We start from the raw sequence: 144,179 nt of genomic DNA, 5'->3' as shown, positions 1-144,179 counted from the left end.
TACAAAACTGATGTCTGTTCTGCAGGGGTCCTTGCACTAAACTTAAATTCTTTGGCTGAAGAAGAGTGCCTTATCCTGACAAGAAGATAGGTGGAAAAGCTGTATACCTTGAGCAAGAACCAAGTGGCTTCACTGAAGCTGCAGCTGACTATCACTTTAGATTAAAATGGTGGGATTTATTCGATCCCTTTCTGATCAAGGTCAGTCAATAACCTGGCAGATGGAACAATAACCAAAGGTATGGGGGAAGACTCAGATGCTGATGAGACCAAAGATATAAATCCTTTCCTAAGAAAGAGTCCTCATTATCTGACATTTAGATGACTTAATGCTGGCAATGCTCAATTTTTGCTTTAAAGAGTTGTTATATTTTGTGTAATAAAAGACATTCTCTTCTAGCACAGAATAGAAAGGAAAAAAAAAATTAAGAGTGTATGCTTAATTTTGTTACCTATAGGGAGACTTGGGTAGAACTGAAACACCTAATGATGAAAAAAAATCAGAAAGCCAACATTTCATCAGTCATCAACTTTGAGTCATGAAGATTTGTTTATTGCTGGCATTTTGAATCAATATCTTCAGCACCTACATTTCTATGTTGAACCATAATATAGTCTGAGGAGCTACATGTCATTAGACCTTATTTCATTATGATTTATTTAACAGAGTATATATTTTAGGAGGGGTGACTAAATTTCCACTGATAAACCCACTGTTTGTAAAACCTCAGGAGCTCTCTCTGGTTATGAATACTTCAGTTAACTTCTCTTGGTCTTGATTTGCCTGCCAGTTAAAAAGAGAGATATAAGACCTTAATGAGAGATACAGTATTTGTAATCAATCCTGTGACCCTGGAATGAGGGAATTATAGCTATCCAGAACACAGCTAAAGGAGTAAGAGAGTTTGTTGGTTATTTTGCAGGAAATGTTTTTTGCTTAACTTCGCAGACAAAACAGTTCTGCCCTAGTGGAGTTGATGGTAATTTTTATGACAAATAAATTTATTCTCAACATGATTATATTTTACTATTCAGAAAGTTCCCTGCAGACTGGCTGCAAGTTGTTCATCATTTAGTAGAGCTAATTTGACATCAGTTCTAAATTCCATAACAGTAAATATGTCATTTAAACCACTCTTGACCAGAGTGACTTAAAATATCTTCAACTTAAATGCATTCAGAGCTCTAGCACATATATTCTAAGATTGTTTTCTGGTGTAGATAAAATTAATAACTAACTAACTAAATAAATAAGACTGATCTACCTCAATTCCCCAAGAGAAGCTGTGGGGTAAAATAATAAAAAAAAAATCTGACAAAAAACCAAAAACCTGAAGACTATAAAGTTGTGCATCAAATTGCTTTCAGTGCTGTGTGTTTGAGTACATTGTTCTTTCTTTTCTTTTTGGGAGCATTGTACCAAAAATCTTTGCTACTCATATGTGCCAATTAATACATGCATTTGTATTTGGAATCATAAAGGTGATAATTTTAATTCAGGGTAATTTTCCACTAGTTTTAACTTAACAGTGAAAAAACTCTGGTGTGAAATGATGTTCAGCAGATGTAAAACTGTCATATATAATCTATAAAATATTGTGTCAGTGACAGGGCCCTTGCTGATAACATGAAGAGTGTCTGTTTGGGCTTTAGCTAACTGTCCTAGTTCTGCCAATTACAAGGTGACAAAGTTAATTCCCTTAAAGTAAGTGCTCTGAAATACATTACCGTAATGCCATTAAAAACCATTCAAGTCCATATTCCCTGGAAAGTGACAGAATTAAGAAGATTTTAATTCTGTGTCAAGGACTGGTTTTTGGTGTGAATTTAAAATGGCTTATGGGAATTTTAAATCTTGGAGATCGAATGTGACATGTCCCGTTATTAGGAAATCCCACCCTTTCTCTATGCCTTTAAAGGCAAGTGATAAAACACCATATGTTGACTCACAAGCTGAAGTGTTTTTCTGCTGTCAGTATGAAAGACTAAGACTCTCAAAGATATAGATCTTAAAGAAATCATTCAGAAAAAGAAAATCAATTGAAACAATTACATCTTCAATTTCTGTGTAAGTTCACATAAACCTGTTTCTGCAAATCAGTGAATAAAATTTCTCCCACCAGCCTTAGTTGTCCTAGATGTCTTAGTTACCACCACGCTGATACATGGTGCTTTGAACTCCAAAGAAAAGGGAGATTATTAAGGATTTAATGTAGCAGACTAAATCTTTTACTTAAGGTACACTTCTACATAGCACTTATTTTTCTAGGGTGCTATCGATCTTTTGGTCAGGCTTTGGACTAAAACAGAACTGAAGCAGAGAGGAAGAAGTGATTACTAGGGTCAGGGTGAATAAAGAACAGTAAGAAGTCTAATGCAGGCAGGAAATATAGAAGATCTTGGTAATGAAGACAGAATTGTGTTGAAGGAAAAAGAAAAGAAGAGGGTAGTTTGGCTATGATAACATAATGGCAAAAGTGATTTGTGTAGATGTTTTTTGCAAACAGATAAGAGAAGTGAACATTGAGAAGCAAGGATGGTGGGGAAGAAAAAATTGAAACATAAGAAATGGTCCCACTGAATAGAAGCAAAACTGGGGTTTTAGCACAAACTAAAGCTTTTTTCTATAGATGTAAAGAATGTGTGATAACATGAAATATTCATTTTGGCAGGATGAAGAAATAAAGGTAGTCACTGATGACTTCAGTGTAACACAGATTATAATGGTTTGAACAGGTGAAAACCAGTCCTTCTTACAATTATTTAGGTACGTATTTTTTCATGTGTACATATACATACATATGAAGGCAGGTAATCAACAGGCATACTGATGTAGAGAGCTAACAATTCTTTGCAGAAGTAGTACAAGTTTCTCAATATATATGTGCTTACACATGCATTCTTCAAAATGTCAAAAGTTTGTTTTATTCTGAGAAATTAGAAACTAAAATTAGCATTAAAATGTGGCCAACCATACAACAGACCTAAAGGCACTGACAAACTACAGAGCTGATGTGCCAAGGAGACAGATGCTGCCTTTGGAATAAAATTTTTCAGGCCTTGGCATCAGAAATCCATGTTGCCATCCAAATGATTCCTACACACTATAAAAGCTATTTTCTTCAAACAACATACTAACCATATTAACTATCCAGCTATAGAATAAAAACAGATGAGGGTTAAGATATATGCAATCCATTTGAACTAATCTTACATGAAAGAAAATGTGCATGCTTATAATACCTGAGACTGTTCTTTTAAAATTACACTTAAGTCAAGAGAATGAATATGTGGAAGTTAAAGATAGGCATTTTTCTGTGTGCTCCATAAACTTTGTTTTATCTTTCTAATACAGTACCATGAATTTCACCCTGTGTAAAGTTAATAATAAATAGATTTGAAGACAGCAATCACAAATAACTTATGAAGCCCAGTTAATTACACATAAACATTGTTTTATATTATTTCCATGATGAAAGACCTGCTTTTTTACTACAGGAATTTGAGGTCTACTGATTAGCTAGCCACTGTGGTAATGGGATTTTTGCTCTTACTTCAAGAAACTTGAGATTAGCCCATGAAGTTCTCACTGTAAGATTTCTCTGGACTTGATTTTCAGTATACCTTCATGATCTTTACTGAATATCTTCCACACAGCTAAAGGCATAGCAAAACCCCTTTGGAAGTTCTAGATAAAACAATGAGTTAGAATAAAACTAGTCTACTTACAGCCACATAAATGGAAGGAACTTGCTCTTCTTCCATCCCCAGCTGCTCATCTCCAGTTCCCAGGATTGCTCATCACTTCTGATTTGTTAGCTGTGCAGTTTCTCCCTAAACCATTTCAGTTCAGTTGGGAGATACCTGCTATTTAAGCTGCTTAAATTAACTTGGGAGGTGGATGAGTGAGGTTTCCTGACAAAGGTCACAAAGAGTTTAAACAAGGAGCTTAAGAGGCAGATCTGACAGAGGGTGGTGATGAACAACTGGGGCAGAATTAAGGCAGGGGGCAGCAGTTGCTTTTCCTCAAAGAAGTGCAGCTGGAAGAGCTATAGGCTGAGATTGTATCCTGAGGTGTACGAGATGGATAGCAAGAGTTGGATATTGAAAGAAAAGTAAAAAAAAACAGTTTCCAAAGAACTGTTTCCAAAGAAAAATCAATACAAAAGTCTTTTACCAGAACTGAATAATCCAGTGATCTCTCTTCTGTGTTCATTGCAGTTCAGTTAGGTTGTTCTTTGTTATTAGGAAATACACCAAAAGGCTCTCTCCCTCCACCCCACCTCTCTCTCTCACTCCCACTCCAGCTATAGCTATATCTAATCTATATATCTACATCTATATCATATTTGTAAAATCAAGTATGTATAGTAAGAAATGCTTGAGTTAATATTTCTCAAGCAAGAGTGTACTTGCTACCTGTAAGTATACACTACAACTGCATTTGTCATTAAAATATTAGCCATATTGAGTGTGACTCTGCCTTTCTCGCTATGAAAAGGGTGCTTGACCTAGATGAGAAGATTAACACTATCATCTACACAGTCCACAGTCCATTTGCATAGTTCTCCATGAAGGTTGTGGAAGAGGTTTGCTTGTGGAAATAATGAACAACAGGATAGTAATTCAAAGTTAAAACAGTTGAACTTTGCATGGAATGTATGTGAAAAAGAGACAACTATATCATGTTACCAGAAGTTTCAATTTTCAGTTTTAGTTTTCCCACTCTTTTGATGTGTTCTGACAAGATGTGGTCTGGTTCCATCTATTCTATACATTTTCCATGGATAGTTGAAAACAGCAATGAGATCTACTCTAAGATTTATTTTCTAGGACTGGTCACTCTCAGATTCTACTTGTACACCATGTACTCCAGCATCCTGACAGTCTCAGTGGCTTCTGCTGGGGTCATTCCAGTGTGCTGCTGTCTGCCTTGTACTGGAGACTCCAAATGTGGAACCACAGCTTCAGGTGTGGCCTCACAAGTGCTGCATATAGTGTGAGGGTCTCCCTGGACCTCCTTGGATCTGCTGGCTACTCTTGCTAATACAGTCCAGTATGTGGTTGGCTTTCTTCACTGAAGGTCACATATGGTCTAGCAATATATCTTCCTTAGTTTCTCACTGTCTGACTTGAGAGCTCAGGGAAGTGTGCAGAAATGATGAGCCTTGAGCTCAAAAACAGGTAGTTCAAAGACATTTCACACAAAAAGATAAAATAATCAGGAAATTTACTTTAATTTATCTATGACTCTTTTCATCACCTGTAAAATAATATCATTCCATCTCTCAGGGATGCTGCAAAAATAAATTAATTAATGTTTATGATACACTTACATTCCCTAGAGGAAAAACTCACAAGAAGATAAATAATTCTGTCTTTGGAGCAACATTTGATTAGTGTGCAGGAAAAAAAAAAAAAAAAAAAAAAAAAAAAAAAAAAAAAAGGCTTGAATAGGTATAAATATATTGCAAAAACTGCTTGGTAACCAAACTCCATATATCTTGAATACTGAATAAGGGACCCTGTGGGAGGATAGAAAAGTATGTGTTTGTATTACATAGGCTGTGTCATAATGGATATGAAGGACTCAAGCTATTAATTGTGAAGAAATATTTCCAATTGCTTAACTTTGGATTGTATTTTTTTTTTAAATATATACAAGAATGTCAGTGCTTTCAAAAGCAGAAAGAAAAATCTATGATATAACAGTTAATTTCAGTACATCTAGTTGTTAATATGGCACTGAATTCACTGAATTTTTCTCTTGCAATAAACTTAATACACATACCTTTATGTGCAGTCACAGCAGCAATAATTAACTTTTTGTGCTTCTACCAGTTTAGAGTTAAAAATTATTATCTGAAGCATCATCTTATGTTGCATGTAGCTATACTGATATGCTGACACACTAGTTCACTTGAATATAAACTAAGTTTTCATTAATTTAGGCCTTAAGATTTATCATAAGTAAGTACTCTGCTGCACAATAAGTGAAATCAAACTAAATAAAATAGAAAGATATCTGTCCTAAATGTCTTAAACTGAGACCTTTAACATACAGTCTCTATATTTAGTTATTCACAGTACAATACGAAAAATCAACACCTTTCAGACTTTCTGTTTGCATTTGTTTGTTTGTCTTGCTTTTATTACTGAGAACTTGGCTATGAACAAAGGGTAGGAAATGGCCTCAGTTTTAATCTGCCCCTCAAATCAATGCTAAGTAAAGCCCCTGATGGCTTCAGCACCTCTGTAGCTTGCCATTGTACTGCACAAACTTTATAAAGGCAGATATAGCTAGGATACTTATTATTGTCCACCTGAGCATGCCATGGAGGTAGGCAAGACACTAACAGTATGCATGGCTGAGCAAACTGTGCCAAAATATATGGCCAAAACGTTTCCTTCTGCTCCAGAGTTCATCTAAAATACAGTAACTGTGTATAGCTTGCAACACTGTCATGACAACAAAAGGTGAATCTCAGCTTGAACAAAGTCTAATTTTCACATTTAATGTACAGTGAAGTCATATCCAGGATTATTCTCCTTACATACTTTTGTTTAAAGATTCATAACCCAATGACTAGCAAGAGTTTAGATTTTAGCACTTGGTTCCTGTACATCTTAATAATATTTGTACTCAGTTTCTCACAACTAAAGTGTGGGAAATAGATTTCAAAACAGAGCTCCATTCTAAAGGGTACATCACAAGGCTTTTTTAGTCAGTGTAGTACATCACAACATTAATAGATAACATAACAATAAGCAAGGAGCCAAGAAATCAGGATTGTTGCCACTTTCTTTTAAACCCCAAATCTACTGACATGCTGCTGCTTGACCTTAGTCATATTAAATCTAGTTGCATTTAATATCTTTCAGATCGATATAGTGCCTGGTTGAAAGACTCCCTTTGGAGGCAATCCTAAAAGGCAAAGGAGTCCAGGAAGATCATGCCCAGTCTGCACATTCTTCAAGAAGGAAATCTTCAACACACAGGAGCAGGCCATTCCCATGTGTAGAAAGATGAACCAGTGGGGAAGAACACTAGCCTGGCTAAACTGAGAGCTTTTTCTGGTACTTATGACCTTTGGAAGAGGGAGCAAGCAAGTCACGAGGACTACAAGAATGTCATGAGGGTAATGCAAGTAAAAAATTAGTAGGGCCAAAGCCCATCTAGAAATTATGTTGGCTGCTGCCATAAAAAGCAGTAAAAAACTTTTCTATAAATGCATTAGCAACAGAAGGAGGGATAAGTAGAATCTTGATCCTTCATTGCATGCAGGGTAAAACAGTTGCAAAGGATGAGGAAAAGGCTGAGGTACTTAATGCCTCCTTTGCCTCAGTATTAAATGGTAAGACCAGTGGTGCTTTGGATAGCCAGGCCCCTGAGCTAGAAAACAGGGAAGGGGAGCAGAATGAAGCCCCCATAATCCAAGGGGAAATGATCAGTGACCTGCTACACCACTTAGGCATACACAAGTCTATGGAGCCAGATGGGATCCACCCAAGGCTTATGAGGGTGCTGGTGGAAGTGCTCAGCAATCAACTTGCCATCATTTATCAGCTGCCCTGACAAACTGGAGAGGTCCCAGAAGACTACAGGTTAGGTAATGTGATGCCCATCTACAAGAAGAGCAGGAAGGAGTATCTGGGGACCTACAGGCCTGTCAGCCTAGCCACAGTACCAGCAAAGGGTATGGAGCAGATCACCCTGAGTGCCATCATGTGGCATGAGCAGGACAATCAGGTGATGAGGCCCATCCAGCAGGCATTTATGAAAGGCAGGTCCTGCTTGACAAACCTGATCTCCTTCTACAACAAAGTGATCAACTTACTGGATGTTGTCTGCCTGGACTTTAGTAAAGCTATCTGCACCGTCTTCTGCAGCATTCTCCTGGAGAAAATGGCTGCTCATGCCTTGGATGGGTGTACTCTACACTGGGTAAGAAGATGGCTGGACAGCCAAGCACAAAGAGTGGTGTTTAATGGAGTTACATCCAGCTGGTGACCGGTCACAAGTGGTGTTCCCCAGGGCTCAGTATTGCGCCCAGTCGGGTTTAACACCTTTATAAGTGATCTGGATGAGGGGATTGAGTGCACCCTTAGTAAGTTTGCAGATGACAGCCAAGTTGGGCAGGGGAATGTTGATCTCCTTGAGAGCAGGAGGGCTCTGTGGAGGGCTCTGGAGAGCCTGGACCAATGGGCTGAGGCCAGTTGTATGAGATTCAACAAGGAGAAGTGCCAGGTCCTGCACTTGGGTCACAGCTACCCCACGTGAAGATACAGGCTTGGGGAAGAGGGGCTGGAAATCTGCCTGGTGGAAAGGGAGCTGGGGCTGCTGGTCGACAGCCAGCTGAACACAAGCCAACAGTGTGCCCAGGTGGCCAAGGCAACCAATAGCATCCTGGCTCCTATCCAAAACAGTGTGGCCAGCAGGACAAGGGGAGTGATTGTCCCTCTCTACTAGGCACTGGTGAGGCTGCACCTCGAATACTGTGTTCAGTTTTGGGCCCCTCCCTTTCAGAGAGTCATAAATGTGCTGGAGTGTGTCCAGAGGAGGGCAACGGAGCTGGTGAAGGGTCTGGAGAACATGTCTTATGCGGAGTGACTGTGGACAGCAGGTTTGCTCTAGCTTGGAAATGAGAAGGCTCAAGATGGATTTTATTGCTTTCTACAACTACCTGAAAAGAGGTTGTAGCAAGATGGGTGTTGGTCTTTTCTCTCAAGCAACAAGCCATAGGATGAGAGGAAATGTGCCAGGGGGAGGTTTTGATTGGATAGTCAGAATAATTTCTTCACTGAAAGGGTTGTGACGAACCAAAAGAGGCAGCCCAAGGAAGTGGTTGAGTACCCATCCCTGGAGGTATTTAAAAGACATGTAAATGTAGTGCTTAGGGATATGGTTTAGTAGTAGAAACGGCAGTTTTTGGGTTTTGGTTGGTCTTGATGATCTCAAAGGTCTTTTCCAGCCTAAATGAGTCTATTATTCTGTTTGTTATCTCTCTTAAATTGCAATAAAACTCATTATTAAAAGACAGCAGAAGAGCTAAGGATTGTTATTAAAATATGTACAGTTTCTAAAAATATTATTTTCTCCCTTTTGCTTTTAAAAGAAGGATATTTACATTCATACTGCTATTTTTTTTAGCTTTTTTAACTTGCTATGTGCTTTTAAAAGTATTCATCATCAATATATCGGTGTTATTTTATATTGGTATTCAAAAGCTCATACCATTGCTGTTGGGACCTTGCTACAGTACAGTAACGTGCAATCCTAAGAAAAGTGTTGCATTTGCTGTTATAAAGTCAACTGTTTTCCAAACGGCAGTAATATAAATAAAATGTTAAACAAAACAGTAATACAATAACAATACAATAACAAAGCTGGGGGAAACTTGATAGTATCTAATCGAAACATACAAATTTTAAATCCAAAAACCTAAATCTCATTCATCAGTGTTCGCTGGTTGCTCAAAGTATAATTTCTAGCTGTTGATAAAACCTATTTTTGTACATCCCAGGAGATATTCCTTCCATTTGTCCTTTTGGATGAAACTTTAACTGTTTTAAGGAAAATAAAGAAAAAAAATAAAACAATCTTCTGATCTGTAACAATGTTAAGAAAAACATTTTCTGAATGGATAGTTGGTATACTTACCAGTTCATACACATCTGTTTATGCTTGAAATTACTGGGAATAATATTTAAAGAAGACAGATTAATTAATAATGTAATAGATAATTTATCCCACTTCCAGAATATATTAGTAATAGGAATGTCAACAAAAAATTATCAAGGAAAATTCAGGAAATAGGATGATCATCATCCATCTGCAGTCATCGTTTTTTTTTACAATTCTGGCGCTAGTTTCTCACCTGTGGATCTCAGGCTAGTAGTCATTGTCAACATAGACCTAGTTTGATACAAAAGAAGAAATTGTTTACAGTGTCCTCTCTGGTACTACAAAATCTCAATCAATACCTGAGAAAGTTATTACAGATCCAAGGTTAGACTTTACATGGCACATTCACTTTACTTCACATATTCAGATTTCTTAGCTCTTGTAAAAGAATCATAACCAATGAATATACAATATTTTGAAATTATTTTCTTTTAGTCTTATGTACTAACAATGTTTGATTTTGCATAAAATATTTAAATAAATAAAAGCCTGTATCAGGAAGTACCAGACAGATTTTGAAGTTTAATAAGTAGGTGATCATTTGGGAGACCCTTGGTTGACACTGCTTCATACCATATTGAATGTATTTCCTTGCTCTTATTCTTTCCAAAAGGAAACATTTGAGTTGTCTTAAGCAATTAGGCCTGAAATATGACTGTCATTCTGAACAAGGAATTATTTTTCTCCAGTCCTTTGAAAGCCTTACTCTCTGGAAGGGGTCCAACATAGGCTCCAAAACTGCACAGTGTTTATAACTGGTAGCTGTGTAACAGCTACTTAGCTGCCCGACATTGATATCTATGAACCTTAATCTTAGATACATCATTTTTTCCTTGCATTAAACAGATAATATTAGCCTATATCTCAGATATCTCACCTAGGTGAGAGGACATCTAAGAGTTAGAGGCCTCAGTCTTGAACCAATCTCACCTTTGTGTCTGGCATTAGATATATTAGACATCTAACACTAGGTATTAGATTATTACAATTAGATATTTAAATCTTCTTTTTTGTTTTGTATTCTTCCCCTCCACGTATATCTTCTTTCTTCCTTCCTTCCTTCCTTCCCCCCCTCCCCCCAGTTTAAAGCTTCCCAATGGAGTTACTGAGTTTAATCCTTCTTTTTTATTATTATTTGTCCTTTGTGGAAGAAGCTGTACTCTGAGGCAAGCCAAAACCCTGCTTGCCCAATCTTGGAGAAAATTAGAGCTGTGCAAACACTGTTGTTTCATTCTGTTTCCAATAGCTTGAGGCTTTCAGTCACACACCCTTTTCTCAGCCACTCCATTAACCTGCTCCATATGCCCTAATATTCCCTGTTGGCAATGTTTAGTGTATTTGCAGGCATTTTATATCAACAAAATGCATAAAGCAAGCCAAGGGAATTGAACAATCAGGCCCTGAGGGGTTGCTGTATTTCTGCGCGTAAAGGAAGCAGAATTTCTTCTAGGCAAAGACCATCACCCTGTCTTTACTATTCATCTTCAAGAATGCATTTGAAAATTAAGTCCACAGAACTGAATATTAGTGTTTTGGCTAAAATTCAGTTGAATAGTCATTAGAAGCCCATGGCAAAGCCAGAGAGTCTTAGTAACTGCACAGGCAGAGACTGAAAGGATATTCACAGGACACGAGTTTAAATACATGCAAATGCCCTTTGGGGCTTAAGATCTGCTCAAGGAGTGCTTGTATTAAAAACAAAAACATAAGTTTGTACTTTTGACAATAAAGAGTGATAAAGAATTACTTGTCCTGCCTTCTGATGAGCCAATCACCCATTTAGAAAAAAGTTCTCGGTTGGACAAACTTAGATGTATGTTCTATAAGATAATGAACCCCCTGCTCTGAAATTTGCAACACACTAAAGTGAATGATGACTACACAGTCTGTGGTCTCCAGAATTTTTCAGTTTCTGACGTCTTTAGTATTTCCAGTGGCTTGAGGAGATGCTATATCTAAAAAGAATGTGACTTTACAGCAGACTGCAAAATATTCCTTTGGCAGCATCAATTGGCCTTGCATACACTGAACTTGTGAGCATTTGTTCAGGGGCCTTTCTCTCAAATAAGGAACAAATCCCTCCAGCTGCAGGTCACTCAAAGCTAAAAAAAGATCCCAGGGACAAGGCAATCCAGCAAGTTTATCAGCAGTTCAATTCCCCAAGAGGGCACCAGGGGCCATTACATGGCCATTAGCATAGCCAGCACTGGAGTCACAGGCAGAGCAGAGGCAGCCAAGCAGCCAGCCAAGAAATCAGCCAAGGGCTTTGAGACAGACACAGATGTTGCTGCTAAAAAATTTATTCTAGACTTTGGCATCTGAGTTCTTTATCTGTCAATTGTGTGTTCTGTATGAGGCCCCAGCTGTTCAGTTTGCTAATGGAAGGAGAAGAAAGGAAAAAGCTGAGCTACATTTAGATGACCAGCGATATGATTGCTTCTAAAGAACTGTCAATTATCTTAAAGGGTTGATGTTGCTTTTAATAGAACTCTTCCAACCTTTTCTGGCAAAATTTTCCAAAATTTCCAAAATATTCTAGCACTTCTTATTGGGGTCTCTGTGTCCTGTAGTAGTCAATGGCAAACTATGTTGTCTCACACAGAGAAAGTCCTATAGGCAGGACAACCCACTGTAGAATGGGCATCGTGGATTAGCTGCCTCTAAATTTGGTTGCCTGACCAATGGTATGAGGACACTTTGGTCTACAAGGAAGAAAGTAGCTGAACAGCTTTCACTGCTTATTTCTTGCCCTTCAAAGACTCCACATTTGGATAAACGGTCTGATTTCCTCAAAAAGCTTGCAGCTGTTTGACCTTTCTCTGCTTTTCTACCCATTTCCAAAGAACTCACTGTTTTAGCTACAGTCCCAAGATCTGTTTACAATTTGAAAGCTCTGATATGTACTCTTGCTTTAGTTTTCCTTCCCTACAATGCTTGAGTGAACACCATTCCTCTCCTACCATATGCAATAATCAATATTTCTTTTGAAAAAACACATTAGATTATTTTGCTATTTTTTACCATATAATGAAGAAAGTAACAACACCACACATTTGTTCTTTAAAATTATCATTTAACATTATCATATAATAATTCAGACAGCAGTAGATACAATTGTGTGTTTATATATTACTGATACAATGCTGTAGTTGCTTCAGAAACCTTTGTTACAGTGTATAAAAACAACCTCTTGCTTTTATTGCAGGTCAATTGTATCCTTGGGGCCAGCTACAGTTTAGGCTTTGTAGTTCTTGTCTGTAGCTACTAACCATCTAAGGAACTGTTTTTCTTAGTCAAGGAATGTGTTAAGTTATAAGAGAGGGTTTGCAGCAGAAAAAGCAGGCCAAGCTGGTTCTGCGGTTTGTGAAGGAGGGCTAAGCAGGGGATATGTGCAAGAACATAGGGGGTCATGGGGCAAACAACAGGATGAAGAGGAGTGAAAAGGAGTAGAAGGACATTATGATATTAATGAAGGTCACAGGGAGACTCATACATATGCAAATGTCCCAGAATGTAATGAGTATGTATAGCTATGTAACGTAAAATGAGACCTGCAAAATAGTTTGGCATGCGTGTCAGGTGGAGTGATCCCCCGTGTATCCAGCACCACAAGCAGTTAATGCCTGCTTCTTCATACTACATTGGTGTTAAGGGGGTTTATTCCCATATTTTGGTGACCTTATCATGGGACAAATCAGGTAATACAAATTGGTTTTAGTGAAAACATATTGATTTGTATCCAGACACACATAAATACATGTTTTGCTCTAGAATTTTACTTACTGGTGAGTAGATGACAATAATATTTTTTTTCCTTTCTTCCAATCTACTTTTCATAACAAGAGTTTCCAGTTTAAACTCTTTTTACCAAACCATCATTTTCAGTTAAACCCCATATTTTTTACTTTCCTAGCTGTGCTGTTAATTCAGATAGACCAAATTTCTTCCCTTTCTGTACAAATAACTTGCTGCACTCTGACCCTTTTAAGGCTATACCCAGCTGCTTTTTCTTATATTTTAGAGATAATCCCTGAGGGCTTGAGGACAACCGCTCCATTCTGCTCAGGTTAATGCAGATCCTGCACTGTTTTGTCATCTAGCCTGCTCTTAATCAAACTACTCCAGAGTTATACTGGGCACTAAGAATGTTACAGAGTGTAACAACAAACCTTTAGGCAGTTATAATGATTTAAAAGAGTAAATTCAAGAAAACAGTTCAGTTTCTCTTCAGTCCATCAGAGAAAACTTCTGATTTGGTTGATAAATTAAGATTAAATGACCACAGTACTCTTCCTTTTAAAACAAGAAAGATGCTGGTTATTATTACTCACCAAAATCCATGGGAATTTTTTTCAGGTAAATGCTCTTGTCATCAGCCTAAAATACCAGAATCTTTCTTTTCTTCCTTACTTACCACAATTTCTCCCATGGTCCAATGATATGAACTACTTTTTTGCACTATAACACAGTGCAAAAGAGAAGGTGGAGAACAGAGGTGGGAATCCCAATTAAAAAAATAGTTATTGAAACAGTCTTCTAGAAAAGGCAAAATTGATCATCTCAACTCAAAATAAAGCAAGAATTGAATCAATGCAATCAACTTCCCAAACAGTCATTCTAACTGGTAGGCTATTGTATAAAAAATGAGAAACAGTATAATTAATGATTCTTTTCTGGCTGTGCTTTATGAAAAAAAATAATTTGTCAGTTCTATTCAAAACCAATTGTATATAGCTACTCTGAGAAGGCTATAGTAATCCGAAGTCAGAAGTCAGTCACTGGATTACTATTCTGAAATCTTGAGTAAATTACCAAACCCAGAGGAGGACTGTTTTCTTTGAGATTTTCTTTTTTTCTGCATTTTTCTTGTTTCTGTCTAAGTAGCTGTCCATGATGAATGTACCTTCAAGGATTCTGCTTTTCATAGAGAAACTGTATGCTCTTCATCCAGACGAAAAATCCTACACCTGCTTATTCACTTTTTATATACGTGAGACTTTAAAACAAGTTTTCTGGATTTCACTCACAAAAAAACAATGACAAAAAAGAATTACATCTCCTCCCCCCCCCCCCCCCCCCCCCCCCGATATTTGAAGGCGACTGATCCCTTTATATCTTTGTGTTAGGTTTTATAATTATCATGTTATCATGTTAGGTGCAAGTTCTGATATTTAGGCCCTGAGTATATGTCCTTACACTGCAGGATGTTTGCTCTGCTGTGTGCTCAGTGTGTGCTCTGCTGTGTGCTCAGTCATCCTGCTGTCTGAGTGTACAGTTTAGCTGTGTCCCAAGTACAGGGCGTTTGTATTCCACAATTTTGCCTGCAGTACTGGTCTTCAGACATTCAGAGTGGAATTTACCAGAGTGATGGCTTCTTATATGCCAGGATTTCTTTTTTCCTTCACAAAGATTCAGGGCATCTGAGGAGGAACAGGAAGAAGCTGGATCTAGACACAGCTCAGATTTGAGTCCACTGACACCCAGGGATGAGTATATAAACATGGAAAGCATCTATCAATGCTGTGAACACAGCCAAAGGACAAACTCAGAAACTTCATTTGCCTCCTTCTTGTGCAGAAGAAAATCTAACCAATATGAAAATTGAAGGTCTGGACACATAGGCTAGTAACTAGGAATAAACTAATGCATACGAACCTGAATTGTCACTGCACCAGACTTGAATTTAGTTAGACTTTGCATCTCCTGAGTAATTTGTCCCTGTGAAAAAGAGGAAATAAGGCAATGTGGATTAACTGTCTCTTGTTTTCCTTTAGTAAACTGTTCTCTTTTGGTTTACTAATACTTAATGGTGGAGAGTGAAGCTGGGAGAGTCAAAAATGATTCCTTAGTGCTGTAATACATTCATTGGGACTATCCTACGAATTTTGAATCGTTTTATGGAAGAGGGAACAGATTTGATCAGGAGTTTCTGAGATCAGTTTTACAATATGACCAGCTACAAGGCAATGTGGATAGGAAACATTCTTTAAAATTTTAACTCTCAGAGAAGTTACTCTGTTTAAGTAGAGGAGTGTAGGCAAGAAAGAAAACCCTTTGCCAGTGTGAACATGCCACCCATGCAGAAAAGACTGGGATAAATCAATTTAAACTATTCATATTTAAAGATTTCAAAGCTATTAATTTTCTCACCTGAACTAGGCTGAATATGCTGCAATGAAACCTCAAGCTATAAGATCCAGGATGCAGAGCAGGGACAAGCCTAATTAACATTTGAATACAGCATTTAAAAAGAAAAGAGAAAAAAAAACCCTCTGAATATTCCAGTAAGTACTGCTACTGAGTCAGCAATTTGTACTGTCCCCTTTCCATACTTGATTCAATGCACCTGAGTATGTTCTTAGTTTTAAGAATGCATATAATCCTACTCCTACTTAGAAAATATCTTAATGCTTGTCAACATTCCTTATTTAAGTCAGTTACATGCTTGAGTGCGCCACACAGTTGAACTTTGAATATGGGTATGGGTATGAATCAAGGCATCTGTATATTGCTACTAGGCTACTGGAAATAACAACTTTTAAATAAAAAAACCCCAAAAACCAAAAAACACCAACAGTGCAGCCACAAAAGCCATACTGGGCTTTACACAAGTGTAGGCTTATAGCCCCTTATAATCTGGAACCTAATAACTGCAAAATTAATTTTGGTTTGAAAGTCACATTAATTCTATGATAAATAGACATTTACATATACAGCTCATTCTAAATTTTTCCCTTACTACATTTCTGCCATGACTTGTATTCAAACAAATTTTTGAGTGGAAGTTATGTAGTAATATCCCTTTCAGTGTTGAAATGTGACACCTGAAGAAAATAATTCTGAAACAAAATTTCCTCAGTATTTCCATTTCACAGATGATTTTGACAAAAATATCTCTGTCAAGTTCAGGTTTTTTTGGTTGGTTTTTTTTTTGTTGTTTTAAACAGCTTTCTTTAAGGAAGAGATTTTGGGGTTTTCGCACCTCTACTCTTATGTAAACACACCCTAATCGAGAAGCAAATCATCCATGTCTCAACCTATTAATTGAGTTGTAAATGTATTAAAATTAGTAAAATTCTTCACATTTCCAGAAGTGGTGGAGTCAAGTTGATGGGAAGGAGTGTACATTTCTATATATTTGATTTACTCTGTGTTGGTTTACTTACACCTGTTCTGGAAAAAAACAAACAAACAAACAAACAAAAACAAACAAAAAAACAACCAAAAGACGTTTAATACTCCTTTCACGCTTTTCAGATTAAAACACATAAGAAATTACTTAATTAACATATCTAATATAATTGAAACCATTCATAAATCAAAGTTGTTTGCTGGATCAAGCTCCAACACATAAGTAAATGTACTGTAAGAATATAACTGTATTTTTGGTTTACCCTTTGTGCCTTTGTTCTCTATCACTGAAATATAGTAAGCATAAATACACTTCTCTACCATGCAAAGCAGCTAATTACATGGATGATTGTGAGGTGTTCATTTATTATGATGGGACAATACTTAAGGAGGAAATACGTAACTATGTAAATAGATCCATGTTTAAGCTAAATTTGTATTACCACTTCCCAGTTACTAGAAATCAATTCTCAATGATTTTCAATTGTAAGCACAGTCCCCAGAATAGTTTTTCAGCCAGTGTGGTGGGTTAACCCTGGCTGGATGCCAGGTGCCCACCAAAGCTGCTCTATCACTCTCCTCATCAGCTGGACAGGGGAGAGAAAATATAACAAAAGGCTCCTGCATCAAGATAGGGACAGAGAGAGATCACTCACCAGTTGCTGTCACAGACAAAACAGTCTTGACTTTGGGAAATTAATTTATTACCAATCAAATCAGAGAAGTGCAACGAGAAATAAACTGAATCTTAAAACACCTTCCCCCCACTCCTCCCTTCTTCCCAGGCTTAACTTAATTTCCAGTTTTCTCTACCTCCTCCCTCCAGTGGTGCAAGGGGTCAGGGAATGGGGGTTGTGGCTGGTTCATGACAAATTGTCTCCACCACTCCTTCCCCCTTCAGATGAAGGACTCTTTACACTTTTCCCCTACTCCAACATGAGTGCCTTCCACACGGTCACAAGTCCTGCCAGAAGATGTGCTCCAACATGGGCTCCTCTCTCCATGGAGCCACAAGTCCTGCCAGGAGCCTGCTCTACTGTGGGCTCCCCATGGGGTCACAGCCTCCTTTGGGTATCCACCTGCTCTGGTGTGAGATCCTGCATGGGCTACAGGTGGATATCTGCTCTACTGTTAACCTTCATGGTTTGCAGGGGGACAACATGTCTCATCATGGTCTTTACAATGGGCTGCAGGGGAATCTGCTCCAGTGCCTAGAGCACCTCCTGCCCTCCTTCTTCACTGACCTTGGTGTCTGCAGAGTTCTTTCTCTCACATATTCTCATTTCCTTCCTCACCTACAGTTGCCATTGTGCAGGATTTTTCCCCTTCTTAAATATGTTATAACAGAGGCACTACCACCATGCCTGATTGGCTCTGTTGAACATAGGGGAAACTTCTACAGCTTCTCACAGAAGCCACCCCTGTAGCTTCCCTGCTGTCAAAACCTTGTCATGCAAACCCAACACACCAAGTAACATTTTCCCCAGTTATTCCCAAGTATATTCTAAGAGATACCATAGGAGGAGAATTCTTAATTAGGAAGTAGCCATACTGTTTGGAGAGTAAGAGAATTTAATCATATGAATGCAAGCTGTTCTATGCCAGCTGGCATCAACACCAAACAACAGTCCTAAACATGTTTAATTTACTAGCCTAAATGTGCTCTTCCACAGTGCTCATGCAGTAGTATATGCCTAAACAAAGGGTACGTTCCCTAATGAAAGAGAAAAAGCAACAATTTTAATAGGAAAAAAATGCCTAATATTTAAGAAAAATTGTACATATGGTAGACAAAAGAAATAAAAATATACCTTTCCTCAACTAAGCTGATCCAATGACCATGAAAATACATATCAAGTCCAGGATGACCTATACAGAGATTGGGTGTTTCTTGAGATTTAGACAGAGTAATGTCATATTTATTGAAACACACTTAAAAGTTTTCTATGGGCAAAGGGAAGCATAACTGATATGTGTTCCATAATTTATTATTACTCTAATTAAAATCTTAACAGTCCAATTAAAACACAGCAAACAGTTATTATTGCATTGCTCCGATCACAATGATAGTAACATTCTCAAGTCATTGAAACAGTGAAGACATGGGCTTCCTAGTATCAATCCCTTTCCCTGGGATTAGGCTTACTCTTGGTGCAGCTCTGAGCTGTAACACCTGCAGGTTCACTCCTCCCAGTGAATGCGTGTGATGGAATGAACTTCATGAGGTCTTTACCAGGAAGGATAGGATGCTTGTGGCAGAAGTTTACCTCAGCCTTGGGTCTGCTTGGGGCTGTTTCCATAGATTTTAACACAGTCTGCTTACCTACTATTTTTTTCCCTTGGTTTCCCTCAAACATTTGTCTGTTTGCACCACTTAGCTACTAGTTATATCAGCATAATAGTTTTCCAAAACACTATAAAAGGCAAATAGTTTGGGTTTGTTTTTTTTATTTAGTGGCTACATCATACTGTCAGACCTTTACCACAGAGGATAACCACAGAGCTAAAGCCAAGCCAAGTTAGGCAATAGTCACCTTTCCCAGATAATCGCTGTAACAGTTAAAACTATCAGCTCAGACTCAGACAGGCCAGACAAGTCCTGAGGGCCTTCTTTGTCAGGCCAATAAAATGACTGCACTACATATTTTCTAGCCCCTAAAATAAACAGGTGTTTTTGTGTTTTTTTTACTTTGGGGCCATGAGTTCAAACCACAGAGCAGAAAAGAAAAGAAAGTATCCTATGGACTCCAGGGGATTAAAACCCACATAAAAATATTATATCTTCGATTATTTCAGTTTGCTCTTTCATCAGTGTCTATAACGTATAAAGGATAAGAAACTTTTATGTAAAAATACAGCTCAAAGAATCTGATCTTAAACCCAGGGAAGTAAATAGCTAATTTTTAATTTTTGAATAAATATGTACACTAACAAAAAATAAGATGCTGCAACATTGTTTAATTGTGTGATTGACTGTAAGTCCAAAATTAAAATTGTATTTTGAAACCTCAGAATGATGAGCCTTATGTAACTTAATAAACCATGTGTGAGTATATACTTCCTTCTTGTTCATAATTTATTTTAAACATTCTTGCTTCTAAATTCTTTTTCCCTTTCCAGGACATCTGGTGCCTAAAACCCACAGCAGAACAGCTCCAGACTTTCTCATTTTGTAATTAAAGAAGGCCTGGATTTTTAGGTCTTGCTGTGAAGATCACAGTATATGTAATTATGAGTCTGGCATATCCCTCTTACTGAGTAGCCTGGTTGCAATTTTTTCATCTTTTCATAAGCTCAGAGCTGATAATTCACAGTGTGTTTGTGATGCTGTGAAGGGACCTAGTTCCTTAAAAAGCTGACCTTGGAATCAGTTTCGAGGGACAGGATCTAAGATAGAGGGAAAACAGGTTCTGGATCTCAGTGAGCTATGGCACGTGGATTCATCTAAACAATCCATATTGGATTTAAAGTATAGACATGTGACATCTGAGCTAGCCACCATAGCTTTCTTTTACAGCCAATAAAGAGATTTACACTTTATATGAACTTAAGACACTACAGATGCCAGCTGATATGTTTTGTACTAACTTAAATATCTAAAACAGGTTGCAATAATAATGAATGGAAAATTTATTTCTCTACCTTGAATATTAAGGTCACCTAAAGCAATTAACTGAGACGTAGGTGTTTCTTCTAAGGACATCTTGATTCCTGCTAAAATCTAGTCCAGCCAAGGATCCCTGCATACCTATTTTGTACAAGCATGACATTGCTAGATGACTTGAGAGCAGAAACAGTATTAGATAATTTCCCAGGTATCTCAATGAAGGTTATGTTGCTTTCTGGCCCATTTAACCCTATTTCCACTTCCTTGTGTTGTTTTCTCTGTTGTAAAAGATAAATTGACCTTTCATCTGCAAAACCCTAAGAAAAAATCAAGCTAATTTAAATATTTCAATTCCTTGTCAATTACTCAACAATTTACATTGCAATTTTTTTTCACACTCTTTTCTAAATTTTCCTCTCAATTTATTTAAAATAAAATAAAAATCATATTTTATGTTAATTCCCCCTACTAGAATACAAGGCTAAGAACATGTGTTAACACAAAAAGGAATTTTACCTTTTCTGTCTGTATATTATCAATATCTAAAGAGCTGCTTTAAAAAGCAAATTTAATTATTTTCCCTACAGGATCATTTTAACAATTGGAAGTCCTCACCATTAACATTTAAAGAAATGTTTGATCTGGGTTGTCAAAACAATGACAGAAATGACAGAACCGTCGATTTAGCTTTCACAAGACTTTTTTTTTTTTTTTTTTTTTTAAATAGCCTCTGGAGCTTTATGAATGCATTTAGAAACACAAAGGAAGATGAGAATTACCAAGAACCATTAATGTTAATTTTCTAAGTGAAACCTCTTAGCTACTACCAGTTACACTACCTGTAGATAAGTTTTCCAGCTTTATAGATGGTGATCCTGCTCATACTGTGGATATGGGTAGTAAGGTAATATCTGTATGCGATCTGCTGTGCTCAAGTAAAGATCTCCAAGAAGTTAACTCTCAGGTAACCTTTCCAGCAAAGCTCTATTCATTGTTGTAAATTACCACATTTAAATGTAGCAACAATGTCTAATACTTCACCCCAAATAAAGTTTCTTCAGGAGAACTAAATTTAAGACACTATACAACAGCAGGGAAAAGCATCCTGTTCCCTCCTAAGACTGTCAAGAAAATAAATTTGTTGTAGGAAACTAATTTCTTAGCAATGAGTTAATATTTTTTAACAGAGGTGGGGATTTGACTTTTTAAACACTCAAAATTTTTTGTTAGATCAAGCCCAAATAATTCCAAATCAGGTTCTATTTTTATCAAGTTAAAATCCCCACCAGTTCCTTAATTTCCTTATGGAGTTTGTTCCCCCCACTTTTTTCTTGGGGCATTTTCTGTTTTTTTTAAGGTCTCTTTTATTAGGGCAGCTCATGAATAACCGTATGTTACACCTGCTTTTGTGCATGGTGCTACTGAGAAAAAATAAGTTTGTTCCCAATAATTTATCAGTAGATTGGAGATATTTTCAATCTGGTTCTCAGTCAAAGAAAGTATTCTATTTTTAACAACATTTTGTAGAAGAATAAAATGGAGGGAGCATTTAAATTGAAATTTATGAAGAAAGAGTCCAGAGTCCTAGTCAATCTCAAGATTTTTATTTGATGGTAAAATATGTGTATATATATATATACACATATAATTTTTACAGTAAATTTTAAATCGGAGAGAACTTACATAAAAAATCCTTGATAAAATTTGCATAAATCCATAGTAAATGAAAGAAAATGTTGTTTTCTAAAAGTAGAAAAAGTTCTACTGTTACTCAAGGGAACTAAAGACGTTTGTTTTAATCATATCTGGCTACTGCCACCTGTGTTTTATTAAATGATACATAACTGCAGGAAGTACCATATGAAATTCCTTCTAGTTCTGTGAAAATTAAAGACACCATCATTGCAGGGGTAATCATTATTGCAATAAATTGTATAAACTTAGGACTTCTTCAAAGTGCAAGGAAAAAAGAAGTTGTAGACTTTACTACAAAATTTATGTTTGTTTGTTTTACACATTGAGTGAAAGCTGCTTCTTCTCTGTTTTGGAGAACTAAGGACTACATAAAATAAACCATGCCCAGGCATTAAAAATCTTGAAAATCTTAAAATAAACATCTGAGAGTTTTGTGCCATGTAGGGTCTCCTTCTATTGCCTTGCTAAGTAGTAAAAGAAATATAATGTAATTCTAGCTACTTTTGCTATATTCAACATTTCTTCTTTCTCTGAGCATGACTTGTCTGTCTTCTGTCAGCATCACTTTTCTTTCTATCTAAATATTTTTTCCTACTGTATATTAATTAAGGTATAGGAAATAAACATTGCTAAGGTATTTGCAGACAGGAAGTCTTCTATGATCGTTAGAATTTACCAAGAATACAGCTTATCTCAAGCCCCAGTGTGTTTTTGTAGGGTTATTAAAGTAATGCAGTTACCGAAAGGGCTACTTTTTAATTACATTCAAAATGCAAATGTGGGACAAGGAATCCAGCAGCATCATTAGCACCAAAGTAATGTAAATTATTTCCTCTGAGTCCTGTGAAAGAAATCCTGTTCAGGATTAGGTATTAAACCTGAGGGACTTCATGGAATTGTAAGACATTTCATAACACAATTACAGCAATATAAGAAGTCTTTTTGGTAACCAAAGTAAATTTATTATCATATATTGTCATAATAGTTATTGCCAAAATTCTTTCCACATATTTTACACTTCTCTTAGGATTTAATCTCTTCCCTGAAAGAAGGAAATTGTCCTCTAAGCATAGAAAAAGACTAGAAAACTGAATTAAACCAAACATCTAACTTCAGGCATTTGAAGCTAGGTGAAATGCATAATATTCAAAGTGACTTAAGAGTATAGTGTACGTTTTTAGGTAAAAGTAGAGATACCAAGAATAATCAGTCATTAATCCTGTCACATTATCACTCAGATTACTGATCAGGATGATATCCCAGGGAAGATGAAGAAAGGTATACATTGGTTTATATGTAGGTAAGGAGATGGCAAAATGAGTATGTTCTTAAAGGTAAACAATGAAATATGTGGTTGATGTTTTCATCAATTTTGAAGTATTTTAGAGGCTTGTTAGCTTGTAGATGTGGCACTTCGGGACATGGTTTAGTGGTGGACTTGGTAGTTGTCAGGTTTACAGTTGGTCTCTGATCTCAAGGTTCTTTTCCAATGATTCTGTGATTCTAAAACCAAACAAGATTAATTCTATCATTCATGATCCATCATGCCCATTCATCAGGATAAGCTTTCCGCAGCTTGGGAAAGTTATAGCAACTTCGAGGAAGTAAATACATACAGATATTCCCAAATGATAAGATGCTACCTTTCTGACTGATCTTTTCTAGCTGTGCATTTTTTGTTATCTTTTCCTTGTGGAAGGCAAATGGACTATACCATAAACATGTAGTGGGAAACAGAAGAATATACTAGAAATAATCTACACTTAGCTATTAGGAAACAGCAGTATTGAGGTCAGGTCACTGACGAAAACTGAACCAATGAGCTGAATTACTATAACCATGTATGTAAGTTAAATCATCCTCAATAGCAAAGTTTAATGCAATAGCGTAAAACTTGGTTAAGGTTGCTGAGCCAGTATACATACCCTTGCCCCTCACTGGTGAGTGCATACAGGGAGAGTGAAATTGCCTTCAACCTATTACAGTTTATCTTGTGTTTAATATATGCAAAGCAATTGTATCAGGCAAATGGTGAGAGCCTTGGGAAAATAAACTCTAAAAGGAGAGACAAAATAAAAGAAGTACAAAATAAACAGAAGCATCTTCACAAATGAGGATGCCAAGATGATTGCTAGTATCACCTTATCTTTTTCTTGTCTATTCTACTTCTGTGTTCCAGTGTGAAGCTCCTAGAGATAGTAGATATATATGGGTTATTTTAGTGCTATTATTTCCATGTGACATTCATCAATGCTTCTGGGCATTGGAAAAACAGTAATAATAAAAATGCATGAGTTTGAGGGAAGACAAAGCTCCATGGGACATGTTTCTGAAACTATTCTAGAGAAAATATACTTTTCACATTTATTGCTCCTTGACTGACCTGACTGTGAAAGTTAGAAACAAAATTTAACAGTAACCTCACATTTGAAGTAGTGTGAGTATGTCTGTTATCAACCAAGAAAACAATCAAAAAGAACCAAAGAAGTCTAGGAAATAAGTGTGCCAATAGTTCAGACATTACCATTTTATTTAATAAAGTGCAGGAAAAAATCTTACAGCATATAGCAGACAGAAATGATACATGGTGCACCTAAAGCCCTGCTAAGTCAACATGGACTACGTGATTGTCATTTTTTCTATATATATAACAAAGACACAAGCAAAACTGTCATCTGTCTACTTATCAGTACACATTGGTGCAATTTCCAGTTTTTCCTTGCTTTTCTTTTTCTTCCCTGTATGTGACTCTTTTTGTGTGTGTGCTTTGGTTTTTTGTGTTTGGTTTTTTTTTTGGGTTTTGTTTTTTTTTTTTTTGTTTTAAAACATATGCATCTGGGATCCTGAAAGATCAAAAAATACAACAGAAGCTTTTTATTCCTGATTTCTGGGTTATTTTTACCTGGAAATTTGTGCTAACATAAAAAAAGCAAATGCAATGTTGCATCTTTATTCCCTCAGTTTTTTCCTCCTAAGCCTTCCTTTAAAATTACATGTAAAGACTTCTATATGCAGAACCACTTCCAGCATATATAAATTCAGTAAATTTTATTGAATCTTCAAATCTTAAAGAACCATGTCATATATCTCTAAGACTAAGTAACAATTTTCAAATACACTCTCACCTTTCATTTTCACTTTAATCTTAAAACAGCTGACTATCTCTCATTATACTGAATGTATTCTCTTGCTACCAGAGAGGGCTGTGATTACAAGATATATATCACCATATAAGAATCTTGACAGTTTGCCTTAGTCTGCAAAAAAACAGACTTCAAGACAATACCTAATTTGAAATATTTCAGTAATAGCAAATCTCTCTGCCTGCAGCTTTTATATTCCTTGGTTTCCATTCTTTGCATAAGGAATCCTGGGTTTAGAGTTTGGTTTTGGTTGCTGGGTTTTTTGGGTTTTGTTTTGTTTTTTGTTTGGGTTTTTTTTTTTTTTTTGAGGGTGGGGGATATGTTTTTTTTTCTTAAGCAGAATTTTTTACCTTTTATATCTTTTTTTTTCTGTACTCCTGTTCTGACATCTGTTTTTAAAAATCATAGAATCATAGAATTGTTTAGGTTGGAAAAGACCTTTGAGATCATCAAGCCCAACTGTTAACCCAGGGCTGCCAAGTCCACCACTAAACCATGTCCCTCAGCACCACATCAATGCACTCTTTAAACACTTCCAGGGATGCTGATTCCATCACCTCCCTGGGCAGCCTGTTCCAATGCTTGACAGCCCTTTCAGTGAAGAAATTTTTCCTAACAGCCAATCTAAACCTCACTTGCTGTAACTTGAGGCCTTTTCCTCTTGTCCTGTTGCTTCTAATCTGAGAGAAGAGACCTACCCCCACCTGCCTACAACCTCCTTTCAGGTAGTTGTAGAAAGCAATAAAATCCACCCTGAGCCTTCTCTCCAAGTTAGACCATCCTGCTTCCCATCAAAGCTCCTCATAAGACACGTTCTCCAGACCCTTCACCAGCTCCGTTGCCCTCCTCTGGACACACCAGCACATTTATGACTCTCTGAAAGTGAGGGGCCCAAAACTGAACACAGTATTTGAGGTGCAGCCTCACCAGTGCCTAGTAGAGAGGGACAATCACTCCCCTTGTCCTGCTGGCCACACTGTTTTGGATAGGAGCCAGGATGCTATTGGTTGCCTTGGCCACCTGGGCACACTGTTGGCTTGTGTTCAGCTGGCTGTCAACCAGCAGCCCCAGCTCCCTTTCCACCAGGCAGATTTCCAGCCCCTCTTCCCCAAGCCTGTATCTTCACGTGGGGTAGTTGTGACCCAAGTGCAGGACCTGGCACTTCTCCTTGTTGAACCTCAGACAATGGGCCTTGGCCCATTGGTCCAGCCTGTCCTGGTCTCTCTGTAGATTTTTCCGATGAAAATGATAAACGCTTTGTTTCAGAAGCTTGTTCTCACCAGAGTTTATGTCAAAGAAATAGCCCTACAATTTAGTAAGACTATTTTTTCTCAGCTGAACACAAATAGTTAACAAAATTTAATATAAGAAAACACAAAATCTCTTTTGTATCTTTTGTGTGCTTAGAAAAGCTTTACATATGTTTCAGTGGTAAAATCATTTTTTTTTTTTTTGTTCTATACACTTGCACCTTGAGACTACTCTTGAGCTTCAGTGGTTGCATTACCAGAATTAGGATATGTTAAACAATCTAAGATGTGAAATGGTACTCATTTTGACTGACTTTCAACACTTTTGGCACTTCTTTAATACGCTGCCATACTCAAATGCCTGTTGATGAGGTGACGGTTACCTTTTGGGAATTATTTTTGGATTGGTTGGGGGGTTTTTTGGTGGTCTGGTTTTGTTTATTTTTGTGTGTGTGGTTTTGGTATGGAAGGAGGGTGTTTGGGTTTGTTGTGGGGTTTTTTTTGTTGTTTGGTTTAGTTGTTTGATTTTACTGTGTATTCAATAGAAATACCCCTCTAGCTGATCTCTGTAAGGGAAAGGGGAAGGAAAGATTATCTGGTCAAGGACCTTTTTAAATGCTGAAAAAGGACAATAAGAAAAGGGATAATAAACAAGAACACACAAGAATACAAACCTGAGGGACAAAAAATAATGGTAATAGTGAGAGACACAGATCTGACAAAACAAACATGGAAAAAGACACAGACTTCACCACTCACACTCATTGATGGTCTATCAAGAATGTGCAGGCACCAATTCCAGGAAGATCAGCCTGGATTTTCAACCGGTAAGACTGTAAACCAAGGGAGATCTGGACTGGGAGGAGAATGGGTATCAAAAGACCTGTACAGACCCTTGGGGAATATGCAGGGGAAGGGGGAGTAGATAGGAACAAAGGAGTGTAAACAGAAAATGGTATAAAAGAGTTTTGATGCATGGAAAATGAGGCTGGTCAGTATGCTTGTCTGGCTGAACCCTATGATGGATCACTGCAGTTTGTCCTATTGTCTTGTAACGGTCACTCAGTGCAATCTCACTCCTTATCCCATGTGTGTACAAGGGCTCAGTGCCAGCTACCAGGAGGACCACCGTGAGGGGACAGGATACCATCTTCTGGTGTCAGACCAGGGTGGTGGCCCACCCCTGTCCTGTGGCATCAGCTACTGGAGCCATGGGATCTTTAATCTCCAGCTACCTGGGCAGAAACAGTGTGTGTCTCAAAAACCAGCTTCTGGGGGGATGGGTTTGAGTGAAGTGGGTGAGGGGCTCAGCACCGGCAGCTAGAGCAGGACTGTGGGTCACAGCTCATGTGCCTGGTACTGGCTGCTGGGGTGGAGCATCTGTACCTTACCCAAACTGTGTGTGTGTGTGATGTGCATGTGGATTCATTGGCAAACTCCACACTGGACAAGGTGTCGAGTGTGAGGCAACACATCTGGGCAGGGGTATCAGGGAGTTAAAGAGTCTGTTCTGGTATTTGAGGGGATCCAAGAGCATGAGGTGCCTGTGGGGTGGTGTGTGCAGAGAGCACCCAGCTGGGTCAGCTGGTGATTTGGGGACCTGTGGGGTGGGTAAGGGGGCACAGGGGTGCTGGGCAGGCAGAGGGGCTGTGCTGGTTCTCAGGGGATCCATGAATGTGTATGTGCTTGTAAGCCTGGAGAGTGTGGTGTGTGCGCTGCACTGGTGACCTTCTGCCTCTGCCAGCCTCAGAGGAGGAGGGGACGTGGCTGCCTGTGCCTGTGTCTGGTGTGAGACCTGAACGTGGGGGCTGCTGGGGGCAGCGCCTTGTCTGTGGCCATCTGTGTGACCGGCTGTGTGGTGTGTGGGGTGTGTGTGTGTGTGCACACGTGCGTGTTTGTGTGTTTGTGTGTGTGTACACATACCAACCTGAGCTCCAGCAGCCAGGAAGGAGGGTCCTGAGATGGAGCAGCTGAAGGCAGCTGCTCTTAACATCCTTTAATTATCTCCTCATCTTAATTTCTGAATTTTCTAAGTGAAAGCTCTAGCAAAAGAGGGAAGGTCTTTATTGTACTTTAAAATCAAATAGAACAGGCATATTTAAAAAAAAAAAAAAAAAGAAGAAAAAGAGTCCTTACAGAGTAAGATCTGATATCTTTTACTTCAGAACCTAGCTTAAGCTTGAACCTAGGCTTTATTAAGCTGGTTCAAGAAAGTGCTGAGATTGAACACACCTATTTTCAGCTGTTAAAAAATACAGTGCTAAAGTCTCATCATTGACATTCCCTCTACAATTCTGCAAGAATCATTAGATTTTTAAAGTAGAAATAATTTAAATCCCCCTCATTTCAGTAGTCTGCACACAACTAATCAACCACAATTCTTTTTGCAGTCAATACACCACCAGTGAACAATTTACCCTATTTTAAAGGTTGGTATCTAATTTAGGTAGAATGAGGTGCCCCCTGAGGTGCCTGTTTCTCTCCAGACAATACAGAGAGTTAGGAAAGGACAGCAAAAGTTAGGTATCCGTTCAGCCATCTAAGCTGTGGTACAAGTGAGTTACATAAGGAAAGCAGATTGGCTCCTACATTCAAGTTTTATTTCTTTTAGACCAGTATAAGTAGAGGACACCCAAATAATATTAATATATCCGAAAAGCTTCATCCAGTCACAATATCTTTTGTTAGTTTCTAACTCAGAATTTAACTTACTGCTCATTCTAACAGAGCTCTGAGGCTGAGAATATTAAAGCCTAAAAGGGAAAATGCCATACGTTTTGAATACATTGACTTCTCCTTAAACTACTGCCTACTTTGGTCTCCTTTTTGCTACAATTGCTCTTTAGTTTTCTAACAGTGATCAATTTCAGTTTAATTACACAAACAAACAAACAAGCAAACTAATAAATCATCTTGGCATGGAAAAGGTGTTGGTTTTTTTTTTTTAAAAAAAAAAGCCCATACATGAATCAGGGATATAGGGTAAAAAAATAAATATTAAAATATGTTTTAAATTTTCATTTAAAGAATAAACCAACATATTATGAACAAAGTTCCAAAAGGGAATGAGGAAATTTTGTCAACAGAATGAAATATTTTCATAGATCCATGGTTTTCTGTTCATGAAGTGCTGTGTAACATATTCAATTCCAAAGCAGGAAACATGGATTGTATGGTAGGGTTCTATTAAACTGCTTTTTTTTCTCCATTACACAAAATGACTTATAGTTGTACTCATTTGTTCTAAGCCCTACTATTCATGTCAAGATCACTCATCACTGGAGCTGAATATGAGATTTCCAGTTGGTTTATAAAAATATATTGGTCGTATGCCAGACTATGGTGAAAACTGAAGTTTTATTATGGCTGGCTTAATTAATATACTTGCTTTTGCTATAGTTCTTCCATTATCAGGACTATTTGTTCTCATAGCAAATCTAGGGAAGAGTTGAAAGCAGTTACTACCAACTCTTAAAATCTGTATATTTTCATTCATGTTTTGGTACTCACACATTAATGAATTCAATAGTGCCATAGGTAAGGAGGTAAGACATTACAATGTAAACTTCTGAAGCTTTATGGTTTTCAGACTTTCTTTTTCCTTTTTTTTTTTTTTTTTTAAATGAGAAAAATATAGGCTTTTTTGACAGTTGAAAATACCTTTCCTGTTAGAAGAATGTTCCTGGTGAAAATTTTTGACAAGCTCTCCTTAATAATGTTTCAGAAAATGGCCTTAAACACAGAGGAAAATGAGATCTTAAAGTAAAAAAGCTATTTGTACAATAAAGAAACATAGAAGTATAGAGCAGCTATATACAAAGCAGGTTGGATTATGCCTCATGTCACTGTCATAGCAAAGTTTTGTGTGACAATAAATATGTAACATCCATGAGAGATGCCCTGATCTGAGAAAGACCTAATACATGATTTGTTCCTTGACAGGTCAGTGATAGAAGAGATGGGAATAAAGTCCTGTGTTTTTCTACCAGGAAGCCCTTCTCCTTTTCTAAGAAGGTTAGTATTAATCATAGAATCATTTAGGTTGGAAAAGACCTTTCAGATTGTTGAGTTAAACTGTTAACCTAGCACTGCCAAGTTCACCACTAAACCATGTTCCTAAGTGCTACATCTACACATCCTTTAAATACCTCCAGGGATGGGGACTCAGCTACTTCCCTGGGTAGTCTGTTCCAAAGCTTGAAAACCCTTTCAGTGAAGAAATACTTCCTAAGCCTCTTTTCTACCGACTAACCCAGTTCCCTCAGTCACTCTTCATGTAGACCCTTCACCAGCATTGACATGCTGCAGAACCTCAGTCTCTTTCTTGTAGCAAGGGGCCCAAAACTGAACACAGCATTCGAGGTGCAGCCTCACCAGTGCCGAGTCCAGGGAGACAATCACTTCCTTACTCCTGCTGGACACACGATTTTGGATATAAGCCAGGATACTTTTGGCCTTCTGGGATGCCTGGGCACACTCCTGGCTCTTATTCAGCCAGATGCTGACCAACACCCCAGGTCCTTTTCCACGGGGCAGCTTTCCAGTCACTCTTCCCCAAGCCTGTGCTGTCACATGGGGTTGTTGTGACTGAGGTGCACTTAACTGTGTTGATTCTCAGACAATTAGCCTCAGCCCATTGATCCAGCGTGCAGCCCTATGCAGAGCCTTCCTACCCTCGAGCAGATCAACACTCCCTCCCAACCTCATGTTGTCTGCAACTGAGTTAATCTCATATAATCTTGGACCTAAATACAGATGATTTTAATTTTGTATTCAGTCTGCAAAGAGGGGAGCAATTAAGGGGAAGTATTCTACTTTACATTTTTCATCCTGACATGTGCTGGTCTCCAACCCAGTCAGAAACATAGTAATATCTAAGTATTTTCCAGCTTTGTGATAACACTAATTGCATAACCAGCAAGAAGTATTATGTAACACAGTTAAGTATAACATCAATAAGATATTATAATTACACATAAATATCAATGTGTATATACACATATGCATATTTAAATTTAATATGTATATCAGTTAGGGAATCAGAGAGATTGATGATAGGAACATTTAGAAGACTGGTGAATCAGATTAGCTTCAGACTTCAAAACTGAATTGACTGGGTTGACACTCATTAATGTGTATTTCACATGGTAAGTCTTTTAGCATTATCAGTCCCTATTATTATGCATAAAAACCCAACTAATCCTTAACAAACTTAAATAATCTGCGATTGTACAATACCACTGAGCAGAGGCTGTACAGTTACCTTTAACACTATGGTACTGGATCATTGTTACCCACAGAGGCAGAGATGGAGGGTTAAGAGCTCTTTGAGGAATGATGCTGGAACTGAAATGGTCATCTGTCTTCACTATCTTTTCTCTCTCATCTTTGGTATTTATACCCTATGCACTCCCCAAAGAAAAGGAGTGGATGTCATCTGCTCCTGACAGTTCCAAAAAGGATCAAAGGGGAACTTGTAGTACAGATGAACAAACAGTATACTGGAAACTAAGTGTAAGTAGTAAAATCTGCAAGATATCACAAAACTGTAATAAACAGGAAAGATGTTTGATAGAAAGAACCCCAACAATCCTGTTGAATAACCAGGAAAGATGCTTATTGAAACCCAGGTAAAATCCAGTCATAGAAATAAGAGAAAATCTGTCAGGAGCAAATGACAGGAGCCTCTGTGGGTAACAATGATCCAGTACCATAGTGTTAAAGGTAACTGTACAGCCTCTGCTCAGTGGTATTGTACAATCGCAGATTATTTAAGTTTGTTAAGGATTAGTTGGTTTTTTATACATAATAATAGTATATACACATTGATATGTGTTTGTATCTTCAAAAAGGACAAGAAGCAGCATATAGGGAACTACACGTTGGTCAGCCTCACCTGAGTCCCTGAGAGGATGAGCAACTAATTCTGGGAACCATTTCCATGCACATTAAGGACAAGGCAGTCATCAAGTGTAGTCAGCATGGATTTATCAAAAAGAAGTCATATTTAACTAACCTGATAACCTGCTATGATGAAATGGTTGGCCTGGTAGGTGAAGGGAGAGCACTGGATATTGTCTACCTTAACTTCAGTAAGGCTTTTGACATCATCTCCCATAAGATCCTCAAAGAGAAGCTGATGAAATATGGGCTGGATGAGCAGACAGTGAGACAGACTGAAAACTGGCTGATTGGACAGACCCAGAGACTGGTGATCAATAACACAAAGTCTAGTTGGAGGCCTAATTGTGTACCCCAGGGGTTACTACTACATCCCACCCTGATAAACATCTCCATTAATGACCTGGATGATGAAGCATAGCTCATCCTCAAGTTTACTGATGACAAAAAACTAGGAGTGGCTGGTAGGCCAGAGTACTATGCTGCCATCCAGAGATTCCTTGACAGGCTGGAGAAATGGGCTGACAGGAACATTATGAAGATCAACAAGGAGAAGTGCAAAGTTCTGCACCTGGGGAGGAACAATCCTAGGCACCAATATATTCCAGGAGCTGCCCAGTTGGAAAGCAGCTTGGCAGAAAAGGACCTTGTGGTCCTGATGGACAAGCTGAACATGTGCCAGCCATGTACCCTTGCTGCAAAGAAAAATAATGGGCTGCATTAGGAAAAGCATTGCCAGCTGGTCAGGGTAGGTGATTCTACCCCTCTACTCAACCCTGCTGAGGCCAGTTTAGAGCTCCTCAGCGTGAGAGAGGCAGAGACATACTAGAAAGAATCCAACAAAAGGTCACAAAGATGATGAAGGGACTGTTGCATCTCACCATGACAGGATGGAGAAGGGAAGGCTCAAGGGGATCTTAATATATATAAATACCTGAAGAAAGAGTTCATAGAGGATGGAGTCAAACTCTCTTCAGTGGTGCTCAGTGGCAGGAAAAAAGGCAAGGCACACAACCTGAAACACAGGATGTTCTGTGAACATCAGGAAACACTTTTTCACTATGAAGGTGACCGAGCACTGGCACAGGATGCCCACAGATGTTGCGGAGTCTCCCTCCTTAGAGATATTCAAAAGCCATCTGGACACAGTCCGTCTATCAACACACAAATACTCAGTAGGAACACAGATTCACAGTGAAGAGTTCTTATGTTAGATGATATCTGAAGTTAGATGATAGGAATCCACCTGTTATAAATATGCTGCTTTTCCATAAAATTGTATTCTGTGTCATACTGTGATTGAGATTCAGGTGAATATCTTGACAAGATCAAATTATATGTCATTGTTACCAGCAGCTCAATGAAAATGATGTTTAAGGATTATATACTGTTCACAGAAAAATGTGTCCAACATATACTTGTATTAGAATGAAGGAAAGCTTAACAAGAAATATAGATTTCAGTATGCTATTACTTTAATATAAAATAACTCCATACAATTCCTTATGGACTCTAGGGATGATTACTGCAATTCCATATTGGTCAGGATGAAGTGATTCATATTTGTCCTGGTTTCAGATGGGTACTGTTAATTTTCTTCTTAGTAGCTGGTGCAGTGCTGTGGTTTGGATTTGAAGCGAGAATGATGTCTCTAGAGGCAGAGAAGGCATAACAGAATGAAAAAGGTGAAATTTCCCAAAATATCCATGCTGAATTCACAACTCAGTTTTGAAGATTTACTCATTTCCCTTTTCCTTCTTATTCCTAGTTGCATGGTCAAGCATATAGCAACCTCTCTTTTGTGTACTCCATCACTCCTAAGACTTTGGTGAAGCATTACATCTCCCTACACAGTCAAAAATCTGCCTGTGATTTTGGCTATTTTCCCCCCCAGCTTGCTTTATTTTGTGTGTGTATGAATGAACTGAACCAGTTCATTGACAATTAGATGAGCAGTTTACTGGCTCAAGAGAACCATCATGAATAAGGAACAGAGAGGGAGAAAAGCTGAAGGGAGAGATGGGATAACTTCTTGCTTTAGATACTTTCTAGACTTAGAGCTGAACTGGCTCATCTGTTTTGTGAAGCTTCATCCTGAAACAGAAGCGTTTTTAAAAACATAGCAATAGTTTTTAAATAGTGTCAAGATGACAGATATAACCATATTTAGTATAGGGGAAAATCTCTCAGAAAAGTGCAAGATTTCTTGTCAAAATACAGTTAGGAGCAGGGATTATGAATAGCTTTAAAGTGAAACTTCCAAAGCCTTTGCTGTTCTTGCTTTGCTCAGTGAGACTTCAGTGAGGGTTTGGTCACAAAGCCCCAGGGATATAGATCTTTATAAAGTTCATGGCTAGCTGATCTCCATGGTGACCTCATAAAAAGTGAGTAAAAAAATTACACCTAAGTCTCCCTTTAAATATTTAATTCAACAGAATTAATATCTATGCAGAGAAATACGTTGTAGCTGCAGACCTATTACTTGCATAAGTAGATATTGCATAAGTAGATAGTTAATTCAGTTATAAGATAAAAGTTTTCCTACACATGAAGATGTCTACAGCTGTTACAATGTTTTCATATACAGGGTTTTTTAATTTTTCTATTTTTTTTAAAGGAAAAAACATTAAAGACCTGGATGGCTGCTGACAGGTCAGTTCTTCTTTCACTTGTGTTTCTGTATCACTATTTTTCATTTGTTTATATGATGCTTAGGGAAAAGGAAAACAAATGTATACAAATAACTTCAAAGAACAATGCAGAAAAACAAAAAAAAATCCACAAGTTGCTCTAAAAGAGGTCAATATTGATCTCCCTCTCAGATGTACTTTGCCTTATTTGTTTTATTTGCTGTGTTTAGATAATATTGGTCATTTATTTTCCTTTTAATCCCCTGACATCAATGAGAATACACAAACACATAGAGCTTTTGAAAATGAAGCTGCTCAAGCTTCTCAGTCTTCATCAAAAAACTATTGTTAACTAATGGTAAGGTTTCCAGTAATTTCAAAAGATTTCCAGCCATTTCAACATGCTTTAGATCAAATGCTCTTTCGGGTTTTAAAACACTAAATTTAAGCATCCTTCAGCCACAGATAATATGTATTATTAAGACTGGAAAAAGATTAGTAAGTTTTGTATCTGTTGACCTTCAGACAGTAATAAAAACAAAACAAAACAAAAAACTTCTGAATTGACACTGAAAAACCAAGTACCAGGATCCAATTTTTCCCCTTAAAGAAGTTGAAAGATTGGGAATGTCTTACAAGATCCTTATTTGGACCACACACCCAGTATAACTGTAATTGTGATTAAAATAGGAAGTTTTTGAGGGGAGTGGGTGTAACTCAGATATGCATTGTAGCTTTAACATTAAATCAAAGTCTAAATAATAAAAAGAAAAATATAATTATATCCCCTGCATGCGGATGGACAGAGAAATATCTGCCTATATATTTGTACACAAATAGTTAACAGTTTTTCAGAATATCCATCTTTGTGCATGTTTGGATGGTTTAATAAATTATGAGGATAACACAACAGGAGCTTATTTCAATAAATTATTGGTTTCCAATATATATAAATATCAGAAGATATAGTTATTTTTTTAAAGTGTCTGTATTAAAAGAAGTTGTTCAGTCCTGCAGAATCTAACTGTAGACTTTGATAAATTGTTCCAGCTGTAAATCATAGTCTTCATAAAACCTTGCAAAAAAAGAAAACCAAGCAAAACCGGTGTTTTCTTCCTTGCATAGTGTGCTTTACTTCCAGTTTAAGTTTCATGCGTTCAGATCTACCTGGTTTATCCTAGCTATCTGAGCCTAGAACAATCACTGTATTCAGTAACCCAGTTGTATTTTTTTTAGAGAAAAATAAAAATATCCAGAGTAAATTATTTTATTCTTCAATAATTCTTTCACATTCAGATAAATCTCCCTCTGAACATAGGTGGTTTTTGCCACTTGCTATATGGGTGTATGAGAGTGACTAATTCAGTTTTAGATGTTTTACTTATAGAATCATAGAATCATGTAGGTTGGAAAAGACCTTTGAGATCCTCAAGTCCAATTGTTAATATATTTCTAAAGTCAAAATAAATAAACTAAACCTTGATGTTTCCTATTCTGTTATACACAGAAGAGTAATCTATTATAATTTTTTTTTTCCCACACTTGGAATTCATGCTGCGCACCAGCTAAGGGAAACCAATCGGGCTAATAGACTGAATGCATAGTTTCACGTTGCTAACCAGTTGGTTGGCTTACCAACTAAAGGCTGTGAACAAAGGAATCTTTGTACTATTCCAGACTCATCAGAACACCTCAAACTACAAATAGAGCAACACCCCATGACAATTGTCATGTAGTGCTTGACCTTACTATCAGCAACCAGAGGAAATGTTAAATAAGTCAGTACTACTGAGACGACTGTTCAGCCCTAGAAACAGAAGGTTAAGGTGAGATCTTACAACAGTCTGTAACTACCATTTGGGAGAAAAGTAGAATAGTGAAGACTTCACTACATTTTTTTCTCAAAGGTGCGCCATGAAAACAGCAGTGACAGGACAAAAGGCTGTGAACACAGATATTTCTGAGTGGATAATTTTATTTTCTTTTTTTTTCTTTTTATATAATTTATTTTCATGTTTTCACAGTGAAGGTGGTGATATAGTTGAACAGGTTGCTGAATTCTATGATTCTGTATACAAATAAACAAAGATGTGTGCACATATACACACATACACACCCCTCATATGTATTTAGATATATATCATACATACGTATACATATACATATGACAGATATGACAAGAGCTGATGTGTTGCTGTAGGGATGTCTGAGTCCCTTGTATTGTTTCTTGGACTCTCATCAATCTCCCAGGCCTCTGAGGAGCCATGCATAACATATTACTTTAATTTAGCCAGAGGTTTTATAGTATCTACTGCGAGCAGTTGACCATCATTTTGCATTTCATTCTATTTGTTACAGATAATCTTTCAGATTGTCACTGGGTTATGTTGTCAATGAGTTAGAATACAGGAAAATAACACATTCTTTTTTTGTAATGCCAGTTTTACCTTTGTTTTGTGATTGGCACCTACCTAGCCAGGCTTTGAGGCTGGCTGTGGTTGGCTGTATCTAGCTGAACTGTCCTACCCTTCCAAATAAAAATACATCCAGTTGCTAATGCTCACTGAAACTTGTGAAATGGATAAAAAAAATATTTAGGAATCGTTGTGTACATTTAAGGTTCAGTTCAGCTGTCAAAACATAGGGCATATAGTGCCATTTAAGGTATCTCAGGGTACTCAAGATACAAAACAGGCTTATCAGCTATGACACAGGATTTGTGGAAGATCTGCAATATTCTGGAACATCAGTTGGAGTTCAAGTAGGAGATACTATGACATTTATGAAGGTATTTGACAGCTATGTCTGTATAATTGAACTGAGCCTTTTAATGAGAAATTAACCTCATGTAAGCTTAAAGTGTTTAGATTTATAACTAGTCACTTTAAGCTCCTTTAATAAACAGCAGAGAGATATCAGGCATTTTTATAGTGTGATTCATCTGTCTAAAAGTGTATAACTACTTAGGATGAGATTAATCATGTCTTGGAAGATCATAAGATAAACAAGGTTTCTTGACTCGGTACAATGTAGACATACATATCTCTGTGATCAGACAGGTGTCTTTGGAGACTATTGTGAGTCACTTTTTAGCCTCTGAATTTATGTTAATTCTTCAATCAGGTAAACATAAAGCAATTTGCTACAGCCTTTGCTTAGTTCTGTAACTGTTCTCTGATTTTTACCAGTTTTCTGCTCTTTGCTCATCAGTGATGTGGACAAGATTTGCCTGAGCAGACTGAAAGTGTCTGTACCACACAGAGGGGATAAGAGGGAGGGTCCTAGTAACCTAGGTGATGTTCTCCTTCCATTTAGGGAAAAGCATAAGTAAGACTAAATGTCGTGGTTTAACCCCAGCCGGCAACCAAGCACCATGCGGCTCACTCGCGCCCCCTCACCCAGAGGTATGGGGAGGAGAATCAGAAAGGAATGTAAAACTCTAGAGTTGAGATGAGAACCACTTAATAGGTAAAGCAAAAGCCATGGATGCAAGCAAAGCAAAGCAAGGAATTAATTCACCACTTCCCACTGGCAGGCAGGTGTTCAGCCATCCCCAGGAAAGCCGGGCTCCATCACGTGTAACGGTCACTCAGGAAGAAAAATGCCATAATGCCAAATGTCCCCCCGTTTCTTCTTCCCCCAGTTTATATATTCAGCATGACATCATATGGTATGGAATATCCCTTTGGCTAGTTGGGGTCAGGTGACCTGGCTGTGTCCCCTCCCAGTTTCCCGTCCCCCTCCAGCCCTCTCGCTGGCAGGGGCAAAGGAACTGGAAAGTCCTTGACTGAATATAAACATTACCCAGTAACAACTATAAACATCAGTGTGCTGTCAGCATTGTTGTCACATCAGAGCCAAAGCACAGCACTGTACTAACTACTAGGAAGAAAACTAACTATCCCAGCTGAAACCAGGACACTAAACATAACTTCTCCCAATCCCAGATAATTTGTCAAGCCCATTAAAAAAAAAAAAAAAATTAAAAAACTAGAGAGAGAGAAAAAAAAGATTTAGGAAATCCTTTGAAGTTGAGATGATAAGGCCAGACTATCACTGTCATGCTATTACTTAATTAGTGAGAATTTTAGTATTAGTAGTTCAGGTTGCTGAACAGATCCCTCTCCTGGAATCTGGGGTCACAGCTACACTCAGAAGAGAATTTTTTCAATGTACTGTAATTCACTGAAGTTATGTTGCTGTCCCATTGATTTCAACAATGCCAGACTATTGTTTGTAACATTTATTTAAATTTTTCTTTCAGACTTTCCAGCTAAATTGCATGTGGTTGGAGTAGTTAAATACTTCATATTTACATAATTGCCTGTTAAATTACCTTGTCAGGAAGATGACATCTACAATGCAAAATCTAAAATCTGCTATCAGGTAAGATTTAAAAAAAAAATGGAAAAGTATTGTTTTATTTATATTTAACCTTTCTTTCTTAAAGATTGGATTCCAAACATATGTTATAGATTATCCAATGTTATATATGATTTTCAGTGAGCAAAGTAATATACTTTAAACCAGACCTTTTATCTTTAACAACATATAAAAAAATAATTAAACCAGCTTCGGAGAAGGGCATATTCTATATGTTTCTGTTTTGAAAAACTGGCAGGTACCTTTGATTCCTTTTATTTAGTATTATGCAGTGTGTTAGTGAATGTAGGGGTGAATTCTAAGAAATAAAGCTGCTTGGCTATGTAGCCAAACAACAGAAATAGAAGATACTAAACGTGTGTTTCACTTTGACAGTATAGTCCCAGAGAAAAAAAACCAAACATCTTTCTTTCCACCTCCACCGCAGCCCCAAAAGATTTTTGGTGGACATTTTTTTCCTGTTTGCTGTTATATTAACAGGGAAAGCTTTCTTCTGTATTTATTGAACATAGTACTAACACAATTAAATCAAATTAATAGATACTCAACTTGAGTTATTGAAATCTAATTAGAAGTGACAGCTGTCCTGGTTTTGTCTTTGGATAAAAATATGCATGGAGTTTTGAGTAGGAATTAGAAAGGATGGAGTGAGATAAAACTGAATTATTATTCTTCAAAACAAGGATTTGGTCACAGTTGTGCCGTTTTAACTCAACAACCTCCTCCAGACTCCCCTTCCCCAGTCCTATATTCATATCTTTGGAGTAAACATTAAACTTTATTAATAAGGTTATCAGATACATACTAGTTTCCCCCAAGTCATAGAGTATCAGGCTACCACATCAAATCTTCATAATATACATAATTAGTATACTTAAAAATTCCTTTATTACCTTAGAAAAATGCAATAGGTACCATGAGGGACTTTTGCTACTTTTTTTGGATTTTTGTTACATTATAAAAAATTAAATTTGATCTCTTATGTCTTAAACAATTAACACAGGTCATATTCATGTCAGCTTGATATTGGATCAAAATTCTTTTTCTGGGAATATAGAATGTGAATACTTTTAATAATGTTTCAGTCACAGAAAAATAAATTTAATATGACAAAAGGCACATGCTAGCCTGTGGTGAAAAAAATAATGTCATGCATTTTATGAATGGATGGTGTGCAAGAAATCTAAGTGCAATCTTCTCTTAATTGTATTTGGAAAGTTATTGCTGTCAAGATTAAAGATAACAAGCAGTCAACTTCTCTAGGATTCCTTTGAGTGGCAGAGCATGTAGTTAAAATGCAGTATCCTAGTAGTGAATCTACTTTTCCTAAGAAAATATGTGTGGATTTAATGAAAGTGATCAGTTCTTGTGCCTAATCTTCTCAGTAGCTGAAGTCTAACTGCTAGGTTCTAGCTTATTTATTGGTTATTTATACACTGCTCTTTTGAAGTTTTAATGGGATGGCCTTTATCATGTATCCTGGTTGCCTATCATGTGGACTTTTGCCTCTTGAAGTCAGGCACAGCAGCCATTCAGCGGGCCTGAGACTCTGAAGGTGCTGTGACCATCATTACTGAGAAAGCACCCCTTGGGACTTTGTGGCACTCAGGGTCAGTGAATCTGTCTCACCTGCTGAGACTCTTCCACACACTTTCTCTGAACTACATTTTTCTTTGCCTTTGGCTTACACAGCAGATTCTCCTTATTCAGTTGGATGACCTATCCAATCACTTAATATATTTTTGTGATATTTTTGTGACGTGTACTTGCACATGGTGCTGCTTGCTTGCTTCTTCCTCCCATTCAGAGAGGGAGACTATGACCCTTTTCCTCTGAAAAGGTGGCCCTAATGTCTTGTGACTCCTGTCGGAAGGCCACAGAAGGGACTATGTGGGAAGGGTAACCCCCTTTCAATCTTCCAACACAGTATCTCTAAATCTCTTTGAAGCACCTACCTCTACATCTTTGCCTTAGTCTCTAGGTGCAATGGGAACAGAACAATGGTATCACAAAATGATTTTGGGTCAGAAGGGACCTTCAGAGATAATCTAGTCCAAACCCCCTGCCATGGCATCTCTCACTAGATCAAGTTACTCAAAGCCCTGTCAAAACTTACTTTGAACACTTCCAATAATGGGGCATCCACAACTTCTTTGGGGGTAACCTCTTCCAGTGTTTCACCACCCTCTCAGATGGATCTGGCACAGAAATTATCAGTGTGTAAGAATCCAATGGGAAAGGCAAGAGCTACAATAAAAAATGTAATTCTGTCAGACTGACAGTTAAACGTATCATTCCTCTTGCCCATGTGGCATCTTGCTTGAGGCACTATGTAGTTCTAAAGACATGGCTGGACGACTGAGTGGAAAGGGCTTTTTACAAGTTCACTATGCCTTCACCACTGAATGTTAGAAGAAATCTTGTGCAGGTGCTGAGACATACTATGGTGTCATAAGACTGAGGGCCAACTTTTAATACTAAGTTGCAGAGTACTTAAGATCATACTTATACAATCCCTGTACTACATATAGATTACATATAGAAAGTGCTGTGGGTCACTAATTTTCAAGCCTGCTTATAGCTGATAGAAGGTTGATGCTGGTCTACACCAGTGATCAGCAATCTACCAGTAGGAACTTGGGAGTTAATGGCATTGATGTAGAGCAGTATAGTCATAGCCACTACACTTCCCTGTAAGTATTGGGTAGGATACTCTGTAACTCTTCTGGAAGTTTCTGCGGTTCTTTCTCAGTAAGTTGAAGTTTCAATGAGTAAGTAACAGCTGGTTCTGAAATACAGCCTTGTCTTGGAAATGCTCAGAAGAAATGCAAGGTAAAGTCATGCTGGGCATGGTAGAATAAACAGTGATGTATTTAAGAAGTAAGATTTCAAACCACTAAGGTGAGGGAAACAGAAGAGTCAGACAAGTGTTTCACACAGAACGGACTGTCTTGGGGGTTATTTTTGGTTTGGTTTTTTTTTTTTTTTTTTTTAGCTTTTAAAATAAGGAGTCAGTTTTGGTTAATTTAATAGGTGCTGTTGATTTAGCTATATAAAGCTAACTAAGCTTGTTATCTATGTTCTTTATATAACATCTTAAGACACCTTTTTAGAAGATGGCTGTCTTAACTAAAAAAGAAGCCTATTTGACAAATTCAGTGAGTGTCTAACTTTTAAGCAGATTAAACCTTGCAACATAAATCCAATGTTTTATGTCAAAAGATAGAAGTTAAGTCTCCAGATTGGCTGAAATACCTTTCTCTTATTAAGAGAGCTTTGCATAGTACTTGGAACCTTCTAAGGTATTCAGCATTTTTAAAACTTTATACACAAATTAAACTATTTTATTTCCTTTTTCTAAGTTCCCTTGAAAGAGTTTTGTCCATATTAAAACTCCCTTCAGAAAGAGAAACAATGAGTTAGCAAAAGGAAGTATCTGTAATATGAAATATCTGAGCATCACTTTTTCTCAAGATTCACCTGGTCTGAAATTATGAACAGTGCACTTCACATGGCAAGTGGCAATAGAAAAATAACTCAAGGAATACAAAATACATATAAAGGAAGAAGTTTTGGTGGACTTTGGTACAGTCAGCTATTGGCTTTATTTTGGCCTGGTTAATTTCAATATTTGTTTTTAAATTTTGAGACTACTGTGCTTATTTAAAAGTATGCATGAGCATGGTTTTTACTTTTGTTACAAACAAGAAGACTGAGATTCACATTTCCAACCAGTGATAACAAAGCCTGCATTTCAGCTAGTCTTGTTTTCTGGCTTTCTGTTCCTGACTTTGTCAAATTTTTCTACATATCATGCTTGTTGTGACATAGATTCTAGATTATTTTATTGGGGAGATGGAATCTCTCATTTGCTTATTTTTTAAATGTGATGGTGAACCTCTGATTTGAACCAATATGTGGTTAAACTGAATGGAAGTTCAGAAATCATTACTTACTTCAGTAATTGTTGGAGAATCTGGGCCAGACTACGTGTTTTGTAAGGTATGTTAAACCTGACCCTAACTCACTCAAGTCAGAGGGTTTCTCTCCATTGACTTTAATAAGGTTTGGATCAGAATTTTAGGAAATGCTTTCTTCTGACCTGGTAATAGCATCATGTGTTAGACAAGACACCTAAGTAGATGGTGTATTCTTAAATAGCTTAGCACAAGTAGAAAAGATAAATTTTACGTGGATTCTAGATGTTAACACAGTTAGATGTGAATATTCTAAATCATGCTACACGGTATCTTTCTGCTCATGGAATTGCTCTTAGAATCAGAGTAGGATACATGCACTCACTTTAGTATCTAAGACAAGCCTGAAGAAGAAACTTAAATGTTGACATTCAAGGGAATTTTCCAACAATATGCTCATTGAAATCATTATTTAATGCAAGACTCAACTAGCACTTACTAGGCAACCTGGTTAACTGAAAAGCCTGCTAGGCTGGGTACTCTAGTAGTCCACTGAACACTGCTTGAAGATAAACATCTATAGTCATTTTCTCCAAAGGAAAAAAAAAAAAAAAAGGACAGACACACCACAAACCATACACACACATATGCAAACACAAAATCTAGACAAAGGATGAGTGGCAGTACTGCTTACGTTCTGAACATTGTTTTTGTAGTTTTAGTGCTGAAAAAGACTAACTGGGTTTACTCTGCTCTTCAGACAGAAAAGGACTCAGAATTTTTATTCTACATTTCAGTCTGCTCTACCACACTCTCATTCTGTAGCTTAAATTTTAGACTTAACTGCTGGAAATAGAAGTTATGGACTTGTAAAGTTAATTTGATTTATTGTCCCTCACCTTTTCAATAGCAGATAGCTTTGATAATTATTAAATGATGGCTAACATATGCTGGGTTTTGGAGGACTTTGGTTAGGTTTAGTGGGAAGTTTGAGGGGTTTGGGGGTGGGTTTTATTTTGTTGTTGTGTGTGCCCATCCCATGTGTCGTGTCATGTGTTGTCCGTCTGTCCGTCCGTCCGTCTGTGTGTGTGTGTGTATCCCGCCAGTTTCAGTATTCTATCATTTAACTTTATCACCTTTTCAGTTCCTTTTCACGTAGTTCACTCTTTAGTGTTGTCAGTTGTGGTGGAATAGATACTTTCCTAACTAGATTAACTATTCCTTACAAAATAATGACCCAACTACTTACAATTTACAGTGACTGAAACTTCTTGTTCTGTCTTCACTATATTTGGGGCAGTGACATCTAGGGGCAATATAGTTCACTATCATTTCATAAATTATGTCAGTGTTGAAAAAGGCCTACAATAGATGCTGCTTCTGGGTTCCTTTTTGTGTTTTGGTAGCACAATATTCTTTTAACCAAGAAGAGAGCATTTTACAACTGAAGGCTTTGTTATCAATTTTAAGAAAATACTGAACCAGAATTTTTATTTTTCTGTAGAAAACAACAAATCATTTTTGAAAAACATTCTTATACTTCACCAAATTACAATCAGTCATTGCTAAAGTATTTTTTAAACTGTACAAAAAAGATAAATGTCATAATGTGTTGAATGTTACAAAATAATTGATGTACCAATTAAAACATTAGGATAATATCAACAGTGCAGACTGCATCTATCTATACTGCACCATATCTTATTGAGTCTCTATTTTGACTATTAATTTATGTGAACTCAATATAACACAGTCTCTTTAATCAAAAGTGATATTTTTTCTGAAGTTTCCTTGGTTTTTTCTGCTTCTCTTGAGTCAGATACACATGCAGAACAAACACACTTTATTTCCAGTTGACATTTAAAGCACACTTTTGCCTTTTGTATTTTTCTGCTTGAATAAAACAGTTACTCAATATAATAACAGAAATTTTTCAATCTCAGTCTTGCTGTGTTTCTCTGGAACTATAACTGAAACTGTCAAAAAAATGAAAGTAAGAAAAATAGCACACTACGGATTGTAGAATAATTGGTGAGGGAAAAAAAGTATAGGATGAATTATTTTAAAATACCTAGCTTTTAAAAAATATGTAGCTGAAGTATTAGCCTGTGTCTTTTTATAAAATGATGTGATAGAAAAAATAATAATAAAAAAAAAATATCAAAACTTCTGAGAACTTTTTGAGCTATACCATAACTCTATTTTTAAAGACCCAGGGCCTCCCCACGCTGTGAAGTTAATTGCAAAATCCTTTTGACATTCATGAAAGCAGATCTAGTCCTTGGTATGCAGTGAATGACAGCGTCCTGAAAACAGGAACCACTGATTTTTACTATGACTTTTCTATATTTATCAAGAAGAGAAATAAAATTTTGAGATGTACTCAGAATAAGCTAGGTCCCATTTATCTTCTCCTTCATTAACTTCAATATCTTTCCAAAATTTCATGCTCCAGTTGGTTAACTGGTTTTATACCACTATATGAAGGTATTTACACCAACATAGGACGTTATCTGCATACACTAAAGTAAATCAGGTTATCATAGGGCCTAGACAGAACTGATCCATCTACTTCTGCAGTTGTCCCTTTCCAAGAATACAGAATATTTCCAAAAAAGGAAGTTTTTAGCATTCTTCATTCCCTTCTTCCATCATTAGTCCTTCCTCTCCTCTCCGCGCCTCTCCTCTCCTCTCCTCTCCTCTCCTCTCCTCTCCTCTCCTCTCCTCTCCTCTCCTCTCCTCTCCTCTCCTCTCCTCTCCTCTCCTCTCCTCTCCTCTCCTCTCCTCTCCTCTCCTCTCCTCTCCTCTCCCCTCCTCTCCTCTCCTCTCCTCTCCTCTCCTCTCCTCTCCTCGCCTCTCCTCGCCTCTCCTCGCCTCGCCTCGCCTCTCCTCTCCTCGCCTCGCCTCGCCTCTCCTCGCCTCGCCTCGCCTCGCCTCGCCTCGCCTCGCCTCGCCTCGCCTCACCTCGCCTCGCCTTTCTGGCCTCGCCTCTCGCCTCACTTTCTCCCTCTCCCTCTCCCTCTCCCTCTCCCTCTCCTTCTCCCCTCCCTTTTTGATACTATTTTCCTTCTCACAGTTTCCAAAATCTTTCCAATAGCACATAAAGCCAAATGAGTCCCATCTGTCTGTATAGTTATTTCTTCCACTCTTCAGTCTTTTTAATACCCATTGTGCTGTGAAAGTTAACAGATTATATTGGCAATATGAATGTTTGAATCTATGATACTCTTTTTTTGCACAAGTCTGTTTTTCCACTGCTTCAAATTTAATCGTAATCTTAGCTTTAAGAAACCACACATTGATTCCCCATTTTCATAATCTTTTCTTGTCTCTTGATGCATCGCTAGCAGTCACTGGCAAATTCATAGTCTAGCCTTTAAAAACACGATTTAAGTTTCTATAGACTCTTCAGAATTAGAAATATGCAAATATTTTTCTGTCCCCCCCCCCCGAATGTTATCTATAGTATAAATTTATGACTTATAATGTACCTATTAAAAACTGAAAATAGTTACTGTTCTTTCAGTAATACCTATGTCCTCTCTATTCATGCTTTTAATCATTTAAATATAACAATAGGGCATTCATTTTTGATGCCTGTTGCACTGAGCAGATGAAGGACCTATAACATGATTTCTAAAGAAGATATTAGTGTATGTCAGAGACCAAGCACCTGTAAACCAACACACAGCACTGAAGTATCAATTATGAACAAAAGGTTATTCCTCAGACATTGAGATGACTATATGGAGTTTTAATTTTCAATTAATTTCTGAAATAAAAGTATTAAATTATGGGATTGCCTATGTAACTATAGCTCCTAGGACAGGGAAAAGCTTTCTGTCACTTGGACAAAAAATGTCATTTTATTGAAATTGAGCATAATAGCAATGACACATGCATTGCTTATTTTTCACACAGCCCAGCCTCTGTTTACTCCCCAATAATATATGAAATAATAAAACCAAGCTACTGCATTTAAATACTGGAAAGTTTCAGGGGTTTTGTTTGGATGCTTTTTTTTTTAGAAAATATCTAAAATATTATGACAGGATAAAATGCAAAATGTGATAACTCTTATTGCCTGTTTAATTTCCTCTAATAGTATTTTTTTTAAAAAATACGATTGGCCCTAACCTTCCCAAAAAGTCCATTAAATGAATTACTTAATGCTTTAGAATGTCTTAACTTAATCAGTAAAATAGAAGAAATCAAAAATTAAAAAACTTACATAAACTTCAGGATTTTTAAATAATCTGTATTTTCATCTAAGTTACTGGAATAAGTAAGCAGTCATATAAGAAGTAAATGTTTTATTTAGTAAGAAAACAGGGAAGAAACAGGCAATAGAATGACTAGATTTTATCAATGGGAAAAGTAAAAAAAACTTATTCCATCTTAAGGATCCATGTTTAAGATATTTTTCTGTAGTCTTCAAAAAGGAAGCAAAGATCAAATGTGGAATTTGTATATTCAGTTTATTTAAAGTCAGGGGGAAGGGAACAGAAGTATGAGTAGATATACCAAGACAAACGAGAAGGTAACTTACTGTAAAAGGAATTTTTGTGGTGACAGACACTAAGTCATTTGTGGCAGCAATTTCAATTTTTATGTACAGGATAATCCAGAAAAGGAGAGAGCATTTACACTGGTGTGGAGGAAAAAATGAATTTTAAAGATTTAAAAACATGAAGATATTTGTAATAAGCATGTTGGGAATGTGACTGCTGATAATAGGGAATAGGCAATACACAAACAATATAAGCTATATGATATATAAGATAGGATGCTATGTTGATTTATCAAAGAATAATTTATTGGACTAAAAGGAACACGATTAAGAGGGAAGATCATGAAACTGCACATAATGTTATTCTATTGCAGAGAGAAAAAAGTCAGGAACTCCTGTATAGACTTTCTATATCTATAGACAGAACACTTTAAAAGAAATGAAATGATGTCATACTTCAAAGCTAGTAACAATCATTTTTGTAGAGTTAACGTCTTCTGGAATGACTAAAGGGCAGCATGAAAGTATTTAGGAGCCAAGAACATTGAAGCCTGCCCAAAGTCCAAATTTGCTCAATCAAGAGATGAGATTGTCCTGTTACAATTTTTTAATAAAAACCGTGGAAAGGATCAACTGGGAAAAAAACCCCCAAACATAACTCTCCTTCATGTTTTAAGATATCAAGCATCTAGTTAACAATTTTAAATTGTTCCTGCCTGTCTTCAGTGGATTTTTTTGGATCATAACATGAATAATTTGATACTGGACACTAATAGATTCAGTGTGATAACAAGTGTACAACTAGTGGAATTGCCTATGTTCCAATAACTTATGTGTGCTTAGGGATAATTACCTGAAAAAAGGGTAAAGCATACAACGTGATTATAAACATTCTTTTCTTCCTCAGTTTTTTGGTAAAGCAGACGTGCTTGTAGTTGAATAGTAAACATGCTATTAATCAACAAATGAAAATATGGTAGGTTTTCTGTCAGACATTACAGCTTTCTGGTTTATTTTGTTTTCAATAAATGCTTGACCCGTTGCCAGCCTTTAGAATTAATTACTTAAAATGCATGTATTGTCTTTTTAGCGTATAGTTAACATCAGACTCTTGCTATCAACACTTGTCTGGCAAACAATTCTGAAAAATGCACTTCTGTGATTCTTCATGTGAATTACTATTGAGAATTTAATGTGAGATGCATTTGAATGATCTTTACTATACATGTTGTAGTATGACAGAAGTAATAAGAAGAATATTAAAGGGCACAATGTGTATCAAGCTTCATGTCAATTGTTTGTCTGTGATTTGTATCACCCTGGTTGCCAATACCTTTTCCATTTTTTAACAGTGGATACATCTCAGTAAATAAGAAGTGTTATAATGAACTGAATTTTGTCTGTCATATATCTTTAGTAAGCATACTTATGAAACTGTATTTCTAATGTTTCTGATAAAGCTACAATTTAATAGCAAATGAGTTATTGTTATGGTCTTGATTAGATTTTTCTTAGAATACTGTGTTGTGTTCTGACCTTTAGTCTTTTGTGCACAATCTTAATTTACTTTTACACCTCAATTACACCCTTAAAATTAGACATTAATTGAAGTAATTAAGACATTAGTCCTTGTACATACCAGACATTACATAACACCATTTTTATTGGTTTATTCAGCTACAAAGTTCAGGTATCATCAAGTAAACTTGACAGACTACTGAAGCTCTGTGATGAAAATTCAGAATGTGTTTTTGAAATAAACTTTTAAATATTGAATGTGACATCTATCTATTTTAATCAAATCTTTTCCCTCCCTTAATGTGTTTTCTTTCACTTCAGTTCATGTCAGATCATATGCAATGGCAGAGCTATCAGTTTATCTGCGGAAAGTCAGGACAGTGAAGCTGACCAAAGAAACAAATGCATATTCACCTACTAATTCAGATGGCTAAGGAAAGCATTGTTTCATACACATTAAAGTGCAACATTAAATAATGTACCAATCAGAATATTAAAGAACAAGAGAGCTCTTCACATATACACTTGACGATTTAAAGAATTGCACAGTACAGTGTTGGACATAAAAAATGTTTTTAAAATGAGAAATACTCTGGAAGCTAACAATACAGAAAGACTGAAATATGTGATAATATATCATGACAGTAAGGCTTCAGCCCTTCAATATGTAACTATTCTTCACCTAAGCAGTCAGACTGTCTTCCTTTCTGCTCGTGATAGTACAGATTTCTTGACTCAGTAAAATTACATGTGCTTTTATCCCATATTATTACTCGGTAAACAGAAATCACGAGTGTTATTTAAAGCCTGATATCTTACAGTTTTTCTAAATTTTATTTTTACTTTAAACATGTGAGCTTTGAGCTTAACACACTGTATTTCCTTTTGGCGATAAGTCCTATAAATAATACTTGTTAGATACTCAGATGTCATAGATTGTTGAAAAAATGCTCACTGAAATCTGAAGACTACATTTAAAAAAACCTATAGAATGCATTCAGTCTTTAGTCCATAGAAATTGATTATTACCGTATAGATTTGTTTGTAGTTCAGTTTTAATTAAAACTTTTTTTAAGCTACAACATTCTCACTTTCAAAGAATTTGAATCATACATATACTTATGAACTTCAGAATTTTGTAGGACAAAAAGAAGAATGCCCAAAGTTAAAAAAAAAAAATAAAATTCTTAAGACTTGATTTATGAAGTGGGATTTCTTTCATTTAATAGTTCCAAGTTTTTTCTTCACCTGTTAATGGGTAAGGACATACTACCACAATGATTCCTCTGACCCATAAAGAGATAAGATAGCTGCCTGTATTAATTATTTCTCTCTATTGACTAAAGGAGCTTAGATGACTATCTTAACCTGGATTAAAAAAAAAAAAAAAAAGACAACAAAATAATAAAAGAAACAAACAAACAAAAAACACCCCAAACCCCAACACAAACCAAACCCAAATAATACAACAACAACAACAAACCTTTGAGGTAGCTAGAGCTAAAAAGGATAAATCCATCTCCTAACTTTCAAAAAGTTAAATTTAGAAAAAGCCCTTCCACACTCCTAAGTGACGGCAAAAACAAAATCTTGGTTGTGCTGGAATAAGTTGCAATATCATGACAGAATTTTAAAAGAGGATTTTTCTGTACACTTATGTGAGAAAGTACAAAAAGTCAAGTTAATTTGATAAAAGGACTAGTCATGTTCCTATTTTGGGGGGAAATGAGGAATTGCCTCTGCATTACATAATCACAGTTTTTTCTGCAGATAGCAAACTGATAATGATATTGAAGTATGCTACCTCATCAAAAAAGTCTAGTTGAGTCACTACCTCACACACAATTACAGAGATGGTACTATACAATGACAGCACACCCATGTGGTATATCAGCCCCTCTTTCCAATTTTGTATCATCTGCAAACTTAAGGTTAGGAATGATTTGTTCTTCATAAATCCATACTGAGTACTCCAGATCATGTTCCTGTCTTCCATTTGTCTGGATACAATTTCCAGGATTAGTTGCTCCACCACATTTCCAGGGATTGAGCTGAGGCTGACCGTCCTCAACAGCAGCTCCCCAGATCTTCCTTCTTGCCCTTCTTAAAGACAGCAGTGACATTTGCTCTATTCCAGTCCTCATGTACCTCACGATTGCCACAACCTTTCAAACAGGATAGAGAGTAACCTCACAATGACATCAACCAGCTGTCTCAGAATTTGTAGATGCAGCCCATGAATTTATGTGTATCCGTGTTTTTTTTTAAGTTCTCCCTAACCTTGTCTTTCTTTAGCAAAGGTAAATTTTCTTGGCTCCAGACTCCCCTTCTCATTTCAGGGGCCTGGGATCCCTGAAGTCTTACGAGCAAAGACTGAGGTGAAGGTGGCATTGAGAACCTTGGCCTTTTCCTTGGCGTTTCAATAGCACCCAGGATAATCATAACTTGTCTTGATAGTGAGGTTAGATTGAGGTCTGCAGTTTCCTGGGTCTTCCTTCATTTCTCTGCTTGTAAACTGGAATAACACTGACTAGCTCCCTGTAAATGAAGAATTTCCCAGACTCCTAAGACCTTTGGAGCCTAAGTGAAAGATGCCTAAAGAAAAGTCACCAAAAGTTTCTAGTTTAACAGCAGACTGAACAGGAGAGGATGTATTCAACCTTCCCCCTCTTCACTGCATGTTGAGTAATTACTCTGGTTAGGTACAGTATTTTATTGCAATAGCTTTGGTAAGGGTGTGGACAATTAAGGATCTCAAATGAAACAGGAAGAGCAATTGTAAAACATGGATGAAACTTCCACACAAGCTAGAACTTCAGATTCTCTATCTTGTCAAAATGAAAGGCATATGCATGTGCAGAAGAACACAGCTTGAGGCATTTGGTGACAGGAAAGTATCTTTGATATGAAACTTGTTAAAACCCCCTTGTTTTCTGTCACTGAACCAATGTCAAGTTATAAAACATATTCCAAAACTGATCAAAAGAATCAACATTTATTTCAGTTGGTGCTTTGGGGACAGGATTTATGTCTTGCATAGGATTATCAATACACTGTCATTAGGAAGGAAAGAACTGAAACTAGCCTGTCTAAACCAGAATTTTAGTATGGGAAATATAGCATGAGAACATGGAACCATGGAAGTGTGGAAGACTACAAAAATAACCATCCCCTTTCTGTCCTGAAAGATTCTTTCCAATTTTTCATGTTATGTGATAGTTATTCACATGATTTTAAGTCCTAGAAGAATTTTTAGAACTGTGAATTTTTCTTTTTCTATTTTATTTCTGGTTTAGTGTAGGGATTATTAGAATCTCTCCTAAACCTCCTTCATTGTGTTCAGGACCTCCCACAAATCACATTTGTCCATTCCTAGTGTTGAGAGAGTGAAAAGCATACATACAACACACTTGATTTTGCTGAAAATTCAGAAGCTGTTTCTGAATAAAAGGGTACACTTAAACATAGAAAAGACAAAAAAAGGTCTATGAGAAATATTTTTTTAAACATAAATAAATATGAGATGCCACTATTAAGATCATAATATTAACAGAGTTCATTTTGCGTGTTCTACGCTACTAAACTATTATGACTGTCTTTCAAGATTGCTATTATCTATTGAATAGCTCATGGGGTTTGGTGACCACATCAGTTTACTTTCTTATATTTTCTTCAGATATTATAATAATTCCCCATTGTTCAAGTTCATGAGATTCCTTTCTGCCCAGTTCTCCAGCCTGTCAATGTCCAGGTCACCTTAAAATCTTAGATTGAACAGTTATGATAGATATGCACTACTTTGCTGATAGATACATTATACTTCCAGCAGCTGAATGGGCTGCATATGGATGGGCCTAATTCATAGTTCAGCCTGTGCTCACTGCTAATCATGATTTGAATGAAAATGTAAGAACATGCAGAGGACAGAATGGGAAGAAATTTATGATTATGACTGGTCAAAAAGGTAAGACATACTTGTAATTGATCATACTGTAGTTCACTCAGATAGACCAGCAGTCATAAATTGGTCTATTTTTCTGAAGTTTCTGCCCGCACAAACCCTTTGCTTGACAACCTTTGAATTTTTTCTTGTTTTCCCTATATCGATTTCCAATGGAATTGTCACTCTAACTGATTAATCTGTGTAGGTATATGGAGCACAGATGTTCTCTCTCTTTTTTTTTTTTTTTTTTTAGGTTAAATCTCATACACACACTCTTGTTCTTTGCCTGCAGCAATAGGGAAGCAAGCTGAAAATGTCTCTGAAAGGAGGGCACAGAATATTAGAGAAAAATGAGTAAACAATGGATTAAGAGGTATGAATGTGGAAAGATGCAAGCCGACAGGTTTCACGTTGCTGCAACATAGGTATTTCAGTATTAGGTTTCACTATTTTCTATTGTTAATACTTTGTATAACAATGAATTTTTGTGGGTTCTAAAAAATCTATTTTTTCTAAGTGGGTGTATCTATTTGAAAGCATCATATTTCAATCTGTTATTACTGGTTGGTTTTTATGCCTGTTAAAGACAATTACGAATTTCAGATCAATGTCAACATTAGAATGAGGTCCAGAGAATGTATAAAACTGCAGCCAGATCTTTACCATGGACCAGTATTTTTTTTGTTTTGTTTTCTAAATTATGATTTTTCTTATAGAATCATAAAATATCTTGAGTTGGAAGGGACCCATAAGGATCATTGGGTCCATCATTGCTCCTTGCAGAAATACCTAAAATTTATTGTGACTTCAGTCTGGGTTACAGTGCTACTGTGCCTGTTCAGACACAGATGCTTTGTCTCCTTAGCTGCTTTGTCCCATCAGGTGCAAAGTAGAGCACATCTATAAGGGAAGAATGTCTGGCAGATCCTCTATGAAGATAGCTGTAAGAGGAACAGACTGGAGGCTGCGATCCTCCAGTATAGACAAAAGACAGTGAATACTTAATTAATCCCATCAACACTTAGAATTCCATTGCTTTATGTGATCCACAGAGGTGTCTTCAAGCTGGCTTTTGGGCCACAGAACTGAAAACATTGGTTAAATCCTCATGTTGTTCAAAAATAAACTTACTTACAGAGAGGCATTATATGGTAATAGGAGGTTTGTGCTCAGGCTACACAAACAGTTATTGTTTGGGATCCAGCCACAACAAAAGCTTTGAAAGAGGAAGATACATTTTAATTCTAAATAACTGTCATGCCACTATGTATCATCATCTATCTAAGAATAAAAATCCTTGAGTCTGGCAAGACTCATATTTCTGCTAAGAGGCTCACTAACACTTGGAAAATCCTCTTATATAATAATCTGTCCATGGAATTTTCTTCCTAACCCACTCCCTCTTTATGCCAATAAACACATGCGTAAATATTAAAAAACCATAATACACAGTCTTCATCATTCTCTGAACATACATTCAGAAATACATACACACACAGAGTCAAGTAAATATATAAACAGATATATACATATATGTATATAGCAAATTTTCTTTGTGAAGCCATGTTGTTTCGTTTTAGATGATTTATAATTTTTCTATTTCTGTTTGGTTTATCTTTTATTGTTTTTCTAGTACTGAATAAAGTGTCACAAGTCTATAAATTCATGAATCATACCTCTTTTATAGTGAGTTATAACACATTAAGCCCTGCACACTTCTTCTGTGATAACATTTTAATATGAATTTAATTGTTCGTATTTGAAACATATTTTTATTTGCTCCAGCATTTTTCATCTTTTCATCTCTATGTCTCAGTATCTCACCTTTCTTTTTCTTTTTTCTTTTTTTTTTTTTTTAACCTAAATTAAGTCTCTATTTAATATCAGTGCAATGTTTTTAGGATATTACCAGTTTCTATTTCTGAATTAATATTTACTTGAATGCCATGTAAACTGGGAGACCTACAGGTTGGTTTACAGATTTTTCAATTCAACTGTATTTTAATAAAAAACAATACTTTATGCTACATGATGTACTGACTATGTTTAATTTGTTTTGGTTAGTTTTTGTCTTTGAAAACAATATTTATGCCCGACTTCTACATATCAAACAGACATAAAAACCATACACAAAGTCAGGTACATTAGGAAAACAAGGTAGATTATATTTACTAATTCAGTTTTATTATTTTATTATTTTACTACTTAGCAAGTTGGCAAATATGTCTACTGCCTCATTAAATACTTCATTTTGTTCATCTGTGCTTCAAACAATCACTTCTAAATCACAAACCACTAATACTCCTCTTCAGTGACTTCTCCAGAAGCCTGGCTTTGAGTTTCTACCTTTAGTAAGACAGACTGGACCTGAAACTCAGTTCTCAATATCATGATCAAAGTTTAGCTGCTCTTTTTCTGCTCAGCTACCAAATTGTTTCATCTACCTTGCTTGCCTGCTTGAGAGGATCAGCAGGAAACATTGCCACTTGCTGTCTCAGTGGAATAGCACTGTTTCAGAACTATTCAGAAGTAAACTCTTCTGTGTTTATTCTCGTATCTTAGACTAATTAAGCCTACATTAACTGTAAGTATGTATTGTCATTATATGTTACAAACTTTGTTTGAAAATATGTTCTGCTGTGTTAAGACATAATAATATTCCTAAAAAAGGTAAAAAATGTGACACCTTTTTTTCACATTATCACCTTCTCACATGAATAATCTAATTTTTGTTAATGGGACTGCTCATGTGGCTAACACCTGCAGTGTGGGTACAGAAGGCCCAGTTATGCTCCAGAATCACCAGGCGTAAACAGCAGTAGAAGCAGCAGAGTAGGTTACACTTTTTACAAGGAAAAACAATTCACCAACCAAGACATTATTGTTAAGAGGTTCTAGCCAACTGAGGCTGCCTTTCATGGTTTCCTTTGTAACAGACACCTCTCCTGCAGGTGGTTCTGAGTATAAGTCCTCAGGCAGCTGCTGCTAGGAAATTAAGCTTAAACTCAACATGAAAACAAAATAATCTGCAACTTCCCAGGGGAGGGAGGAGAAGGCAGGGAAAGGTGCGAGGAGAGAAGTAGATAGATTCCACAAACCAGACATTTCTGTGACAAATTGCACAAACATTTTTCTTAAATAAAGTAGTAAGTCTGACATGACATATATGACAATGGTTTGGAAGATAGCTGGACTAGTAATGAGAAAACCCACTAAAATATATGGAAACCTATCTCCTTAAAGAGTATGTTGTCATCGTAAGTGATTCCTTTGTTGAGGAAGTAGAGAAAAAAGGACAGGAGCAGCAGGAGCAGGAGCAGTAGTGATGTCTACCCAAGTTCCTGTATCTGTTGTGGCTAAGGCCACAACACTTTTTTGTGTCTTTTTAAAGAGTCAAGCTGTTTCCATTGATAATGTAGTACTGGCTGAGGATACTGTAATGTAGCAACTTATCTTTATGCTAGTATATCTTTTGATACTTTACATATATCATTCTGCAGATGTTATCAATTGATAGCTGTGGGTTGTTTTGTTGTTGGGTTTTTTTTTCCAGATGTAAGAATTTTGTCCATATGTGACCTTTCTAATATATTGATGTTATATGTGAGAAAAAATATCTCTGGTGTTTTAAGAAAAGGGAGGGGAACCAGCCATTCTTCTTCCAGTCAAAATCTACATTGTTACATGCAAAATCAAACACCAGGTTTGTGGGATTCATTTTTTAACATACTGAAGTCTAAATGATGGGAAAACCTGTCTTGTTACCAATTCAATTATATTGACAATTAACTTAGACAAATATTAATTACCAAATGTTACAACCATTGGTATTTTCTTTGCCAATTTAAAAGAATTTAAAGTCTGAAGTATGTTATAAACCCTGCATACTCAAAATTTTATGATGTTCACCTTATTGAAAACTAGTTAAAATAATGACAGGTGTATTTCATTTAAAGCAAGAGGTAAAAGCCTTTAAAATCTCCACATTTATGACCATATGTATCATGTCATGTTGTATTGTATCAGTCTGAACACATTTATTTTTAAATATATGATGTGAGTTACTGTAACATGATTTACATTGCTTAGGATTTAAGGGGCTCTGCTGTAAATGTGAAAGACCCAAAGTAAGAAAAATTTGCCCAAGCTTTGTTAATGCAATTTAGAAATATTTATAAATAACACAGTAATTGCGTAAATATTTTTTGAGAAAAAGTAGTCTTAGTAAAGAATATGATTATTGGACGAGAAGTTCATTAACTTTGTAGCTAATGAATTTTCTAGGTTTTTTGGTGGCTGTTGATATACCAGTTACTCTGTTTTGGCACTAAAATAATACACTGATATTGTTTAGTTTTCAAAAATCTCAGCTACAAGTTAGGATATATGAAGGCAAATTTTGCCATTTATGAACATCAATTACTTTAGCAAAACTGCCTGGTAAACAATATATAACCTGTTGTCCGCAGACTGGATATGTACTAATGTATTTTCAGGTAGTTGAATTTTCTGTGAAATAATTTTGAAATAAGTTTACTTGTTATGGATGTTTTAGATGCAATACATTTATTAAAATAAATGTAATGTGCCTAGGTATTATATTAGCTGCTCATTTAACAAAAATGCTGCTCAACATCTATTATTAAACTGAAGTAATATAAAAATTATTAGATGTGCCAGATATTTTGAAACATGAATACACATTTTGAAACAAGAATCATGATTCATCAAATCCCTTCAGAACACTATGCAACTTGAGAAACTTACATTTTCAAATAACTGCTAACATTTTGGATTTAATGTTTGCCACCTACCTTATTTTGTGATCTGCTGAAAAGTGCTTTTATCATATGTGTCAGCAGAAAAAAAAAAAAGTGGTAAGTTTAAAAGCTATAATGTATCATTATTAATAGACCTATGTTTACATTAGATTTTCACTGATGTAACACACTATTTCATTGAAGTGACTCTTTATTTATTAATCTAGTAATAGTGAGACAAGGATAAGGCACAGAGTAAATTGGGACCCATCAAGCTGAAATGTGACATCTAAATGCACTTATATGCATCATAGTATTTATTAGCAGAACTCAAAATCCTTTACTTCACAACTAATTTGATGAATATATAGCAGTTTAGTTCCCTTGAATGGGGAAGTTGGGATAATGCTAAAAAACTCAGATGTACCTAAATTTTATCACATGAGAAGGAATGAAGAAAAACTTAGATGGAGCTGTAAAGGAAAATATTTTACCACAAAAATAATCTTTATTCTTCTGCTGTGAAATAATGCCATGGAAGACTGGCAAATCCTACTCAACAATCAATTTCAGTTGCTAAAGTCAATGCAATGATGAAATCTCGTGCATCAGCCCTGAAATGCCATCATACCTAAAAGCATATGAGCTGTAAGATCTCTTATTCCAGTTTATCCATCACTACAGAACACCTTCATAAATTCCTATTAGTTACATCTGAACAAGGCAATGGAAGACAGTGTGGCTGCTGCTTATCACTAGGCTTATAGAGGATGAAAGGTAGCACAGGTGTATCTGTGATCTAATTTGGGATGCAATATGCTTATTGTTGGGGGGGGGCAGGAAAGAGGGAGGGGGAATAATTTCTTTAAAAAAAAAAAAAACCAACCCAAAACTATCTAATTTTCCCAAGCTACTAGTTTGAAAATAAAGCTTTTCATTTGTAAATCCAACACAGAAATTTGCCATGGACATGAGAAGCAGAAAAAATAAAACGTGTTTTCTGAACATTTTTCAGGGGAGGAAAGCACTTTCAAATTACACAGTCCTTTCTAGTCATCATCTTAGGACACTGAGTCTTCCTGGAAAATACCAGACAACTCCATTATATCACTGCCTTCTGGCAGTGCTCCTAAGGTTATAAACCAGGGCTCACAAATTCAAGCACTAAATGACACTGTTATGTGTAACATTTGAAAATATGTTTCAGAATATAACACACACTGAAGCAAAATACTTTTCAAGAATTTGAAGACAGATGACTCTGAAGGTATTGTGAGGGAAAGCAAGCCTCCTCAGCTTGCAAAAAATATAGCAGGTACAGTGAGTTACCATGAAAATTGCAGAAAATTCTTGCTTTCTCACTGCTGCCTTTTACTGTATACTTCACTGTAGATGAATGATAAAGATACGTAGTTTAAATAAAATTCTGGCTCTTTTCAATGTCTGAGTGGAGCATGTCTCATCTTGTTACAATCAATGAAGAAAAGCCATTAGCACTTCACAGGACAGGTCCTAAGATATCACTAACATTTCAACCTGAGTTTTTCTATAAACCTCACTGACTGTGTGAGGGTGTGTATTGCGGGAAAAGTTTCCTTTTTAGTTTCTTACAGAACACAACTGATGATATGTCAAAAGTTATTGCATGTGTTTAGAAATCATGGCACCAACTTAATACTTCAGGTTTCCACTAAAAACTGTTGAGAACCTTATAGACAACCTTTTTTTGGTCACGATCTATTTCATATATGAATTTAGGCAGCAGAAGATAATTATTCTATATTCTATATACAAAAACAGAGTTGAAAAGTCAACAAAAAGAAAGCACTTAGAATTCCTTTATGATGATTTATGTTCAAATGAGAACTTGGTTTACAAACACCATCTAATCAGGGACTATACAGGGTATTTGGTACTCTATTTCCTTGCACCAAATGAAATCCCGCAGCTCAGCTGTGTTCATTTCTTTTCCTCACAAAAACACATGAGGACCTATGTTTGAGAAACTCCATGATTTTTGGTATTTCTTTTCCCTTAGAATAATTAAGAGACTTAAAATGCCTTAATTTAACTTAGCCGTTGTTTACCACATCCCTGGAAAACTTTAAGTATCATGAACTGTAGCTCAGTTGCTCATATATATTTAATAAATTTTTGTTGCATACAACACTGACCATCCTAGGGAAAAAAAAATATCTAAAAGCTGATTTGCTGCAATTAGTCACTGTAAGAACTACAGTGGCCAACAGAGACCGAGCATTTATGGACATTCATTTGCTCACTGTCTCCCACATGGATATGCTTCGACCTATATTAGGAAATGTGGCAAATTAATGTTTTTTATCTAGTCATGCTGTAGCAATCACTTAAAACCTACACCTGAATTTTAGCTTAAATACAGGACCAGTTCAAGACCTGAAGCACAGTCTAGAAACATTATAGTTCCTGAAAATTACAAGCTGTGGGATTTAGGCGAGGACAGAAACATGTGAGTCTTTCTCTAAGTGAAGGCATAGATGTCTACTCATTGTGCACATGATTAATGTCCCAGAATGTACAATAAAGAGGTAAGACTTCATTCAAATTCCCAGTCATAGACGCCTAATGACACTTGGGGTTCTGCAATGTAACTGCAGTGGCTTAAAATTGTTGAGAAAGATGTAGTGTTCCATATATCCTGTGTCATAACTTCTAGGTACAGATGCATACCTTAGAAATCCAAGTGCCTCTGAAGTTTAAGAATTTAGTTTTAGGGTTATGCTGTAAATGAATATTTTAACTATAAGTTTGAATTTGTTTTCTGAGGTTCACTTAAATCGTGTGCTAGGAGTCTAAGGCCTTCTTCAGATCTGTTCCCAAGATCCAAATCTAGGTGTGTTATGCCAGATCTCTGGATGGATTTGAGCTGTTTACTCCAGACCGTACTTCTGAAAGACCCATGGCATATAGTTTCCTGTTCTTAAGAATTTAAAGTTTACTGTTCTTAAGAATTTAAATTTTCTGCTAGGGAATGCTGCAGAGCTGCTTTAAGTTACAGGCCAGGTTAGACACCACAAAGGAGACAACGAAAAGGAATAAGGCCTAAAAACCTAAAGATCCACCTGAGAAGTGTCTCAGATCTGTAAAAGCCCCATTCTGCCTTGCAAAACTGCTCAACTTGATTCTTGAGGAACCATAGCATATAGTGCTGAAACACCCTGTTCTTGCTCACTGTACCCAAGCCTAAGGCATTGTTGGAAATTGCTGTACCAGGTACTAGAAATCATAAATTAGGTAAGGTTAGACACATCAATAGAAGAAAATGATAGCAAGCCAAAATTTATGTAAAAAATCCTGGCAGGGTCCCTTATGAAAGAAAGTTGAAAGGTTCAACTCTGAGGAAGACCACCTGAGCGGGGCCAAAGGCCGGAATGACCCTCTCAAAATTGATGTCAAGAGAAAATTCCATCTGAACTCTGCCCAGCCTCCACCTAGACTCTACCTATCATTAATATGCAATGAGATGTTGTAATTACATGAATAATATATGAAAAGATGTTGCAATCATATATCATAATAAATGTATAAATTAGCTTGTTTTGCACCTGTGCCTTGGAGAGAGTTTCTGTGGTGCAAACCACCTCCCCCCCTGTGCAGAAAATAAATACCTTGCTGCTAAAAGTACAAAGAGTCTCTTAGCAGTTTTCTCCACTCTAAGAATTTTTGGTATCAACAAAAGCATGAAAAATTTAAATCAGCTTGTCCCATCCCAGTACAAAGAAAAACACTGTTGTCCAACAAATCATAGGGAACAGTAATGATAGATGTTGCTATGTGAGGTGTTAACAATAGCAAGACACTTGTCAAGAGCACAGACTACTCTCCACTACTACTCTTTCATGTGGGCACAAATGACACTGCAAGCCAGAACCTGGGCAGAATCAAGGAAGACTATAAAGCCCTGGGACTGCAAGTGAAAAATTCTGGTGCCCAAGTTATTTTTTGTTTTATTTTACCAGTAAGAGGAAAGGGTGCACCCAGAAATAGACATATAATGCAAATCAACCTCTGGCTTTGTGGCTGGTGCCATCATGAGGATTTTAGCTTCTCTGACAATGGGGCATTCTATGACTATAGCATGTTAGGGAGGGATGAGATCCACCTGTCCAAAAGAGGCAAGGGAATCTTTGGCAGCAGGCTGGCCAGCTTGATGAGGTAGGCTTTAAACTGAAGGACCTGGGGGGAGGGGTCTGAAGTGGCAATGCTCACGCCATCACATCCAACTGGGGAGCAAGCCAGCCCAGCCAGAGCAGAGATGTATTTTCCTTATCTGCCTTGCAAGATGAGAACCAGAAGGCCAGCCACCTCAAGGGTGTGTGTGGCTATGGTAGATCCTCTTGCACTCCTTTTAGTAAACCTTCATGCTCAATTACCTCTCTGAAGTGCCTGCACACCAACACAGGCAGTATAGGGAATAAACAGGAAGAATTAGACATCTGTGTGCAGTCACAGGTCCACGATCTCACTGAAATCATAGAGACATGGTGGGATAGCTCACATGACTGGAATGCTGTCATGGATTACTATGTGCTTTTTGGGAAAGAGACCAGCAGGCAGAGGTGGTAGAGTTGCTTTTTATGTGAGAGAGCAACTGGAATGTATTGAGCTGTGCCTAGGGGAGGGGTGTATGCAGAACATATTGAGTGCTTATGGATAAAGATTAAGTGGCAAGCCAACATGAGGGACACTGTTGTGGGTGTTTACTATGAGCCACCTGATAAGAAAGAGGAAGTTGATGAGGCCTTAACAGGTAGCCTCACAATCATAAGCCCTGATTCTCACAGGGGACTTCAACCACCCTCATATCTGCTGGAAAGACAACATAGCTAGGCACACACAGTAGGTTCCTGCAGTGCATTGATGATAAATTTCTGATGCAGGTAGTGGAGGAGCCAATGAAGCGAGGTGTGCTGCTGGACCTTGTACTAACAAAAAAAGAAGGACTGACTGGGGATGAAGGCTGGGGGCAGCCTTGGCTGCAGTGACCATGAGGTGGTGGAATTCAGGATCCTGCATGGAGGAAGCAGAGCAACAAGTAGGATTGGCATGGACTTCTGGAGAGCTAACTTTGGCCTCTTTAAGGACCTACTTGGAGGAATCCCATGGCTTAACACTCGAGAAGGTAAGGAGGTCCAAGACAGATGGCTAATATTCAAACATCACTTCCTCCAAGCTCAAGATAGGTGCATCCCCATGAGTAATAAATCAAGCAAAGGGGACAGGAGACCTGCATCAAGGAGCAAAGAGCTTCTGGCAAAACTCAAAGAGAAGAAGGAAGTTTATGGAATGTGGAAAAAAGGGACAGGCCACTTGGGAGGAATATAAGAACGTTGTCAGAACATGCAGGGATGTAACAAGGTAGGCTAAAGGTTTGTTTGGAATTAAATCTGGTGAGGGACGTCAAGGACAACAAGAAGGGCTTCTTCAAGTACATCAGCAGGAAATGGATAACTAGGGAAAATGTGGGCCCAGTGCTGAATGAGGTGGGGTGGCCTGGTGGCAAAGGACACAGAGAAGGCAGGCTTACTGAATACTGCCTTTGCTTCAGTCTTTACTGCTAAGGCCATCCCTCAGGAATCCCAGACCCCGGAGGCAAGAGAAGAAAGTCTGTAGTAAGGAAGACCTTTCTTTTGTTGAGGAAGACCACGTTAGTAATCACTTAAGCAAACCTGACACCCACAAATCCATGGGCCCTGATGAGATGCACCTCTAACTGATGAGGGAACTGGCAGATGTTATTGCTAAGCCACTCTCCATCTTCTTTGAAAGGTCATGGAGGACAGGAGAGCTGCTTGAGGACTGGCAGAAAGCCAGTGTCACTCCAGTCTTCAAAAAGGGCAGGAAGGTGGACCCAGGAAACTGTATTCCCCAGCCCTGGAAAGGTGATGGAACGGCTCATCCTGGAGGTCAGCTTAAAGTATGTGAAAGGAAGGAAAGTCATCAGGAATAGCCAACACGTATTCATCAAGGGGAAATCATGCCTGACCAACCTGACAGCCTTCCATGTGGAATGACTGGCTGGGTAGATGAGGAGAGAGCAGTGCATATTGTCTACCTTGACCTCAGCAAGGCTTTTGTCACTGTCTGTCATAACATCCTCATCGGTAAGCTTGTGAAGTGTGGGTTAGATGAGTGGACAGTGAGGTGGATTGAGAACTGCTGAATGGCAGAGCTCAGGTTGTGATCAGTGATGCAGAGTCTGGCTGGAGGCCTGTAGCCAGAAGTGCTCCCCAGGGGTGAGTGCTGGGTCCAGTCTTGTTCAACTTATTCATCAGTAACCTGGATGAAGGGACAGAGTATACACTCAGGAAGTTTGCTGATGATACAAAACTGGGAGAAGTGGTTGATACACCTGTAAAGGCTAGAGAGTTGGGCATAGAGGAACCTAATGTAGTTCAACAACAGCAAGTGTAAGGTACTGCACCAAGGGAGGAATAACCCCACGCACCAGTACAGGCTGGGGGTTGATCTCCCTCTCTACTATACCATGGTGAAGCTGCATCTGGAGTGCTGTGTCCAGTTCTGGGCTCCCCAGATCAAGATACTACTGGAAAGGGTGCAGTAGAGGGCTACAAAGATGATGAGGGGCCTGGAGCATCTCCCTTATGAGGAGAGGCTGAGAGCTGGGCCTGTTTAGCCTCAAGAAGAGATGACTGAGAGGGGATCTTAACAGTGGCTACAAATATCTCAAGGACAAGTGTCAAGAGGATGGCACCAAGCTCTTTTGATTACTTCCCAGCAACAGTATGAGGGGCAATGGGCACAAACTGAAACATAGCAGGTTCCATCGGAATATGAGGAAGAATTTCTTTCAGGGTGACAGAACAGTGGAACAGGCTGCCCAGAAAGGTTCTGGAGTCTCCTCTGGAGACATTCAGTGTCCCCCTGGTCACAATCCTGTGCAACCTGCTCAAGGAGAACTTGCTTTAGCAGGTAGGTTGGACTATAAGATCTTCAGATGTCCTTTCCAACTTGACCATTCTGTGATTCTGGGATATGTGTCTACTGCTGGTGCTTCAGCTGTTATTGCACCATTTAACCTAAGGACATTCACAAAATATTGAAAACAGCATCAGATATTTGAACATCTTGAAGCTTTATAGGTGGGCCTAGTAGAGTAACTTATCTATTTGCCTTTCTATTATTCATCATACTATCATGAATATTAGCATCATTTATTCAGACTGACCTGGACCTTCACTTCCTCTGTCAATTGAATACAGGGTGTCCTATGGCCAGTATTGTTGAATGTTTAAAGAATGATCTGGAAGATAAAGAAATTTTGTCTATTTGTTACCAGAAATTAACCTATCAACACCATCATACTGGTTTCCATTCATTATCTTTAACTGAATCCAGATTGTGCTTAGTTTTCCATCATGTCTAGCTCTTTTTACAGGACTAATTATGGTTCATGCTATATAGCACATTTTTTTACAAGAGTAAAAGACTATAAAATCGTTGATCTTTGTTGATATTTTTAATTATAGAAAGATTGTAAACTGCTTGAAGCTTACACATGAGGTAAAACAATAAAAATGCATCAATTTTTCTCTACAATAATCAAAACTAAGGCATTCATAATTGGATGATTTGATAAAAAGACAACAAAGCATTATTTTTTTATCTTTAATATCTTTTATAGTGCATTTCTTACACTTTTTAAATAGATAATAAAAAATCTCTCTTTGAGGTTTTGAAAATTATAAAGACATTCTCTTATATTTTTTAAGATTATCTTTTTTCTTCAATCTGAAAATCAAACTATCACTCAGAAATATGAAGTACCTTCCTTGTATACATTTTGATCTCATGCTCAGGTGCAAAACATATAAAAAAACCTGCTTGCAAAATTATTTTCAATTGTATTACAGCTGATTTTCCAAACATATATGACATACTCGTGTAAGTGTAGGATCATTATCTCAAGCGTTAATATCTTTATTAACTTCAAAGTGAAATCCCCTTTAATTTCCTAATTCGAAAGACTGATCATTATCACATTCGAATGTTCATAAAGTACAGAAAAATCACCACAATTTAAAACTTTAATTAGGAAAAAGTAGTAACATATCTAACTTACTGTGCCATTTAAATTGCAGCAAAATAATTATCAGTTTTTCACACTAGATACTATTTTTCTGAGAGATGGCATGAAAGAAAGAAAGGGAGGAAGGTGGAGGTACAGGGACAAAAACAAAATCAATGTTTAGTCATGCAGGGGACTGAGGTGAAGCAGTCACCTCAGGTTTCACTGAAGGTGACAGTTATAAAGGCTGGAGCACAGGAGATGTACTTCTTATGCCACCAAATGGATATTCTGATGTTAATGGTAATTTGTTTTCAAGAAGCATTTTGCCAGCCAAAGCCAATGTCTCTCGCCTTAGGTAGATTCCTTTCTCCTGCTCCAGACAGCAACCTATCTCAGACTCCTCAGTCCCTAACCCACTGAAACTTCTGTCATTCTCTCTGCTGTTTCAACTAATTCTTTCATGTGAACCTGTTTCCTTGTTTAAATCAGATCTGCTATTCTTTATTCACTGTCACGCTTTGAGCTACAATTAAACCTTTCAACTCCAGTCTAGTTTTCACTTTGCTTCCCTTTCTTCTATAATCACATAGCCTGGTCTTCCTCACACTGATGAATCTTTGGTGGTCATTCAGACCATCTGATATCCTTTTTTCTCTGCCTTATACACTTCAGATAATACTTTCTACTTTTCCCTTTGTGAGATCAAATTATTTAATTAGAAATAGCCAGCAAGTGAACTCAAGAAGCATTCTTCAGAAACTGAGTTGTGCACTATCAGTTTATTAACTTACTTCCTGATTCTGTTTTGGACCACCCATTTAGCTCTTGGTAGGACAATTTCTGGGTATTGTTCTAGTATAATTTACCCCTGAGGCTACTCCCAAAAAAGAAGTATAGATGAAACTGCACCAGATTCAGTTTCCTCCTTTTCACAGTCTTCCAGCACTATCCCCGAGGACTTCTAACCTTCAAAACACTTCTACATTTTCTCATACCATGCCCCAGGATATTCAACTCACACCTTTAGTTTCATGCAATAAAAACAGTACCTTACTCCAAAACTCCTACTAAGACTAAAAAAAAAATACAATCTCTCAAAGATGTCTCACATAACTCATAAGAAAACTAATGCATAGCATTTCATGTTTATTTATTCCTTTTTAATATTAAAAAAATAATCTACTGATGATTGAAAAGAAAAGTTAATAGCCCTGCTGTTGAATGGACAAAAAGCTTTGCAAACATTCCCACGCTAACCTGGCAGTCAGAATTATGAGTTATTATGCAGCCCAAATCTGAGCGGACAATCTTAATTGTCTTACTATGGGGATTGTTGTAAGTATCTACTGGGAAACACTTTTATCTGTGACCTTAGCAGGTTTGAAAGAGTAATAGTGGAATGGAAGGCTAAGTACACTAATGCACTGTACCACTTCCAAGTTCCCCCTTTCCCACCTTAATTGCTACCAATTAAGTAAATTTCTTACTCTCAAATAATTGAGGGGTTTTTTAGCTACTTGTTTGCTTCTCATCAAACCCCCAGCATGTATGTATTTTCAGACTTTCCTGCATTAATTTGGCAGCCATTTATATAAAAGAAGATACTGAGTAAGACTCAAGCTATTATATTCCACCTTTGTTGATCTAGCTGTTGATTTTTATATCAGTATCATAGAATCTTTTGGTATTTTAGAAATCCTTATGCAGTCCCGTGTTATGCACTGAAGTTCAGAACTTTAAAAGTTTGAAAAGTTTCACTGCCAGTTGTGAACACCGCTATCTTCTGAATGTCTGGATGAAGTATTACAAGAAGATATGAGTGAAAATATTGTTCTGTTCTACAACAGATTTTTATCATTGATTGATATCACATAGAAAATAGACATTTTGAATTAATTCAACACATGCACTTAATATATCACATATGCTTTTGTGTTTTAGAATTACATGGGCTAAAGGTATTAGAAAAAATATAATTTCTCAGGGTAGGATAACTGGCTGCAGCCACACCCATAGTGATGTGGTGTGCAAAAATGAGCAGAAAAAAGCATAGTTGAAGGGTGCTATACTCTGGTTAACACTGTTTTGTGTCTGACCCTTTAGGAAAGACAGGGAGCTCATCTGAGGTAACACGCACAGGGGATTTGTTCTGCCCTAAGAATCAGGGACTCAAAACTGATTTCCTGAAAGCCTCTGCACTGCTTTATTAAAGAGAAACTTGGGACAATAGAAAAGATGAGCTTTTTTCTCTAAGTCAGTCCATGACAGTTTAACCTCCAGCTTTTTCCTACAAGCTGCTATTTTTTTCATGTTGTTATGCATGTGTAGCTGTTACATATTTGTTTATCTTTATATAGGGCCTTAAATAAACACCACAACTACTTGAGGCTGTGAAGGAGAATATATTTCTGATCTGTCCTCTTTGTGTCCTATCTCCTGAAAGCGGGAACAACGGCTAATCTGGCTTCTATTATTAAATTCTAGTGATTGCTTCTCTAGCTCCCACATGTATTCCAGCATGATAAATAAAAGGTGGAAATTAATCGTTTCCTGACCTGTAACGTGCTCTGCATGGTTAATTTGGATTTCTAGGCATGGCTGACAAAGGTGTTGAGTGTTGTAGAGGTAACATCTGGAGCAATTTAGCAGTTTTGTGCTGTTGTGTGAGGCTGTGTGCTGCAAACACAGCTCACCCCAAAGAACTGGGATGGGTTGACAGAGCAAAAAGTTGCTCACAGCTTTTAGCTTGAGCAGGTGCAGGCTGGGCATTACAGAAGAGCCATGTCGACCTCCCCCAGGGACAGGTGATGGGTTGTGGTGGCCCCTGGCCTCCATGAAGCACTGCTGAGGATGTTCTGCTTAGCCTCTGAGCAGCAGGGCAGAAGAAATAGTTTTACATTATTCAAGCAGCAATTCCTCATACTGATCAAAAAATAGCTTTAGTAGGCTCTGAAGGGGTTCACCCTTTAATTCTTGCCCACCAGAAGCATATCAGCTGCGTCCCAGGTCTTAGCTTTATAATGCAGTGTAGCAGATCTGAATGCTGGCCCATTAAGACTAGTATGTTACCTCTGTGGGAGGCTTCAGAAATAAATGACTTTCCAGTCAAGTAACTAAGAATATTTACCAAGAGAACAAAATTCTTCTCTAAACTCAGTGGCATTATTACATCTTTAGTGATGTCGTTACACTGGAGAAACAAGAGAATGCAAGTTAAAGGCCTAACCTGGAAGTACCAATCCCACAGAGCTAAGGAACATCAGAAATTAGCCCTTATACCTCAGAGACTGATACGTATGATATACTACAGAGCAAAAGACCCTTACCCTCCAGCAATTCAAGCAATCTTTTTTTTTTTCTTCTTCTTTTGATAACTAGGCTGTTAATCAAGAAGTATTTATCATATTCACGCTCCTTGCATGAATTCAAGAAATAACCACATAGGAATTTTAGCAGTAGATCATACTGTTGACAATGTATGTTACCCAGCATTTTAGCAATTTATAAAATACTGTCAAATAGTTTATTCAAAAGACAATTGTACTTAGCAATTTGAAAGACAACCTGTTTGGTTTTTTTTCCATGTCAATATATACTTCTGGGTTTCTTTTCAGTCCATGTATTTCAGTTAGTGTTGGTACTGACACACTTTCTTTTTCTATTCCAAATTATTTTCTACCAAGCAATGAAAGTTCAATCTGTCTATCAGAATTTCTATATAACAAACATAAATTAAGATTTACATCTACTTACAAGTAACTTTCTTTTTGAAAATAATTTTAGGTCTGCTGGATACATTAAACATTGATACTGTGTTTTAGGTACTCCTTATCTGACATAGCCATCTTTAGATCAGAGAGTGGTTCTTCATCCTGTATTTGAATGCCTGTTAATAATGGATCTGAGGTGTAATTTCATCTGGACACATCTGTTTTACAAAAAAGAAACAAAGTTAATAGGATATATACATTAACGAGTGGCAAATATTCCTCTAGATATATTGGTCATAAAAACAGAAATGCTGTAAAAATGAATGTTTCCTTACTGATCCAACTGATTTAATGAAAACAATTAAAATCCTATTGGGATAGAGCAGTTATTGTGTTTCATTATATGCATGGCTGATAAAGCAACTTGTGATGCTGAATATTTTCCTGGGAATAGAACCAACATAAAAACAAGGTAGTTATATACTGTGAAAAATACTATCGATGTCAATAAGATAAGATGCATTCTGGTGTGAAAGAAAATCAGTAAATCTGAAAAGGCAGAGAAATAATTCTCTACATCAATCAAAGGCACGAACAAAACATTCTGAAAATTATAATACTTACTTTTAAATATAAGTCTGAAAGTTACATATTCATGTCAGTATTTTACCGATAACTCAGATGTCAGAACTGACTCTTGAATATTTTGTCATATCAGAAAAACACGTTTCTAAATAAGTCTGCTTGTATACAGCTAACACTAAATTCTGCTTTTCTTCTATCTTTGTGTTTAGGAAACTTATTCTCAGCATCACTATTTCATTCAACCAGAAGCCCATCAAAACCAACAGTTTATAGAAACTGGTTTCTTAATTTGATGTGGGAAAAAAGGTACATGTATATTTGTCATATAAGAGGCCAGTAAGACATGCCTTAATGTTTATGATGCAAATACACTTGGGAAATGGATTTGGTTCTTTTTTTTAGTGTGAAGGAGCTCCTGTCTGGTCCCATTGACAGAATGAGTATTTGAGGCTGAAGAGTACTAATTGAGCTCCTAGGCAGTCATCTAGTTTAATTTCATCTGAAGTAAATACCAAATTGAATGTACCCAGAGACCATTTCACAACACAAATCAAAGCATGATGCAGGCAAATTCAAAAATTGGAAGTTTGCTTCAAAATTTCACTTCTGATCTAAGGTAAATAATAATTCAGACAAATCCTACAGCTTCAATAGCTCTGTAGTATGCTGTTAAAGGTGTTTAGGAGCAGTTTTACTCACTTTCTTAGGTATCACACTGGTTTTAACTAATAAGATTTTCTTCCAGCAAACTTTCTTCTGCTAAGGGCAGAAGACAAGGTTCATTGTAAATATAGTATACTTCAGTAAGAAATACTTTTGCATCAGTAGCATATTTTGTTTAGATCATTCTACCTTTTTTTTTTTTTTTCTGAGCCCCATAGTAGCTGCAACTAGGGTAACATTGGCCTTATTGTTCTTTGTTTTGATTACATAACACATTTAAATGGAAGTTCATATCAATATGTTTAAAAACTGCTAACTGACTGTAACTCGATTGAATTCTGTTAATGTCCATTTGTATTGTGCAAGATGATCAGGTCTATGGAAACACTGTTGTTTTTTCGGCACCAAATGTATAAAATCATAGAAATGAACTGCCATGCTCAGTTACCTCAAAGTTTGAGGCACTTTTTACACTTAGATATAAGTATTTATGTATGACTGTGTTTTAGCTAGTAGAGATCTGAAGCTTATTTCAGTTCATTACAGAAGTATGTAGTATTATTTCAGAAAGCTTATTGTCTTGCCTGGGTCCAGTTTCTGTGCAAGAAGGCAGTTTCCTGTGTAGTAACAGTCAGCTCTCTATAGGTGTTACAAATATTTCATCAATGCAATCAAGGGAATACACAGAAAGCAAGTCAGGTGTAGATGTCTAGGACAATCTGAATAACATTCTGCACTCTAGTTTGACTAGATCACCATTCACAACAATGGGAGCCCAGACACCCAGTCACACATAGACACCTATGCAGAATTTTAATTGACACATCTTAGGTGCCTTAACTTACATGTGAATCCCATCCCTGTAGGATATATAGATTGACTATAAGTCCTTTTAAAGGAAGTCCTAGGGGTGAAAATACAGTGTCCCACCATCTCTTACTATCTAATCCATAGTATACACATATTCATGGCATATTTTCTGTGCGAGATTCATGAAGTAAAATGTTTATGGAGTCATCTAATTAAACACTTTTTTTCCTGCTTGATGGCTAATTAGGTTTAATACTCACTTAAGCGGATGACTTTGGGGACTTCACATCTATTATTGAGAAAAAAAACCCACCTTTGTCACAAAAAAGGTGGCATCTCTACCATAGAAAAGACAAAATTATGGAAATATGAGAAAATGCAAATCAATCTAAACTGAATAGACATAGTACAGAGCAGCAAGGACTGTTTTTATCATTCTCTAAGGACATTCAAATGAAATCAACATCCAGCTGGTTAAAAGCCCATAACTAACTGTCCCCCTGCTCACTTGACAGACGTTTCACTCAGAGAGAGAAACCAGCTGCAGAATATTAATATGCCCAGGTAGCTGACCACAGACTGTGACTTTTGTATGAGGGAGGGGAAAGCATCACTTATTGCTTCTTTTTTTGTGGTTGTTATGTTCTTTTCTGGTTATGGACCTAAATTGTGGATGGCATAGTAGATGGTTTCTAGTTTTGTCCTCTGTGTGGAGGCAAAATTAGAAATGTAATACAGAATAAGCTCATAACCACCACTAACAGCATACAGCAATGTCAAGAAGTCAGCCTAGAAATAGGCATTTATTGGTCTAAACTTCCACCATATTTATTCATAAAGAAATTTCTATAAAAATAACATTCCAGTCTGATTGCATATGAATTATTCTCCTAGGGATAAAGAAAACAATTGCCAACCCATCTAAACCCTGATAATGCCAATTAAGAGCGTGAAAGGCCAAAATATTTGTAAGTAAAATCGAAGTAATCTCTTTTAATTAAATATATAATAACAAAATCTTAACTTGAGTATAACCAGGATAGTCTAAAAACTAGCTGAGAAAAGTCTCTGGTTGTTTGTTTTTCCAAAGCAAACCATAGTAACGCTTTGACATTCCCTTGAGACTCATAATATAATTCAGGACAGCTAACTGTAGTAGGCAGATTTCAACTATGCCCAGATGACCAAACAGCACTAGGTCTACGATGTGACTGTACTTCAAAATGCAAATAAAAAATATTTTGCTGGCTATGTCTGAATGAATTTGTGGTCCTGCTTGCCAGAATTGCCCCTCAACATTGGATCTAAAGATGGTATATCTGATATTACTTTAAGTTTATGTAACTATAAGACATCTAACTAGGAAATGAATCTAAACAATGAAGACAAATGACGAATATTTTAAATAATAATTTCTTTCTGAGCATGCAGCTGTTAAGAAATATACGGTATTGCCTTGCTAAGACTGTATATGTAGAAATTACCAATTTATGTATGTACATTTAATGTATGAAAATAAGGTAAAATACCATAGGATGAGAAAGACTGCATTAGAACATGCACACAGTGTAAACTAAACCGTATGTTGATTTTTACTATATACATTGTTGAAATAACTAAACATAAACCCATTAATTATTCTATCTGCATATTAAGTTAACATTGACAGAATGCTGAAATACATGGAAAAGAATGAAAATAAAGACGATAGAAGAGGAAAGTATTATTTAAACAGAACGGAATAGATTGCAAACTTTTTAGATGAAAGATTGGGAAGTTTTGCAAGCTATTACATCACAGTATAATTGTTTTTTGAGGTGGTGGTAATAATCATATTGTAACAGCTGAGCACTGCAAGTTAAGAGCCATTTCCTAACTAAATTTGCAATTAATCTACTGAGTGACATAGGTCTAATTTTTTAAATTCCTAGGCGTTACTTTTCTTACCAGCACATCAAAGATCATACTTTCATTTTTTTAGCACAAGTTGTTCATAAGCTTAAACATTTCCTACTCATTGGAAAAAAATAATCATCCAACTGAAGACCCTATAAAATTAAAATGTATTACATTTACTTTATCAAGTTGCAAAGTGATCATCAAGCATGTAGAGAAAATCCTTGACAAAAATTGTTGCACAGATTTTTTTTTTTTTATTTTTTTCACTTGGAAACATAGTGGGAAAGAAAATTCAGTGTAACTATTAGATATTGGCAAATACTTTTCTATCTTTTATCTGTAGCTAAAGAAGGTCCTGTGACAATTATAAACTATAAGTGCAATAGTGAGGATACATTAGCCTCACTTAAACCCAAATACTGAAATAGTGTAACTTGGAATAGTATACTAATATTTTGTAATAATGTGATGGCATAGCCAGACATAAAGGATCTTACATAAAAGTTTGAGCAGTGTGACAATTGAAGAGGTAAAGAAAGACTAGAGTTGTTGCAACAGAAAGCATCCAAGTGATAGGAGAGCAAAACCCAAGAGAAATAGGACATCAAACAGACAGAGCATCCTCCTGAATATATAAAAGGCATAACTGGCAACAACAAAAATAAGTTTCAGCAGCAGCAATGAGATACACCCGTTTTGGGAGGGGAACATTAAAAACCTAGGAATAAGTGAAGATAAGCAGAGAAAGAAGATGGTATCATTTCAGTTGAACTTTTTTTCTCCTGAAGCATTCTTAGGTCTGATCACTCTGATCTTGGTGACACAGAGCCACTAAGGACCACACAGCCATCAGTAATAACTATATATCAGCTCCCTAGTATTATATACTCACAATGAATTTAAGCTATAGTTATTAAAGCTGAACAACCTTATATATGTGGTGATAAGGAGCAATAACATGTAAGAACTAACCATTGGCACTATGTTGTTAATAAAGAGATTTAGTAAAGAGTTTATTTGATTTAGGTCTTAGTTTAAAACTGTCCTGATTGCCAATCTTCCTCCTGTTTTTATTTTCTTAAACTGATGTTTCAGAACATGATTTTAGATGTGAATAGTAGCATTGGCAATCTTTTATGAATCCAGATTCTAATTTTCAGGTGCCAGAGAGATATAACTCTCTTTCCAGAAGGAAAACAAATAAACAAAAGAACAGTTCTGTACCTAAAATTTAGTTATGTTCTGACTTCGAGAATTTACTTAGTAAATTATAACATTGGGTTAGTTCCTGAGAATTAATGCTTATGTTAGTCATGAAAGAATGAGAGCATCCAAAAGTAGAGATCTGGTTGACAATGTTGCAAAACCACCCTCCACCATCTTTGGATGGCTGAGATGGTCAGGGAAGGTTCCTGGTGGCTCAAAAAATACAGATGTCACACTCATATTCCAGATGGGCAAGAAAGAAGGATTCATTGAGCTGCAGACTGGTGTTCCTAACCTATTCCCATTGAAGATTAGCGTAATACTTTTTGGAAGCCATATCTAGGCACATGTAGGAGAAGAGAAAGACTGAGAATAGCCATTTACCAAGGCCAGATCATGCCTGACCAAACTGATTTCCTTCTATAATGAGAAGACCAGCTTGGTGGGCAAGGAGAGGCAAGTGGCTGTCCTAATTTTACCAACATTTTTTATGTGGTGTCCCATAGTATGTCTTCTTGTAGCTGTTTTGGAAAGACATAGTCTGGATACATGGAATGACAAGCTGGGTGAAAAATTGACTAAATTGCTATGCTGAAGAGGAGTTGTCAGCAGTTCAAAACCCAGCTGTTAGCCAGATATTATATGTCAGCCTGAGTTATTCCACAGGTTTGATACTGAGGTCAATACTGTTCAGGATCCTCATTAATGGTCTGCGTGATGAGGGAGAATGCACTTTCAGCATGTCTCTGGACAGAAGAATGGCTCATATGCTGAAGGACTGACTGCGATTGAAAAGGCTTTCAACAGATTAGAGGTATGGGTGAACAAAAATATCTTCACTATCAGTTGCCCTCTACATTGAATGAAATAACCCCATGCAACAGTACAGCCTCGGAGCTGACTTACTAGAAGGTAGGTTTACAGAAAAGAGACAAATCTTGTGTTTGAGAACAAGGTGAACACAAGCCCACAATGTGCTCCTGCAACAATGGAAGCCAGGTGCCTGCTGGGTTTCATTAGCAAGACACTGGGAAAGTATTAGGGAGAATTGTCATATATGCTTGCTCTGTTCTTACCATCCCCTAGGTATCTGTTTATGGCCATTTTAGGAGAAAAAATTCTGATCTGGTGCAGTGTGGCCAGCCTGATGTTCTAAAAATGAGGTACCGTAATGATGAATGGGTGCATTGCCTACATGAAATAGGCAAAATACAACTACCTGTAGAATAGTTTTTCAACAGCTAATTTCAAAGAATGTGATATGATGATTGCCTGGGACAGTCTTTGAATGGATCTTGAATAATAAGAGGAACAATAAATCTCTGCTTTTCCTCTTGGAGGAGGTGAGGGCTACTCATCTCAGGCAGAAGAGGTTTTTGGTAGATAAACTGAATTTGTTTATCAGCCAGGAGTGAAGTTAAATCACTAAGAGAATTACTTGGAAAAAAGGCACATTTTCAAGTGCTTGGACTTTTTAGTTAATAAGAAGTTCATGTCTTGGAGCAGAAGGAGTTCAGGAGGCAACCCCTGGCCTGCCAAGGTCAGCACACAGCTGAACCTGAAGCCAGCAATATAAGAGAATATGATAGTATTGGCATTATATTCAGATTATTTTTTCCCTAAGCTTTTTCTTACCCATAGATAGATATAGTGGATGCAGTTTTGACCCAAATCTAGAGCAAGGGTTATGTTCAAAACTGTAGATCTGTAGGAAGATGACCTAAGTGTATGCATCCACAACCCTCACAAGTACTGTTTTTATGCTTTACAACTTACTTTATTCTGATGTAACAGACATTTAATTTGCCACTATTTGAGATGTTGCAGAACAGATTTATTGCATTAATCAAGCATAAATTAACTGATTGATTTTAATTATACTGAAATAAGGTGTCACAGCTTCAAGGTTTAACCCTGGGGTGAATTTTTACTATAAACTTCTGAAAAAAAGGTTTCAATAGAACTGTAAACAGCCTAGCTGATATCTCAACTACAATGCATCATCTTTTTTTATGACTTTGCATTTAGGGTTCTATTGTACAGAAGAAAAAATAAAAAAGGAAAAAAGAAAAAAGAAAAAAAAAGGAAATTACTTACCCTTGATGAATTGCACAGTGATAAAAAGTAAGCTGTACTAAGTAATCCTGAGCAGACATACCCAATCTTTCCAACAATGCCCTTTGACTAGCTTTATGTTTGTTTACATTCCACAAAGCCTTTTCTCATTTGCTAGTTTTGCATCTCAAATGTAGAACTTCTTACTGAACATAAACCCTATAAATAACAGTGATTATACCCTCAGGTACCCTTGTCATGCCATGCTTGCTGCACAATCTGAAGTACAATTGCAGCAAAGACCATGGAAAACACTAATGGCTTTATGACTGCAGAAGCATACATATGCTTGCAAAACCTTATCTCCCTGTCCCTCCCTTTGAAAAAGAGTAAGATTTGGCTGAACATTATCTGCTTTATTTTCAGAAGATGTTTCCAACTTCTGAACATATTTTGTTCTTAGAAGTTTTATATTTAAGCAAACTAACTACTGTTAAGAAAATCTACAACAAAACAGAACAACAGAAAAAACCAAACCAAACCAAACCAAAACCAAACCAAACCAAACCAAACCAAACCTGGTAGTCAATACAGTTTGTATACCTGACACATGTACAGGTTTTTTATTTCAGACTAAAATTTTATTTAGGCTTTTTGCACATTGAAGACATCATAGTTTTATCTCTATAAACAGGAAATAATGTTAGTATACAACAACAAACACCATTTCTGATTTGGGAATATATCATATCTTTTATATATGTAGTAGTGATTTGGATCCTCTTGATTTTTATTTTATCAACTCTTTAAAATGGTCTTTTGTACCAAATATGACTTACATTGAAATAATAGGATCCTGAGTTTCCACAAGCCTTTATGCTTGGAGAATGGGATGTAGTACTTCTGTTGTATGTTTAATGCTGTATTATATAAGCATTAATGTGAGTAATGTGAGTGTCCCTCCTAACCTTGGTGAATTAAACTGTACAGGTCAAATTAAGTAACAAATGCAGTCAGTGCTGATTGTACCCCACTGAATAGGTTAGCAACTAAAATGGCTATGGGAAAGAAAACACAATTTTCATACTCATTTTGTGAGTAGTAAAAAAATTGTTATTATGATTATGAGTGAACCTTATTAATTCTCATTATGGGATCAAGGCTGCTTTAGCTCTCCAATAGCTTTGCAGCACAAATCAGAGTGATTTTTAGCAAATGTTTCATAACAATAATTAATTTAATTTTTTTGTGTAAGAAAATACATTATTTCAGAGAGAAAGAGAGAAGATGCAGGCATACAGTGCCTGTTTGCTTGTGCGTAGCTGAATACAATCCATGTTTTGACTTTTAAATGTTTTCCACTTTGTGCATGTAGTAAAATATGTGAGCTGGGTGAGAAAAAATACCACAATATAAATTTTTATTTGATCCTTTCCTTACAGTAACTTGATAAACTTATTCTCAGTCCAGAGGACATTTTTGTATACAGAACTGCCTAAATGTGTCGGAGTTGGCTAGCACAATTTAGATGCATAGAACAAACATTGATGACACTCTCTGTGGATTCCTACAATAGGACTATAGCAACCCAGAACAGCTTAAATATAAATATATATTTTTTTATATATATGTGTGTGTGTATATATATATGTATACAAAACCCAAAACAAAAACAAACAAACCCCTAGAATTTTAGCATATAAAAGTGTTTCACTGAGCTAGCTGCCTGGTCTGTGCTTGAAAACTTCAGTCTGCATTCTGCTGCTCGAAGTTATCAATATTTAACTGACACTGACAAGACAAAGGCAGATTGTATGAACCAAGAATTATTACTGAGAATACATAAGTCTTTACCTGCAGTGTCTTTTATATCAATAATTCATTTTCAGTATGCAATTATAAAAGGTTTGGGTTTCATTAACAAATTAGGACATAAATATCAGATATTCTTTGATAGGATAACTAGTCTAGCAGATAATATTGAAACAATGGAAATAATTATGCATTGCTTTTAAAAAAGTTTTGATAGTGTCTAAGATGGTATTCTTAAAATCAAAGCAGAGAAATACAACTAGGTTAAATCCTCAGAGACAGATACACAACTGATTGAAAATCACACTGAATGAATAGACGTCAATTTTTTGATTGGTTAGTGTGTAAGATTTCTGGTCTAGACTCAGTTTTGCTCAATATGCTTATTGAGTTAGCTGGTAGAATACAGAGCGTATTCCAAAAATTGTTGACAACATCAACAAATCTGATTAAATCAATTAGAGGCATTGCAAACACATTAGATGATTGGATTTTAAAGCTGACAAAATAAAGGTGATTTGAAAGCAGCATGAAAAACAGCGCTTAAAAGTAGTACAGTATTACAGTTAGTTATGTACAATTAACAAAATGCACAGAATAAACAGTTAAACAACATTACTGCTCAAAAGATGGAGGCCCACAGTGGTCCATAAATTAACCATTGATGCTGTGGAAGAACTGATTCTCTTCAAGAAAAAGGAAAGTGTCATTTAGGAAGCCATGTGCTTTATATACAGGTTATAATTTTTCTTTCCTATGTTTCAGTAACATCTGGACCTACTTTGAAAGAAAGTTACAGTCAAAATAGGAGACAGCAAGCAAGAATGGCATAAAAATTTGAAAACATAGCTAAGAAAGAAAGGTCAAAGACAATGATTTTGTTTTATTTAGCAAATTAAAGAGACTACTATGAAAAGGATAATAACCAGGTGTCCTTATTCTGTTGGTAAAAGAAAAAGTTTATATTAAGTATTGAGAAAAAAATACAATAAAGGCAGCGAATTGCGTAAACACTTAAACAGAGATTATAGAATATTTTTAAAGAACTGAATAGATATTTATCTCCGGTTATATCTATTGTCAAGTTATGTTTCACCGTTCTTTAGTAAAGATGCACTGAGTGACCTTTTACAATAACATCCAGTCTCCTATTTATATGATTTTATGAAGAACAATAATAAATAGGGACAAGAGTGTTTCACATGTCCTGAGCTATAGAATACACTGAATTTGTTAGGGAAAATGTCTTACTTATGATAATATATAAATGCATAAATCATTTAGGAACATTATGTTCATGGTGAGCTAGATATCAAAAAGAAAAAGGAAGCAAATGTACAGTAGCTATTTCACTTCTGTTGCAAATCTTGATGGACTAATACTCCAATATCATCAATGTGATAATATTCTAACTGATGTTCCCCAAAACCATGTTTTTTAGTGCTTACGGTGGGGAGGGCAGATATTTCTTTATTTCATGAGAAGATTTAACTTGTGTTTACTCATACACATGCTCATTGCTATTTTCTCAGCAGATTTGTTCATACTTCTACATCAAAGCACAGATTTCCATGTGATAGATTTTGCATTTCTTAACCAGGTTAATTGGAACAATACATTTCAGATATGAGAGAATAAAGGGAAATCTCACTATACACTTGCCTTGATTTTATGTTCTTCTGAAAACTACTGCTGACCAATTATAAAAACGGTGCATTCAGCTTGATGAGCCATTGGTCTTATCCGTCATGACCAGATGTTAGATTTGCAAAGGAAAAGTGGTCTTTGTTGGCCTTCATTCCTCTAATCCACACCCCAAAAACAGGCTGCAAAGAAAGTCAGGATATTCACATAGTACCTGACAGAAATGTCTGTTCCATGATTTTTCTGAGCAAGCATAGTAAAAGGCATTTTAGGCAGGACTGGTTTAGTCATTTCAGGCAGCTTTTTTGCCAGATTAACTCTTTAAATGGAACAGAATAATCTTGGGGAAAAAAACCCCATGCAGTTTATCAGTTATTGTGATTGAAGTGATATCCTGGTCTCTTATGACCTCAGTGCTACTGTTGTTTTTTTTTTTTTTAATATTGTTTTGTTTTGTTTATTTAATTAGACTCAAATTTTAAGTAAAAATAAAATTGAATAAATATAGCAAGCCACACAATTTCCTTATACAGACCTAGGACATTATTGTTTTAAAAAGGTACAAAACCATAAACACTGAAAAATCATCTCAGAGGACAGCTATTTCCTCAAAATTTTTTTGCTTTGTTTTTTATTTTTAGTGAAAATAATTCAGTCAAATTATATTTTGTTTATTCTTTAAAAATGAAAAAAATTGATCATATGAAACTGTTTTTTAACTTTGATTAAAAAAAAAAGTATTTTTATAATTCATGGAGATTGAAAAGGAAAATCATGGTTAATGCTGATTTGTAAAAAATCCTGAGGACTGAGCAAAGAATTTGTATGTATGCTGGCACAACAGAGCTGCATTGAGCATAATGCAGTTTAATTGATACTCAGCTAAAGAATAAAATCACGTTTCTTTTAAAAGCTTAAAAGTATATATAAATACACAGCTATTCTATAACTACAAATGACACTTATTCCTTCTAAATCATGTATTCTGTATAACAATGCTGACAAAAAATAAACTATTTTTTCCAAGCATTTATACACAATTGCACAGTTATTTTGTTTACAAAGAAAAAAAAATGATAGTAGAGACAACTTAGTTCTTTAATGTAAAATTAATTTTTACTAAACTTGTGTACCCAATTCAATTCATAGCTTATTTTGTGAATATTTTATGGATGTCTTATTGATCTTAGTGATTAAAAATGTATGATTCATTTACATCAACCATTAAATGTTAGGAGGTAAAGCAACAGGAAATATATTATAGAGATGATAGAATTTGGACAGGCATCCAACTGGCTTCCATGGATAGCCTGTATTTTCTGAATGTTTGCCAAAACACATAGGTGCATTCCTATCCTAGATAGAAAATCCATCTTGTTGTTTGTCAAACATGTTAAATACATCTCAGTAAACAAGTAATATAAAAACATATAGCTGCATTTTCATTTTCGTCTGGGTACAGAACAATAGTATTTTGGGTCTGCAAACAACTTTCTCCCCTGACTGATGTCACTACTATTTAGCCCTCTGAGGTTAGCATTTATTGATTCTTCTTTTACTTTGATTGGATCTTACCTACTTCAGTGCTTCAGTAAATTGAAACCTTCTGCAGTTTATGGAAGAAATCTCAGAGCAAGGCTGTGAGAAAATGTACACTGACCTCAATTTGTTTCAGACTATATTGGTAAAAATATTGTCATCAGGTTGTAGAAGTGGCCTCAGCTAGCAGGAGATAAAAATCAAGCCTTATAGTCTCAATAAGCCTTTAACAGAAGCAGATTTAATTATTCCCAAAGTACAAAATACAGAACTATTTCCCTATATTCATAAATATGAGGATCACTCACTGTTTCTCTCTGTCTATAAAGATGTACATCTCCTTGTGATATATATATATGTATGTATATTTGGGAGGAAATACATCAATCTTTGTGCTTGAGCAGCCTGGAAGTGGCATAACCTACCTTTTAATTATCATTCTGGGATTGAATTATGTAACTAAACCAATAATAAAATCTTGATAGCCTTTGGAAAATAACATTTGGGAGGAAAAATAATATGATGCTTAAATTTAGCAACAGATTTTGAAATAAAATGTTTTACTATTTTAATTGTGAATATTCATTGTTAATAATTTCATTACCATTGTGCTATTACAAGCTGTGGGTTAATGGTAATATAGTATTAAGTAGGATGGACTGGGTCATACAATTATCCCTAGTAACTTTGTTGGGATGATGACAATATGACTGTTGCAAGATTTGGTTTGTATCTATTAATCTTCAGTGGAGAAATTCAGTTGTATTATCCTACCAAGTTTAAAGTCCAGTATTTGAGTGTAGTCACCAATGCTTAAACAGGTTTTATGTGATTTGAGATGTGGTTCATGTTTAGAATATTTAATATTTGTTAGATATTTTAATGTTTTGTCCTGGCCTTGTCTGGGATAGAGTTAATTTCCTTTTTAGTAGCTAGTGCAGTGCTGTGTTTTGGCTTTGGTGTGAGAACAATGTTGATAGCACACTGATGTTTTTAGTTGTTGCTAGGTAATCTTTATACTAAGTCAAGGATCTTAGTTTTTCAGCCCTTGCTAGCGAGAAGGCTGGAGAGGCACAAGAGATTAGGAGGGGAAACAGCCAGGACAGCTGACCTGAACTAGCCAAAGAGGTATTCCGTACCACGGGGTATCATATTAAGTATATAAACTGGGGGGGCTGGCCAGGGCTTGGTGATCATTGCTCAGGAACTGGCTGAGCATCGGTCAGTAGGTGGTGACTGACTGTACTGTGCATCACTTGTTTTCTTTCCTCCCTTCCCTTTGGATTTCCTTCCTCTCCCCTTCTTCTTTATTTTCATTGTAACTGTTATTGTTACTATTATTATTGTTCTTTCATTTTTATTTTATTTCAATTATTAAATTGTTCTTATCTCAGCCCTCAAGTTTTACATTCCTTTCTGATTCTCCTCCCCATCCCTCTGGGTGAGGGGGGAGGGAGTGGTTGTGTGGTGCTTAATCACCAGCTGGGGTTAAACTACGTGTTTTATATGCATTAATGTAAGTACCACATATGTGTTATAATATAGTAAATATAATATAATAGACATGATATAATGTAATGTAATGTAATACAATGCAATATAATATAATAACTAAATCATCATGCCATGAGCTCTGGCCTATACAGAGAAGCATGAATAAGTTGAGAGTTCTGAAGTTAATGTTAATTCAAAAGGCAGAGAGTGCCTCTCTTCAGAGGTGGGTTTTTTACTCTTTCCAGATGTAGATCTCCATTACTGCTTAGGATGGTTTTATAGAATTATTTAAATTTGAGCTTTTTCTTCCTCAGATTAATACTTATCCTTGCAAATGTGCAGCTACCAGGAGATGATCCATTCATCTCCTCTCCTTTTAATTTTGCATGCACAAAACTTCTGCCACTAGAAAAGGAAAGGGTTACCATTTATCCCTACCTATGCTTCCTATGTAATATGTTAAAAAAACCCCACCCCTATGGTTATCTGGTGGGTTAGCCTTGGTAAACAGCCAAACACCCACCTAGCTGTGCACTTACTTTCCCTCTTCAGTGGGATGGGGAAGAAAATGGGATGGGAAAGGTCATGGGTAAACATAAAGACAGGGATATCATTTACCAATTACCATCATGAGCAATATAAACATTACTTATTTCTAATTAAAATAAAATTTAAATATTAATTTGGTTAGTGAGAAACAGAGATAAACATTAAAACAACAGCTTTCCTCCTCCCCCCTTTCCCAGGTTTAGATTCACTACTTTACTCCAAACTCCTTTACCCTACATCCCCTGCAAGCGGCACAGGAGGGGTGGGATATGTGGGTTTATGGCTGGTAACTAAGGGGTTTTCTCTGATGCTCCTTCCTTCTCATGCTTTTCCTGTGCCATGGCATGGGTTCCTCAAGGGGTGCAGTTCCTTCAGGAATATCCATCTGCTCTGGTGTCAGTCTTTCACAGGCTGCAGTGAATACCAGCTCCAACATCATAGAGCATGGGGCATTTATTTCATGCCTGCACTAATTTCTGATGAAAAATTCCTTATTTCCTAATTGCTACATTTCCGCCAGAATCTAAATATCACTATAGCTTAGTGATGGATAGTTCAAGTAAAACATGTGTCCAGATTTCTCAGCAGTGTAGAGTAAGTCTAGCACTGCCTTTAGTTTCACCTAATAAATATACGAAAGCACATCAGTGAAGTTTGTTCAAAAAGGATTTGAGACACAGAGAATTCCAGGAACTTCTTAAGACAAAAAATTTAGTATAGTATGTCAGACCTGAAAGTGTAGTTGTAGATTTTGCTACAGATGGAGGATACGGATTGTAAGTTCATTACAGGAAATTGTTCACATGAATTCAAATGAATTTGCATACATATGAAACAAAATCTGCTATATCCCAGCCAAGAAAGATTATCTTTACCTCTTTAAACATATGAGGGTTTTTTGTAGTTATGGTTTTGTTTAAGTATTCGCCATAAATCAGATGTCAGCTGGGTAAATTCATACATAAAACCCCACCCTTATCTGTGTTCTGTAAGTAGTTGGGGATTTTTATTTTCGTTGTTTTTTTGTTTTTTCTTTTTGTAGAAATAAGAACTCAGTTGTCCATCTTTTATGCAACTCCTTTTCCATAATAATATATGTGAGGACAGAGAATGCTTTTGGAATAAGAGCATGAACTGTACACTTTAATACGTTCTCTACCCAGCCATGAGAAACAGAAGGGCAAATATTTTCTCATTCTCCCTATCAGGTTGCTCTATCAGTCTTAACAGATGAATTATCAACCCAAAATAAATTTTGTTAAAGTCTTAAGTGAGTTGCCAGCTCTGTGTTAACTACTGGTTAACCTGGTATTCATAATACCAGAACATCTAATCTGGGCACCAAAATACCACAAATAGTTGAAATGCAAGTGTTTCACATCTGAACACAAATACCTTACCTGGCTTTAAAAAGTTTGGCTTTTTTTCCTTAAAATCTTTCAATACAGTGAAAAGGTTTTGTTTGTTTGCTATTGTTTTTAATTTGTCCTTAAATGTCATATGGTGGTATGTCAAAAGAAGTGATTCTGATCATGTGAAATTGGATCATGTCTCACATGCATTAACTTGATTGATTAAACCTGACAAGATGCATCAAAATGTGACACATATGCTTCAAAATCAGAAATAATGTGGGGTTCTGAAAACAATAGTGTTTCTTAACCATTTCTGAAAGATATATTTTCCCTTGGGAACAAAACCAAACACATAGTCAACAATGCAAATAATTTAACTGGATCTTGAATGTGATAATTAAAGAGGCAAGAGAGAAACAGGTATTTTTGCTGCCTTTCAGGAAATTCTCTGGCAAAAAAACCCTAGATGTATTTCCTATCCTATTTCAGTGTAATATAAGATTTTAAAATGTTTCTTTGTCTTATAAACAAAGAAAATTAATTTGGTGCAGAAATAGTCCTGAGACAATAACCACATTTTATGCCTCCTTTGAATGCTGCCCCAGTCATTAATCTTATAACTTTGTATTATGTAAACTAGTAACATGCTAATGGGCTTCTCATGGCACAGATGCTGTCCTGTGAACTCATGTTAATTCACAAAATTCACAAAAATATTCCTACTGAAGATAAGGAAGTAAATTTCTGTTTAACAAAGGAGAAAATGTATTACATGCAAGCTTAATCTAAGCAAAATGGGAAGGATTTTGTTAAATGGTAAGCTTTTGTGAAAATTACTATGAGCTAAGTTTTATCATCTTCATTTCAATTGTGTAACACCACGATCTATGATTTAGCCATAAAAATCCAAGAGATAACTTAGAAAATAGGCAAGAATGAATTTAAATAAAACAGAATCTGGCTTCAAAATCCTCTAATAGTCAATTCTCTTTTAGGATTTACTTAGTCCCACACACCTTTTTCATTTACCTGAGTGACTCTCTGTAGTTCAGAATCACAGTTCATAGGAAAATTAAAAATAAGGTAAGTTGTTTGTTTGCTAACAATGTAAAAACATTAAACACTGTTTCCCTGAATCTACAGAAATAAATCAGCTGATGATTTCTTTGCTCAGACTTCACTTAGTCCAGACAATTTTTCAGTAAAGACTTTTCCCATTGTTATTTTAACGGCCTGTATCTACCTGGACGTTGGGCCTGGAATCTACGTCTGTCTCTTTCCACAGTGTGACTGTATCCCTTAACTCCTAAGCATAAAGCGTGATCAGAAAGAAATATTTCCATTTTGGGTAGCTGTATATATGTTCTGGATTGAAGGCCCTTGATCTTCTGCAGTCTAATATCACATATGTATTTAGGGTGTCCTTCACACCGTCTTAAATGAAGGCTGTGGTCAAACTTCCAGCTTTAGTGACATATAACAGTTTGTTCTGGGGTAAAAGCAATAAAGACTAACTGGATTTATGTTTCATTATGTATTTCTGTCAAGTCCATTATCTGAAAAGATCTCAAAATAAATTCAATTCACATTAAAGATTTTAATGGAAATGCATACAGAATAAAATTTCTTAGTGTTTGTTGCATGAATATTGCTATTCAAGATTTTGAACCTCAAAACAGTTAGTGTCCTAAAGTCCTGTAACATTTTTATGTACTACCCTTTCCTGATACAGAAATATGATGTGTAAATATATATATATATATATGATAAGTAAATTATTTTGAGATTAGTGGTCTGCTAATAGAAATTAAAATCTAAAGAGGCAGCGGTTAGATTTGGCAGGAGTGTTATCTTTGTCACTGGGTAAAAAGGAAAAAGAAAGAGTGAAAAAACAGTTGTCAAAGCTGAGGAAAACAGAGCTTTTCTGTCAAGATTTTTTTCTGCTGGCATCTTTAAGCATCTGCCCTAGAGCATTTTATTCTTACTGTATTTCATTATTTCGCTTGCTTATATTTCACAGCACAAAATTAACTCAACCAAAACTGATAGCCAGTTATTCTTAAACTTTTATTCCCTAGGTTGTTAGTGACTCTTGTGAGTATGTGAGACATATTGCCATGAATGACATCTGGCCTAAACGCTGGGATCTCTCCTGCTTCTTCCACTGTACAGCTAAAGAAACAGAGAGCTGAGGAAGTGGTCAAGATCTGAAGACAGAGAACAGCTATGAGGGATGTAGGTGCCCGGGTGCTGGCAGTGGGGCCTGCAGGGTCTCTGTGAGGCGGCAAGGGCTGCCCTGGGCTGGGCACAGATGATTCCAGCAGGCTCCAGCCCACATGTCGGCATGCTGCCTCAGGAAAAGTGTATTTAAAAAAATGGCAAAATGCTACACAGCAGTGTGAGGAGTGAGGGAAAAAAAAGTGTGACAAACAACCCTGCTGTTTCTCTGAGGGGTCAGAAATGAATGCGTGAAGTTCTGGGAAAGAGGGGAGGGAAGGTGCTGTTTTGCTCTTTGACTCTCACTTCACACTACCTGAAGGAGTAATTAAATTGTTATTTTAATTATCAATAAATTCATTTTCCTCAGATTGAGTTTGTTCTGCCCATGACCATAATTGGTAGGTGACAGCCCTGTCTTTACCTCAGTCTGAGAGCCCTTTCACTCCTGTTCTTCCTATCTTCAACTCACCAAATCCTGCTGGAGGGGGTGGGGGAGAGGCTGGGTGGCTGGATGGGAGTTTGGCTGGTAGCCCAGGGAAACCCACTCCAGCAGAACAAGCCAGTGAGGAAGTTCTAGGCCTGTATCTACCTATTAATTAATTCCCTTGTGTATAGGATCACGGCTCAGACTAACACTCTTAACAGCCTGTGATATCTGAGTTTACATTTAGGACAGGAACCCCAGCTTTCCTTGTGTGGGAGAGAAGGTATACATAGTATTGTCTGTGTATGCCCAGGTATATGTCTAAAATTGTTTTGAGTATGCATTCGGATCAGAGATTTGGGAACTGATCCCTTAGGATATAAAATGTAAGAAGTTCAGAACCAATGCAGCCTAATGTTAAACAAAGTAAAATGCAGCATATTCTTCTTAAGATGTGCTTTTTGAGATTTGTTTTCTTCTTTTAGTAATAGTTTTCAAGTGAATTGCTCTTCACAGGAAGAGTGATACTGGATGGCACTGGCAAACAGATGCAGGACAGAAAGCAATGTGACTGCAATTGCAGTAATATTCTGGTGGAATCTATCACAGTACATTTAAAAATCTAGCATGCAGATTTAACTTCTAAGCTAATTATCTAAATTCTAAAAATGGATTAAAAAACCCAAAACACTTCCTAAGGTAGATGTCTACAATGTCAACAATCAATGTTAGGCATTGTCCCTGCCTCCCACATTACCATGGTACATTAGAATAATATATAATATCTGGCTAAATATGTGTCAAGGTTTGCTAAGCCAGAAACTGTTTAAATAGAATGCATTTGCCAAATTTGGAGACTGAGAGCTTTAAGGAAGTGTTTGACTTCACTGTTGTTTTCTCATTTCCTTAAGCTTTCTGTGTGAAACCTGTCTCTTCTAGCAGGTGAATCTTTATCCCTTTTCAGTCCTCTTTAGATAGACACAATAAAAATTGGAAATTTTACCTTGTAGCAGGAGGCCAAAACATACTGTTTGAGGAGCTAAAGGTTAAAAATAAGTGATACTGCAAGAAAAGAAGAATACCTGTAGGGAAGTAAACTGATACCTCAGAGGGAGAAAAGCAGCTGAACTGGTGAGTTAATTAATGTACTAATCATAGGGTTAGAGAAAATCAGATAGGCTACAACAGATTTTGGTGGGATAAAAATAAGGCAAGACTAGTGCAATTAATAAATGGGAAAAGGATTACATTAATGGTTTCAAATAGCTGAGCTGTTTTAAAAAAACCTGTCAGTAAGAGACAAAAGTCAACAACAGTTTTGGCAATTAGAAAGTAATGAAGATCTTGTAAAGCCATTCATTGAAAAGGAGCCAGAAAAGGAAAATTTGGTTAATTGAAATGCATGCAAACAAGCTAGTCAGCTGAAGACTTGATTCAGTAAGTAAGACACTTAACACGTACATGCTTCTAAACAAGTGAATGCTTTCATGGATGGCAATAGCACAGCAGAGCAATACTCGCATGATTAAAATAGTTATCTAATTACCCTGCTGAATCACAGCTTATATAAGGTCAAAACAAGACTTCCTGGTTTACAAAGTATCTGTGTTATCTTCTGGAAATATATTTATTGACTTTTCCCTCTCCTCTACTTCAAACTGACCTGTCAGATACCACATGTCCAGATTCCATGGATCCAGTACAGAAGGCCACAACATGGATAACTCACTCTATAGCAGGGGTCCTCAAACTACGGCCTGCAGGCTGGATACATCCCCCCAGGGTCCTCAATCTAGCCCCCAGTATTTACAGAAAGCCCCCACTCCCCCACCCGCCGGGGGTTGAGGGGGGGGAAACCAAGCAGCCGCAGATGACTGCCTGCCACTTAATCCCTGTGCCGGCCCCCGGTTTAAAAAGTTTGAGGACCCCTGTTCTGTAGCCTTGGATTTAGGTCACTCTGTGAATAGTAAGTTCAGAGGGTTTGTTCTTTGCTCTGTTTATGGGTCTTATATAAAGCCATTGATTAAAAAAGTCAAGGATGGTGCTGATGCTTCCATCCTCCTTACTTGATGCCTGTGTGTCTGATTGAAGCTCTGTTGAGCCCTATTCTGGCATCTAATAGTCTTGTTCTGAGTATGCGCTGGCTGCACAGTGGTTCACAATTGAGATCAGGGATGGAATACGTATTCTTTTCTAATAGTCAGCATGTAAGTATTTAATGAACATTTTTATGATTATGAACTTGTTATTTCAAATCAAATCAGAATGAGGAAAAGGCCCATACACTTTTACTTCTGGGTTGAGTATCCTAAGCACTGAAATATTATATAATAAACAAGGCTGACACTGCATCGCAGAACTCAAGGGAATTAGTCAAGCTTATATCATACCTAATAAAACAAACTTTTTAGGGTGCTTAAACATCTAAAAGCTTGTTTTCTGCAGTGCAAATGTCCTTAGGCATACATAGGTCCTCATTTGCCAGTTACGAGCATCCATAATCCCAAAGAATACAAACTTTTCCAAATACTTTTGCTGTTACATTACTATTTCAGACCTGTCAACACATCACAATTCTAATCTGCTGTGAAATCTTGGACAATTTACTTTATAAGAATTTTTTTCTGTCTTTCTCTGATGTTCAAAAGTCATTCTTATGCTATAGATAACAGTTTAAAAGCTATTTTGAGGATCCCATTTGCTGCATTTGGGCATACATTGTAATGCACTAATTAGAATGCAACTGTAACATGACTTTTGGAGATGGATCTGCATGCCATATTTTACATATCATTATTAACTACTAACACACCCAGAATATTTTTTTTACTTAAAAGAACTTCCTACTTTGATGCTCAAATGGCTGATAACAAAAAACATTTCAAAAAATATTTTTTGTATAATTAACCTTTTTAGCTATCCTTATACTAATTTCATACTATTTCTGTCAACATGTTTTCAACAGACATTTGTAGGAATATAGGATATATAACATTATGCCAAATCACCTTCCTGGAAAAGAAACAAACAAGCTTTCAAGAGACTAACACCCTTTAAATATCTTTCTTGTCATTCTACTTTGGCAGGACCAGACTGCACAGTGAATTGTTGCCTGTCTTTCCTCTCGCATCTCTTTCTAGCTGTAGTCTTTGTTTCACCTTGAGGGGAAATTGCTTGCTTCTGCTAGAATAATTTTCTTTACACTTGGGGGCCAGATATCTTTATAAGGGACTAATCCTTAAGCCCCTGTGGGCTCAGTACATGTAAATGTATTGCTTTATTAGTCATACTTGGCAAATCTGGAAAAAAGCCAATCCTTATAAGGGTTTTATGAAGCACTAGGTTATAACTTGTACACTAGCAAGGGAATCATCAGGAAACACCAAGTACTCAAGAGTTCCCGCTTCCCTTGGGTGTCTTCCTCAGACAAGTAAAAGAGTTAATCCCCTTCTGACTTTGTTCCAAATAACTGATTCTTTTGGAACAGGACAGGAGGAGAAAGTTCTCCAGATGCTATCTATGAAATTTTACCTAAGGGCTAGAATTGCCCTTAACCTCCATGGTACTATTTTTCATTTTTTAGCTGGCAGCATCTCAGACCCAACACAATTTTACTTCCTCTGAACTATGCTAAATATGTGTAAGACTTCATATGCCATCCTTCCCTATAGCATACCTCTAAGTAAAATAATTGAAAGCAGAACCCGTATAAATTTTACCTCTGACTTTTTATGTAATTTGTTCTTTTCTGCAATGGTTAGAAGACTCTGTTGGCATTACTGAGAGGAAAAGCAGCAATGATTTTCCAATTAGGCAAAGGGAAATTGTTAGGTGTTAGCTGAAAAAGAAATAAGCATTATTAGGCAATTTTATTGAAAATAAGGGAAAAAGGAAGTATACATATGATAATTATATCTCAGAATTTTACATATTTTTCTTACTTTTTTGACATACTTATAATTACCATTAAACATTTCTGAGATTTGGCTATCTTATACTAGTTAAGACTAAAGCAAAAAGCAAAAAGTTTATTTATTTATTTATGAGACCAAATGCTGCTTCTCAGCTTCTACAGAGAAAAGTCTTCATGTAAGTCCTGTTCAAATACTTATTTATAAGAAAACTGTTGAACCTCCTGATGAAACAAAAACAAGCTTTGGACTCCTTAAACTTCTGTGTGCCATAAATACTTCTTATGTTCTTTGTTTGTTTAAAAGGAGGTCTAATATATCTAGGCTACCTCTCTAGGAATTATTAAATTATGGAAAATTATTGGCAATTGCTAAATTATTATTGACAAATATGATTTACCTCACTTGAAAAACTTAGGCATAGAAAATAATATTTTCTGGTACTTAAGGATGAATACTTGAGACTCATGTACCAATATAGCACTGTCTCATAGCTAACACTTGTATTTGTTTCAAAACAAGATGAACTCTTCTGTTGTAGTTTTTTAGACCACATTTATAAATGTGCCAGGAAGACCTTAGATGTGTGTTAAATATATCTCCTTTGTCCTTGAATCAATTCTCAAAAACATTTGCGTTTGGATTCACTGTTACTTACATACCATTGTAGCTGTTTTTAAAGAACAGTAAGTACTATGATTGTTATGGTAGCTAAGTTTTATCTAACTGAATACTCAAAATTTTAACTGCCTATTTTTAGGGAAAAGGTTGTGCAGAAAGTGTACTTAGCTCACTGAATTGTCTTTAGCAACGTCTTTGACACAAAGACCTTATAGCCAAATTGATAAGATATGGACTGGATAAGTGTATGTTATAGTAAGTAGAAAATTAGGCGGACTACCAGGCTGAAATGGTAGTAAGCAGGAGCACAAAGTCTACCTGGTAGTGAGTTACTCATGGTGTACCTCAGGGTTCTATACTGAATCCAATAAAGTTTAATGTGTTTATTAATGACCTGAATGATGGGATAGTGTGGATAGAGTACACCCTCTGTGAATTTATGGAAGATACTAAATTGGGAAGTAGATAAACTGGGCAGGAGGGCTGCTTTGGTGGGAAAGGACCTCAACAGGCTGGAAAAATAGGCTGAAAAAAACTCCAGAAAGAGTCTTTGTGATTGTGGTGGACAAATAAAGCCAGCTGCATTTTGGGGTGAAGACACCAGCTGAAACAAAGTGAATAATTTCTCTCTCTTTGACATTGATGGGACTGCACTTGAAGAACTGCATCCAGTTTTGGGCATCCATATACCACAAACACTGGATGTACTAGAGCAAGTCCAGCAAATGCCACCCAGATGCTCAGGGAGCTAGAGCACATAACATATGAGGAGAACGTAAGGTAGCTGGGCCTGGTCAATGTTGAGAAGGCTGAGCCAAGGATAGACTGCTGCCTATAACTTCCTGATGGGCGAGCAGAGGAAAGACAAAGACAGGTTTTTTCAGAGATGTGAAGTGCCAGGGGTGTGGGTATATGTGATAATGACATGAGTTGCAATATGGAAAATTCTAACTCAACAGAAGGAAATAAAATTTTATCATGAAGGTGGTCAAACACTGGAACAGATTGCCCAAGGAGGCTGTGTAGTCTCCATCCTTACAGATATTAAAAATACCCTAAACATCTTGCACTAAATCGATGAGGTCTGAGCAGAAGCCTAGACAAGGTGACCTGTGGAAGCCCCTTCCAAGCTAATGACTCTGTGTGTCTATGATACATATGAATAATTCATATGGAAATCTGCCACTGAAATCCAGCGAATTACTGTCAGTGCAGACACAAGCACTACCCCATAATCTGAATTTGTATTTTTTCATACATGCCATCAATTCCAATGCCATATACATTCACTGTTACAGAAGGGTCAAAGAAGAAGTGAGTCCACTGGATTACCCTTTCCAACAAAGACTTGTTTCTGTTTTAAAAATGTATTCACTATCACTGGGTGAGGGATAGGGGGAACAATAAAAAAAAAAAGAAAAAGACCCCAACCCTCATTAGTACCAAACTGTAACATTGGGTGAGATACCTAAAGGAGTGATACAAAAGCTCTGTAACATTTTTAACACTTTACCATAGTGTGAAATGTCTTTACACTAACAATGTTGACAATAGAGCCAAATGTTACTGGTATGGATAGTATTTATCAATTGCTTCCTAGCTTTAACCTTGGAGTTACCGCCATTGTTTTTCCATGTCCAATGAATACTGCTTATCCTGAATGAAATATTACATCTGTTGCTCCTCAGTGACTGAATCAGTTTCTATGTCCAATGTTAGCATATAATAATTTCACCATTTCCGACCTTTTTGCCTTAATCAAAGTGTTTTCCTATACACAGGAAATTTTGCATTCCCTTATTTGATACTATATAGATGTGGGAGAAAGAAGAACAAGGATATAAAGCTGAAAACAGGCAAATGTTTTCTGTCTTTTCCAGAACCATCTGAACCAGAGTTCTCTTGTACTTTTTTCACAAGACTTATAAATAGTCTTGCTGTGGAGGCAAGTTTATCTCAATGCCCTACAATCTGTAAGTAAAAACTGAAGATTTTTGAGGCACTCTTCAGTACTGCTTATTTAGAGAATGAACATCTATAGAACTGTGATTATAACTTGGCTAAACAAGAGGAATAGATTGGCAGCTCATAAGCCAGCTAAGTTAACCTTGTTATAACCAGTGAATCTTGTTGTGTATTCAAAGTGGTAACGGAAAAAAATATCATCTAACTCTTATGTTCTGTTTTCATTTCCTTATATAGTAATGGCCCCTTCTCATCAGAGTTGCAATTCTTTTTCCTAATCAGAGCAATTGTTCCCTAATATAATGGATTATATCTTAACTAGTACACTAAAAATTCATTTAACTAAGCAGTAATGATTCTTCTGTTAACTAAGACATCATTTTTCTGCCTCATTTCCACCTTGGCTGAGCTCAATTCTTTAATTCTGTAAGAGTATGAAATAAAAACTGCCAAACTAGATCAAACAAAAGTTTCATGACTCTAATGATATCCAACAACAGATGCTTAAGAAAGAATGCAAGAAAAAGATCAATCACAAAGCAGTTGAGCAGCTTGAGAGGATCTCTCAACCAGAGACTGTGAGTGCATATTTAATAGCCCTTGAAAGATTATTCTTCCAGGAACTTCTTTGATTGTCTTTTGAACTTTAGAAAACACTTAGGTTTTGCAGTATCCCATGTGAAAGAGTTCCACAGCATGGCAAAGTTAATACAAGGATTAAAATGTCTGACCCTTTTAAAGGCATAGCTCTCAAACCTGGTTCCTAGACAGGGCTGCATATTCATCATATGTATTTTAAAGTTAAATCCTACATCAGAGCTCTAGTTGTTGATCCACTAGTACTACTGAATTGCAATATACAAAGGAGGTGAAGAAAGTAAAAAAACAGGAAGTTGAATTACTAAAACGAACAAATCCAACCCCACAGCAACGCTCATATTTTTGTTATGTCTACAGGTTTTTCCTGTTAACTGCTGAGATATAGATTAAGATTTTGAAATTAACATTATAATGAGTTTTTAGTCCAGTTCAACTAACTGACTGTATCACGTCAGATCATGTGAGAGGCAGTCTAAAGTAAAATACAGAAAATTTGATGGCTTAGCCTACTTTGGATTTTGTTTTGATAAAATACTTCAGCACTGATGTACTACCTGTAGCGTATGTGTTTATTATTAAATATCTACTTAATGACATTGCTGTATCAGACCTAGCTTTTCCATTATAGTCTTGCATTAAATGTTGCCTAGTATGTTCATCAGAAGCATCCAAGTTACTTAATAAACTGTTTCATAGATTCTGACTTATTGTCATCAGAAAGGGTAGCATAGTTACTTTTTTAAGGTAAAGTGTTTAGACAATTTAAATGTGAGACAGATAGGATTTTCTTTACAATTTGATCATTTTTCTGGAAATAAAGGTGTATTTAAAGATTGACTACAACTGTCTCTAACAATTCAGCTTGTATTGAAATCAAGGAAAATAAATGTGTAATTTTCTTCCTTCTCTCTCTTCCTAATCAAACAAAACAAAGATGAAGCAAAAAGACACTGTGATTTTAAGATATGTTTATGAATTACTACATCTTATAAAGTTCTTCCTGTTTCATACTGTTAATAATCTGATTTTGACATTGCTAGAAGAAGTTAAAAGGCTTTGCGCTGACCTAACAGTGCAGTGCCTTGGGACCTTTCTGGGCTTGCCTTGATCAAATATGATCTGGGCTTGTTGAAGCTCTGATTTTCTAGAGGTCAGATACATAGCATATTTTAGTTTAGCCTTGTGAATATTAAGTGTGGTAAGAGGCCTAGCAAGCTAACCCTTTATATAATAGAGAATTGGATGTGAATTTAAATTTGGATTAGGAGACATAGTTGTATAACTGTAGCTATCAGATATAACAGACCGGCTACAGTAATGCTGAAATTTATAATCCAAATCAATAAAGAGAGATCACATTAAAAATGCCCTTAAAATTATTATTATTATTAAAACAAAAATTAAATCAACCTCTTTTCTTTGGTGTTCTGTTCACCCTTCCAATCAATGTTTCTCTCGGACTTGGGGTCAGTAGCACCAGCTTTTCTCAAGTAGGGAAGTGGCAGGGTATCAATCAGCATCCTGAGCTCTTCACCAGGAGGAGTTCAAAAGTGGTGGTGGTGTCATCAAATCTGTTTGGGTCTATTTTTAAGTCTTCATACTCAGTTTCCTTCTCATGGGCTCCCAACTAAATTTTGCAAGTTGCAGAACATTCTTACCTAACTTGAACAGCTGTGAACATATTCCCTCCCCATGCCTCCAGCCCCCATTCCCCAACCCTATCCCCCCACCCCCACCCCGACTTTCTGGGGATACTCTTCATGACAAAGAACTCAGAACACTGGTGACTCACTGTAAACTCTCTTTAATCTGCTTGAGGAAGAAAGCAGTTGTAAGCCTTAGGACTCAGATAAGAACTGAAAAGGTGAACATAACACTAAAGAAAAGGGGTACATGTCAGAAAGTTTATGTACAGCATTCTTAACTGTGTTACTAATGATTCTTTTATGTAATAATTAGATAATTTGAACTTTTGTAATGATAATAATAGTTGTTGTGTATGGATTAGACAATTAGTGTTTTAATTAGACTAATATTAAGCTCTTGGCCTTTGTATGTCCTTGCACCCATAGTAAGACGTTTAGTGTAATTTTTAGCTACATGTATCTAAAGACAGAATGTTCTTCAGGGCTTATGAAGGCCAGCTTCTCATCTCTAGCCCTTTTATCCAAATTGCATTAAAATATTGATACATATTTTAGGGCAGACTTTATCTGACAAAAACATACTCAGTTCATCAAACTGGTACTGTAAGATACTTCTGTGCTACTTTTTGCTCCTTATGTTCAGACTTGAATACAATATTTTAAATGTGCTTTGTCCACTGTGCCAATAGGACAATCTGCACCTTAGTTTATCTCCCAGGGAACTGAAAGTTTGCCCAGACTTGTGTAATAGTTTGAGCTAAAATGTACACATGGATAATAAAATTATAACTTTAGCTAAAACTGTGGATCAGAAAGCCACAAAGGTGGGTGGTTTCATGTAGTGATTCAATTTCTCTCATCTGAATCCAATTACAGAAGGTATCTACAATTTAATAGTAAATGTTTTAAAATACAGAAGTGTCTATGTGCCCAGTTAGAACCATTTTAGTCTGGAGAAATAGTTGTATAATCTACAGTCAGACTGCCATTGGATGTAAACAGAAGATGCCCATGGAACAGTGATAGGAATGACAACTTTATCCCTTCTCACATAAACAAAATTTATTTTGATAGAGAAACTATGCATTGGGTCCCATCAGCAAATCAACTGTTCATCCTCTGTCAGTAGGCAGAAACTAAGGCTGTGGGGTAAGTATGTGAAACAGGAGAAGTATAGGGAGATGATTTCAGTGGCAAAATCTCTGAGTTACTGTCAATTACTAGTCAAGAACTTTCCTGAAGCTTAAGTTGCACCTGAATGATCATGTGAGTTTCCTTTTATTTGATCTCAGTTCAAACTTACACATTTGCTTTCCTGCCTGTATAGGAGACTAAGTTCAAAAGAACAGGTGAAGTTCCTTTATCTGAGATACCCTTTACCTTTGGGAATAGGGTTCCATAATTCTAGCTATTCCAATCTGGGAGAAGGTAAGTTAATCCTTTGGTTATTTTGCTAAAGAGTAAGTTATTGTCCATTCTTAAAAATCAACCTATTGTTCTGAACACTTAGTGGATGGGTACACCAATTGTGAAACATGAGTGAAGCTCCAGTTCAGACACACAGTTCACTGACAAAATGTATTTGAATACCAGTATTATGATTCAGCTGAATTTTATTTTTTTTGAGATCATTATTTTAAGACGGGTTCCTAATTAAGGGTCTCTGTGTCATCCTTTGAAAACTACTAAAGGTACTTGGCTGTCTTCTAATAGGTATTACTGTAGCAGTCTTAGTCACAAATAGAAAGGTATCTAATTTTAAAAAGGCTTTTTTTTTTTTTTTTTCCCACATCTGTGTATATAATTGATATGAATATGCCTGGAAGTATTCACTAGAAAAGAATGCTTCTTTCTAGAAAACGATTAAACGCAGAAATTAAGGCTTCAGATACCAATCTCCTGACAATTTACCTGATTTAGGTTCTGACAGATGGGGGTCTCAGAAAAATACTACATAATTTATAGTTCCTTTTGAAAAGTTAAATATATTTAAACTGTTAGTAATTCTATTTTGCCACTGAGATTTTCAAGAAATAAAATGTTTATATTTTGAATATATAATTTTGCACTTAAATTGCCTGATTAAAAAAAAAAAAAGAAAAAAGAAAAAAATGAAGGAATAATGAACAGCTCCAACATTTTAAAGAATGAAATAAGTAAAATAAACTAAAAAATTAAGGAGGAGAAATGTCCATAAGGTCAAACAGTTGTAAATAGAACAACATACTATGAAGTCAGTGAGGCTATGCGTATTTCAGAAATTAAATTGTGCTAGTTACATTCCCAGGCATTAGGACTTCTTTGTCTATGTTGTGAAGTTGTTAGAATGGTTAGACATGACTTTGATACAAGCCAACTAATCCTATCCCAAAGAATTCCTGAACAGGTTTCTGAAGTGTGTGTGGGCCAGGAACCATTCAATAACAAGCGGTTTGTATACAACCACCCTCGTTTAGAAACTGAAAGTTTAATAGTGTGAAATTGTGTCATTCAATGCCACATACCTTCAGAGCCAGAAAGTAGTCCTGAACATACTTTAAAGAAACAAAACAAAGCAAAATCATACAAAATAAACCCCTCTTCATGTGTGTGTCTGGCATCTAGCTCCCTGACAGTCCTTGTAAAATCTGGCACCAAACCCAATATCCAGCTCTCAGACCTGTTCTGCTCACTAGATACAGTTTTGAGTTCAACAGTGGATCACCTCACCTGCATCCCTCCACACACATGCACATACAGAATAATGAACATTTTCACACAGAAAAGAAAGTTAGAAATAAAGCTTAATGAGAAGATAGGAAAAACTGTCTAAGGCTCAGCCAGTATAGTGTGCTGATCAGCTGCCAGTTTACAAATGACTGGCTCCTTTGAACCCTCTCCCTCCATTTTCCCAGACCTATTCATCCTTGATCTGTCTTGGTCTTTCCCCTCCCCTAACCCTTTCTCTAGATAACCCATGATCAGCCTGGCACAATCCCAAGTGTTCAGTTCCAAAATTACACCCTCTGCCAGATACCTTGTAAGTGCTACACCATTTCTGATAGTCACCCTTAGTTTGAATAGTATTTTGGAGACAGTTTCTTCTACTGAATCATCTTAGTAGGTTTTGCAATAGGGACAAGTACTTAATTTTTCACCTTCTATGGTCTTAGGAGTTGTTTTTTGTTATTTGGGTTCCCCTCTTCATCATTGTCTCTCTGATCAATGCTTGGTTATTGTTTTTTAGTTTGTTTTTTGAATAGTCATTAGCTAGACATCCTAATGTTAACCTTTAAAATTAGGTGTTGGGAAAATCCTGACAATAAAACGTCAACCAACCAACCAGACTGAATTTTTTTGCCCTGTCGATCATAAAACTCAACTACATGTACGCGATTATGTTTTTTGTAGTACGGATCTGAAAAGTCTTGATAATATAAAGACAAAAGTGAATACTGAGTTACTTCATTAAATCTAACATTACGACTTAGATTACACAATAGTTTTCTTTAAGTACATCCATTAATATAAAAGGTACAGAAAAACAATGAAAAATTATAATTTTATGGATTCATAGTTCTGTTAGTAAAGCACTGGAGGAAAAAGAATAAATTTTCTGACTGAATTATCAGGATCACTTTCCTTCTGTAACTACGTTCAAGTTTTGCCTTCCCTTCTAAAAAAGTGTATTGCTAATTTGAATCAGCTATCATAAGGAACATTGTAGTGAAGCCAAACCAGACTGTAGCTTACAGATGATACTCACTTCAAATAAACATGAGGTTCCGACAGAATTGATCTACACTGTTAATTGTACCACAATGATAAAATGCAGCTGATTTTAAACCATAACTGCATATTTGAAGAAAACAAACTCAGTCTTATTAAACACTTTTTACAGTGTGGATGGGTTTTGACATGATCCTGACATTTTTATTTCAATTTTACCTCAAGCTTCTTCTGCAGCGTGTTTTTGTTCTTCAGTTTTTAACTCTCTGACATACAGAAGGTACAACTGAAAAAAACACATTTCTGTTTCTCTTTGTTATAAGATTCCAACATTTTTTATGCATGTACAGAATTGAGATAGTTTCACATTATTTCTGAAATTCTGTAGAATGACTCTTTGTCAGAAACTTTGGTATCAATTCTCCTCCTTCAACTAACCAGCCACGATGACTATGATGGTGGCAGAAAGAAATATTACATGCCTGCCAGTATACCCTGAACAAGAACCTAAATTATTAGCACCACTGTGTTTCAGTGATGATGGCATCAAAACTATTTCACTTGCAGAACTATCCATCAGTGTTCTGTTCTCCACTTCAGTGGATAAAGTCTCTCTCTGTAGAATTGCTTAATCTTGAATGATCCAAGCACATCAATTGATGGATTTATTTTATTATTTTTTTTAATGAACACAAATCTACTCTATGTCTTAATAACACTTTATAGTAATTGTATTTTACATTAAAGGAATTATTTCTTTTGTTACTTCAGTACTTTAGCCGTCTTAAATATTAAATACTTCTCCACCAGTTCATCTTGAAATATGTAAAATCACACAGTGGTATTTGGTAGTCACTAAACCCTAATCATCATTTTGTATTATTGATCAGCAAATTTTAACCACAGACGGGGGGGGGGGGGGGGGCGGGGCAAGGGGTGGGTGGAGTGTGGAAAAGCACCTTGCGTGTGTGGTTTGTGTTGGCTTCACAGAAGTTAACCTCCAGGGAAGTCAGTTCCTTGAAATGTGAACACAGCAGAATCTGGTCATCAACCCTGTATTCCTGCTTGGACTTATTAGTGTATGTACAATTCTACTCATACCCACATTAAGGCTCAGGGCATGCCTGAGCATACAGGATCCTACCTGCTCTACAGAATGACTTTCTCTGTAAAGAGCCTATTTACAGTGCTTACTTACAGGTCTACTGGTTTTATAGACAAAATTATGCAGACTTTTTATAAGGACATCCTCACTGCATTCCTCAAAACATTATGAGACATAGCCATTAACCCTTGATGGCATATGAACGTTGATGGGCTAGACCTGGGTAACAGTGTAAAGCTTTATACTGATATTTTTTCCAAGATTGTAAAGTGGTGCTAGTCACATGATAAATTAAAAAGTCATTTCAGAATGTAATAATTTTTCTTTATACTTCCTTCTATAACTTTGAAGAAGGAAGCAACCAGGTCTACAGATCTTAAGTGACCAGTTTCACCTCAATAGCTGATTAATAGATGTAGTTAGAATTACATAAGGTTTATTGTCTGGAGCCATTTTTTTCCATACTATTAGGTAGTTAAAATAGTGTTAAATGTCTTGTAATTTAAAAAGAAAATATGATTTGAAAATGTGTTCTTTGTTAGAGTTTTAACATACTTTTATACATTGTTTTACAGGTGGAAAAAAGCAGATAACAGACTCAAGACAATTGTATAATTTATATGAATTTAAGAAAAATAAAATTGAACACTGAACAAAGTTACTGAACACAAAACTTTCTTAGGAATTAAAATGTGAAGTTTTCAAAACATTGTAATGTTCCAAAGTTTTATTGACTTTCTATTCAAATTACTTCTTCTGCCTCTTGGTCCTTTGAAAACACAGCTATGTTTTGCAAAACTTCGTTAACACCCTCATCTTCAGCTGGATGAAGTCAGAATCATTATGAAGTTTGGATAGATTCCTTTGACAAATACTCATAAACCCCTTAGAAATAATTTCATAAAACTGGAGGTATATTTAATATATTATGGGTTGTTAATGCTCTTAATCTTCCCTTATTTCTTTGTGCTGGATATTGATGCAGTGGCCTATGATAATTTTATTTGATGTGCTAAGTTTACTATAAGATCCTAGAAGCCTTGGAGAGTAAAAGTTGTGTGGTGGAAAATGGAAAATGGTGAGTGATCTTTGTGATCCAACACTGTTAGATGTAACTGTGTTGCATATCAATGCAAAGCATGGATTTATTCTGTCAGTTATGAGAGAATAAAACCTAGGAACTATAATTTCTATTTTATTACCAGCGGTTTCTCTTTTGCTTTATTTTATTTAATTTTGTTTTCCTTCTGAGTTTATAACTGGCTCACATTTTGACCTTGTAACATCTAATTTAAGTATCAGAAATCTTATGAACTGTGTTTGTTCATTGGTAGACATTAAGCAGGTACAAGAAAGACAAAAATCTGGAGTCTCAGAACAGCAGCTGAATAAATATATCCTGTGTAGGGCTGTACAGTGATCCAGGGCAAGGCTCTAACACGATAATCAGACTGAATAAGGCCAGCTTAAAACCAGTAACAGAGTAAACGGTGTGTTAGGATAATAGGGTGCTGACAGGATGGATACCCTGCAGCTGAATATCTCTTCTCTTCCTCGAAGACTTTGTAATGGAGAATTAAGCATTGTCTACCTCAGGCTTGCTCAGTCAGAATGTATTTCTGCAGATGAAGCTGCTGATATGACAAGTAAAGGCGTAGGGATAAGCTTTATAAAGCCTTGGTGCTTGCAGGCATGCGTCCCTGCACATTGAGCAGGCAGGGTCAGTGCTGTATCCTCTAGACAGCAACAAATAGAAAAGGCTATGTAGGTATAGAACAATAGTTGATAGAAAAATAAGTCAAACATTTTACTGTATGTCTGGCATTGCTATTGAGAAATGAGTCCCTCAGGCATTTGCAAGGAAAAACATTGATATGCAAACCTGCTAAATATTTAGAAAGCATAGTACACTGGAAAAATATACACTCCAAAAAAGGTCTGGTAGATTTGTTACTATATAAGAGCTCAGTCACTAATATCAGGGCTAACAATAAATATAAGACAAGTAAATAGTAAATCAAAAAAGGCAAACAGTAGGTTTGACAGTTACATGTAGTTTAAAATTTCCTGTATGCATCTCACGCAGACAAACCAAAAAATTGCCCTCTCCAGGCAAAATATATTTTTCTAAGTTTTAATTTAAGAGAATACAGCTTTATTAACACACTTCTGTTGCAAAATAGGTGTAATTAAGTGATTTGGATATTCTTGTAAATGAACTTTTTCTACATGCATATTGACAAGCTGCAAATTAATAAGGATTAAAAAAAAAAGAAAAAAAGAAAGGAATGAAATAAACAATATGAACATTATTTCACACTAATGCATATTTATTGCTTTCTAGAGGTAGCATCATCATTTTTAAGTAAGCACTTCCATGAATGTTGGAACTAATGATGTGTGATTTTATGGATTAGCAATTATGTGGTGATTAGCTTTGTGTCTAAGAAGGTGCAAGCTACAATCAAGAGACAATAATGAGTTACTAATATTGGGGTAATTTTAAGAGATTGTTGGTTCTTTGTTGTCTAATAGTGACTGTGTTTACACTGTTGTCTTTACTATAATAAGAGCATATGAAGGGTATTTTTCCCCATACTCGGTCACTTACATTCATATAATATGTAGAAATACAATGATAATTGAGAATCTTATATTTATGTAAGTTTTATAAATTAATTGGTGGTTTGGAAGTTAAATGCCATTTCATGCTTGCTATCTTGTTCTCCCCTGCCTTCCTTCTTTCTCATACATAGAGTATAAGCTTAAGCTATGAAGTTATTTATTTAATTTTATTATTTTTAAACTTAAGATGAATGTATGTCCTGCAGACTTCTCTTGCATTCTTGCTTTAAGGATCTTCAGACTTTACCCATTCCACATAACATAAACTAGCTAGTACAATTTTTAGACTATTTTATAGATTTTTTTTTTAATAGACAAATTTTTTTTAGAAGCTACCAATCAGTCTGAAAGGATCTCTGTTATCTCTCTGTGGAGTATTGTTTTTTCAAAAAATGTTGGGGAGGATAGTAAGCTAAATTAATCTATGTCAAGTGTTCTTTTATTTTATGTGCAATAATCTCATCATATTTTCCTGAATTTGGAGGCAGTTTCCTTGGGAATATTACAGTTTAACCAATGGAAAAACTGCTCATAAGTTTCATCTGTCCACCAACACTTAAGTCAGTAAGTGCTGGTTACTGGGGGCAAGTGTCTGTACTTTGCCCAGATCAGGTGTGCATAAGGTGTGCAGTCATTTAGTCGCTGGAAAACTCCAAGCTAGACCAGCAAGGGAGTTTTGGACCAGCAAGGAGGGCTCAAGTCTGGGCAGAGGTATCAGGCAGGAAAGGGTCTGTGCTGGTATTTGGGAGGACCTGTGAATGTGGGGTGCATGTGGGGCAAGTGTAGAATTTCTGTGTGTTTTCTACTGAACATTAAGCTGGACCAGCTGGTGAGCCAGGGACCTGTGCGTGTGCTCAGCTTCACTACTGGTTGAACCTGCAAGGGGGAAAGCAGCAGCCACAACCCTCAGCCTGGGCAGAGAGCCCTGGTCCCCAGGCGCCTGGTCTCCAGCAGCCAGGCAGGAAGAATTTCTCCTGCTGTAGGCGGTAGCTGCTCAAAATATCCCTTAACACTCAGGATATGAGGAACATTTAAGAAAATATTTTTTTGCCATGGCTATGGATAGTAGCCACTAAACTGTAAAATTATTTATCCATTAATTTCCCATTAATAATAAAACTACAACACGAATACAATTCTTTCTAAACACAAGGTCTTTGATGCTTGGTAATTTCATTTTTTACTTATGTACACGGTCAGTATTAGCCTCGGTTTTCATCTGTAAGACTTCCTGTATGGTTTGCTGTTTCCTGGTTACTCTGGCTAGTAACCTGAGTTCTTAAACAGTCCAATTTACTCAAAAAATGCTACAAGATACCATGGACATGAGAATTAATATTGACTAGAAGAGATGGTTTCAACTTAATTTGGATTTTCGGACTTTTCTTGGAGTGTAAATTACTTTTTTCTTTTTAGTATAAATATTGATAAAGGAATTATATTCAGAAATACTAAACTGTTATGGGACTATGAATTGACTGTATCTTTGAAGTGAATGTTCCTGGGCCATTCTTCTACAGGTAGCTTCCCAAAGGAAGGCTAAAAGACTTTTACATTAAAAAGCCAAACTTCATTAAAATGCAAGATTTCTTAATTCTTTTATTTCTAAACGATCTCCAAGGACCAGGAAGGAAAAAATATAAAAGAAAAAGGGGTTATATACTGTTTTTTAAACTTTGTGTATGTCTAATGTTGTTGAGTCTTTTATTCCAGACACTGCTTTTGTTAACCTTCTCTTTCCTAGTTGCTGCAACTGTGCAGTCTCCTAATTTATTTTTTTTTTAATCCTTGATGCATCACTGTTTGCTGTTTCCTCTCCTTAATAGTGTAAGGGCTCTTTCTGAAATCTGTGCAGGCTTTTCCTGCTTGCTCCTGAACCCTAGATGTGGAGATAATGAAAAGGCTTTTTCATTGTCTGGGTGTCAGGTTACAGAGAGATGATATCTTAAAGTGTAGTGAGGAAGCAGCCAGCACTAAATCTGGCTCTTGGAGCTCACCTGCAAATCAGTTCTGTGCACACCTGTCTGCAGTGAGGGGGGTGCCCAAAGCCTCCCATAGTTTAAATCCTGATCTGGGAAAAAGAGACTTCCTCAGATGAGCTTGGAGAGAGTAAACAGCTTGGTGGAGCTTAAACTGGCTCAAAGCACATTCTGGGGCAGAACTTGGGTGGGTAAGTGATCGTATATAACGAGCATTTATGTTTGCAATGGGGGATCTCACGTGGGGTTCATGCCTTCATATGCCACCTAGTGTCTCAGTCTTTGCGTGAACTAAAGGATCCTACTTTTTGCTGAAACTTCTTTCTGCTTACTGTTCACCCATAGTCATTTGAACTTCCTTCTCACTGTAAATAGTACCTCAGTGTGATAATGTATAATATCCTGAATCTATTCCCTCTTTTTGCATTTGACCATGTAGACATTATAGGTGGTAGGAATCCACTCTGCATAATGGATTGAATATCAAGAGCTATTTGGCTAAGCTAAATAGTTAACTAATAACAGGTTAGTTGAATAACTCTTTATTATACTCTACCAACTATACTGAGTAGACATTGATTGATTGTAATCAGAGTTTATAATTGATGTAAATGTATTCAATGAGATAAGATAATTAAATATGAGTTTTTGAAACTGTAAGCTGAATTCCATTCAGATTTTCCTGTTGGCAAATTCTGTTAGTGCACTTAGATAGTAGCGATAGTAGTCTTCATGATTTTCTTCAATGTATCCATAGTTAACTCTATGAAATTTGAATTTTCAGTGGTTTGTATCTTCTGTACTTACTATAGATGTGAATGTGCAATTGCATTAAAGACCTACTTTAATCTGTCTACAACATATTGTGGGTATTTTGTAACCAGGTCATTGGTCAGAAGTCAGCCCCTGGTACCCATGTTGTTACATTTACATCCTTTTCATTAATATGAAAAAACCCTGTGACTCCATTAGATAGTGACTTCATTCTCACTTTAATCCAATTCAAACTGAAACAAATGGATGGGTCTAATTTTCCTAACCATTATAACTGTTTGTTTTCATTGCCTCACTCATGTAAGCCCCACAGAGCCAGTTGCTCACTCCACCCCAGTAAGATTGCGAAAGAGCATTGGAAGGGTAAAAGTGAGAAAACTTGTCACTGAGATAAAAACAGTTTAATATATAAAGCAAGAGCTGTGTGTACAAGCAAAGCAAAATAAGGAATTATTTCACCATTCCTACCAGCAGGCAAGGTGTTCAGCCTCCTTCAGGAAAGCAGGGCTCCATCCCATGTAACAGTTACTCGGAAAGCCAAGCACTGTAATTCCAAATGTCCTTCCTTTGTCCTTCCCCCAGCTTTTACTGCTGAGCATGACATCATATGGTATGAGATATCCCTTTGGTCAGCAGGGGCCAGCTGTTCTGGCTGTGTCCCCTTTCAGACTCTTGCACATCCCTTAGCCAACTCACTGGTGCAGTGGTGTGTGGAAGCAGAAAAGGCCTTCATAACCTGTAAGGACTGTTCAGAAATAACCGAAACATCCCTGTGTTATTGACACTGTCTTGGTCACAAATCTAAAACAGCACCATAGGAGCTACTATGAAGAAAATCAACCCTATCCCAGCCAAAACTAGTACAATTTCAATCCTTTGTTAGTATCATTGTAATTTGAGACAGGATTTATTATAAAGGACTTAGATTTTAAATCTTACTGTTTGTTTGTGAGTAAAACAATTAGGTTTTAAATTGTCATGCCTTTTAGTCATTAGTCTATTTACACCTATGCTATTATGTGGGTATGAATTCAGCCATTTCAAGTAGACTTGTCACTGTGCAATTTTTTCTCTGATCAAAACTTGAAGTATTAACATGGAAAAAACCCCAGTTTCCTTAATTATCCACTGGAATCTTCTCAGTAAAATATTTTCCTGCATTGTGTGGGGGGACTTTTTATCATCTTTGATCAAGTGCTCGGGGTGGATCTACTTTAATTTGTTCTGGATCCTGTAAATCATTTCTCATATATTGTCCAGCAACATCAAACTCAGAATATATTTTGTATTGCAATTTCTGTGGGTTTTTTAATGCCTTTTGCAATTTTCTGGAGGCATAAGTTTTCATAAGAAATTACAAGTATTAATGTTACTTTTCTGTATGGAAGATTACAACAGTTTCAAATGTGTTAGAACCTTGTGTAAGCCAGAACTTTGGTATGGATCTACCCAGATCTTTTGTTGTCAGTGATTATCTTTATGAAGACATGTTTATTTTTATTGATTTGTATGAACAATTAAATACAAAAACCAGATAAAATTCAAAGTGTTCAGCCAAGATATTATAAACATTAAAATTTGCTCCTTGACCCTTTTTCTGTTCAGAGATTACAGGCTTATGGTCTTTCTTTACACAAAATGGGAACACTAATTCTCTTGTCTTTCCTTTTCCTTTTTGTAAATAATTTTTAATTACAATTGTGAAAATATCTTTTTGAAATATATTTATAATGTATGTTATTTAAATGAGGTCTAATATTTCTGTGATTTTGTAACTGTATCAAACAATTTAGATTTGCTTACTATGGTATTCTTCACATTGTCTAGCTCTTTTCTACAGTCCTTGCTTTCCACATGAGAATTTTGATAAAAATATGAATAATTTATACAATCTAATAGCAGCTTCCATGCTAAACTGTCACTGCCTCAAACTATGCTGACTTCAGAATGTGTTAGGCTTGATATGGTTGTCCTCCACAGTTGTACACAAAGATCCTTTTAACGAGATCTGGCATGGCCAAAAGTGGTTTTTGTGATTACTGTGCACACTTTGCAGGGACACAGTCATCTGAAACAGGTATGTCTCGAGCACATTTCTGAGCATATTTTATTTTACATTTTACCCTTAGTAATATGAAAAATGTTAACTTTCTGGAAGTAACTATTCCTTTATATGACAGCAGCCTGTTAAAAGGTCTTATTCAGCAAAGAATAATGCCTCCTCACATTTGAGTTAACTCAAGACTATAATGTAGATTTTAATGTACTGTTGTTGGTAGAATGGCAGAATTGCAAAAGACAGAGTGAAGACCACAATTATTTTTTAATTTTAGAAAGACATCATTTTAATTAAATGTACAGTATTAAAAAAAACCAACAACCCACAAACAAAAAAACCATCAACAAACTGTTCTAGAGATAAATTTTTTAAAATCTTGAGGTAAAACAAAACTATTTTTTTTATATACTTTCCTATACTTCCTGCTTTTCTTTTTATTGTTTGTTTGTTTTGAATTTTGTGCTAAATTAATTACAGTGATTTTACTGCATTCTTATGTAGCACTAAAACCCCCTCCATATACTGGACTTCTTACTGCCCTGTTGAAGTTGTTAAAAGAATCCTAGGTTTTTTTGGAGACTGCAGTACAAACTGCCAGCAATGTAAAGATATGACATTCACATTGCAGATTAAAAATGTACAGGCCTCATGCATAATTCAAAATTATCTTCTCTATGAATGATCAGGGTATCAAGAAGCTTCTGATTGCTCTTCTGTTAGGAGAAATCCAAGTTTTTGGCTCATACTTTGTCAAGGGAGCCAATGCCTAGGATAGTAACTGAAATGTGAGTTATGCTATTTTTAGAGTACATTTAAGGCAGATGATTATATATTTACAGTGATCCACACATAATTCCTGGATATATTTTCTTTTAATGTCTCATAAATTCTAGGAAAATAATTATACTTAAAGATGCATTGAAATATTTTCCTGAGGTATCAGGATTGGTGTGACCAAGGATGTTCTGAGATAAAAATGAAACTTTAAAGTCCACACAAGAGACAGAAGTATAAAAAATTGCAGGCAATTTTCACTTGCATTAATCTAAGATGGCATCTCCTATTACTGCTGCAGCTCTGCTGTTGGCTGATAAGAGGGTTGCTGTGACCTTATGAGCTACAGTACACAAGTCAAAATGGAGTGAGTATATTGAATTTTTTTCAAGTAGGGGATACTAAAAGTTAAATAGACAGGAATCGTATTTGTGTTAGGAAATCTGTCAGCATCTTAGTTGAAAAAGTGATCTCTGATGATCAGTGATGTTTCTTTCCAGTGTTTTTGTGCACTTTGCACCTTGGTCCTAGGATTTTTCGGTTTTGGTTTGGGGGTTTTTGTGTGTGGTTTTTTTGTTTGTTTGTCTTGGTTGTGTGTGTTTTTGTTTTTGTTTTTGTTTTTATCTTAAATGTGATTTCTTATTATGAACCTTTCCCCTCTGGTATAAATGTGAAATTATTTAACTTTTTTCCCCTTTTTAGTGCAATTTCCCTAGATAAAATTAACAGTATGTTAGCCATCTATTTGAAATGTTCTGGTTTTCAGAATTCCTCAGTTTTTTACACATACCTTCTTCTCACAACTTCTTAAAGGGACAGTGACTATTTCTGTCTTTGAAAAGAGAGACACTGGCTTCAACCAGCTGAGGAGTTAGTCCTCTGTATGTGGGGTGTTTTTCTTTGTTTCTTTAAAAGCATGTATCTATATCTGTATCTATATGTTTGTATGTATCCATTTGTAACTATATCTCTATATCTGCACAGGTGCATGGAAACAAAGACACAAAGAAAAAAAATATTTCAATGCAAATATAAATTTTAACATGAACTTTTATTTTTATGGCAGTGTTGTTTGCATAAATATTATATAAAACCAACCTCTGTACATTCATTACTTTCATTCCGGTCATAAGTAACCTCTAAGTGTCAGGATAGAATTGCAAGACTCATCTCTGAATAAGGAACAAAATCCATATGCTTATTTTTGAAGAGAGTTTTCAAAGATCAAGAAGTTGGTGACTTGATCATATCCTTGCCACAAGAGAAAGTTTCCATATATCTGCATGACTTCTTCCTCAAATTACGAGCAAAAAAATTCTAAACAATAGTAGCTAAATATCCAGTCCGCACAAACTACTAGTTACACTAAACAATAATACACTTTTTTTGTCTTTGAGACATCTTGTGTTTCCCTCTAGACAAATCCCCACTGAAATTGGGCGATGGTGGGAGGCAATAATTTGCTTTGACATGGCCAGTCCACACTAGTAATTCCCGATGGACTGAACAGATACTCCTAGAACGAAAAGACTAATGACACCACACAGATATCAGTCATGGGATGGATGAATAGGTTCTTAGTTAGATGCATTTTTTGCACTTCTCTGTCCATACTAGAAATGCAAACATAACATGGAGGAACTTGATTGTACTAGCTGTCCCTTGCCTTCAGATCAGGTAGGCTAAAGAAGGAAAGCTCCTTAGTGTTCTGTTCCTACAAAAAATCTCCAAGCTTTCCTGGAGGGAAGAACTGCAGTGTGATGAGATGAGTCATTGCAGAATTGTTTTTCCTTCCTTGGATAACAATAAAGTATTTGTTGCTCCTCTAGGACTTTTTTTTTTTTTTTTCTTTTTCTTGTTTTTAAATCTCCGTAAAAGAGAAGCAACACAATAACTCAGAGAATTTGGTCCTATTGGTCCTATTCAATATGATTTTGTAAAATTTCCAAGACTTTGAATATATTTTCAAACTACTTCTCCCCTCATCTGTGGGCAAATTCCATGTGCATAGCTGGAATGCTAATGTTAGAAGATAGGATTAAAAAAATAAATTTAAGCACATAAACCCTTTTCAATGTCACTTCTAAACCCTGAAAATAATGGCACAGGCACTACTGTCTGGAGAATCAGAAACAGATTTACCTCTCAGAACTCCCAGGTTTTCATGAAAGTGACAAAAACTTTTTATAAGAGAAATCATCTAGGTCTTTCAGTTCTTATGTTGGAAATAGTTCCTATTCTCTATTGATTGAGGTGACATACCAGTAATTTTAGAAACTGAAGGACTTTTTAATATGAGGGAAAAATTATCTGATGGTTTGAAATAGAATCAAGTATCTGGAGATGACATTGGACCTTAGGGCATTCTGGAAATACTCAACTAAGCATACGGCTGCCTACATGAAAATAATGAAAACATGCAAAAATCAATAGGGAAAAGAAAAAGATTACAGTTAGGCTGGCATGGAACTGGACATGATATCACCAATATGAGAGAGGCACAGGAGAAATTAAAATAATTTGCATTTTTTAAATGGATTCTATTCCCTTCTGCCTCATCTATATCTCACAGTTTCCTAAAGTTTGTCAGCTCACTCTACAGCATTGCTGTTACACCCCTAACTTAGTTCTCAAGTAATAGACTGGAAGATGTGATCTCTAAAGAAAAGCATTTAATGAATAATTTAAAACCTCCAGTTCCTTGGAATGTTTCTGTTTCTACAGGGTCGTGTCAGTAGGAACCCCACACCTGCCCCTGAACCAAGAGTTAGTCCTTAAAAGTAAGTCAAGCTGTAAAGCACATCCTGGAATAGAAAATCATTTCAGTCTCTTCCCCTTTCAAATAAATTAAAAAGGATTTTGTCTGCAGCTGAAAATGTCATTATCATCAAAGTCTTATTCTGTCACAGCAGAACAAGATCAATTTCTCAGAGACACTGCAGTAGGTTAGCTGCTGTATGTGGTTCTCCTTTCCCCCAAAGCTGCAACCACCCCTTGACAAATTCACTTTGCTTGCTTGTGAGTTAAAAATCAGGGAGGGGGAATGCTATTGCAGAACAGTATTTAAATGCATTGCTAGCATATAGCCTCAAGAAAGAGAGGAGGCCTCTCTAGCAATCACTGAGAAGGAAAAAAAGAACCTAACTCCCAAAGACATAGGGAAAAAAAAGGGGGCGGAAAAAGGGGAAAGCAATAAGAGAGGAGAAAGGAGAGCAGCTCCCTTTATTCACAAGTATGAGTGCATGTGTGAATGCAAAAACAAAAATACAGATATATGTTTGGAGTTTTGCATCTTGTTGAGGGTGAAATGAAAAAAAAAGATTTTTTTTTTTTTTTTACATAAGTCAGTATTTTCAAATATTTCATCAGCTTTAAAATGTTTGCCTAATATTCGGGATACTAATTCTTTCGCAAGAGACCTTCTGAACGATTTCTGAAGAGGAATTATTTTCACCAAATCGTTGTACTTTATTGCATTACATGAAAAGTTTTCATGTGGAAGGCTCCTTTTAATACTGAAAATGTGTTTCACATTTTAATCTTCATTGCTTATACATTTAAGCTGGGATTATCAGAACGACCCAAGTCGTTCAGGTACCCAAGTCCTACTGAAACTCTGACCCTTAAGTTAAAATCCTCATGTCCAGAGAAAATTTTCCTAAAGGCATGCTTTGTAGCTTAACTTGTTATATGGGAAATTTATTTAGAAATTTTTATACCTCAGAAGCTGAGCCTGGGAGTATTTCTGATGGTAACTCACAGAGAAAAGAGTGTCTTCCTAGAATCTGCATGATTCCACAGTGGGACAGGGTACGTTGTTGGTTTGCTAAACAACCTGGATATACCAGTCTTGGCAGTTGTTGCTGTTTATCTTTCTGCCATGTTAACAGTACAACCCATAATGAGTCATGCCGTACTGTTCAACATCGTTGGTTTAATGATCTGTAAATATAAATCTCTTTTTTGGAAATCCTATATCAATTAAGAGCCGATTAAGTCAACTGGTCGATTATGAGATTATGTAATTATGTGTTCATCATAGAAGGCTGGAAAATTGCCCAAAACTTGTTCTTGTTCTACAGATTTTATAAGACATTTTTAGAAAATTCAATTGATATTAAATGTATCAAATTTGAGGTAACCAACTTGGGTTACATAACACAAACTTGTTTTTTAAGAGAACTGTGTTTATCGGTTTTGCCTGTCAAAGTTCTTTAAGGTAAATAAAACATACTGTGTGACACTGTGGCATGACCAAACATTTTTTGTAGATTTAAGTTGTGCTATTTTTTTTGCTGAGAGTTCACTAACTACTGTTGCATTATGTTACTCTACTTTATGACATGATTACTGCAAGGTAGAACTCCTTATCTCATTTTAAAAACAAATAAACAAAAAAGACAAAGTTTGAGGTGGTTCATCAATTTATTAACATGTAATTAACCATCAATCAGCAAACTGTATGTTCAGGATCAATATCAGCAATACATCAGATAAACCCAACACTAGACACATATGAAATGATAATAAAAATTAAAAAAAATCCTATGCACTTTTATAACTAATTCCAAAATGTTTTTTTCCCCACCAAGAGACACACATGCAAGTCCACATACCCGTATGCCGGCTGCACTTACATGCATGCTCCCTCTCTGAGGAAGCCTCAGTTTGCAGGTTGCCAGCAACACCCTCCCCTGGGAGTACAAGGTACACACACTCCTCCTGGGGAAGACATGGCTGTCTGAGTTTTGCCTGTATCGGTACTGCTCCCTACAACCTGCAAGTGCACACATGGGAGAGCAAGTTCCCCGTGAGGCAACACACACAGCTGAGGTGTTGGTGCCCCTGTGTTGCACCCTGCAGTGTCACCAAACTGACTGCGGTGCAGTGGCTTATGGCATCTTTTGGGGAGGCTGCTGTGCCCAGCCTGGGCAGTAGACCTGGTGCCACAGGGTGATGTCTTGCTGCGTCAAACCAGGTCCAACTGCTGCTGCTTCCACTGCAAGGTCTCTCCCTTGCTTCCTGTTGAGTATTTTCATGTTTTCTTTAGTCTTCTCTTCCAGCTGTCTCATTCTTTGCTTCAGAAGTGTCTTTGGCTCTCTCATCAGTTACTGTTTAATCCCACTGGCTTCCTCTTTAGCGTGATCAATATGTGGGAAACATTCTTTCAGACAGTTTCATGTATTCAATTCACATGCACACAGTCTACACTTACCTACTTTAAGTGGTGTCCAGGCCATTTGCTAAGGGTGGGTCATGCAAGCATATGACTTGATAGAATTAAGGATGAACTTTACCTTTCTGAATGATACAGATCAGAGATTCTGTGCTGATCTATAAGATATTTTTGGACTAGATGTCTGGACTTTCTTCTACAAAGGTAGACTTCTAGAAAATTTTCACAGATTTTAAAAGTAAGCAAGTAATGCTTCTATAAAAATGGGGAGTCACTCATATGCTTCAGAATAATTAAAATGAATTTTGATACTCAATTAGAAGAGGCATAGATACTAAGACAGGAAATCATTAGAAATAGATTGGTCATTCTTTCACACAAGTCATGTTATTTAGCAGGATAGGTGATTCACCCCACTTGCAAATTCTTATGTCTCGACTATAATTCTTGAGATATAATATGTTTTAAATTACTAAGGTATTATTACATTTTTGGTAGTGACAGCTACACTTTATTATCTTTTGGGCCTTCAGCCAGTTGATATTGTAATGTGTAATTAAGTCTGGAGAATACATATTTGGTTAATGGCATTTATAGTTGCTGAACCAAACTTCCATAAAGATTTTCTCACTGGTAAGACCTGCTTAGCAAAGAATCTAGAAAAGAACACTAACATTTTAGTGAAATTGTATCTGAATAAAAAACTAATATTGTGTATGTATTGAAAACCAGAGTAGCATACTAAAATGCAATGGATTTTTTGTCTTTCTTTTTGCCCTGAAACTGTGTTAATTGGGATCTGCGCAGGTTACCCTGTTTCATACGATATAAGTGAGACTTCTACAAAGATAAAGTTCGTTACTGCAAGAGAAATTGTAGACAGACCTGTACTTCACACCCATTTGGTAAGTCTCCACAGTTTTTTACTCTCAGCAGGCCTTACTAACTCAAACATAGGACTGTGTTAACACGGATTTAAGTTTACAGGTGGATCCTACCCAGACAGCTCAAAGTAGCTGAGGGAGAATTTATCTGTGCCAGACTGAAAAACAGTGAAATAAGAAGAAACCAGTCTTTGGCTGATCATCAGTATTCTCTGACATCTCCCTGTGCAAGTTACCATTCCTGAAACTGAAAAAACCAGCACTTTGGGTTTTTTGTATGTTTGTATTGAGTCCTTTTATGTTCTTTATTTCATGCTTGATTACAAGAATGAAGTGATTATGCTATGTCATGTTGAGTGTTGACATTTTAAAACATTTTTTCTGAGAAGGTAAATGCAGAGCAGAAATGTTATTTGTAGCTCAGAAAAACAGATTTTAAGACTGTTGAAAGTGTGTTGAATGTTGACAAATGCACAAGCTACAGGTTGATTAATTTTCAGCTGATGCATGGGAGTTACTTTACTTGAAACTATATTGAAAAGGAAGGCTTCAGTGAAATATGGTAGAAATGTCAGAGCTGAGAAAAGGCTGTATTTCATAAACTCTTGGAACAGCCTGCCTATTATTGTCCAGGAAAAAAGTTATGACTATGGAGTGTTTTTGGATGGACATTGGTTTATTTCAAGTATTTATATTTCATGTTAAGTTTAGAATTAATAAACTATTACAAATCAGTTTCAGATTTCTGCATTAGAAGTTTTGTATCATGTATATATATATATATACACACACACATACAAATAAATATTCTTTCTATAATTTGCAGATTTTAGACATACATTGGGAAGGTGAGCGTACTTCTAGGAAATTCCTCTATGCTCCAGTCCATTTCTTGATTTCACAACCCTATCCTGATGCAGGGACACTGTGTAGTTTCCAGTTTGCTATGCTGACACACTTTTAAAAGAGTAACATTCTTTTTAGCTCTGGACAACTCACAGATCTATGTATAGATAATGCATAAGGACTGATAAGGAATAAAATGAAAGTTTTATTAGATAGCAGCAGATAGCTGGTGGTTTTCACATCTAAAACATGGGAAATTTTGACTGCTGGGTGCAACACATTACTTGGAAACTGGTTTAAAATAATAAATTATTAATTATTGCAATTCTTATTTTCATATTTTTGTATGAAGGTTACTGTTTTGTAAAAAAGTTGATTTTTGAACCCACTGCTTCTGTTGAGGAGAAAAACTTCAGTTACACTTATTTTTTACCACCAAGTTAACCTGAATGAACTTAATGATTAAAATGAGTTTATTTAAATATTGGAACATATTTAAACAAGAAAACAATTTTTCTCTCCACTTCATGGTCTAGAAATGAATCCTGAAAGAAAACTTAAAATGTATTAATAGTTCTGTTAATGTTGTCTATCATTGATATGTCTGTAATTCCTGACCAATTATTCATACAGGTTTGGGGGAACGGTATTATTCGAAGATTCTTGGAAGTACAAGGCTAAGTCAGGGTTTGTGTTTCTAGACACTCAGATTACAAAATATTCACCTGTTCTGGTATATATTACCTGACTTTAGAGTAATTTTTGAAGAAGAAAAAGGAAACATTTTGCCCTGAGTTAAATACTTATGTTCTTTACACCAAGACTGAAAGAGCAGAAACACCCAGAGGACAATCCTGGAATGAAACACCTAAGCTACAATAAGTTAATAAATAAATAAATAAATTAAATATTCTTTTGACTTCCTTTTCTCTACAGCTATAAATGCATCTTTCAGTGGCTAGTTTATGCTCACGTGTCTGTCATAGGGCATAGGAGTGAGGTAGACACAGCTACACAACCACATGACTCACTAACATAATAGTCTAAAATCTTTCAGCAGGATGGGGTCAGGGGGTGGATAGCAATTTCACTTCTATAATTTCTGTTCCACCCACCCCACCTGAGACACCTCAGAGACCCAGCACCTCCAATCTATCTCTGACTGATGTCATGGATGTAGGGGAATGGGATAGCCTTTCTGACCAGACAACTTGTCAGGTCCTGGCTGTTCCTGTAATGGCCCTACCTCTAACTCAATGTTCTACACAGTATCATCAGATGTCCAGGATGCCCGCCCCTGCCTTCTTCAGAGGCCATTGCTTTAATCATTTATTGCTTTCTAAATTAGACTGTTGGCATGAACTGCCAACAGCCTTGCTAATCACACAGCTGCAAGCCAGACTTTTGGGGTTTCTTGATATCTATGTCCAGCCCAATTGTCCCCAGGGTTTCTATCACCCTGTGATAGATATGTCCCAAATACATTACAAAAGTGCAGTTAGGAGCATCTGTGGAACAAAGTTAATCTTTTGCTTTTTTCTTTGTTTTCCAGCTCATATCAGATGATTAATTATTTAGTTACAGCTGAGGAGGGGTACTCAGGGTTTAATTCATCTGGGCAGTGCTTTTGAGTTGGTTTCATGCTGTAGCAGGTGTCTAATTACTAATTAATACTTTTCATAAATAATATTTAGTATTGGGATGACTCACACTACCACTGTTAATAGACATATATTGGTGTAAATTAAAAGTCAAAAGCAGTGGAAAATAGATGGATGAAACAGCTTAAAGTGACATTTTTTAGGAGAATATGTTTATGTAGTAAATATATATGTAACTAAGTTCCAAACTGGCAACAATGCAGTTTATATGAGTACAAAAAGATGCTGAAAAAAGTATGCATCTCCTGAGGTGCTGCCTTAGCCAGTGCCTTGTGGATATCACAGAAAACAGTTCTCTGTGATGAAGGATGGTGCTTCAAATCATATTACTCAGCAGTCCTTATGCAAATGGACAAAGCCCCAAATTTCCACTAATGAGGGCTTAGATACTCACCTTGCATGTACACAATAATATTACAGATACTTAAGTTTAGGTTTCTGATAACTAGCTTTTGCCACAGCTTAGAATTACTCCTAATTTCTTCTCAGTATTTAAATTTGTTTAAACACCTAACTTATAAATGTTCATATTCTGCTTGTAAATGTTGAGGGTTTTATTGAAAATGTGTTCTATTTTCACATTCTCTTTTCAGTAATAATGGGAACAAAGCTAATTATAATACTTAATCGGCTACCTACAAATATATGTATGTATATTTTTTGCTACTTACTTCTACTTTTTTTTGCTACTACTTTTTGCTACTTACATTCAGTATTTCTCCATAGAGGAAATATCTCAGAGTGTATTAACTATGTAGACATGGAAATTTTATTTCACAGTACAAAATTAATTATTAGTGCCTTTTTTAAATAAGCAGCTTCTCTACTTACTAATAATGTTGTGAGGTGTTTTTTTAATATAGAAAATCAGAACAAAAAAATTAAATAGGTTTTGGAATAACATCAAATTACAAACAGGTTGAACGAACATATTCTTGTAGAGATAAATTTCTTGTTCATGGTAAAAACCTGTAAAAAAGCTATGAAGGAAGGAAACAAGACAAGATTTTTTATAGCAGAGTTTGCCAGTAACATTCTAACGTTGTCCATGAATTAAATATGTTGTAATGCATTTCTTCACTGCTGTCTTCCTTTCTTCCTCCCATGCAGATTTTTCCTTTCAGAATTACTACACTTTCATAAAATTCATACAGAATTATGGATGGCAAACCCAATTGATTTTTTTTTTTTTTAATGAATTAACATGTTTATCCTTCCCCATAAATTTTTACTCAGCTTCTGTGAAAGTTTTTCTGTCTTTCTTGTGCTACATTCTAAGTGTCATTGTATATACTACTGCATACCACAGAATCAGAATCACAGAATGCTCAGGGTTGGGAGGGATGTCTGGAGATCATCTAGTTCATCCCCTCTGCTAAAGAAGGTTCACCTAGAACTGGTTGCATGTCCAGGCAGGTTTTGAATGTCTCCAGAGAAGAAGACTCCACAGCCTCTGTAGACAGCCTGTTTCAGGGCTCTGTCACCCTCAAGGTAAAGAAGTTCTTCCTCATATTCAGATGGAACTTACTGTGTTGCAGTTTGTGCCCATTGTCCCTTGTCTTGTTGCTGGGCACTACTGAAATGTATCTCAGATAAATATCTGTATCTAATCAGACTACAATCTTGTGTATTTCTGGGTGGTCTTTTTTGTTTGTTGTTTTTGTTGTTTGGTTTTTTTTTCCTTTTTCTAGAAATGTTGCATAAATAAACCCATGTGAAGCTATGATTAGATATCAAGTAAAATCTTTCTAGACACAGACACTGTATGGCTAAGCTTATTTGCATAAAAGATAAGAATGACAATGCTGACATAAATCACCTTTATGTTTGTTTAACTGTAACATTACTGGTTATATGGCACTTGCTTCTGCTATTCTGGTGTATTGGTATTTCTTGGTGGACTGACAGTAAATCGTAACTCCCTAAGCTGCTTTTAGAAGTTGATGATGTAAGAAGTAAACTTAGAAATTAAGACTCCTTTGGTGGGACCTGAATTCAACTGATGGACACAGTAGTATATAACAAAAGTATTGTGTAATGTACTAAAATTACTTCAAATATCAACTGTGAAATACATTAATAATAATTAACAGTGTTAGCATTTTCTGTAGATATAGTATCCATGTGACACTTCAGAGACTTTAGAAGTCAATTTGTATTTCACACTAGATGTATTATATTTTTATTGCAGACAATGACATTATTATACATGCAGGCACCTATCAATCACTGATCAACAAGTCATGGATCACTGCTATTAGGACCTTATTAAATTGATAAAGAAAAACTCTGAACTTCTTTACAGGACATGACATTTTACCTGGAGGAAGATAATACAATAAAGCAAAATATTGTTGCTATCAACAATAAATGCATAATGACTACACATCTGAAACAAAAATCTAATGAAAGAAAAAACTGATATACATAATACAGACCAGTGGTTGCTTTTTCTTCTTTATTTAATGTTCTATTAAATTTTTCCTACTTAACCCAAAGCTGTCAAGGATTTAAAATCTAGAAGATTTAGATCATCTATTCTTGTCTATCTTTTCCTGCTAGCAAATCTGGTGATATCTTTAAACAATTAAAAGCAACAATAATTCTTTTACCTTTATTAGGGTTTTGCAATATAATTACATGGACAACTAACTAAATGGCTATAAACTAAGTCATGCATAAATTAATATCCTATTCTTTCATAAATTTTCTTCTCAAAAATATTTTGATAAAACGTGCATCTAAGCAAGGTTTGTAGAACTAGGGTACTATTACATTCTTTGTATTTTAAAGGGTTTATTATTATTCTCCTATTCTATCACCCAAAACTAATAAATCTGTATGAGAATACAAATCTTCTTCCTCCTCCTCTTTTCTTACACCATGAATTTCCCAAAAGAAAAAAACCCCATAAATTGTAAAAAACTGTTTCAGAAGGATTAGAATGGGCATCAAAACAAGAGCAGAGAGGTGCAGTGAGAGAAGGGACAGAAAATAATACATTTTCTTCTCTTTTGGTTTAAGAAGCCTTTCATTGATTTCAATGAGGTCAAGACCAAAAAAAAGAATGAGATTAAAAAATTGAGTGAATCAATATATAGTTATTTGCTCTGTAATGTATATTAAATTTTCACAATTTAATTCAACTCATTAAATTGCTTTTTTCTATTTATTTTTTTAACTGAATTTTCTTCTGGAATTCTGCGTTTATTCTATTCTGTTCTACTAAAGTTATGCTGTTCTTTGAATTCTTGGTTTGAACATAATAGACTTCTCATTTTCTCTTTTCTCAGAAGTATCCAGACTGGTGGAAACTGGCCAGGAGAAGTAAATGAAATCATGAAGAAAAAGAGAAAGGACCTGGTGATTATACATTCCGTTTTGGAGCAGGAACCCAATATATCAATGAAAAGACTTAAACCTGTTTTATCATTAATATTGACACAGGCTTCTTCCATGGTCTTCCCATGAAAGAATAAGTTAAATTTATGCAGAGTACTCTTAGGTAGTATTAAGACAGCCATACAGTAATGTAGTTTCAACTGTAATATAATAATCAGTTTAGGAGAAAACTTCAGTTTTTAATACTGTTCCACTCCAGTCATCTTTCTCTTAATCTTCTTCTATTTTCTAGAGTGTATCTCTTCAACCGTATACTCCTTTGTATAGCCTGTGCACCAGGGAACTATCAACAGCCAGGGAGCATTTAACAACAGAACTGTTTCTACAATAGCAGTTCTTCATGGGATTTTGCTTATGTAGGAATAAATGTCTACCACATGAACATCTTCATATGAATTTGTCACTCTCAGATCCCTTTATAAATGCCAGAGAAAAACAAGTATTTATTGGACATGGTCCCAAAGACATCTAAAACATATGTCAGAGAAATTGTGCCCTTATATTCTTATTTCTATATAATGGCTATAAAGAGAGCCTGAAATGACTAATTTAGATATGTGTATCTATGTTTATTTGGATGGATCCCACATTAAAATCCGTTTTTGCATGCCACCTTCTGCAATAGGAACAGTATTAGGGAGCCTTCAGAGGAAAAATGCCCTTTATTTTATTAGCTTAGAACAGTTAAACGAACTAGCTAGTTCTGCATTAACTATAAACAATTGAATTCTGAAAAACAGTGGCTTCCTTTAAAGGGGTTACATTGAGAGATGGCTGTCTTGAGGATAAGCAGAACTTTTTCTAGGACTGTGGGGAAGTATATTTGATTGGAGGTTGGCAGAATGTTTAGTTGGAAAACTAGTAAGATAGTATGCAAATATATTATTTTAAAAACTACTGTAATATTTTGGGATAAAAAAGTTAGTATTTTAAGTTAGTTTTCTGCAGAATAAAATGGCCTTTTCTATATTTTGGATACATTTTCAAGTAAAAGATGGAGCTGCATTTCTGCTGTACAGAATTAAACAAAATTGTGGTCAGAAGAACAAGGGTTAACTTTCAATAGCAAAAAAAGTCAAAACCATGAGTAAATATATTCTCAGTGTAAAAAGGTTCCATAGAGAATTCATGATATACCAGAACAAGTTGCCCAGAGATGTTATGGAGTCTCCACTGCTAGAGATACTCAAAACCTAACTGGACAGAACCCTGAGCAACATACTTTATCTGACCCTGCTTTGTTCAGGGGGTTGGACTAGGTGATCTCCAAAGATGCCTTCCTACCTCAGCCATTTTGTGGTTCTGTACTAGGTTTTTATACCAGGAAAGGTGCTTCAGACTGAATTTTTGGGTGTAAAAACATGCATTTCTCACAATAATGACAAAGTCTTGAATATTTGTAAGTTGCCTTTCATTTCCCTAAAATAATTCTGTTGAACAGTACTGCAACACAGATCGATCCTGATTGATTCAACTACATGAAGAACTTTACAGTATTGATATAAAAAATAATAATAAGAGCATTCATTTGATAATAGATGGAAATCAAGTGCTTTTGTTCTTAGATTCATTAACTGTCATCAATGCTGTTGATATTTCCAATGTGATCTGTATATACCTTTATGATATTAATCTTCCTGAAGAACTATTACATGTGGGGTGTCTATGATAGTTTGTCCCCTTGCTCAACACATATCTGGGACCGCATAGAAGAATGGGGTATGTTGTTTTCATGCCATATTACACTTAGTTGTCTGCAATATCCTGAAGTCTGTTAAGGTCATAGACAAATTTCAGTTTTCTCAAACTCTAGTAAGAATGGGAGGGGACAGTTGTTTTTAGGAAAATCTGAAAAATAGGGAAAAAAGTATCTTAGATCCAGAAGTATTTCTTAGGTATCATTACATATCTTCACTTGGAATACTACAGTAGTAAAACAGTATTTTACTTTCTCCATCTATCCAGAAACTGTGATCTTTCTTTATTAGGGTACCCAGAAAGTGTGGTGGTGTGAATCCTTTCTCAGGCTAATATTTATTTGGAATTTAAACTTCTTATATTTCCCTTCTTTCTGGACTTTAACTTAAAACTATATGGAGACTGACAATAATACATAGACTAGAAGTTTACTCCTTCAAAAGTCATGTTGTTGGGAATGTGTTATTTTAATTCAGCTCATTTTTTCTGGCTGTCTATTGGTCTCTGAATAAATGTTTAGAATTAATAACTTTAAGTAGTAAACGTTGAGGTACCTTAGGAGGTATTAACCTGCTCCATTTGTCAGATTTACTACACTTCTGGTCAGAAGGAATATCTGAGACATCTCCTCCAAAATGGAGTAGCTGGCTGTTAAAAAAATTCCCACCTCTGAAATAGGTGAACTTGGAGGCATAACAGAAGAGATAGAGGCTTTATTTGAAAACGTAATTTCTCAGAAGCCTTATGACATAGCAGTGGAAAGTATTTCTAAAAGAAGTCTGGCACCCTGAATTTTTTATATAAGTGATTTGACTTTTTTTTTATTACTATATTTTTGGGGGGTGGGGGAGTTATAATCTATTATTAATTCTGTTGGAGGACCTAAGCATTTTATAGGCATATGATTATTACATTAATTTGAAATAATTTATTTCAGAGTATTTTTGTAGAGGTTATAGTACATTACAAAAATGAAAACCAACTAACAACAACAAATTTTCCTCAATCTTCTTAATGTCTCCTGAAGAAAAAGGAGATGGGTCTTCAATTATCAGAACTAGCAACAAAGACATTTTTAGTTTTGAAAAACAAAAACAAAACCAAAAACCAAACACTAATACCGAATAAAAAAACCCAAACAAAACACACACCCCCAACCCCAAGATAGTAAGAAATGCAAAATAACTGTACAAATGATTTGACATTCATCATCAGCTTGCAGCATCTGCCGTGGTAGCTGGCAGCCCACATAAAATGAATCCCAGGAGGCCAGCAGTCCTTGACTCATAGTCAGTTAGCCATGGATATTAAATGATCATGAGAATCTCAGTGCTGCAAAACTCTGGGGTCATTGCTTGCTGTTGTACAATTATATGTTTGAACACTGAACACTATCTGTACATAATGAGGTTGAACTTTGGCATATTTAGATCTTAGAAAGCACTTAACAGATTTATCTGAGTATGCATAGGTAGAAATGGTAAGTGCTGAAAACGAAAAAATACAGGATTCCACTGACTGAAAGAAAAAGGAGTTTTGGAATTCTTTTACATTTAAAAGCTTAATAATGTTGATATTACATTTTTAATAACATAAGGATGATTTATGAGATTTTGTGCAAGAGGAGTAATTTACAAAAAAATATGTGAAAGTAATTATTAATTGTTCATATCCGCACCCTTCAACTTCCTCCCAAAAGCACAAACTCCCCCCTTTTTTTTTTGTAAAATAAAAATGTTATAATTCTGTAAAGTTTTATAATTACATAATTCAAAGAGGTGTACAGCTATAATAATGCTAATCCAAGCAGAGTGAAATCTAGTAAGGAAAAATTCCAAAGAAAAACCAGAATATGTAGTATGCTAAAAGTATAATTTAACCATGCTGAGTGCCATTACTTTAAACAATAGTTATATCTATTCTGTATGAACTGTCAATTGCATTTTAGAATTAAGCTAGATTTTCAACATAATTAGATATTTAATGAAGGCTCTTTTTTTTTGTTGTTGAAACTGACTTATTAATTAAACAAATATCTCAGGTAGGTCTAATTATTTTGAATTTTGAGAAAAATAATTTTTATCTGTATTTTTTGGTTTAAATCACTAATAACTGGATTTGTGAGTTTTTTTGGTTTTGTGGGCTTGTTTAGAATTTTAGCAGTAGTGTGAAGTTTTAGATGAGCCTTCTGTTTACATCATAAAAGTGATCAAAATGATCAGACCCAAAAGATGGATAATTTCAGCATGCTCCATGCCTCTTTGTCAAATAATATCCCTTTTGTAAAATTAAGGTGAATTTAATTCTAATATATATCATAAAAAGGAGATTCTAGGGAGTCTCAATCAAACCACATCTTATTTTAGCACTGTGTTCAAGACAATTAAATTTCCCATTTTCTGTTCTTGATGGGTGTTAAAAAGGGGAGTTATTTTTATTCCTGGTTCCATCCCATGCTCATAAAATTATAGATTGCAGATTTTCAAAGAAAGTAAAAAGTCAACTCCCATATGCACTCACTTATCCTCAGGAAGGAAAAAAAGTTACTAAAAATGTCATTGCTGTCTTCTTTCAATTGTGATGATTCAGAGGAAAGAAAAGGAAAAGGAAGATCAGCAGAAATTCTACTAGGAAAATTCTTATAATATTGTACAGTGCAAAATCTAGTGGTGTGCAACAAAATGCAATACAGTAAAGTGGAATGAACAAAGTAGTGTTTTGGCAGCTTCTCTGTGCTAAAACTGGCAATTGATGACACTGGCAAATCTTGCTGTATAAAGATATATTTCAGAGCATAACACTGAAATCTGCAAGAGGCTGAAACAGTTAACAAGATCAGATAATACTCAGTATTTAGTTCCCATTATGGAAGTCTGGGGAAAGAACTTTCTTGACAATGATATTGTTACTCTTTCCTTGACAATGATATTGGTATTAACCAGTCAAAACAAGCTAAACAATATAGGTCATGTGACATTGTATGTATAATGGAAGGAGGATGAGTGGAATTGTTATGACTTTACTTTTGAGTACTCAGTATATGAAAATGTGAGCTTCTTTTTAAATATTAAAGATCTTTAAATGGCAAAAGTGCCATCTCTTCTTGTATCATACTTCAATATTTACTTATGAAGGCATGAGGCAATATGGAGTTCACCATGACGTTTCTTCTCTCTTCTGTACATCAGACTTCTGCATTTTAAAAATCTTATTTAAGCAGCTGAAATAAGTAATTGTACTAAAGTAGAAATTAAGAACAAGAAAAGTCGAAAAAATATTTAGGTCTTTATTTTATTTTTAGTATTGTAGTATACAGAAAGTTGATCTAACAGAAGAAATCAATAGGTAGCCAGACAGCTAAAGCATTTGTGGAAAAATTGAATTGAATTAAATAAAGAGAATTGTCTGCATGAGATCTGGCATAACACAAGGGCATATTTTTTATAATCAGTACTGTATGGCACTGTTTGCTTATGAAAAATATAATATTTCAGAAAGACTGAAAAAAAGAATTAAATATACTTCTAGGAAACCTCATTGGAAAGACTGTTTTTAGAGTGATTTGTATTTAGTACTTTTCCAAAAGAAAAGAATAAAACAAACAATCCAACAAAAAGACACCTCAGACAGATATAAACATTTTTATTTGAGAAACAATATGCAATGAAGCTTTTAACAGAGTGGAATTCAACAAACAAATGCTTGCTTTCCTAATTGTGCACTTTCATTTTTGCCAGTAGCAGATGCACTTCAACAATCAAACTCTAACTTCAGACCGTTATTATGACATTGCATGATAGCAGATTCAGTTGCAACACATTGATTTATTTGAATATTTGTTTCTTTTTGCTGTTTGTCTCAAATTAGTATTGAATAATTTCAAAAGCTTAAAGTAACTGTATTCTGTTTCATTCTCCATGCCTCTATATACTTACATTTTTATTACCAAACTTCATTGAATAAATAATTATCTGTCTATGCTAGATAGAGACAGAATTTAATATCAAACTCCAAGCACTCCACTCTTCATAGAAAATCAATTGAAAATTCTAAATTAGTTTTGATATTAAATATTGGGCTTTTCCACACCCTGGGCTATATTTTCAATCACATTTAACATTCACGATAGCCAAGTAAAATGTATGTATGTTAAGGAGAAGGAGCGCTGTGTCATTGGGAATTTTCAGTGGAATTTGGTGAACTGGAAATAGGTAGAACTGCTAATAATTTGTTTCCAGGAGCTTCTAAATAGCTTATAGCTCTTTTATGTGTGGTCTGTTGTTGGGGTGTTTTGTTTGTTTGTTTTTTCATTCTTCATTCTGTTGATTTTTTTATGTATTATACTTACAAAAAAAAAAAAAAAAATTGGTCTCATCTTAGTTTAGCTATCTGAAAACCAGACTTTTTTTTCCTGAAACAATCACATTATTTCTGTAGTCTGCTTCTACATATGAGGAAACAGGCATTTCTATGTTGTGACAGTCCATCCTAAGCTAAACCTCTAAGGCAAATAGGTTCAGCTTCATTCTAAAGTTCCTATTTTTCTGCACCTAAACAAGACAGAAAATAGCTGCTTTCAGTAGACAAATTGTCATTAAAAGTCATTGTAACAGAAATCACGCTCTCTAGTTTTATCTTCTATAACAAAACCAAAATCTCCATAAACATTTTTTTCTTGTGTAAAAAGTTGTTCACATATGATGGAAAAAGAACATGAAAGATTCTTGATTATGTTTACATTTCTGTCTAGAGGGCAAGGGAAAATACTTAGCATGGGCACTGATGTTGTAGGTATAGCGTTCCTGAGTCTGAGACTTACTTGCTCCTCTGGGTAAACCTGGCTTATATTGGACTCCTTTTTGCTAATAGTTTTCAGTGCTTCATGTTGTTATTTTATCATTTAGGAATTAAGTAACTTTTAAACTCTGTAACATAAAGGAACATTCTACCTTGTGGATAGAAACATTAAATGTAATATGAATAAAACTGATAAATAAATCTGAGATTTCTCAGATTTATTCTGTTACACGTGAGAAGTACAAAGTAAGTCTATGTGTGCACATGTACAAAAAGTAGTGATATCAGTGGGAAAGAGAGGCTAAAAAGTGTCACTTCATATACCTCAGTCAATGGCAAGAATCATTTTATTACTTTACTGTCAAGTTTAGAACTAGTAGCTATCTAAGGGACCTAATTAGCATACAGCCTCAAGTTCCCACCATTGATCAGTGATCCACTTAGATATTTGGAGGTTTTTTTCCTTTTTTCTGACTTTCTCTTATTTTAAAATGAAATTTATTCTTTTCCTCAAGGCCAGAATCCTGTCTCTGACCTGTAAAACATTAATTTAAAAAGTCGTCTTCTTTCTTATCAAAGGGCATATTTTCAGTTTGACTCACGCACATTAGTTCTGTTAATTATAGACGTTATGGGGCAAGATTATATGTTATATAAGGCTTAAAAATAACAGTGCTGTCAAATTGATGCTAAGCTTGACTTTCCTTATAATGAAGAGAGATACTGTTTATCTCCTCTCAGCGTTCAGAAGTTATATGCATTTTATAGGGTAAGTGGGCACAGACACATTACTATGGTTTATATATATATTCTTATTTGATACGTGAATTGTAATTCTGCATGCATTCAAATACATTTAGGGTTGACTGATTTGGAGCAATAAAGGACTCAGGTGATTGACTGCAGTTTTAGAAGTTATTGTAGAACAAAGTCAGAAAACAAAGTTGCTTTTGACAGTGGAATCACATATTATAATCTCTCTAAAAGTGAAATCACATTTTAGGACACACCAAAGTGAAAATCAAAACACTTCTCTGTACACTGAAATAGCTGTATCACAGGTGAAGCAAAGGTGTTTTCATTTTATGTTGGGGTGTAGTTTGTTAGTTGCAATATACTTATGCATGGATACTGGACTGCTACTTTGAAAAATTTTTAGAGAAAATTGAGTTAGCTTGTAAAATTCTGCCACTAATAGAAACAATTTACTCTAGTTTTTAAGCTAGTAAAAAGCCTCTATCCCCATACTTTGAACAAGGACAAGAATGTTAGCATAAATGCTTAGCATTCATCATCATTGTCATTGTCATCTTTATTGTTGTATAAGCATATAGATGACAGTTGAGCTATGAAAGTAAAGTGCTATGTGTTGTGCCCACATATAATCCCATCCTAGGATGTTCAGATGGGAATGGTTTCCTGAGTTCAGAAGCTGTTTAAGTAACCACTGAATAAAATAAGACATAATGCAAAGAAGCAGGAATCAGGACCAAAGCTACCCATTGACCCCCTTACACATTAAACCCCTCCTTCTTCACAGTATCCATGACTGCTGAATGCTTTACTGGGCAGTGTCTTGGCTCTAACAGGTTCACAGGGCAATATTTGTTCCTGAAACTTCATTCCACATCTAAAAGTCATATAAACTATGAAGCATACAACTTGCTATCAAATTCAAAATCCTAGATTCAGAAAGAAGACTGGATGTGTAGTTTAGAGACATGCTAAAATCCATGCAGGAAAAAGAGCTCTGGTCAGTACACTAGTAAAACTAGTAAAATTAGTACACTGATCTCAAAGTTTGCCTCTAACCTCCCTGTCTTTGAGAAAATACAGTGTGTGGACTTAGGAACCTGAGTCAGCCTTGGAAATTCTCTTCCAGAGTTTCACAACTAAATTTTGAGTTATGCAGGCAACACAAAGCTAATTACTGTTTGTTTCTTTAATATTTTCACATTCTTCAAAGGCAAAAAATACCTTAAGACTATAAATAAATAGCTGATAAGCACTTTTCAAAATATATTTAGGAAAAATCAAGGGCTAGTGTTCTAAAGCATGTTTGAATGAGCACAGTATTCCCTCAGCAGTCTGTCAATATGTGTATTGATATACATACAGACACCAATATATAGACAGACAGAAAACTTATTTCTATATAATTAAATTTCAAGCAGCACTTTTTTTTTCTTAACTTAAATTTTACTTCAGTCAAAACAAAAAAGTATATGACTCTGGATAAAATTTAAATGATGAGCCTGCTGTCTGTGAAAATGCTAGAGTTTTTGAAACTGTTCGTGTACTCAGTAATAAGCATAGTTTAATTATTGCTTGAACTATAAATAGCCACAGTCACTCAGACAGATTACTAACTAATCAAAAATACCAACATATTATTACTACACTGATTCCAATAATATAAGCCAATGATTTTGTAAAAGAGTGGAAGATTAACTGTTTTGGGTAAAGTGCATCTAAAGCTCACTTCATTAAGCAAGTTAAAACACTTTGGCATGAATCATCAAAGCAATTTTTATGTAATTTAGTTGTGTTATATTTATAGTGGTTATTTTTTTAATTATTTTTAGAAACAATATTTGAAGATTAATGGCTTGACTAGCTATAGCTGCAATACAACTAGTCCAGTTTTTATTTATCAGGATAAAGCTGAAGATTTAGTATTTTTTCCTCCTCTTTCACCTTATTTTTTAATATTTACAATATATTTCATTAGCTTATCTATTATTACTATTTATACTATTATTACATCCTTTTACAGAAATGAAATGTAGATTCTACCAATGTAAAATTTGACTTGCTTTCTCTATTTCCGCAAGCAAGTAAGCTATTGTAATTTATGAGAGACCCAGAAAACTTAATTAAAGCAACTAACTTTGGTCTAATGTTAGGATTTTAGAGACTTATTCCTTATAAAGCTAATTCACCAGACAGCAGAGAGAAAAAGGTGACTCTGAATGGCTCCAGAAAAGAAAAGAAGGAAAGAAGGAAAGGAAGGAAGGGAGGGAGGGAGGAAGGAAAGAAGAAGGAAGGAAGGAAGGAAGGAAGAGAGAGGAAAAAAATTCTGTTCACTTTAATATAACAATTACACTAGATGCTTAAATTTAGCAGACTAGATCCTGGGGAGGGGGGCATAAAATTTTTGATAATAGGGCTGATAGAAACTGTGATGGCTTTAGAAATCTAATATGGTATGATACCTGGGAAAATCTTGCTAACCTACATAATTATAGGAAAGTAGGTACAATATGCAAATTTATTAGGCTTCAAACAGTATCATTCTAAAATAAAAGAGTCTTAGCATAAATTTCATTGGGTTATGGATCAGACTGCTATCGTGTCTTATTTAGACCTAGCTATAAAAAATCCATTCAAGTATTTGAATTCGCACTAGTCAGAATGAAATGCATTCAAACCTGAAGTAAAGAAGAAAAAGACACTCCCCCCCCCCACCCCCCCCCAAAATCAAGATACTTAAAGCCATTTGAAGTGGTCTTCTTTGTAACATGTAACATGTAATGTGTATCATTAAAGATCAGAATTCAGTCAGATATATTGTTAAAGAGAAATACTTTATTTTTTTCGAAAGACAGACATGATGAGAACTTAAATCTCCATGGAAAATTTAGTTCTTCCATGAAAAACTTCAATATAGGTAACTTTTTCTTCAGCTACTTCTGACAAGGAAAAATCTTGATGACAGTCCCAAAGATGACCAAAGTGACATCTTCATTTCTGGTGTAGGTAGAATTTTATCTAACAGAAAAAAATGTTGCATAGAGAAGGATTCAGAAAGATGTGATCCTTGTTCCCAAGTAGACAAGTGCAAGCTTTTCCAAGCAATTGAGAGTATGCATTTGATTCTTGCTTATCAGTTCCTACCCTCTTTTAGGTGCTCCATGTCCATCTAACTCACTTTTTAAAACTTATGAAGACTAGAACATTTTTCTAAACTGTTAGAAGTTTAGTATTAGATAAGATTTTTGGCAGATGTATGTAAACCCACCAGAAAGTATTTGAATTTATTACGAAGAACTCCATCAGATGTGAGATGACTCTGTCACTCAAATTAAATCCCTCTAAATCAATTTAAGGTTTTAGGGGTCTGTCAATAAGTAGTATAAACTGTTATTCTGACAAGACACTTTCAAGCCCTCTTCTTTTTTTTTTTTTTTTTTACCCCACTTCCCAAGTTTTTTCTTCTTTATGGTTATAAAAGGTAAAAAAGACACAATGGCATAAGTATATTTTTTAGAAAATATTACAGCAAAACACCCCAGGTGGCAGGGCGATTAATAAAAATGTTCTGTGTTTTCTAAGTTTCTGTGAAACTGTGAAATATTTTGTTATGAAATCAACAAGAAGAATTTGTCATTAAAATTAAAAATCATACTAACTGTACCTTTTTTAATTTTTAAGCAACCCATACTGTATTTAGCTTACAGATATACATGTATGCAGCAGCTATTTTAGTTTCCTTGGATACTAATGGATCTGGGAAAAAAATAGGGGAAAATGTTCAAAACATTATTCTATACATCAAAGCCTCTCTCTTTTTTATTTGTTGCTGTTGTTTATTGGATAATTCTGTAGGCTCCTGGGAATGATTGTAAAGAATTTTATCCTCAAGAAATACCTAGGATAAAAGGTTTTACAGACTTCACTCCTGCTACAAAGATTTGGAAGTTTTTGTGTAACCTTTTTATTGTATTGTCATACCTCTTTATGTACGTAAAAAAGTTATGCAAATGCCTTAACTCTAACCATGCACAAGTGAGAAATCATGTACTGAAACAAACAAACAAAAAAGGAAATACAAAGAAACAATTTTAATTACTGTGGTACAAACATTGAGAGAAAGAAATTTATATGGAGATATTTTCAACTACTGCGATTTCTATCTATTGAGATATTTTGCCAGTATGTGGAAATTGTCTGATGCTAATTATTCAGTTTGAAGTTGCTTTGAATAATTTCGCTGAATATTTTAAAAAGTATTTCAAAATTAAACATTAAATGAAATTTTTCACAGACACTCATATCAAAATCCATTTTCGTTTTCCACTGCCTTCAGTGCCATTTATCTGAAGTCTTCAGTGGCAGCTTCTCACACCACAGACCGACCCAGTGAGAATGCAACAGCCATGCCTGCTGAGAAGGCAGACCGCTGTGTCTGTGTGGGCAGGTGCAGAGTGACATGAGCTTGCTCTGCCCACGATCTGGTCTGCCAGGGCATTTGCTGATGGCTTTAGTGCAGTGCTGTGCCTCCTGAGAGGAATGTTTATTAGAGAAAAAATGCTGTGGCAGTAGTACCAGGAAGTTTCTGGATTTGCACTGTGTGCTGGGTTTGGCTGGGACTGAGTTAATTTTCTTCATAGTAGCTGGTACGGGGCTATATTTTGGACGTATGTTGAAAACAGTGTTGATGATACAGGGATGTTTTTGTTATTGCTGAGCAGGGCTCACACAGAGCCAAGGACTTTTCTGCTTCTCACCCCACCCCAACAGCGAGCGGGCTGGAGGGCACAAGGGGTTGGGAGAGGGCACAGTTGGGCCAGCTGACCCCAGCTGACCAAAGGGATATTGCATATCACAGAAAGTCATGTTCAGCATATAAAGCTGGGGGAAGAAGAAGGAAGTGGAGGGAAAATTGGAATGATGTCATTTATCTTCCAAAGTCATCATTACGCGTGATAGAGCCCTGCTTTCCTGGGGATGGGCCGAACACCTGCCTGCCCATGGGAAGTGGTGAATGAATTCCTTGGTTTGCTTTGCTTCTGTGCATGCAGCTTTTGCTTTGCCTGTTACACTGGTTTTATCTCAACCCATGAGTTTTCTCACTTTTACCCTTACGATTCTCTCCCCCATCCTATCGTGGGGGTAGTGAGTGAGCGGCTGCTTGGGGCTTGGTTATCGGCTGGGGTTAAACCACGACACATTGGCATGTATACAGCCAGTTCATACAACAAGGAAAGGAAATGTTGTTTGCCTACACTCATCTACATAAATGTGTCTTCTCTCTTACTCTCTGATATTTTACATCTCATCATATTTATGCATTGACTGGAATTCTGTATGTTCTGACTTTTCAGGAAGCTTGCTGTCTAAATGAGGTTAAATTGCAAAGCAAACTCACTGAAAGTCCAGGATGGAGGTGTTATTAAGAGCTATCAGTGAGCTGCAGAGGTCATCACACAATTTATTTCTAAACAAAGTTTTCTATATTGCATATACACATCAGAGTCACAGACAATACATGGTTTAAAAGTTTGGAAGCTTTTTCAACAAATAAATAAAAAAAACCAAACCCAAACCAGCAAACTCACTGGTGTTCTTTATTCAGATTTTCTGACTTTGGTGATGCTGCATTTTCAATGCAGCATATACATTTATATACTTTAATTACATGCAGACATATAGTTTTCTTATAATCTCATCAGGATGGTCTCTCAGTTTCTTTTGTAGCCTCAGAACGTATGTATCCATGTCATTCAGCTTCTGTGGAGCTCTAGGAAAAAGGCAAACTTTCAGTTTTTACGAAGTGACTCAGAATTTCATTAGTAAAAGAAAGTTAGAAGATCCTAACAGTTAGTAACAGTTCTAGTCCTCAGACTAATGATGGCTTTTTCTCAGTTTCAATTGAAACATGGTATCTGTAACCTGTATGCAAACCAGGATGAATATTTGGTTCAAAATTCTCAGAGCAGGCACACCTCCAAATAATTCTTTGGTTGACCTACATGTAGTCAGGTACCTCTCCCACCAAAACACCCATAACCCTCATTCCATGACCTCCTTCTGACTCATTGTGTGGGATCTACAAAAATACTTACTTGAAAAGAAATTTTGAATAATTTTAAGAGGTATTGTGAATATCTAGTAATTATTGCCCTTGGGTTTTTTAGCTACATCTAGACTATTTAGCCTAAGTCATTCTTGTTTTTTCTTCATGTTTGCGTGGGCTTACAGTACTTGATTACTGTTTGTGAACTTTAGAGAAAATAAAATAAAATGAAATAAAACAAAAGTTGTACAATAAATGTACACTTTCTATAAGAATGTACTTTTATTGTAGCATTGCATTGGTTACTTATGTATTTCATATTTGCCATTTTTCATATTACAATCACTTTATCAGTTCCATTGTTAGCATATTTTGTCTGTGGTGCTGTTGAGGGACTTGTGCAGCATGCAAAGGTTCAGATTCAAACTCAGTTCTATTATTATTTTATTAAATACACATAAAGAATTACTAGGCCTGTTGAATGAGCCAAATATTTCCTGCAATCTTATTTTCCACAACGTAAAATCTAATTTGAAGGACACATGTTAATGTGTGCTAAAAACATTGTACAAGAACAAGACTGTGGTTTATTTTTATTATTTTTCTTATTACATTCACAGGCAATGGACATTGAATATACTTCCAAATAAGTCCTTTTTCCACCTGCCTTCATACCTTTTATTAAGTCTTTCTTGATAATTTATTTAGTTCAGTGTAAACAATCTGCCTGCCAAATAACTGTTGATGATCCTCTTGTGTATATGAATAAGTCATCATGTGATATTTTTTCAACTAAAGAACAGAAAGGCTTTAATTTAAACATATTAATAGATTATAGATATATTAATTAGAAAAATAAGAGCTAATAACAATTACTATTGAAATAATTATTTTAAATAATTGTATACTTTTTATTGATGGATCTGTGCATGGGTGATGAATTTTATTTATAGAAATAAAATTATACCTTGAAAGTAAAGCTGTCTATTAAATCTAATTTGCTTTTTGTCCAGCATAAAATAAGCAATTTACTACTCAGAAGTGTGTTTATATAAATGCTGCTAGTGTAATAATTCTCAGCTAGACAGACCCAGACACACACCAGTGAAACATAATAATGAAATGCAGGCCGAGAAGATCAAAGACAGAGACCTATGTTTAGTAACCCTGAGTAGCAAAAAAGACATACAAATAAGGAGTAAAAAAGTGTAATCCTTGATTATGATATAACCTATTCTTCTGTTTAAATAGAGGGATTAAAACTAGAAAGATAAGATATACATAATGGTAAAATAATTCTTAAGAGAAAAAGAAAAATTATAACAGAAACATTATGGAGAATTGTGATACGATCAAAACTTTGTTTCTTGAATCTTGGGGAAAGCATTATATTGTACTCAGATGTACCGCATGTCTGTAGATCTGCTAGACAGTTTCATGAAAATAGACAATTAAATATTATTAGGTAAAAGCAAACGACTGATTCCTGACTGTTGATAAAGTGTCTTTGAAATTAAAGGGAAAATAGTTAATATCAGGCAATTAGGCATCTGGATAAACAACGTTGGGAGTTGTTTGGTGGGTGTGGGAGGATAGGTTTGTTGGTTTTCTTTGTTGTTTGGGTTTTGGGGTTTGTTTTCTTCCTACAAAAGACAAGAAAAGTCTTGGAAAAGCAAACAGCCTAAAAATAACAACTTTCACGGAGGAGAAATAGGTTCATGTCAAGAGATATTTCTCTCTCACCATCCTAAAGTCCAAGTGCCTGACAAACTACTGACAAAAACTTTTACCTAGAACATAAAGCATAAAGAGCCTGGTTTGTTTACATCAAAAAGTTAAATTACCAATTGATTAACTACTGCAGTTTTTCCTAAACACTAATCATATAACTATCTCTGGATCTGCAAGGTCAAAGCAGACATACTAAACATAGTAAATACTGTCTCGTCAATGAAAACAACAGAAAAATGGAAAAATACCCTACCCCATCCCCCACTCCCCACTGAGAAATTTTAGGTTTAAATACTTCTTCTTAGATGCAAGGATTTTGAGACCTTACAGGATTAATATTGCAGAGCTGGACAGCTTCGCATTTGTGAAGTGTTCATCTCCTTCAGAGTATTAGAGCTTGTCACCAATGCAATGAAGCCAGATGAATGATCACAACCAATGTTGTAGACTGTCATTCTGAAATATTTCTCAATAAAGTATTTAAGAAATAAAAATACATATATATTTAAGTTTCTCAAAGAGTTAAAGCAGCAAAGAACTTTTACATCAATGAAAGTTCCACTGTAAAGATCAGGAACACTGTAGTATTTTTATTTAGCTATCCTTTATGGTTTACACTTCTAGAATTACATTTTCTTAGGTCTATACTTTTATTTCACCATAGGTAAATGTATTTAAATAATTGCCATATTTTTACAGAATGCAATCTTGCAAATTATTGTAGCGATACTCCAGACTTCATGTTAACCTGTCCTTAATTTTCTTCAGCAATGTTTCCATTTTATCTCTGTAATGTAAATACGTCTCATGAAAGGGAGTTTCCTGCAGATGATTGAAACAACTAAATGATGGTAACTATTCACCTGTCAGTTAAGGATGGCTTTTTCACCTTTGCTCTCACAATCATCCGTTGGGAAACATATCATTATACAATTTTCTATAGAAAAAGATTATTTCTTTCCCTTTCATTGCCTCAAGGCTGATTTTCTCAGTGTTTCCATTTCAAATTAGGGATTAATGTCATATTAATACCACAGCTATATCACACATACCAGAGTGAGGTTTGGATGAAGAAAGTAATGAAATGAATCTTATGAAACTGTTTGGCCACAGTTTGTAGGTTTCCTTATCTCTTTCATGGGCAACTTTATGTGAAATAAATCCTCATGTTGGTACATATGTTTTTTTCCTCTTATTCATTCTTTGGCACCTTTTCTGCCTTCTTATTAATCTCCTGGTTTTGAGGAACAATATAATCTATTTAATGAGATGTGCAGCACAAAGAAAAACTCACTGTACAGTCACTGTCTCCTACCCCAATGAGCAGCAGTGTTGCTAATGAGCACTCCCAGAGTTTGAAACACTGGCACACACTCAGAGATGCTGAAGAGAAGCCCATGGGAGAAACCATCATCTCTAGCTCCACTAGGTTTTAAGGAAGGGAAGGGAAGGGAAGGGAAGGGAAGGGAAGGGAAGGGAAGGGAAGGGAAGGGAAGGGAAGGGAAGGGAAGGGAAGGGAAGGGAAGGGAAGGGAAGGGAAGGGAAGGGAAGGGAAGGGAAGGGAAGGGAAGGGAAGGGAAGGGAAGGGAAGGGAAGGGAAGGGAAGGGAAGGGAAGGGAAGGGAAAAAATAATATAATTACATAACAACTGTCCCATTGTTCATTTACAGTAGTCGCATTTGACATTGGTATTTTCATGTTAGAGGTGAAAGGCCTTGTTACAGCATCAAGGGATTGTAGGAATTTATGGGTTTAAGGCACATGAATCGAAAGGTGTGAAAACAGGTATATATTTATTCTAAAGGGGTAAAACGATTTTAGATTATCTATGCACACATATATTGTTTGGTGTGCATGAAGCAAAGTAGGAGAAATATTCAAGGTCTCATGAATTTTAAGTTATCTTAGTATGTGTATAATGATATAAACAAGATATTAAATGAGAGTTGAAAATATAACCTATATAGACTTACAAGAAAGACAAGACAAACATTCTTTTATATGTGAAAAATAATCTTCTCTCATATTTGCAAGTCTGATGTGTTGGTTTTCTGGGATCGTTAGTATCTGTTACATTAATAGAGATATTTATAAAGACAAGAGTAATTGTGTATTTGTGTATTTTTTTTCCAGGAAAATTTGCATTAACAAAATGGAATTTTCAACTGTAGAACTATTCGTTAAACTTATGACTATTTTGATTCATAAATGAAAATATCCAGCGTGAAGATGGAAACCAAGTAGAATGGTGTGGAGAAAGCAATAAACTAATTTAATTCAATTTGTTTTTCTTCTCAGTCATCAGTAGTATAATATTTTTTTTTTTTGCCAGTCAGTAGTAGCATAGTATTGATTCTATTTTATTTAACTATTTTTTTGAAGTCCACATCAAAAACTGTAATAAATTCAGTTTCATGCAAAAGAAAAATATATAAATTAGGTTAATAACTCATAGCTAACTGTAAACATCAGTCTCAAATCAACAACAAAGTAATGGACTCTTGAAAAAATATTAGAAATCTTTCAAACAGGAAATAATTGACATACCTGTAAATCAGATTTATTTATTCTCCATGAATAAGGATTCTCAGCACCAAAACCAATTGCTGAACACAGTTTTTTTGTGATACCACTTTATATACGCATTGTATATTTATCATATTCCTTCTACTCTCTTTGTTCTTTTTTTAATCGTCATTGTTGAATTATAGCTGGCATTCTGACTGACACATGTAAAATACATTTTCCAAGCATGTAAGTGGAAACAAGATCCACTGAGTGCCAGTGATGACTGCCTTACCTGCAATTGTGACTTACAAGATCACAATACAAAACAAATGGAAAGGATTTGTTGGTCCTCCACTAGTAGTGCAGGATCAAAAAAATTCTTAAGCTACTTCACGTTGTGCATTGATGCAAAAATGAAATGCATATTTTTTTCTCCTAAAGTAACTCCTTCTGACAATAGTCTAAACTTCAGTTCTAGAAAATTCTTCATTTTTTTGTGATTCATAGAATATGCTATTTTGCTACTCAGAGTTCCGTTTCTCTTACAAGGACTTATAACTGAAAACTTACAGCTTGGTTAGAAATGGTGTATGGATAGAGCAGAAAGCAAAATATGAAGCATGAAATGGAAGTGTCAGCTAGAAAATACAAACCATCTCTTAACATTTTTTGCTGTGGTTTTGGTTGGGATAGAGTTAATTTTCTTCTTAGTAGCTAGTGAAGTGCTATGTTTATACTAAGTGAAGGAATCACTAGTTTCTCAGGCCTTGCCAGCCAGAGGTCTGGAGGGGCACAAGAAATTGGGAGGGGTCACAGCCAGGACAGCTGACCTGAACTAGCCAAAGAGGTATTCCGTACTATGGGGTATCATGCTAAATATACAAACTGGGGGGGCTGGCCAGGGCTTGGGGATCATTGCTCAGGGACTGGCTGAGCATCGGTCAGTAGGTGGTGACTGACTGTACTGTGCATCACTTGTTTTCTTTCCTCCCTTCCCTTTGGATTTCCTTCTTCTCCCCCACTTCTTCCTTTTCATTTTAACAGCTATTGTTGTCATTATTATTATTGTTCTTTCAGTTTTATTTTATTTCAACTATTAAATTGTTCTTATCTCAACCCTCAAGTTTTACATTCTTTTCTGATTCTGTTCCTAACCCCTCTGGGTGAGGAGGGAGTGAGTGAGCAGCTGCATGGCACTTAATTACTGGCCGGGGTTAAAGTATGACACTTGTGCTTAACTAGAAGGATAGATTTAGCAATTAGCATGTCCTAGCCTGTCATTTAATTTGTGGCTCCATAACTGTACTTTTTGGCTTCACAGCAGAAGTTGCTCATTCTCTTTTATTTTATACCCCATAGCAATATGGATGCATGGCTGCCTAGAACTCTGTTTACATTGGATAAAGTTGGTTATTCTGTCAAAGTATTGGCATGCAGATTGGTGAGAAATGATGTGTGATCATTTCAAATTGATTATAAAACCTATCACAGTAGTCTTACTTTAAAAAATGAGAGAAATGAGTTCAAATCCATGCTAATCAGTTTTATCTGAATGTCTGTCAGTTTGTGAATATTAGAGGTTTCTGAAAAAAACCCCAACCTTGTGACTATATACAGAATTTTCCAGAAAATATTTTGTTCAGAAAAAAAAGTAGTTGCATTTTTTCATTTACTTACAAAATAGTAATATTATTTCATGCATAATTAAAATATAAATAGGATATATAATGCTATCACTAGCATACTTTTCCAGTGAGAAAACAAGCAAATCTTTCCAGCAATTTTCACAGGTATAAAAGCAGTACCTGGATCTATACTTCACCTGACCCAAGAGACAAGAGGGGAGGAAGGGAGAAAAATGGAAAGGAAAGGCAAGGCAAGGCAAGGGAAAAGGAAGACTTCAGAAGTCCTGTCTCTTTGAATAGAAGATTAATACAAATCCTGATGAAAGTGTGTAGTCAGAATTTGCTAGTTTATCACGTATTGCTCCAAATGAAAACAGTAGTCATTTTTGTGCCAAACAATGCTAGAAAGTCCTGTTGTCATCCTATTCTTAGCATGTGTTTTGGTTTAACCCTGGCTGGCAACCAAGCACCACACAGCTGCTTGCTCACTCTCCCCACAATGGGATGGGGGAGAGGATCGGAAGATTACAAGTCAGAAAACTCATGGATTGAGATAAAAACAGTGTAACAGCAAAAGCTGCATGCACAGAAGCAAAGCAAAGCAAGGAATTCATTCACCACTTCCCGCTGGCAGCCAGGTGTTCAGCCATCCCCAGGAACAAGCGCTCCATAGCGCGTAATGGTCACTTGGGAAGACAAATTCCATAACACCAAATGTCCCCCCCTTCCTTCTTCTCCCCCCAGCTTATATACTCACCATGATGTCCCATAGTATGGAATACCTCTTTGGCTAGTTCAGGTCAGCTGTCCTGGCTGTGTCCCCTCCCAATTTCCCATGCCGCTCCAGCCCTATGGCTGGCAGGGCCTGAGAAATGGAAAGGTCCTTCACTTAGTATAAACATGACCCAGCAACAACCAAATCCATCAGTGTGCTATCAACATTGTTTTAATACCAAATCCAAAACACAGCACTGCACCAGCTACTGAGAAGAAAAATAACTCTGTCCCAGCTGAAACCAGGACAGCATCATTCTTATTCTTTTTAAATCATGCACTTTTGAAGAGCAGTGGTTAATCAGTCTGGTTTTGGGGAGTTTAGGGTTCAGATTCTTTTCCATTCAAACTTTTTTCCATAACCCTGGGAATTCATTTCTGAGAGAAATACATAGAAATACTTCAAAGCTTAACTACAATTTTAGACATCTAGGGCTAAAATGTAAAACCTCAGTTAGCAACCAATATTTGAGGGTGCCTGAGTTTTAGTAATAACATATCTGCCTGGACTAATTGTTGAGAGTCTAGAGGCAGGATTCCTCAGAATAAAGTTTAGCTGTCTAAAAATTAATTCCCTCTGTAGTCAGCAGAGGCTCACAGGTGAGAAGAATTCACGCTGTGAAGGTGCCTGTTTTGATATCTATTTTAGGGTGGCATTTATATTAATTCTGGATATGCCTTATCCCTTTTTTTTACACTGAAAGTAAGTAGAACTTAGGTCGCTGGTTCAAAGTAGGATAAATCCCACTTCTGTTGTTGAGATCCATGTAACAGTTACCAAAACATACCCTGATATTTTAACATATATGAACATGCATAACATGCATATACAAACACGCACCCACTCACACACACGCACATGCCCGCACCACCCCACCCCCACCCCCCAATATATCAAGGTTATATTGAAAACAAAATGCAGCTGGGGCAAAAAAAAAGAAAAGAAAAAATTACTATATATCCTATAACTCACTTAACAGATACAGGGAAAAATCTTTTCTCTCTTTGGAAGGTTTTCAACTTATTTTTCCTCTCTGTTAGAACACTGCATTAATCACTACCTTTCACTGTGATAAAGCTATCAGGCTGACCAATAAAGCCATTCAACTCATATAAATAGTTAAACATTTTTCATGTTTCTTACTGATTTAGCTAACAGCCTAATTGTTATGTGTATTTACATATTATGAGATTTTGGAAACCCTATGTTTGTTTAGTGAAGTTACAGGAAGGTAATTGTACTTTCTTCATTCATTTGAAAATTCAAATATTCAAAAGTCTAACAAGAACTTACCCTGACAGATCTTTAAAGCTCGATTATACCAGGCCAGGAAAAGAGCTCATAATGAACTATCTTCCTCTTTTTTCATGCATCCACATTGCCTTTTTTATTACCTGGAAGTTTTTCTATGAGTGTTTACAGGGCTTCCTGAATGTCATCACTCTCAAATCTTAGATGTCCACTATCAAAATCCTACTACACTGTGCAAAATTTCCTACATGACTTCTTTTTCTCATGTGTGGCTTTAAGAAAAGGTAAGAGACACTATGGAAGCTGGCAGACAGCGCAGTGCTATGTATTAGATCTATCCTAAATAAATACAGGTTCCCTCTTCCTTTTCCAAATTCACAAAGATTATCGAAACTTGGTTTGGGCTGGTGTATATCAGCATGGACATAAGATAAACTCACAACCAAGCACAAGCACAGTTTTGACAAACATTACAAACTTATCTCTTCTCAGAACTTCCTTCAGCTTTAAGGCATATGGACTTCCTTTGTTTTCCTTCATTTATTTTTTATTTGTTTTTGAAGGCGGTCATAAACTGTTATTATTTATTTTTTTAATTTCTAATGGAATATCAAAAGTATGAGTTGCAATACCTTGCAGCCTTAAGTAAAATATTGTATGTATTATCTACTCATGGATATACGGCAACACTGAAAAGCTAAAAGTAGACACTAAAAGTAATGGTGCTATTGTTTTCAAAAGTGCCAGATATTGAATTCGTAGCTCAGCTCACGAGGTTCAAAATGAATATAAATAAGGATTCTGCTTCTTCAAAATACAGGTCAGTAGTCAAATTCCAGAACTGAGTGGTATAACAATTATATAATAAAAAATGTGTATGTGTTAATATGTAATTACTACAAATAGCATAGCATTGTAGCACAACAATAAAATAATTTAATTATTTTTTTGAAAGAGTCTGCAAAACTGTATCAGCCAGGAATGCTTGGAGGCAAGTGGTTATTACTGCACACAGTCCATCTTGAATCCAGAATTTAGCCACTAATGCTCATTACCTTCCATTTTGGATTGTATACGCCACTTCAAATACCTGACAGGAAAGCTGGTTAAATACGAGATATAAACCAAAAACACTAGTTAAATCCAGCATA

Source organism: Falco rusticolus, chromosome 2 (genome assembly GCF_015220075.1).
Source record: "Falco rusticolus isolate bFalRus1 chromosome 2, bFalRus1.pri, whole genome shotgun sequence".
In the NCBI taxonomy this organism is placed as follows: Eukaryota; Metazoa; Chordata; class Aves; order Falconiformes; family Falconidae; genus Falco; species Falco rusticolus.
This window is presented reverse-complemented; position numbering follows the sequence as displayed.